The 144,179-nt window shown below is 37.8% G+C and overlaps 5 protein-coding genes and 2 pseudogenes across 5 annotated transcripts; 3 read left to right on the forward strand and 4 right to left on the reverse strand.

The window, feature by feature from the left end:
• Positions 1–10,073: 10,073 nt before the first annotated feature.
• On the forward strand, positions 10,074–49,285 carry IFNE (interferon epsilon). The gene is made up of 5 exons (XM_054501687.2): positions 10,074–16,972; positions 20,782–20,905; positions 21,039–21,176; positions 44,731–44,802; positions 47,614–49,285. The coding sequence occupies exon 1, from the start codon at positions 16,348–16,350 to the stop codon at positions 16,927–16,929; it is 582 nt and encodes a 193-aa protein (XP_054357662.1). The 5' UTR covers positions 10,074–16,347; the 3' UTR covers positions 16,930–16,972; positions 20,782–20,905; positions 21,039–21,176; positions 44,731–44,802; positions 47,614–49,285.
• Positions 47,490–54,126, reverse strand: LOC129043453 (interferon omega-1-like; annotated as a pseudogene).
• Positions 54,127–65,740: 11,614 nt separating this feature from the next.
• On the reverse strand, positions 65,741–67,209 carry LOC129044156 (interferon alpha-1/13-like). Its single transcript, XM_054501832.2, has one exon. The coding sequence runs from the start codon at positions 66,697–66,699 to the stop codon at positions 65,980–65,982; it is 720 nt and encodes a 239-aa protein (XP_054357807.2). The 5' UTR covers positions 66,700–67,209; the 3' UTR covers positions 65,741–65,979.
• A 19,000-nt stretch (positions 67,210–86,209) lies between these two features.
• LOC129043454 (interferon omega-1-like) lies at positions 86,210–90,532 on the reverse strand (annotated as a pseudogene).
• Positions 90,533–96,777: 6,245 nt separating this feature from the next.
• IFNA8 (interferon alpha 8) lies at positions 96,778–97,842 on the reverse strand. The gene has a single exon (XM_054501610.1). It carries the CDS (start codon positions 97,780–97,782, stop codon positions 97,213–97,215), a length of 570 nt encoding a protein of 189 aa, XP_054357585.1. The 5' UTR covers positions 97,783–97,842; the 3' UTR covers positions 96,778–97,212.
• A 24,478-nt stretch (positions 97,843–122,320) lies between these two features.
• On the forward strand, positions 122,321–123,467 carry IFNA2 (interferon alpha 2). Its single transcript, XM_054501578.1, has one exon. It carries the CDS (start codon positions 122,390–122,392, stop codon positions 122,954–122,956), a length of 567 nt encoding a protein of 188 aa, XP_054357553.1. The 5' UTR covers positions 122,321–122,389; the 3' UTR covers positions 122,957–123,467.
• Positions 123,468–138,171: 14,704 nt separating this feature from the next.
• LOC129044058 (interferon alpha-1/13) lies at positions 138,172–138,741 on the forward strand. Its single transcript, XM_054501604.1, has one exon. The coding sequence runs from the start codon at positions 138,172–138,174 to the stop codon at positions 138,739–138,741; it is 570 nt and encodes a 189-aa protein (XP_054357579.1).
• The last annotated feature ends 5,438 nt before the right edge of the window (positions 138,742–144,179 follow it).

Consider the following 144,179-nt stretch of genomic DNA (forward strand, 5'->3'; position numbering starts at 1 on the left):
CCTATTGCCTCTCTTTTAATGCCCTTGGCTTCCTACCACACTTATCCTGTACCATGCACATATGTACATTTTCCTTTCACATCAGTATGTAATTTTCTAGTTATAACCAGATATGTTAATGAGAAATAGACATTAATTAGAAGTGGAAAAGTTCAATTTTACTAATCTAAAGTTAAACACTATAGTGTTCAGTCTTATATTTAAGAAAATAATCACTGTTTTTTTACTGTCTGGGATGGTGATGTGAAAGCCAAAATAATGTGGAGTTATGATTCAAAATTACACCCTTTTAAAAGTCCATGTGATGCAACCTCAAAGTCTTGAAGTCACAATACTTGGTATCTAGGCACTCAATCCCAAATAATAGCTGTCTGGCAACTATTTCATAGTGTCTGTTTTCTGCCTTCCATAATAGAATTTGTTTTTTAAAATGCTTTTTTCTGTTTGATACATAAATATGTATGCTGATGGTTCAGAAAGAAAAAAACAACTCTGAGGGACTCAGAAACTGAAGTAATTAAACCATTTTGAAAATTATCAGTGCACCTCTAGCCAGGAGTTGATTCATTTCAGGGAGATCTTAATCTTGTCCTGACCTTCAGAATGGATGAGATGAGTAGGAAGAAGCTCAGTTCATATTCCCAAGGCAAATGAATGGTTTCATTATATGACCTGACTGTATCTACAGCACAAACTCAGTGACAAAGAGGACATTTGTTTCTGTGTGTTAAGATGTTTTTAAGAACCTTTATTCCTGCCCCAAACAGGAGAACTGTTGAACTGTCACCACACAGGATGCTTATCAAAGACACTGACATCTTTCCAGCCTGCTTCACCTGTGCCCCAGTTGCTACCTGTTGTTGGGTGTGTGTTACCACTTCCAAGCCATCTTCTCTTGAATTTCAAGAGAAGCCACTCTGAGCAGCAGTCTCTCAGTTTCACGACTTTAGAATGACCTCTTTCATTTTGCATTTATATGTGACCAAAGGTGGCTCAGATTGGGTTTCCCAGCTTCCTAGGTTAGTCAAAGTGAAGTTTGACACCGAGAGATGGGGTCAAGCTAGGGTGCCCTCAGGAAGTTAGTCAGGAAGATTAATTGGCCCAATATTTAAGTGTAATTAAGCCCAGAAAAAATTGAAATTGTATCTAAGTACATCTGTCTAACACTCTTCCCTCTTTGTACCCCAGGCACACCAGTTTTAGTCTTTATAATGAGCTTTACAGATCTAATATTACACTTTTAATTAAGATTTTTTTAAGTAGCAATATCTTGTCTTAGTTTTAGCTGACTTATTTAGAAAGTACCTTGTTTGAGATGGCAATTCTTATGTTAGCCCACAAGCGTATTTTTACCTGGCATGCAGATGAACTTGGGTTTCTGGCATAGCATTCTATAGGTCATTTGGATAGCCTCCCATCTGGTCTTTTGATACCACTTGCACTAATCTCAGTATTTCCTGTAACCATTTTAGACCGTAGCCTTCACACATCCTTTTGGTCCTGGCTGTTGACTGTGCCAAGAAAAATGTGTAATCAGGTAGTTAGACTTCGTTGCTCAGCAAACTCATTAATCTCTGGACCAGGTCAGGCACCAGTCTTCATATCTGATTTTTGGTAGTCACACAAAGTAAGCAGTATTGATTTTAGACAACTCCGTCATTTGGTAATTGCTTAGAGCCTTGAGAAATGTAGGCCAGATTAAGAAGGCAAAGGGCAAAGGTTCCAGTTCTTTAATATTATATAGTCTTCTCGTTTATTTTTCTCTTTGCTCTACCAAGAAGTGGAGTCAACTGTGTTCTTCTCAAAACTCAGATTAATGAATTCCAAATGTGACAAAAACTCTGTGAGGTTACAATGACTTCTCTGGTGTTTGTCTCTTTTAATCTCTCAAATATTTCTTCAGGAAAGGAAGAAGTGACAGGTCTAAACTGAAGAAGTTGACATCAGAGGACCAGTGGAATGGAATCTTAGTTCAGTTCCCACAAAAGGAGGATTTCTTGGTACCAAGAGATAAATATGAATTGAGGGGCTGGGGCAGGACTTCAAAGGGGCAGAGAATAAATAAATATTAAATTACTAATGTCTTTACTAGGCAATTTATACATGTTATCTTCTTTAGTCCTTATAATTACTCTGCAAGTTAATTATCAGCATTCCTCTTTTACAGAAATGAAGCCTTACTAAAAAGTTAACTCTCTTCCCAAGCACTGTACATTTGGTAGGCTGGATTTCAGAGCTAGTATTATCTTAGTGTAAAACACTGACACTTCCAGTATGTTGTTTCTTCCAAGAGAAAAACAGAGCATTAATTCCAAGGTAAAGTTGACTTGCTATATTTCCTAAATTATATTGGCAGATCCTTTTCTGTGATGATTTCCACCTAGAATGCCTGTTACCTTTTTTAGGTCAGAAGAGCAGTATTCATTAAGACTTTGCATGCTATTCAGAGAAAAATATGTTCATTGATATCATCTGACCCACCCAGGACCACCCCCCCCACCCCACACACACACACACACACACACACACACTCAGACACACACACACCACACCACACCATAACTTTTCCTGAGCCTGGGTCAGGCCTTCTAATCAGCAGTATTTGTTTAGTTTCTTGAATATACATGAGAATTTTAGGGTTTTTCTCTATCAGCTATGGAAAAAGATTTATGTGCCTACGTGTCAAGCAACATGGTAATATTTTCTTACCTGTAGTATCAATTATTGCTTTGTATGAAGTAGGCCTTTCTATGTTGATTTAACAGATGAAGGAATAAACTCAGAGTTTCCGAAGATTCATGTAGGTTTACCTAGTTGATAAGTTACAGAGCTAGAATTTGAGCCTCTGTCTATTTTGATTCTAAAACTGTTCTTTTCCTTGTGTCTTGGCCATTTGTCCCTCTACTCATGGTCCCTCTGTTTGGGGTGACATGCATGCTTTTGTTCTTAGCTGTGGCTTTTTACAGAGCACCATACAATGGAATGCACCATGGAAAACGATAATACCTTAGAGTCACGTGGAGCTGACTTTTAATTCTATTTACTATCGATTGTCTTTGTTTGTTGTGTTTCGCTATCTAATGAACTTTACAGATATTGTATTTTTTATCTTGAACATTTGTTTCAAGTTTTCATTTATTTTTATACTTAATTTCTTGTATATCTTTGAATACATGGAGCCTATTTATGATAGCAGTTTAATATTTTTGCTAATTCTATCATCTCATTTATTTTCTATTAATTTTTCTCCTGATTATAGGTTATATATTCTTATTTCCTATGTCTGGTAGTTTTTTTAATTGAATGCCAGTTATTGCAATTGTATGTTTTTGTGTGATGGATTTTGTTGTATTCCTTTAAACAGGTTGGATTTTGTTTTAGTAGGCAGCTATGGTAATTGTGGATTAGTTTGATTAAAGTCTTGTTTTTATGTTCTTTTAAGACAGATCTGGGGTAGTCTTTACTTTAGGGCTAATTTAGCCCCACATTTAAGTTTTAGCCCTTTTAGGGTCTTTTGCCCTGTGGCTGGTGGGAACTTGAACAATTTTCAGTCTTGAATGTGCGCTTAAGTTGTTTGGCTTAAAGCTCCCCAGCAATTATTCTTTCTTTGGAGGTTGTACTTGCTGGGCCTCATGGGGCTTTACCCAGTGCATGTACACATTAGCACTTACCAAAGACTCAAGGGGACCCTTATAAAAAAATTCTAGAACTCTTTCTCCGGGTAGCTCACTTCTTTTGGGTACTCTGTCTTGCAAATTTCATATGCTTTGGCTTCCTCAGACTTTTATCTCTGTCTCCTGAACTCAGAGAGATTGCTCAGAAAGGGTCCTCCTCCCTGCAACACAGTCTAAAAATTGCCCCCAGGCAAAAAGCCTCATTTGTTTCCCATCTCTCAGGGATCACAGTCCTGGATTGGCTATTCTTCAATGACTGAAAATAGTTGTTTTCTATATTTTGCTTAGTTTTTAAATTGTTTGTAGAGGGAGGGTAATTCTTGACCCTGTCAGTCCCTCATGACCAGAAGTAGAAATCCCAGCTGACTATGTTTGGAAATGTTAACTTTTCTAAATCATAGGTTTCTTTTATTTTCATTTTTAAAATGATCTTATTATCGTAAGACCTGCCTCTCAAGAATATTATAAAGATTAGAAATAACATTATATTTATTCTCTCAATAATGCACACAACATTTGGATGTAATATGTCAGTAGCTCAGTTTCCTCATTTGTGCAATGGGGATAATAATAGTACTTCATAAGGTAGTTTTGTGGATTAAATAAATTATTCATAATATTTGTGATTCCTTTAGACAAATGCCTAGCACATAGTAAGAGTATTAAGTGTCAATAAAATAATTTTGGACAGCCAAGGGTGTGTTGTCTACTCCCAGAAATAAAACAATCTCATGGTTAATCAACAGTGAACACACCTAGAGTTAGAGAACATTCAAACTATCTCTTAACTTCTTTTAATGAGATGTTTTTCAGTCCACAGAGATCCATCTCAGATGGTTGTCCAGGGTTTCATATCTCTCATCTCCCCTCCTCCATTTTCCCTCTGTCTTAATCTCTCCTCCCTTTTCTGCTCATGTTTTTGGTTCACTCTTGGACACATGATGAAACATTCTCAGAATCATGATGATCATACTTACCTACATCTTTTTTAGAGTGTTCATGTACCTTTTAACATTTACCTTTAAAAAGCTTAGGTTTTTAAATTTTGTCACAATGGAGCATCTATAGGATAAATTTTTCTCTTGATAACTAGGCCACTTCTTGTAACTTTGATGTGTTGCTATGCTAACAGAGTCTCTGTTTCTTTACTATATTTTACCAGAGAGTCCTGCTGAGGATTAAGAGGGAAAGAAAAGAATTAGATGACGAGGACCAAATACATAAAGCTCTTCAAGAAGTGTCTTATACATAATATATACTCAGTAAGTAATGGCTGTTAGTTTGATATCACCATTTGAGTGGACACACAAGTGACACTGTACATCTAACAGTGTGACTTGTGTATTAAATATTACATTGTGTATAAAGTGTTAAGACTAAAGACTAATATTAAGACTTAAACATGAGCAGAGGGTTTGGGGAGGACTACGTTGCCCCTGAATTTGATAATCTATGTACAATTCAAACTTATGTGTTGTAGATCGTGGGGTCTAATACTTCTACAGCTCTCTTACCAATATCCTAGAATCCCTTGTTTCATTGTCATTCAGTTGACTCTCACCTGCCAAAGTCCCAACCTTGGATGGACTGTGAACCTTCTCTGCTTATTTAAATCAAGACAAATTGGTGCCTCTATTAATTTAGTTCACCAATCTATGTAAGCAGATACTCAATATTGCCCTCCTGTCTTTGTCAACTCTCCCTCACATTCTTTCTATCACAACCCTAAAATTTGCCCTCTCCCTTCAAGTTTAGAACACCTCTTTCTCCTCTATTGAATAAGTTCATTTATTCATTCAATATTTATGGGATATTTATTGGGTGTCTACTGTATTTTGGGCTGGAATGTAGTGTGCTACACTGTGTGGCTGCACTGTAAGCAAAATACAGAAATGGATAGGACCCTCTGAAGGGAGAGAGAGAAATTAGTCAAATGGTCACAAATCTTATAGACTATAATGATAGCTATGAATGCAGCTATAAGCCCACGTGTAAGAGCATGTCAGCTGGGTGAAGAGGAGTTGAATTGGGAGACAAGACAGGTTTCAAAGCAAAGCAAATAGAATGTGCCAGGGCACATGTTAATCTCATAGATGGTCCATCACGTGCTCTAGTCTTCCACTTCACCAAGAAAAAAAATAGAAATCACCAGAATGAAACACTGAGCTTCCTCTTATAAACCTGCACCCAAACCTGTGTTGATCCTATTCTTTTCTCCTTCCTGTTACAGACCAAGCCCAACATGAGGCTCTGGTTCCATTTCTTCCCCCCTCTACTGGTTTCTTCTAATCAACAGAGAGTATTTCTCACTTTAAAAAACAAAACAAGATAAAAAACAAAACTTTCCAAGACTGAACCTCCCACTCCTATTTTCACTTAATTTTTCTCTTCTATGTAGTGATCAAATTTTTGTGGGCATAGCCTATATCATTTTGTTGTTTATTTCCATTTCCTCTTATAAGAATTGAAATCTGGCTTCCACCCTAATACTCCATTGAAAATTCCATTTGACAAAGTCACTGATAATGTCCATGTAATTAACTTCAACATATGTTTTCAAGTACTTACTTTTCTTGCCCACTTAGTGGTGTGTGACACTGTTAGACAATCCTTTGTTCTTGAAAACTGGTTTTCCTTCTGATCTAGACACTCTTTTTTTTTTTGAGACGAAGTCTTGCTCTTGTCCCCCAGGCTGCAGTGCGATAGCACAATCTCGGCTCACTTCAACCTATGCCTCCTGAGTTCATGCGATTCTCTTGCCTCAGCCTCCTGAATAGCTGGGATTACAGGCACCCACCACCATGCCTGGCTAATTTTTGTATTTTCAGTAGAGACAGGGTTTCACCATGTTGGCCAGGCTGGTCTCGAACTCCTGACCTCAGGTGTTCCACTCGCCTCAGCCTCCTAAAGTGCTGAGATTACAGGTGTGAGCCACTGCACCTGGCCTAGACATTGTTTATTTCACTTTTTGGTCTCCTCTTCTACTCATTCCTTAAATGATGGTGTTTCTTGGGGATTGATCTTGAGCAATTTGTTTGTATCATTCTGTATACAGAAGGTCAATAACTTTAGAAAAAAAGAGATGCTCCTAATTGATTTTACTCTGGTATACATCTGCATTATAGAATGCTATAACAGGGGTCACCAATCCCCAGGCCACAGTCCGGTACTGCTCCATGGCCTGTTAGGAACCAGGGCCACACAGCAGGAGGTGAGCAGCGGGTGAGTGCGCAAAGCTTCATCTCTATTTATAGCAACTCCCCACTGCTCACATTACCTCTTGAGCTCTGCCTTCTGTCAGATCAGTGGCAGCACTAGATTCTCATAGGAGTGCGAACCCTGTTGTGAACTAGGCATAGGAGGGATATAGGTTGCGTGCTCCCTGTGAGAATCTAGTGCCTGATGATCTGTCACTGTCTCCCATCACCTCCAGATGGGAAATATAGTTTCCCTCCAAATGAGAAAGATAGTTGCAGGAAAACAAGCTCAGGGCTCCCACTGGTTCTACATTATCGTGAGTTGTATAATTATTTTTAGTATACATTACAATATAATAGTAATAGAAATAAAGTGCACAATAAACGTGATGTGCTTGAATCATCCTGAAACCATTCCCCTACCCTGGTCCATGGAAAAAATTATCTTCCACAAAACAGGTACCTGGTGCCAGAAAGGTTGGGGACTGCTGTGCTTTATCATTTGCTTATACTCTACTATTTCTCCCCCTTTACCCTACCTAATCCAATCAAACTCCGTTCCAGGGATCTTTATCTCTGTTTAACTGAACAGGGCCTGGAGCAATGCTAGGACCACAATAAGCAATCAATAAACATTTTTTGAATGAATTAATAACGTGAGGACCAATACATGTCATCTAAGTGCTTCTAGAGTATGCACACACTTGGTTCTTCTTTCTTTGAATTAACTGACATTTGTTGAAAAAGCAGTTAATAGAAAATGGGCTTCATCTTATTTCCAGCTGTGACTGATTAATGGGGGCTGCCCTCAGAGCATTTTGAAAGTACTTACCTAGAGCTTGATGGAACAGAGCACCGTTATCTATTAATAATATCATTTTAACATAAATGATATTTTAATAATAACATAACATTTTAATAATAACATAAATAATAACATTTATTATGCATGGATCACATGCCATGCACTATACTAAACATATTAGGTGGATTATCTCAATTAGCTTTCACAACAACTCCAAGAGACACCATTATTATACTTGTCTTAGCATTGATGAAACTGAGACACAGAGAAGTTAATAGCTTGCTAAAAACCACACAGCAAGCAAGTAGTAGAGTTGGGGTTTAAACCTATTCTGTCTCACATTAAAGCCCATGTGCTGAGTATCATGTTATACAATTTTCATGAGAAGTGGTGGTCTTTTCCTTTCTACTGTGCTTTTGCCATTCTTGGCCTAAATTATGAAGAGGGAAAGGGAGAACAGTATAGTTGATGATAGTGTACAAAAAGAAGGCTATTCTGCTCTGTTAGACCTCAGTCATCATGTCTCAGATGTGGATTATTTAGTTAAAAAATACACACACACTTTTTATCCTTTGAAATAATCACGAAAGTTGAAAATACAGGAGAGAGAATCTTGTTTTTGAAATAATTTAAGTTGCCAAGCTGATGCACCAATACTGTCAAATACTTTAATGTGTGTTTCCTACCAACAGAGATATTTTCCCTGCATAACCACAACAAAATTCAGAAATTAACATTGTTATGTTAGCACCATATGATACTCAGTCTTCGTATTTAGATTTGTAGTCCAGTTGTCCCAATAATATATATATTTTTTTGTTTTGAAATGGAGTCTTGTTCTGTCACCCAGGCTGGAGTGCAGTGGCATAATCTCAGTTTACGGCACTCTCCACCTCCCAGGTTCAAGCTATTCTCCTGCCTCAGCCTCCCAAGTAGCTGGGATTACAGGCACCTGCCACCATGCCTGGCTAATTTTTGTATTTTTGGTACAGATGGGGTTACACCATGTTGGCCAGGCTGGTCTCAAGCTCCTGACCTCAGGTGATACACCCACCTCCACCTCCCAAAGTGCCGGGATTACAGGCACCCGCCACCACACCCAGCTAATTTTTGTATTTTTGGTAGAGATGGGGTTATACCATGTTGGCCAGTCTGGTTTCAAACTCCTGACCTCAGGTGATACACCCGCCTCAGCCTCCAAAAGTGCTGGGATTACAGGCGTGAGCCACTGTGCTTGGACCCTATAATATTCCTAGTAGCAAATGGATCCCGTTCAGAATCATGCTATGCATTCAGTTGCTATATTCTTTAGTCTCTTATAGTCTGGAGCAGTTGCTGGGCCTTTGTTGGTTTTCATGACCTTGAATTGTTTTACAGAATATTTTACAGAATATGTTTTACAGGGCAATTGTTTTACAGAATATTTCTCCTCACTCCACTCAGGTTATGACTCCCCACAGCAGCCCCACTCCACAGATGCTATAATCACTCTTAGGCTGTGACACCCATGCCAGGTTCTCTCTCCACATAAACAGTCACCTTTGCCTGTCTGAGCTCCAGCAGTGTGGCTTCCTGCCCTTTCCAGCAAAATGCTTACATTGTTTTGTCCATCTGTTGTCTTTAGGACTGAATTTTTCAAAAAGGGAAAGAGAAGCAGAGATTAGATATCAATTTAAGATCAATTCCAGCTCCAGAATTCTATGATAGATAAATTAATATGGTCAAATATTTGAAAGTTTGTGCTCAGAAAATGGAGTAGAGCTGTGTCAATATCACTGGGAAAAATAACCATATCTGAAATAATAATTGAGGCCAGAGCAAAGGGAGGCACTGAGTAGCTTGGGATAGGGCTAGATGTGGCACCCTGTGTGTGGCATGCTGGGGAGTCTGGCCAGAGCACAAGATCCCAGAGTGGTCAGAGAAGTCAGAATATGTTTACAGACGCCCCCACCCCCCGACCTCCAGAAATGGAGAGGAGGTAGTGGATGGCCAGAAAGCAAGGCATGTCCATTACAGTGGTCAAGGCAAAAAAGGGAAATATAACAATACTAACCAGCAAGTATCTTAATATGGATTAGACAGACTAGTGATCTAATGTGTTATGGGAACAATACACCTGGTCTGAGTAATGTATTGCTGATCATACATTATTAGACCACTAGATACCATTAATTTGTGATATCTTACCAACAGCGAAGTTTATCCCAGGCTCTAAGTAATTGATATTATGCTGCCATCCTTTGGTTGAATTTAAAATGCCTCATTTACTAACTGGAACTATTTTTGTATATTTTAAACAGAGGGTATCACAATTTTAATTACATTTTTTAGATTGACAGTAATGATAAATAATTTATGGAGACAAGCGAATAAATAAAACTTGATACTTATGTAATAAATTTAAAAGTCATTGAAAAGCCCATTCTAGCTAAAGATGAACTACCAGTCATTTGTTTAATTTATTTCAGAGACTTCGTCATACTCACTGATACTTAAGATTTAGCCCTTTTTTTCATCATCATGACACTTTTCCATTGTTTTTCTCTAAGCAATGTAAGCATGCAGTGAATTTCCTTAATGCCATCCTTAGATTCGGACAAGAGTGACCTATGCTCTACTCTAGGTCTTGCCCTTTTGAGAAACCTGAATATCAGACATGATTCAATTTATACAACACAAGTGTATGCACACACGGAATTGCACATACACACACAAGCATAGACACACACAACATTTTTAAAAAGCATCTAGTACCCACATCACTTAGGATCTAGTACTCAGTGCTCACATATGGCCCAATAACTCTAAATATACATACTCATTCGTAATTCCATTTGGTACCCAGGGAAATATTTCTCCACATCTCTTGCTTTCAGTCCCCTACAAAAAAGTGACTGTACCTGATGACACGAAGGAGACGTTGCCTTGGAATGTAGGGGATTTGAGCTGCAGAGGAAAGAGAAGACACATTAATTGCCTAGTAAACCCTTCCTCAGGACAGCAGGAATGCAATAGATTCTTACAAAATGAAATACCAATAGTACCCAGTGTCCATTCTCTTGCTTGTCTTTACGTAACAATTAGTGATTCAGGAGGGACTCATAAATTATGATGGACATTGGCAATAGTTGTACATGGAGGCTGGAAAATATTTCTCAATATTAATCAATTTATTTTACTCTTAAATCTTAATTTATGTTGGTCTAGACATATGCTGGAAGTGTGATACATTTTTTTTACATTGTCATCCATATGAACCTTGTAAGATAGAATTGCATGTAATTTTACTTTTATAAACATTTTTAATGTTTAATACTTTTTTAATTAAAAGGTTAAGTATATACTTTATTTAAATACTGTCAGTTTAAATTTGATATTAATTATGCTACACATGTTGTCTTTTAATTTTGATAGATAACATTGTATAAAATATTTCATGTTTTTTGAAAATACAAAATATGTAATATTTTTAACATTTACTTTAGATTACATTTTTTGTGAAAATATTTTCAAAATTTCTAGACTTTGAATACAATTATATTTTGTTTTTAATCTTTTAGATCAGGGTTCAGCAAACCTTTCTGTAAAAGACCAGAGAGTAAATATTTTAGGTTTTGTAGACCATATAGTTCCTATCACAACTATTCAGACTTGCTATTACAGCATGAAAGTGCCATATACACTTTGTAAACAAATGAGCATCATTGTGTTCTAATAAAACTTTATTTACAAAAGTAGGTGGTAGGCCGGATGCAGTGGCTCACGCCTGTAATTCCAGCACTTTGGGAGGCCGAGGCGGGCAGATCACGAGGTCAGGAGATCGAGACCATCCTAGCTAAAACAGTGAAACCCCATCTCTACTAAAAATATAAAAAATTAGCTGGGTGTGGTGGTGGGTGCCTGTAGTCCCAGCTACTCGGGAGGCTGAGGCAGGAGAATGGCGTGAACCTGGGAGGCGGAGCTTGTGGTTAGCCGAGATCGCGCCACTGCACACTCCAGCCTGGACGACAGAGCAAAACTCCATCTCAAAAAAAAAAAAAAAAAAAAAAAAAAGAAGCAGGTGGTAGGCCAGATTTGGTCCATAGGCTACAGTTTGCCAACTCCCACTTTAGATTATTTATGATGAGAAAACCTCCACTTCTAGTCATGAGGGACAACTAGATTTATCATCTCACTTTAAACAACTAGAATACTGAGTAAAATATGTGAAAAATAGTTTTTAGACATTGGATAACAGACAGCATAAGATAATGATCTTTGAGAGGAAGGAAAGAAATACAGTAAGCCCTACAATTGCTCCAGCTTAATGCTGGGTAGAAAATTGGCAGGCGGCAGCACAAAGAGGAGGAAACGCCAACAGACCAGTGTTCTCACTGAGTTGATATGTCATAGTTTAGAGTTCAGGGAGGCAGCAAAATATTGGAGAAGATATTGCTGCACAGAGGGAAATTGGGGAAGAATGAATGAGAGCTACGAAGATCTGTAAAAATGTCTTCAGGAGTCTTTAGCTAATGTGTGGTTTATGTATGTATGTAAAAGAGTTACCCAAGATTAGGAAAAGAACACCCAGAAAGGAGCAGGCAGCACAGGCTGTCCCCAGTGCTAACACAAGGCTGGGGATATTTCATGTTTCCAGCAGCAAGAGGGCAAAATTCTCCAAATTCAGAGATCATTAAGTAGAGTCCTCAAAAGACTATATTCTTGGTTGCAAAGGCATTGCCCTAAATTATAAAGTCTGCTTCACTCATGCTAACAAAGCCAATGTCAGAGGAATCCAATTCCAGGTAACTCAACTATACCCTAAAACAAAGTTCAACTATACGTAAAGGACTTAACAAATCCAGCTCCCATTAAAGTAAAATTTACAATGCTCAGAATCCACTCAAAAGTTACCAAAATGCAAAAGACATAGGAAAATAGGACCCATAAAGAGTAGAAATATAATTGACAAGACCAGACTCAGAAATGACACAAATGATAGAATTATCAGAAAAGGAGATAAAACACCTACTATAAATGTACCCCATATGCTCAAGAATGTAGAGGAAAAGATGAATGTGATGAGGAAAGAAATGTAGATATGAAAAATAAACAAATTCGACTTCTACAAATGAAAGTATAATATCTGAAGTGATAAATATACGGGATTGGATTAACTGTAGATAAGATACTACCGAAGGAAATACCAATAAGGTTGAATGCAGACATAGAAACTATTAGAAATAAGACAGAGGAAAAGACTAAAAAGTAAATGAGGAAAGCTTCAGGGAACTGTGTGATAATATTAAACAGTCAAACACATCTAGAGATGTAGTCCCAGAAGAGATTAGGAAGGAGGGAATGGTAATAGAAAAATGTTAAAAGAAATAAAGTCTGAAACTTTTTCAAATTTGATGAAAATGATAAAACCATGGATTCACAAAGCTCAAAAAAAAAAACCTTGTAAAAGAGACAAGAAGAAAATCACACCAAAGTACATTATTATCAAATTGCTAGAAAATAGTGATAGCAAATCTTAAAAGCTGCCAGAGAAAAAGAAGAAACATTCTGCACAGAGGAATAAAATTAAGAATGACCACAGTCTTCTCTTCAGAAATTATGCAAGCCAGAATGGAGTAGAGCAACATCTTTACAGTACTTAAAGAAAAAATATATCAACTTAGAATTCTATACCCAGCAAAAATATATTTCAAAAAGAAAACACAATACTTTTTCAGACAGACAAAAGTCAAGAGAGTTTATTTCCAGGGGATGTGTAATATAAGAAATATTAATGAAAGTAGTGTAAAGAATGAGAGAGAGGAAATATAAGTATACTGTTATAATATCCCTACACTGTACTTTAAGTGGATTGTAATATTATTTGAAGGTAAACTGTAATATGTTAAATAAATATGTATATTTTTAATCCTAGAGAAACTGCTATGAAAACAAAAAGTAAAACAAAGTGGCATTACTAACAAGCCAATAATGGAGATAAAATGGGCAATAGAAAACAACAACAAAAAATTCAATCCAAAAGAAAGAAGGAAAAGCTTAAAAGTGAGAAAAAGAACATATGGGCAGTTAGAAAACAAATAATAAAGTGGTAGATATAAACCGAACCATACTGACAATGACATTAAATTTAATGACCTAAACACTCTAATAAAGCAAAGATTGTCAGACAGAATAAAATACAAGGTCCAACTATACGCTCTGTACAAGAAACTCACTTTAATATAATAACATGAATAAGTTAAAAAATTAAAAGATGCAAAAAAAGACATATTATGCTAACACTAATTGAAAAAAACATAAATGATTATCAGAGAAAGTTGATTTAGGAGTAAGGAATAATGCAAAGGATACAGAGGGACATTTTAAAATAGAGGGATCAATTCATCAAGACAACATAATAATCCTAAATATGATGCACCTAATACTAAAGTTCTAAAATATATAAGGCAAAAACTGATAGAACTGAAATGGGAGATGGGCAAATCTAAAATTATACTAGGGATTTCAGCTCTTCTGTCTTGATAGTTGATAGAACAAATAGACCGTCAGAAAGGATACAGAAAATTTCAAACACTTTCAATCAGCTTAACCTATTTGACATTTATAAAACAGTGCAACCAACAAAAGTAGAACGTTATTATTTCAAGTTCACAAGGAACTGTCACCAAGATAAACCATATTCTGAGCCATAAAATAAGTCTCAATAAATTTACACTACATTCTTTAACCACAACAGATTCAAATATGAAATCAGTAACAGAAAGGCATCTGGAAAATCCCTGATCATTTGGAAATTAAACAACATTTAGATCATTTTTGTCAATTGAATGAAAATGATGAGAAAGCCTTATAGATCAGAGCTCGTTGTTGTTAGACGGAGTCACTTCTGATATTCTTAATTCATTTTTATATTGTTTTCCCGAAGCTCAGCATTAAATATTTAAAGATTTTTTGAGACTAGTCAAAATTCTACTGTCCAGATAGATTGAGCATAATGTTATGAAACAAGTGTTATTCTTTTCATATATTATATATTATCATATGTCTTTTCTCTCTTTCTCTCTCTTTCTCTCTCTCAGATAGGGAGGGAAAAGACCCTCTGTGGAGCATGCTGACTGAGTATATTTCAACTTATTAATACTAGACTAAGTGACCAAACATACAGCTGAGCTGGTATATAATGAGACCATATATGTTTACAGAATGCCTGTTTTTGACATTTAGGGATTCACCCAGCTGCCTGCAGAGAAATGATTAAAGATAAGACTCAACATCTTGTATTACTTTGTGTAGAACATATTAATTTATGCCAAGTCAACACATATTTATTAAGCAACTACTATAGTTGTATAGACAGCAAAGAAATCAGTAATCAGTGTTTATTTCACACTCTGAAGAGACTTTTAATCATGTAAGTACATAGTCAAATATAAGACAGAACAAGAATAAGGTAGGCACAAAGTGTTGTGGGGATCCAGAAGATTATGGCTCCTTGGGGGAGATCTGGGCCTTAAAGTACAAGTAGTCTTTAGTCCTTGCACAGAAAGGTTCTTGAGGTAAAGGAGGCAACAGTTGATGTTTCAGAGAAAGCATCATCAATAAACACACACACACACACGAGTGCTAGCTGTATTAAGGGAATACTAAATCACTTACTTTATCTGGAGTTCAGATTCCTTCACACTATATTAAGAGTAACAGTGGGATAAGATTGGAAAGGTAGATTGGGGGCTTATTCAAGAGGAACTTAGAATATGGAACTGGGTATTTGTAATTCAAAGGACATTGTTAATGTAGAGATGTTCACATTAGTTTACCAGAGCTATCACTATTCTAGGGAATATACACTAACCAAATGCCCCCAATCTCTCTTCACATATAATTTTATCATCTATAATGGATATATATCATTTAATTATATGGGCGTACCAACATATATGTAATCATTCACCTGTTGTTGAACCTATAGGTTGTTTCTAATATTCTGCCATTGCAATAATATTATAACACTCTTCTTTTGCTAATTTTTTTTGCATTGCTTCTATAGGCTAGAATCTTAGATATTAAACTGATAGGATAAGATATAAAATAATTTAAGATTGCTGTTATATGTTTTAAAATTAATTTGCTCAAGCATTTGTGACAATTTACAGTTCTAGTTGAGGTTTTAAATTTAGTAGTTTGTAAGTATTTTAAGTTTTGCCCCTGAATTCTTTATAGGTGCTGATAAGCCTTTGGTAAGTTTTACTCCATGAAAGACTATTACTGAAAAAAACTTAATCTCAATAAAAGAACTTTAATAAGCTTGACTAAATATTTAGAAAGCACATTGTGTTCAGTGAAACTTTGTATATAATGAATAGAATAATAAAAGATTATATTGGATGACTAGTCTGTAATTGCCTCAAGGAAAGCATACAATGAATAAGTTATTTTGGTACTTCCTCAAAATAGCCAACACAATAGGGAAATGGAGAAAATGTACTCTGAACACCATGAACAGGGAACCTGAAAATCTAATGTGTAAACTTGGAGAAATGACATTAGAAAACAAAAGCAACAAAAGAGAACACTCTCCAAAATAATCTGAGATGCATGAAAGGCAAACATTCACTAGAGCTGGAATTTCCCTAAGTCTATGCAGAGATAAGTAGCATATTTGACCTTCACCATGATTATCAAGCACTTCTTTGGAATTGTGTTGGTGCTGCTGGCCTCTACCACTATCTTCTCTGTAGATTTGAAACTGATTATCTTCCAGCAAAGACAAGTGAATCAAGAAAGTTTAAAACTCTTGAATAAGTTGCAAACCTCATCAATTCAGCAGTGTCTACCACACAGGAAAAACTTTCTGCTTCCTCAGAAGTCTTTGAGTCCTCAGCAGTACCAAAAAAGACACACTCTGGCCATTCTCCATGAGATGCTTCAGCAGATCTTCAGCCTCTTCAGAGCAAATATTTCTCTGGATGGTTGGGAGGAAAACCACATGGAGAAATTCCTCATTCAACTTCATCAACAGCTAGAATACCTAGAAGCACTCATGGGACTGGAAGCAGAGAAGCTAAGTGGTACTTTGGGTAGTGATAACCTTACATTACAAGTTAAAATGTACTTCCGAAGGATCTGTGATTACCTGGAAAACCAGGACTACAGCAGCTGTGCCTGGGCCATTGTCCAAGTAGAAATCAACCGGTGTCTGTTCTTTGTGTTCAGTCTCACAGAAAAACTGAGCAAACAAGGAACAGACCCTTGAACGACATGAAGCAAGAGCTTACTACAGAGTTTAGAAGCCCAAGGTAGGTGGAGGGACTAGAGGACTTCTCCAGACATGATTATTTCTGTTCTTCATAGAGTGGTAATACAATTTATAGTACAATCACATTGTTTTGATTTTGTGTATATATATATATTTATCTGTGTTTTAAGATTGTGCATATTGACCACAATTGTTTTTATTTTGTAATGTGGCTTTATATATTCTATCCATTTTAAATTGTTTGTAAGTCAAAATGAATTCATTAATATGGTTGATTCTTCAAATGGGTGTATTTTCATACAGGCTGGCTGGGAAGATACAACAAAATATACCACTAATGTAAAAATACTTTCCTTAACATAGAACTCCATTGCAATGATTTGCTTATTTGCCAGAAATTGCTAGAGACAATGAGAAATACTGGGAATAATTTGCATTGTAAGATTTGAAAATATTATTACACAGTGAATATTTACATTACAGGAGACACCATAGAAATATGGTGAAAGGACATGAACAGTTTGCAGAGGAAAAAAACTATACTAAAAGAGGTTCAATCTCACTCATGATAATAGAAATACAAATTAAATAGCATGCATGCCATTTATAGTACAATCACTATGGAGGCAATTAGGTGATATCTGTCAAAATTACAGATGCATGTAGCCTGTCATCTATAAATTCTAGGCCTGGAAATGTGTCCTATAAAAATACTTGCCCACAGCTGGGCATGGTGGCTCACGCCTGTAATCCCAGCACTTTGGGAGGCTGAGGAGGGTGGATCACAAAGTCAGGAGTTCGAGACCAGCCTGGCCAATATGGTGAAACCCTGTCTCTACTAAAAATACAAAAATTAGTTGGGCATGGTGGCAGGCACCTGTAGTCCCAGCTACTCGGGAGGCTGAGGCAAGAGAATCACTTGAACCTGGGAGGTGGAGGTTGCAGTGAGCCGAGATCATGCCACTGCACTCCAGCCTGGGCAACAGAGTGAGACTCTATCTCAAAACAAAACAAAACAAAACAAACAAACAAAAAAAAAACTTGCCCACGTGTGAAATAACTTACAAAAAATATTATTCTCTGCAGCACTATTAGTAATACCAAAAGACAAGAAACCATCTCGATTTTCCTAATTAGAGACAGTTGAAGCATATTCATATAAAGGAACACTATTCAGCTGGAGAAACAAATGAGAGGGTATTTCTTTTAAAAAAAAGTTGAAAATAGGCAAGATATAGAGCAGTCTACATAAAATGCTACATTTGGGGTGAAAATGTTAAATAAAATTTATGTTTGTCCTTACTGTGTATAAATAAAGAATAAGAAATAAATTACAATGATTACCTGTATTTAGGGGAAGAAGGAAGACTGAAGAAGGAGATTAGGATGGGAGAGATTTTACAGCTCCTTTAAAAATTTTTATATTAAATCATGTGAATATTACAAATTAAGATAACAATTTAAAATGTATCTAACAAGTCACAGTTATCAGAAATATGCGTGAGGGAGTCTGGCTGGTGAAGGTCAAAAGGAACAGGGGACTGAGTTAGCCTGCCCCTGGTTGGGATGTTTGCTTGGAGGAGGGCTGGAGAGAAGCACACCCGTGCCAAGGGAGAGGGTTCCTGCTCCTGGGAGATGCCAGTGATGGAGGGATTCCAGCTCTTCTAGCCAGGAACTCCCAGAAGTCACCACGGAACAATGTGGGGGCAGAGAAACTAAAGTTCACTGAGGCTTGGTGGCTATCCCACTTTCGTCCACTGTAAGCCGCAGAGCCACAGCCCAAAACTCTGATGCTAGTTCTACTACCATGTGTCATGTTCTACGTCAGATGCATTGCATAATTGGAGGTAAAAGTCAGCAGTAAATGTAAAAACTTAGGAATGAAGCATACTCCAGTTCAGTTTAATTAGTGCAAATGAGTAATGGCTGCACTTTAGACTTGGTTTGAAAGGGAAGAGTAGGAACCAAATAGGATCCTGAAAGTGAGACAGTCACCTGCAATAGTGAAGAAGGGTAAGGAAGCAGAGGCTGGCAATCAGAAGCAAGTCTTTGCTGACTTCACATTGCAGCCAGGGGTTGATCCGTTTACCTTCAAATTCACACAAAGGTAGTGAAGTGGAGGAAGGAGAAATACCACAAGGGACTGCAAATATAAGTTACTTTTCTTCTCATGGTCTATAAAATTTTTTGTTGTTCTTTAAACCAGGAAGTTTTTAGAACCAAATCCTTCATTTAACACATTATCCAATTTTCAACTTGACCTTACAAAGTGCCTTCTGTAATTATTTTTTTTCTCAAGTGAGAATAAAACTGTAAAGGTGAAATAACATGCTCAAAGTAATGTAGCAAGCCACAGAGCTTGCAGATACCAGAGCAAAGATCTTATCCCAAGTCAGCCTGACTCAAAAGCCTGCACTGTGTTGTTGACAACTCAAACCTGAATAACATTGTGAAATATCACTGCAAAATAATAATAACAGTAATAATAATTTTCTCCTAGGTTTCTTTATTCAAGTTTACAATGGTCTCTGAAATCTTGAATTAAAGAAAAGATATTTCCCTTTCTCTTGACATTGCTTCCTTAAGAACTGAGAACAGAATGGAGGAACTGTCAAATGGAAACGTTTAGAAAATAATACTCATATTTAGAAGTTTAAACTAATACTTTATATAGTAATGTTTTCCCAAACATTTAGGTTTATTAAGTTGATATCCTGTTGTATAATCACCTCAATGCCTAGCACAAAGTAAAAAATTTTTACTTTTAAATATGTGTGCCCTTTTAAAACTCCAAAACCAGAGTTCTAAACTTGGGAATATTGAGAAGGAGAGACGTATTAAAAGATTGGACTCCTGGCTTAGTAGCACATGGAAAGGCTTGGAGTATGAGTAGTTTCATTTGTACTTGCAGGCTGCGTTATATTTTTGTTACATCTATATGTATTGAGCTAAATAAATCATTAAATCCAAAAGCGGGTTACAAAATAATAATAATAACAGCATCATCATATTTTCTACAAATAAAACATTCATGAAAAGTATATGAAAAGAAATGCATGAAAATGTTCATAGTACTACTGTCTTTGGGATAGAATTTACATTCACTTAAACTTTTTGGATTAAATATTTCTCCCATGAATAAGGATTCCTTTTAGAACCAGGAAAAAAATAAAAGTATTATATTTTTGAAATTTAAAAAAAGAACAGGCTGGGTGCAGTAGCTCATGCCTGTAATCCCAGCACTTCGGAAGGCCAAGGCAGGCAGATTGCTTGAGCCCAGGAGTATGAGATCAGCCTAAGCAACATGGTGAGATCCCATCTCTACTTTAAAAATTAAAAAGAACTCTTGTAAAGGGCACCTGCTGTAAGTTAAGTCCCACCTCTAACATGAATCAGAATCACCTGGAGGATTTGTTAAACCCTGATTGCATGGTCCCATCCCACTGTTTCTGATTCAATAGGTCTGTGGTATGGCCTGAGTAATTCCATTTCTAACAGTTCTCACATGGCGCTGTTGCTGCTGGTCTTGTGACTACACGTGGTAAGACATACCGCTACTTCTTGATAGCCTTGGTAAGTTTTTAAGAGATGAAGTCATAGTTTTTTTAAGGCTACTGATCTCATATTTCTTATGACATCCGGAGGAAAGTGAGCACCCTAGATAGGAGTTAGTTGATGAAGATATATATTTTTTCTATCACTACCTTTTCACAGCAGCAAATCAGACACTTTCCTTATTAAAGAAGCTGTATGTAGCAACTGTCATATCCTAGGTGCATCCCATGACAATAACTGCCTTTTAAGGAAAATGGACTAAAGCAAGTTTTGTTTTGTTTTGTTTTCTCTAAGGTTTCTGGTCCTCATACCGTGTAGTTGAGTAAAATCAAAACTTCCACGATAGCAATGCTGATTGGACAAAGAATGTGTTGTGGACACAAAACCAAACTCTGGAGGACAGAGGATTCATTCCAAGGTGAAAAATGGCAAACTTATCCAGTGATCTCCTCTATAGAGAAGTATAAATGTTTGGTAAATAGAGTTGGGGGCTATTTGTGGAATTGCCTTTGGCTAAAGTCATTTAGCCCAAGTTTTCTACTCCTCCCTAGGGTCTGCTTGTATTCAATGACTGGTCTATGTGGGGGTGTGAAGGCCCCTTACTCCACCTGTGAAGAGTCATCCCAGCTTCAGACCACCCTCCCCAGCCTCCTGTTATTGGCTAAGGCCATTTTGTGACTACACTGCAGGTTAGCTTTTCCCCTTGCCTAATCGTCCTGCCTTTTCTTCTCACAAATGTGATTCCATAGCTCTCTCCAATAAACTTGCATGAGAATCCTCATCTCAGAATTTGTTGTCTGACCTTCAATTTAGGGCCGCAGAAAACCTAAGCTCATAAGCTGTTTCTTTTGCTAGCTACATATTCTTTCCCTTATATGTGTTAATAACATTCCTGTTATTCATGATTCACTTAAAATTTTTCCCTTCACGGAAAGCCTTTATAGTCTGATTTGTCTGAACCTATTTGCGCCTTGCCCATAGCACAAATCTTACCAGGTCACTGACCTCATTGTAGTGTAATGGATTACTTCTCTTTCTTCCAACTAGAGTATTACCTACTTTATAGTAAGGACATGGCTTCTTAACTCTTTAGCGCATTATTCAACATTTAACAGGGACACTCTAAATATTGAATGAATGCAGACTTTTTAAAATATAGCATTAAAGGAAAGAAGGGAGATACCAGTACCATATTGTCATGGCCAATTACACATATGAGGAGATTTTCTAGAAATGAAGTCTTTCTTGTTTGTGTGGTATGCTAAGAGGTTAAGTTCTTATGTTTGTTTTTGAGACTCTCCATTATTCCTGGATGGACCATTTACATATGCTACTTCTTAGAGTGAAAAATGAAGTATTCATCTTTCTCTGATGAAATGGTGGGTTTTACACTTATATAGCAAGGGCACAATAAAATAAGAACATAATGTGTAGGGCAGAAGTCCAGATGGGAGCCTCTCTTCTAACTAGTTGTTCTGATCATCTTAGACAATGCTTTCCTGAACTACTTTTTTTTTTTTTTTTTTTTTTTTTTTTTTTTTTTTTGAGACGGAGTTTCACACTTGTTGCCCAGGCTGGAGTGCAATGGCACGATCATGGCTTACTGCAACCTCCGTCTCCTGGGTTCAAATGAGTTTCCTGCCTCAGCCTCCCATGTAGCTGGGATTACAGGTGCCTGTCGCCAATCCAGCTAATTTTTGTATTTTTAGTAGAGACAGGGTTTCACCATGTTGGCCAGTACGGTCATGAACTCCTGACCTCAGGTGATCCACACACCTCAGCCTCCCAAAGTGCTGAGATTACAGGTGTGAACCACCGTGCCGGGCCGACCCCACTCTTATAATGTGTCTTTCCTCCCAGTCAGCCAGGGTTGATGGTTGGTTATATCTTCAACTGCCAGGTAATACAGAAACCATTAGCACCATCTTGAGCAGTTCTAAAAGGATCTGTTTTTTGCTCAGCTTATTAAAAAAACTTAATATTATGAAAATATTAGAACAGTACATGCCAATGGCATAAATGGCTCAATTTTACAATTTTATAAAATATAACACTCTTCCCATTATTCTAGACAAAAGGCCGCTTATTTGTTGTCCAAAATAGGTGGCCACTAGCTATTAATAAAGATTTGGTGGCAATTTTCTTCATTTCTTTGGATTTTATACATGAAGCATTATGAGTAGGCAGAAGATAGCCAGCATGTAGTAAGTGTTTAGAGGTAAGTAGCTAAGGTTATGTAGTAAGTATGCAGGAAGGGACCATAACACAATAACAGTCCAATGAATTTTGCCTTCAATGCAAAAAGAATCCAGTTTCTTAGAGGTGTGAAAAGCTGTTCAGTCAATTTAGGTAGAGATGTTTATCTCTTGGAAAGGATGAATTGGGGTTTAAATAGAACAAAGGACAGGATTCCGTTGACTAATAAATCATGTAACTTTAGTCTACATAAGAGAGGTAAGCATACATTGTTTTAGTGAAATTTATTCCAAGTTATGTTTCAATATAAGCCTTACACAAAATAAAATATAGATCCTTGGAGAAAATTTAATTACTCTAAGTAATTAACTCTAAGATGAACAATGCAGTTACCAATCTGTATGAAAACATTTGGGATCAAAGTGAATTTATTTTGAAAGCACTTAGAATTGAATTCTTAGCTGGTGTATTATGCAGTGTATCAGATCTTTTTAAAAAAGTAATAGTTCCTAATCCACTCTCATTACTTTAGATGGAGGAATGAGTACCGGAGAAAGAGGCTAGATGAAATTGGAAAGAAATAAGCATATTTCCAGACTCAATGGTGGGATTAGAGGAGACATACTTTGAAGGACCCATTTGTGCCTAGTAGAGGGGGAGAAGAAAGATAATACACTCTCTGGATGGGATAGAGATAGGAGCAGAAATAACTAAAATAATAAAAGTGTACCTGAAATGCCTCTGGCTAAGTGGGTTCTTATTATGGGTTCAAATTAGAGAGGCAAAGAGAGGATTCTGTACATTTCAGCATTTATGTTGCAGCACTCTGCAGGAATTGTAATTGAAGACACAAGATTAAGGGTCTCATCGAGAAAGGATTTTAGAGACTTCACTAGTAGGTTCATGTTGTAATTTCTAGCACAAAGTTTCCTTGGAGCACTTGGGACTGTCTGAGGGGTTGAACATAAACAAAAGAAAACAAAACCAAACAAACAAAAAACAAGTATGGTGTGGTGGGGAGGGAGGGAAGGTGGGTTACCAGGCAGTGGGAGCCATAGGGCTTAGGATTTCAGGGCATGTATGTTGGGGAGGGTGGGAGAAGGTGGCTGAAAAAACAAAACACAATATGTGATGTTGAACATACACACACACACACACACACACAGAGTAGAGTGCAAAGTTTGAGATAAAAGATTTTTTTTCCCTAAATCATCTTTTTTAGATTGCCATGTACTGTCTTCTGCCACTAATAATGCCTGACATATTAAAAATCAAACAAAAAGAATAAAAAACACTAAATGACCTTCTCATGCTCAACACTCAGGTAAATAGCTATGAAGGTTGAGCCAAGGGGTAACTTTAGTGTTACACCCATGGCTTTGTCAAAGTTGGCCTTCTACTGCTAAGCAGAGTTTTTGTGACTGGACCAGGTATGGATACAACTCTTTTCTTCCTTAGAATGGGTTCCTTTTTAGGATAAACAACAAACCCACTCTAAGACCATGATGCAAGTCCAGACAGGTCTAAGTCCAAGGGCAGCACAGTTTAGGCTCAAGCTAAGGTTGTTCAGTACATGGGAAAAAATGTAAAATATAATCCATTATATAAATATGTTTAGACAATTCATATGATGTCATCAGATCCTGGATATACAGCCAATGAGCTGTGAAACCTATATCCAATAAAATCATGTTTTTGAAGAAATAGATATACCCCTACTGGAGTATTAAATCTGCTCCAGTCCCACTTGCTCCCTTGACTGGGCTCAAGGTTACAATCTGGACAAGAATGAGATCTTCAAGTGCCTGTATGAGAATCTTGCCTCTGTCATGACTAGAAGACAGGAAAGAATCCAGATTTCCTTAGGGGCTGATGGAAGATAGCTACCTGCTGACAAAAGATCATGCCACTGTGTCCCCTACGAATAGCACCAGCAGATATTCAAGCCTTTTGTGACACAGAGATCTCATGCTAGTTGAGATGAAACCTGGATAGAGAAATTTCTTACTGGGCCTCACCAGTAGATGGACACCTAGAGGAATTAGAGACAGGAAACAAAAAGAAGCCTCCCTCCTGAGAAGTGAGCATGTTATTCTGCTTCTCTATGCCTCAGGTCATTCAGCTCCTGAGTATAATAAAAACAGCCCAAATCATTGGATGGTTACGAGGATGAATTGAATTATAAACACTTCAGAATAATGCCTGGCATGCTCAATAAGTAGAAAACATTATAGCTAGTATACCAAAATATAGGAAACAAATGCAAACCTATTAAATACTAGAAATATGTGTATGTAAAACATTTTTAAATCTTCAGACAGGAAAGCTCTTTCTGAGTAATATGAAAACCATGGCCACAATGGAAAAAAGAAATACATTTTAACACATTAAATGGAAAAAATAATCTGTCCAGCAAAGGGCCATAAAGAAAATTCAAATCACATGGAAAAAAACCCTTAAAATATGTGAGTATTAATATTTTAAATAAAAAGTTCAAATATTTTAAGAACCTGATAGAGATATGAGTAAGAAATATAGATGCAGTTTACAAGAAGCCTAAATAGCTGTGAGTGGATAATATGCCTCTCATTTCAAATAAATGAAAGATCTGATTAACAACAAAAAGATTACTTGGTGATGGTTGGGGTAAGAGTAGATACAGTAGAAGTATAAAATTTAAAAACAGTTATAGTTAATTTGGTAAAATCTACCAAAATTATCAAACCACCAGACCCAGAAAATGCAGCCCTAGGTATTTATATTACAAAAACACTGTCCATATGCCAGCTCAAACATATATACAGATTTATTTATTGAAGCCTTATTTATATAAAAGACAGTTGTAGTGAAATTAATATGCTATTATAGAGGATTGGCTAAGTCAGCAATGGTCCCTTTGTATTACAGAATACTGTACAGTCAATTAGTCTAATTAGGTAAAGAATATTCATTTACATCCAAACTTGTTCATAGTATGTTGAATGGTGTTGAGTGAAAACACAAGTTAAGGAATAAGAGTGATTACATTGATGAGGAAACAGAGGGTAGAAATGAGATTTTAAAATTCTCTTTTAATTTCTGGAAACTAAATATCTCATTTTCTCTTTTTTAAATTATTAACTATCCATTTAAGTTGACTCAGATTGTATCCAGCATTTCTATTTTCATGAAGCAAAGGAGATTTATCATAGCTTAGTTTCTACTATGGTTGGTACTGGAAGATAACACCTGCCTTTGGTATCACCAGGGGACAATGTAGAGGGACCACTTCACTGGCCACTATTAAAAAGTGAAGGTGAAACAGTTAGAATATTGGATAAAAATCATATTTTCTAATAAGTAAATATGAGAATTTTAATATGTTTCTCATTTAATGAATAAACACAGTGATAGAGCTTTAGAAATAATTAAAATTCCAAATCCTGGAAATTGATATCCTCTTTACTATATGGTTTTTTCATAGTCATTTATGGATGAGTACAGCACATTCTTACGTTTTTCTCTAGCACCATTCTAGATCTTGGAGCTATGTTTTTGCACCTCGTGATATTGACTTATTTTCTCTTTAAAGCAAAAGTTTGCACTAAGAAAGGCTCCTTTAACCCAACAGCTTGCTCTAAACTTATTTTTAGCTGATCCAGCAATTGCTGAATAAGTTACAACAGCAAGCTCTCCACGAATCTCTATTCAGTAGGAAGTCACACTCTTGGATTAAATTAAAATGAAGGAAAAAACTGCTTGAATGTACCTTATAGAAGAAAGTTATTGAGAAAAGGTCCTTTGGTACAGAGTCAGAAAAGATCTCCTACTTGTAGGGATTATGAACCCAAAACAGACCTCTAAGAAGGAGGCATTTTGGATGAATAAGAATGGTCCCATGCCAATAATCTCAAAGCCCATTGTGATGTTCTTAGACTAACGAGGTCAGGAAGCTCAGAAGGTAAGGAACTTATTTACATCTGTAGCTTATTTGCATGTTACTTGAAGTATTTGCTTATTTGGTGTCATTTTTAAGAGTAGACACAACTTATTAGCATTTGGTAAAGTCATTTTATTTCACTTATGATCTGAAGAAAACCCATAGTTTTGGCTTAAAGGCATAAATTCTACCAATGGATTTATACTTTAACTGGAAGTAATATATTTGAAATATATCTTGATATATTTTCTATTCTTTGAAATCTGATTTTTCCTTGGTAGCTCTTCACTCCCTTTCCCAACCCACTCTCCCTCCTCTCCCTAGGGAAGGAGAAGTTAAATATACATAGGAAAGGGGAAGAAGAGGAATAACCACAATTCCTATCACATAGGAATGTGAGATAAAGGCCTTTCTGGTGCTGGATAGCAATCATTAGCAGAGAAAGAGAGGAGGGAAGATATAGAATAGTATGGAATAGCAGTGTCCTCAATAACCTCTTCCCCTGGTGACACCTTGGCAGGGGCAATGGATATCCAGATTAATTCAAGGGTGGGGTATTTTTCCTGGATTTTCAGGATATTGACTGCGATATCTCTAGTAGACAAAGCATGTTATGCCAGTTTCCAAATGTAATTCCTATGTCAGATTTATGTGGGCCAATGGTGAGATGAATGGGCTCTATCAAGTACATTCAAATGCTAGGCCCTTTCCATTTTCTTCAATATGTGGTGTCCAAGGTTGCCATAGAATGGAAAGTGAGAAAAGAGAATCACCCATGAGAAATTTACATGAGCCAAGCCATCAGAGGGCCATGACATCTGTCCATATTGTATAGGTAAAAACTTAGTCATATGTCCTTGGCTAACTACAAGGAAAGCAGGGTGTAGCCCTGTGTCCAAAATGAAAATAAATTGGATTTGGTGCTCACCAGCAGTGACTTTGCTACATATCGACCTTCAGGTCACCAAATATTAATGTTTCTCTTTGCCTCCCATGTACAGCACACTCATTCTAACTTGAAGAGACCAAGTCAAAGTATTTTCTAGTAATTCCATCCAGCTCAAAGCTCAGAGTCTTTGGGTCATATGGAATCCTCTTCGTAATAGCTGGATATGACTCTGTGTAGTCTGAATGTAGAATGATCACAACAAAGACATGCATTCAGAATTGCCATGAATGGGAAACACAGCAGTTTTTATATCCTACTTGTAGGATTCTGAATTCCCTTGATTCCCTTTTAGCTCTCTGCTTGCGTACTGAAAAATACTTTCTTGAACTCTTATCTTTCTAAAGTTACTTGCCAAATTTAGTCAACAATTTTTCACACCTACTACTAACATCGCTTTTCAACCTCTACCCTTAGAGGTACAAGCTCAGTAGGCATATAATCTGCTTTCTAAATTAACGCAAGTTACAATTTTGTAAAAGTTCATCATTGCCTAACATAAATAATTTGTATAAATGAAATTATTTATTATAATGAAATTATTGACTAAAACAATATAATACACATAATTGAGTAAAACATGACTAAATCATAACTTTTGAAAAATTTTTATTCATTCCTTTCATTTATTAACTTATACACAAGTATTGTACGAATATATGTACAATGAAAAGACAAAAGGGACAAAATTTATTAATGAGCAATAGGAACAGAAATGATCAATAAAGGTGTATTCACAGTCTTTCTGATTACAGGAGCTTTTCTCTAAGGAATATATTGAGCTTTCCTGATTGATTCTTGGCCTTTGTGATCATGATGATGTATTGCATTGAAAAGAAAATAACTAGAAAGAATTTAAAGTCAATAGAGTTTTTCACAATGAAAAGGAGGCAGGAAGAATGGGTCCAGGAAAGGACATAGGGGGAGGAAGAATGGGTCCAGGAAAGCAGAGGCATCATCGTGTGCTGATCTATGCCCTAGGTGGAGCAAAAGGTACAGCCCATCTCCTAGCATAGGTCTCTTTCCTAAACTTTGCCCCATGCTGATTTTATCCAAATGCATATGTTTAGCCTGGAAGTCATTCCCATGTTAAAAAATTATATATCCAAGTGCTCTCCATTTGACACCTCCATTTTAGACCTAAACTCAAAGTGAGGTTATTCAAAACCAATCTCCTGGAAAAGATTATTCTTTTCCAATTCTGTTAGTTGCAATTCACATGTATAGGTTCTCACATAGTCATTCTTGACTCCTCATTTTCTCTCACATCATATCTCCAGTCTGAGTGCAATTAATGTTTTTGCACCATTAAGAGTTTCCAGGTAGGAACTTCATATAGCTCTTTATTTTGAGCATGTGTCTTAATCCACTGAGTTATAGTAATAGATTTTTTAAGAATTCTTGAATTTCTAGAAAAACAATACTCAATTAAGATTTAATATTAACTTGTCTCTGGATTATTTTTCTGATATTTTACTTGTAGCTATATATAGATAATTTTCTATCTGTAGTAACTTTTTTTGTTGTTTTGTTCTATTTCAACCCTCTTCTATAATCAGTTTTATACTAGTCTCAAAAATAATTTTGGTGATTTTCTAATTTTTGACTTCCCTTGTCAAAAATTGTTTTTAATTGTTAAGAATTCCTTTTAATTCTAAATTAACAGGGGCTTCAGCATCAGTGTTTTTAAAACTTTTCAGATAACTCCAAAGTGAAGCCAAAGTGGAAACCACTGCTCTAGGAGATCGTATAAAGGAATTGTGAAGCAACTTATTCCTGTTATAATTAGAAAACTTCTCTCAGGGATCTGCTGCTCACGGAGGTGTTTTGTGGTCACCTAGGAGAGATTATCAACCCTTGACCAATGATTGGATGTTTAGACCAATGGTGCCACTAGCCTACCAATGAAGTTTGAAATTTTACTACTCACATGCACTGGAACAATTTTTTTTAATTTTTTAAATATATTTTCCTTAGATCAGAATCTGGATTTTGCCAGAGACTGGGTTTTGTTGTTGCTGCTATTGTTTTTTTTTTCTTTTTCTTTTTTTTTTTTTTAAACAGGGATTAAAGGGAAAGAGTCAGGTAGTATGCATAGCTTGAAACTTTATGCTGTTAGGAGGTGGGACAGTGGTCAGGTTCCCCCAAGTAGACCAGGGTCTGTGGGGTTTGGAATTCTTACAAGTATGAGGAGACAGAAGTTGGGTGTAGTCCAGCTCTCTTGTTGGTCTCACAGATGGTAGGGTAGGGGAATAGGTGGGATGGGACCAGAAAGCCTGTCAGAAGTAAAAATCGAATATGAGATCTTTCTCCTTATTACAAAAAGACTCTCCTGAGGATTCCACCTGTTTGCTTCTGGCTTCATTCTTCGCTTGTGGACAGAATGTTGTCTATAGCGATGAGGCTATAGAAAAACAAGGATAGGCATCAGCCCGCTTCTTTATGTCCTAGCCAATGACCACTATATGACCAACATTCAAAGGGCAAAGAATAAGCTTCTCACAGATTGAAGAAGACAGGATATGCAATGTTAATGGATTGGAGGTTTCAATATTGTTAAGATGTTGATTTCTCAAAAAATCTCAATAAAATTGTAACAGATTTTTCTATGGAAATTGACAAGAAAATTCTGAAATTTACACTGGAGTACAAAAGACCTATGCTAGACAATTTTTAAAGAAAAGAACAAATCCAGAAGAGTAATACTAAGCTAGTCTGTCTGGGACAAAGATAAAAAATAAGTGGATCAGTAGAAGAGCATAGAGCCAAAATACAGGCCACATTTATGGTCACCTGATTTGTAACTAATATGTCACTGCAATTCAATAAGCCTAGAAGGGTTTAAATGTTGTGTGTCAACTGAATATCCATGTTACTCCCACCTCACTATGTACAGTAAAGATGCATCATAGACCTAAATACAAAAGCTAAACATATAAAAATACTAGAAGAAAACATAAGAGCATGTCTGTATGACATGATATTTATGTACTTGGTTACTGTAAGCAGTGTTTCCTTAAATAGGACAAAAGTGAAGTAACCATCAAATAAAATTTGATAGCTTAGTCTTCATTAAGATTAATAACTTTAAGTGAATAAAAAGATCAGCTTCAATCTGAAAGATGTTATCTACAATACATTTACCCAACAAAGTAGTTGTATCTAGGATATGTATATAAATAACTAAAATAAAAAGAGAAATCAATATCAATAAGAAAAGGAGAAAGTGCTTACCAAAAACAAAGATTGGAACAGGAATTTCACAAAAGAGACTACCAAAGTGGCTCATAAAACTTGAAAAAACAACACGCTCAACATACATGAACAGTACGGATGATTTCACAGACATAACATTGAGTGAAAAAGCTAAATATAAAGAAAAGCTAAAATGTGTTTTCATTTATAGAAAGTTCAGAAACTTCAAAAACCAATTTATGATAATAGGAGGATACAAGAGTGGTTAGATTTATGATGTGATGTTCATTAAGAGGGAACAAAAGGAGCCTTATTTTTACCCTACAGGACCAAATTGTCTTCATGTTATAACTTTAATTCCTCTTGCTTGTTTCATAATGTTTTACATTTGTTATTATTTCACCACAATATTAAATATTTCAGGGGAAAGTAGACATTGCTGCCTTTTACCTAATTTTTTAGAAGAATATTTTTGTTTATAATTTCACTTGTTTAAAAAGAAACATGCCTGATCTCATTTGCACATATCTGTTTCTCATTAATTTGAAGTCTTAGAAATTATGACTGAATATAATTTCTTTGCAAATATCTCATCAAAATATTTGACATGATAGTTTATTTTTCTTATTCAATATTGATGAATAGATTGTTTTAAATTGTTCCCAGTAGTTGGATCAAAAATCTATGTTACTGATCACCTTATCAATTGGAAAAACTAGTGTGGAAATAATTTTTTAAAATGTCTTCTATGGGTCTTTCAATTTAAGTGGTAAATATATTTATGGGAATCTAGAATAAATAAATAACACAAAATAAAATTTTAAAAGGTAAGCATAAAATCAGTGATATTAGCCTAATACTAGTTCTAGATTGTTATTTATTATCTAATCTGACCCCATTAGACCTTCCAATATAATTGTTTTTTAAGGGATATTTGGAAGCTTTTCCATCCTTGTTTTTTATAACAGCTTTTTTCTCTGGTGTCTCTTTGATGAGCAAGGCATTTAAGCAGTTGAGTGTTGGTTAAAAAAAAAGCCTTGGCTGGGTTCATTAATGATGAACATAACATGGCCTTATGTTAATTAACCAAATGTACTTACTAAGACACATGAATATCTAGAGTTATTTTGTTTCCTTACTGTTGATACACCTCATGTGCAAACACATTCCAGTGATGAATGCTAAATGTTATTCTGCCCTCTACTGGTTCAAATTGAACTCTCCCATTTAGATACATTCCAGGAAAACAGCTTCAAGGTAGAATCTTTTTTTTTTCTTTTTTTTTTTTAAGACAGGATCTTGTTGTGTTGCCCAGGCTGGAGTGGAGTGGCACAATCACAGCTCACTGCAGCCTCAGCCTCCCCAGGCTCAGATGATCTTCCCATCTTAGCCTCTCAAGTAGCTGGGACTACAGGTGTACACCACCATGCCTTTTCTATTTTTTGTAGAGAAGGAATTTGGCCATGTTGCCCAAGCTTGTCTCAAACTCCTAGGCTCAAGGCATCCTCCTGCCTTGGCCTCCTAAAGTACTGGGATTACAGGCATGAGCCACCACACCCAGCTAAAGGTAGAATCTTAATGAACATTTCCCTTTATAAGCAAAACAAGTAAAACACCAGGAGAACAGAGCATGTGACCCCACCCACCCTGGCCACTGGCACTCAGGCTGTCAACAGCTGCCAGAGCTTCTGACCCAGTGTTCCTAATTCTGTGGGAACTTAACCAGTGGGTGCAGCCTCCTGTTTTCCCAGGAAGCATCCAGACAGCATGGCAGGCATTCCCATCCACCCTTGCCACTGGTAGCCAGACAAGCCATGTCCACTAGAACTTCTAGATTGGTGGTTCTATTTCTGCCTGAATTTGCAAAGGGGCACAGGTTCCTGTTGCCCTGGAAACACCTGCATGACAGGGAGGGTAGCCCCACCAACCCCCACCTCTCATAGCCAGATGGCCCACACCTGCTAGAACTTCCAACCCAGCGGTCCCACTTCCACCTGAACTCTGTGGACACGTGTAACGCTGTATTTCCCCAGAAAGCACACAGACAGCAGATTAGGGCTGACCTGGCATGGATACAGCATGTCTGCCAATGGTGGCCCTGCCTAAGGGAGTCCTGCGGATCAAAACACCCAAAAAAAGAAGCACCGGCATGTAGGCAGTAATCAGAGGGGGTTCCTCCAAGACCCAGGAGCAGACTAAAATTGAAGCCTGTCAACTAAACCCAACTTATACCATAATCAAACCCCCAAGGGCATCAAAGAAAAAAGAAAATATCCATCAAAAGGACAGCAACTTCAAAGATTGAAGGAACATCAGCCCACACAAATGAGAAAGAACCAGCAAAAAAGCCAGAGTTCCTTTTTTTTTTTTCAAACAACTGCACTAGTTCCAAGCTGAGGAAAGAATCTCAGCTCTCCTAAATAACTCAGTCAGACAAAAATAAAGAAAAATGAATAAAAAAGAACAAACAAAATCTCCAAGAAATATGGGATTATGGCAAGAGATGAAATCTATGACTCATTGGCATCCCTGAAAGAAATAGGGAAAAAGCAATCAACTTGGAAAACATGTTTCAGAATATCATCCATGAAAACTTCCTCAACCTCACTTAGAGAGGCCAACATTCAAATTCATGAATTACAGAGAACCCCCACGAGATATTACACACTATCCTCAAGATATGTAATCATCAGATTCTCCAAGGTCAAAATGAAACAAAAATGTGAAAGGCAGCTAGAGAGAAGGGGCAGGTCATCTACAAAGGGAACCACATAAGGCTAACAGTGGACCTTTCCACAGAAATTCTACAAATGAGAAAAGATGGGGGAACTTTACGTAGCATTTCTAAAGAAAAAAAAATTTCAACCAAGAATTTCATATCCAGCCAAACTAGGCTTCATAAGTGAAAGAGAAATAAAATTCTTTTCAGACAAGCAAATGCCAAGGGAGTTTGTTACTACCAGACCTGCCTTACAAGAGGTCCTGAAAAGAATGCCAAATATGGAAAGGAAAAAAACATTGCCAGCCACTACAAAAGCACACTTAAGTACACAGATCAGTGACACTATAAAGCAATGCACAAACAAGCCTGCATTCTAATCAATTAACAGCATGATGACAGGGTGAAATCCACATATATTAATATGAACCTTGAAGGCAAATGGGCTAAATGCCCCACTTAAAAGGCACATTATGGCAAGTTGGATAAAGAAGCAAGACCCAATGGTAGGGTGTCTTCAAGAGACCCATCTCAAATGCCATCTGTATGCTCAAAATAAGAGCTGAAGAAAAATCTACCAAGCAAACAGAAAACAGAAAAAACTGAAATTAAAAAATTGCTGTTTTAATTTCAGACAAAATGGACTTTAAGCCAACAAAGATCAAAAAAGATAAATAAGGTGAAATGGTTTGGCTGTGTCTCCATCCAAATCTCATCTTGAATTGTAGCTCCCACAATTCCCATGTGTTGTGGGAGAGAACTGGTGGGAGGTAATGGAATCATGTGGGCGGATCTTTCCTGTGCTGTTCTCTTGATAGTGAATAAGTCTCATAGTTTTATAAGGGGGGTTTATAGATTCTGATATAGTCTGGCTGTGTCCCCACTCAAATCTCATCCTGAATTCCCACATATTGTGGGAGGGACCCAGTAGGAGATAACTGAATCATGGGGGCAAGTCTTTCCCATGCTGTTCTCATGATAGTGGATAAGTCTCATGAGATCTGATGGCTTTATAAGGTGGAGTTTCCCTGCACAAGCTCTCTCTCTCTCTGCCTGCTGCCAACCATGTAAGATGTGACTTGCTCCTCCTTGTCTTCTGCCATGAATGATCATGAGGCCTCCCCAGCCACTTGGAAGTGTAAGTCCATTAAACCTCTTTCTCTTGTAAATTACCCAGTCTTGGGTATCTTTATCAGCAGTGTAAAAATACACTAATACAGATTCCAGACCAAGTTGACACTATTAAACAAAAACAAAAACACATATTTGTCCTAAACTTATAACTGGATCAATACTGAATATTATCATGTAGTATGAGGACATTTTCACACTGCTATAAAGAAATACCCACAACTGGATAATTTATAAAGAAATAAGATTTAATTGGCTCATGGTTCTGCAGGCTGTATAGGAAGCATGATGGCATCTGCTCAGCTTCTGGAGAGGCCTCAGGAAACTTACAATTATGGCCAAAAGGGAAGGGGGAGCAGGCACATCACATGGCCAGAGCAGGAGAGTGAGTGGGGAGGTGCTGCACACTTTTAAATGACTAAATCTCGTGAGAAGTCACTCATTATTGTGAGGACAGCACTAAGAGGATGGTGCTAAACTATTAATGTGAAATCAGCCCCAATGATCCAATCACCTCCCACTAGGTCCCACATCCAACACTGGGGATTACAATTCAACATGAGATTTGGATGGGAACACATCTGAACTGTATCATGTGTGAAGTATTAATTTATAGCTCCAATCCTGAGCCTTGGTTTTACTTTTTTATTTTTGCATAGGAAGTTAAGTTGCCTCTGTCCTCTAGATTCTTTCTCTTTGTATGGTATTTATGGGACCACCTTTGGCAAATCAGCTCTTTAGTAACTGGACTCTGTCTTATTGACTGCATTATCCTCAGCACCAAGTCTAATGTACTCAATAAATAATTTTTACTACAGCAATTTCTCAGATTTCCTCCTCGTACTAAAAGGTGTTCATGAGTGACCACATTATTTTCCTTCATTAAGGCCATATTTGCTAGGATTATAATAGACAATGGCTAATATTTCCACTCTTCTCTTACTGAGTGTCAATAATGCTTAGAGTTTTTTGCCAAATGCACTAGATATCTAGTTCCTTTAAGAAATATATGGCTGGGAATTCAAATGCAAGAGCAACATAATTTTCAGCTTTTGCATAGTACTATGTTAAACTGTATTATGACTTCATCTCTAGTTTGCCCTCTACTTTTTTATAATAGAAATTAACCAGCCTGGTGTCATGTATAGAGCCACATGTCTAAACTAACTCTCCCTGATTCACACAGCTCACAGTAATTAGACACACTACTTTTTGAAGGTAGTAGTTCTGTGTCTCAAAATCATCATTTTTCCACCTTTCTTGCCTTTGTCAAGTGAGGCCGACTTCCCAGAGTGTGTGTGTGAGCTGTAAATTCATTTTCCATCACTCAGAAACCTAGGTTTCATGTCATTTGATGACATTTAGATGATACCATGATAAAATCAACATGTCTATATGAGGGTAGAGACCAGAAAGGAGCCGTTTTTTAAATAAACCCAGTAAATTTTAGTATTCATTATTATTAATGATTTAACTCTTTATATTGTTAAACAATTAAAATGCTCAAAGTTTTGAAATTGAGACCAGAGTTTCCATAGTAAATGAGCTTTCTTTCTAAAAAACATATTTTGCAAAATTAAGAACTTTTATCCGTTAATACAGTCAACATATTTTTATTGGATTTTAGAGTTCAACCTAATTATCATATCTTTCAAATGCAGGATAATTCTGCCAAAGCTATTTTTCTTAGTCTGTCAAACACTGGGAATGAAATGTTTTTTTCCTTGTTCACTCAGATTGTTGGACCAAGTGAACTAGGAAACAAGTTGGGGTCATATGTATATTGCCTTTTCATGTGATATTGTACTGTGCAAATTTGTTTTGCCATTCCTGGACTTTTTTCATTTTCATTTTCAGCTTATGTCAATAAAGGAATGTAAATATGATGAAAACAAATGAAATGTACATTGTTTCTAGATAGCGTTGGCAATACCCGGTGTCTTTCTTTCTCATTTCATTTTCCCAGAAAATAAAAGTGGTCTGATTTCATATCCCAATGCATGAAAACAAAAAGAAAACAATGTGTGTCTAAATGAGACTAGAATTTAAGAAGGAACACAATAGAAATTAGAAAATCTTTAATAAATGAAAATTAAAAGAAAATATACAAAACCCATGCAAGACAGTGAAAACAGTGCTAACTGGGAAATTTACAGCTGTAAAAGCTGACACTAAAAAAAGAAAGAGTTCAAGTCAACAATAGAACTTTGCACCTTAAGTAACTAAAGAAAAGTACAAACAAAACCCAAATCTAGCAGAAGAAAGGAAATAATAAAACTGGAGCAAAGATAAATAAAATAGAGAATAGAAGAGCAATTTTTAAAAATCACTGAAACTAAGAGTCGGTTTTTTTAAAAAAAAAGTTCAACAAATTGACAAACCCTTACTAGGATTATTTTAAAAAGAGAGAGAGAAGACTCATAAAACAAAAATAAGAAATACAAGAGGAGACACTACAACTGATGCCACAGAAATAAAAAAGATCATAAGAGACAACTATGAACACATATACTCCAACAAATTTTATAACCTAGAAAAAATGGATGAATTCCTAGAAACATACCACTTACCAAGACTGAATCATAAATAAATAAAAAACCACAATAGAACTATAAGGATATTGAATCAATAATTAGAAACCTCTGAAAAAAGAAAAGCCCAGGACCAAATGGCTTCACTGGAGAATTTTACCAAACATCCAAAAAAGAATTAACATGATCCTTCTCAAATTCTTCCATAAGATCATAGAGGAGAGAACACTTCCAAACTAATTTTATGAGTCTATATTGAGGCAAAAACCCTCAGCAAAATACTTGCAAACAAAATTCAACAGCGTATTAAAAGGATTATATACCATGGCTACATGGTTCAACATATAGAAATCAATGTAAGAAACTAAATAAACAGAATGAAGGGGGAAAAACCATGATCACCTCAATTGATGGTGAAAACCCATTTGACAAAATTTAGTGTCCTCTCATGATATAAAGAAAGGATCAATAAACTAGGAATAGAAGGAAATTACCTCAACACAGTAACGGCTATTATATGAAAATCCCTCCATTAACATCATACTCAATAGTGAAAACCTTAAAGGTTTTCCTCTGAGCTCAGGAAAAAGGCAAGGATGCCATTCTCATCACTTCTATTTATCCATAGTATTTGAAGTCCTAGCCAGAGTCATTAGGCAACAAAAACAGATAATAAGCATCCAAATTGTAAAGGAGGAAATAAAATGATTTCTGTTGGCAGAGGACATAGTCTTATATGTAAAAAATTCTAAAGATCACACACACACACACACACACACACAGAGTGATAACTTATAAATGAATAGAGCAAAATTTCAGGATACAAAATCAACAAACAAAAATCAGTCGTATTTCTATACACTAACAATGAATAATCCTAATAGGAAATTAAGAAAATACTCTCATTTACAATGGCATCAAAAAGCATAAAATATTCAGGAATAAACTTAACCTAGGATGTGAAAGACATATACACTGGAAACTATCAAATACTGCTGAAAAAATTAAACGTGACAAAAATAAATGGAAAGATTTATTTATATCCATCATGTATTGGAAGACTTAACATTGTTAAGATCTTCATATTCTCCAAAGTGATCTACAGATCTAATGCAATCTCTATCAAAATCGCAGAGGCATTTTAAAAATTTATTTATTTTAAAAATTTCTTCATTTTATTATAATTTAAGTTCTAGGGTACATGTGCACAACGTGCAGGTTTGTTACATATGTATACGTGTGCCATGTTGGTTTGCTGCACCCATTAACTCGTCATTTACATTAGGTATTTCTCCTAATGCTATCCCTCCCCCATTCCCCCACCCCACAACAGGCCCTGGTGTGTAATGTACCCTGCCCTGTGTCCAAGTGTTCTCATTGGTCAATTTCCACCTATGAGTGAGAACATGCGGTGTTTGGTTTTCTGTCCTTGTGACAGTTTGCTTAGAATGATGGTTTCCAGCTTCATCCATGTCGCTACAAAGAACATGAACTCATTGTTTTTTATGGCTACATAGCATTCCATGGAATATATGTGCCACATTTTCTTAATCCAGTCTATCATTGATGGACATTTGGGTTGATTCCAAGTCTTTGCTATTGTGAATAGTGCCGCAATAAACATACATGTGCATGTGTCTATAGGAGCATGATTTATAATCCTTCGGGTATATACCCAGTAATGGGATCACTGGGTCAAATGGTATTTCTAGTTCTAGATTCTTGAGGAATTGCCTCACTGTCTTCCACAATGGTGGAACTAGTTTAAATTCCCACCAACAGTGTAAAAGCATTCCTATTTCTCCACATCCTCTCCAGCACCTGTTGTTTCCTGACTTTTTAATGATTGCCATTCTAACTGGTGTGAGATGGTATCTCATTGTGGTTTTGATTTGCATTTCTCTGATGGCCAGTGATGACGAGCATTTTTTCATGTGTCTGTTGGCTGCATAAATGCCTTCTTTTGAAAAGTGTCTGTTCATATCCTTTGCCCACTTTTTGATGGGGTTGTTTGATTTTTTTCTTGTAAATTTGTTTAAGTTCTTCATAGATTCTGGATATTAGCCCTTTGTCAGATGGGTATATTGCAAAAATTTTCTCCCATTCTGTAGGTTGCCTGTTCACTCTGATGGTAGTTTCTTTTGCTGTGCAGAAGCTCTTTAGTTTAATTAGATCCCATTTGTCTATTTTGGCTTTTGTTGCCATTGCTTTTGATATTTTAGTCATGAAGTCTTTGCCCATGCCTATGTCCTGAATGGTATTGACTAGGTTTTCTTCTACGGTTTTTATGGTTTTAGGTCTAACATTTAAGTCTTTAATCCATCTTGAATTAATTTTTGTATAAGGTGTAAGGAAGGCATCCAGTTTCAGCTTTCTACATATGGCTAGCCAGTTTTCCCAGCACCATTTATTAAATAAGGAATCCTTTCCCCATTTCTTGCCTTTGTCAGGTTTGTCAAAGATCAGATGGTCGTAGATGTGTGGTGTTATTTCTGAGGCCTCTGTTCTGTTCCATTGGTCTATATCTGTGTTTTGGTACCAGAACCATGCTGTTTTGGTTACTGTATCTTTGTAGTATAAGTTGAAGTCAGGTAGCCTGATGCCTCCAGCTTTGTTCTTTTGGCTTAGGATTGTCTTGGCAAAGTGGGCTCTTTTTTGGTTCCATATGAACTTTAAAGTAGTTTTTTCCAATTCCGTGAAGAAAGTCATTGGTAGCTTGATGGGGATGGCATTGAATCTATAAATTACCTTGGGCAGTATGGCCATTTTCACGATATTGATTCTTCCTATCCATGAGCATGGAATGTTCTTCCATTTGTTTGTGTCCTCTTTTATTTCGTTGAGCAGTGGTTTGTAGTTCTCCTTGAAGAGGTCCTTCACATCCCTTGTAAGTTGGATTCCTAGGCATTTTACTCTCTGTAGCAACTGTGAATGGGAGTTCACTCATGATTTGGCTGTTTGTCTGTTATTGGTGTATAAGAATGCTTGTGATTTTTGCACATTGGTTTTGTATCCTGAGACTTTGCTGAAGTTGCTTATCAGCTTAAGGAGATTTTGGGCTGAGACAATAGGGTTTTCTAAATATACAATCACATCATCTGCAAACAGGGACAATTTGACTTCCTCTTTTCCTTATTGAATACCCTTTGTTTCTTTCTCTTGCATGATTGCCCTGGCCAGAACTTCCAATACTGTGTTGAATAGGAATGGTGAGAGAGGGCATCCCTGTCTTGTGCCAATTTTCACAGGGAATGCTTCCAGTTTTTGCCCATTCATTAAGATATCGGCTGTGGGTTTGTCATAAATAGCTCTTATTATTTTGAGATACGTTCCATCAATAGCTAGTTTATTGAGAGTTTTTAGAATGAAAGGCTGTTGAATTTTGTTGAAGGCCTTTTCTGCATTTATTGAGATAATCATGTAGTTTTTGTCTTTGGTTCCGTTTATATGATGGATTACGTTTATTGATTCGTGTATGTTGAACCAGCCTTGCATCCCAGGGGTGAAGCCAACTTGATCTTGGTGGATAAGCTTTTTGATGTGCTTGCTGCTGGATTCGGTTTGCCAGTATTTTATTGAGGAATTTTTGCATTGATGTTCATCAGGGATATTGGTCTAAAATTCTCTTTTTCTCTTGCGTCTCTGCCAGGCTTTAGTATCAGGATGATGCTGGCCTCATAAAATGAGTTAGGGGGGATTCCCTCTTTTTCTATTGATTGGAATAGTTTCAGAAGGAATGGTACCAGCCCCTTTTTGTACCTCTGGTAGAATTTGGCTGTCAATCCGTCTGGTCCTGGGCTTTTTTTGGTTGGTAGGCTATTAATTATTGCCTCAATTTCAGAGCCTGTTATTGGTCTGTTCAGAGATTGAACTTTTTCCTGGTTTAGTCTTGGGAGCGTGTATGTGTCCAGGAATTTATCCATGTCTTCTAGATTCTGTAGTTTATTTGCATAGAGGTGTTTATAGTATTCTCTGATGGTAGTTTGTATTTCTGTGGGATCAGTGGTGCTATCCCCTTTATCATTTTTGATTGCATCTATTTGATTCTTCTCTCTTTTCTTCTTTATTAGTCTGCTAGCAATCTATCAATTTTGTTGATCTTTTCAAAAAACCAGCTTCTGGATTCATTGATTTTTTGAAGGGTTTTTTGTGTCTCTATTTCCTTCAGTTCTGCTCTGATCTTAGTTATTTCCTGCCTTCTGCTAGCATTTGAATTTGTTTGCTCTTGCTTCTCTAGTTCTTTTAATTGTGATGTTAGGGTGTCGATCTTAGATCTTTCATGCTTTCTCTTGTGGGCATTTAGTGCTATAAATTTCCCCCTACACACTGCTTTAAATGCGTCGCAGAGATTCTGGTATGTTGTGTCTTTGTTCTCATTGGTTTCAAAGAACATCTTTATTTCTGCCTTCATTTCATTATGTACCCAGTAGTCACTCAGGAGCAGGTTGTTCAGTTTCCATATAGTTGGGCAGTTTTGAGTGAGTCTCTTTATACTGAGTTCTAGTTTGATTGCACTGTGGTCTGAGAGACAGTTTGTTATAATTTCTGTTCTTTTACATTTGCTGAGGAGTGCTTTACTTCCAACTATGTGGTCAATTTTGGAATAAGTATGATGTGGTGCCAAGAGGAATGTATATTCTGTTGATTTGGGGTGGAGAGTTCTGTAGATATCTATTAGGTCTGCTTGGTGGAGAGATGAGTTCAAGTCCTGGATATCCTTGTTAACTTTCTGTCTCATTGATCTGTCTAATGTTGACAGTGGGGTATTAAAGTCTCCCATGATTATTGTCTGGCAGTCTAAGTATCTTTGTAAGTCTCTAAGGACTTGCTTTATGAAGCTGTGTGCTCTTTTATTGGGTATGTATATATTTAGGATAGTTAGCTCTTCTTGTTGAATTGATCCCTTTACCATTATGTAATGGCCTCCTTTGTCTCTTTTGATCTTTGTTGGTTTGAAGTCTGTTTTATCAGAGACTAGGATTGCAAGCCCTGCCTTTTTTGTTTTCCATTTGCTTGGTAGATCTTCCTCCATCCCTTCATTTTGAACCTATGTATGTCTCTGCACATGAGATGGGTCTCCTGAATACAGCACACTGATGGGTCTTGACTCTTTATCCAATTTGCCAGTCTGTGTCTTTTAATTGAAGCATTTAGCCCATTTACATTTAAGATTAATATTGTTTTGTGTGAACTTGATCCTGTCATTATGATGTTAGCTGGTTATTTTGCTCGTTAGTTGATGCAGTTTCTTCCTAGCATCAATGGTCTTTACATTTTGGCATGTTTTTGCAGTGGCTGGTACCAGTTGTTCCTTTCCACGTTTAGTGCTTACTTCAGGAGCTCTTGTAGGGCAGGCCTGCTGGTGACAAAATCTCTCACCATTTGCTTGTCTGTAAAGGATTTTATTTCACCTTCACTTATGAAGCTTAATTTGGCTGGATATGAAATTCTGGGTTGAAAATTCTTTTCTTTAAGAATGGTGAATATTGTCCCCCACTCTCTTCTGGCTTGTAGAGTTTCTGCTGAGATATCTGCTGTTAGTCTGATGGGCTTCACTTTGTAGGTGACCCAACCTTTCTCTCTGGCTGCCCTTAACATTTTTTCCTTCATTTCAACTTTGGTGAATCTGACAATTATGTGTCTTGGAGTTGCTCTTCTTGAGGAATATCTTTGTGGTGTTCTCTGTATTTCCTGAATTTGAATGTTGGCCTGCCTTGCTAGGATGGGGAAGTTCTCCTGGATAATATCCTGCAGAATATTTTCCAACTTGGTTCCATTCTCCCCGTCACTTTCAGGTACACCAATCCAATGTAGATTTGGTCTTTTCACATAGTCCCATATTTCTTGGAGGCTTTGTTTGTTTCTTTTTACTCTTTTTTCTCTAAACTTCTCTTCTCACTTCATTTCATTCGTTTGGTCTTCAACCACTGATACCCTTTCTTCCAGTTGATCGAATCAGTTACTGAAGCTTGTGCATTTGTCACGTAGTTCTTGTGCCATGGTTTTCAGCTCCATCAGGTCATTTAAGGACTTCTCTACACTGTTTATTCTAGTTAGCCATTCCTCTAATCTTTTTTCAAGGTTTTTAGCTTCTTTGTGATGGGTTTGAACTTCCTCCTTTAGCTCGGAGAAGTTTGTTCGTCTGAAACTTTCTTCTCTCAACTTGTCAAAGTCATTCTCCATCCAGCTTTTTTTCATTGCTGGTGAGGAGCTGCATTCCTTTGGATGGGGAGAGGTGCTCTGATTTTTAGAATTTTCAGCTTTTCTGCTCTGTTTTTTCCCCATCTTTGTGGTTTTATCTACCTTTGGTCTTTGATGATGGTGATGTACAGATGGGGTTTTGGTGTAGATGTCCTTTCTCTTAGTTAGTTTTCCTTCTAACAGTCAGGACCCTCAGTTGCAGGTCTGTTGGAGTTTGCTGGAGGTCCACTCCAGACCATGTTTGCCTGGGTATCAGCAGCAGAGGCTGCAGAACAGCAAATATTGCTGAACAGCGAATGTTGCTGCCTGATCGTTCCTCTGGAAGCTTCATCTCAGAGGGGTACCCGGCTGTGTGAGGTGTCAGTCTGCCCCTACTGGGGGATGCCTCCCAGTTAGGCTACTCGGGGGTCAGGGACCCACTTGAGGAGGCAGTCTGTCCGTTCTCAGATCTCAAACTCCATGCTGGGGGAACCACTACTCTCTTCAAAGCTGTCAGACAGGGACATTTAAATCTGCAGAGGTTTCTGCTGCCTTTTGTTTGGCTATGCCCTGCCTGCAGAGGTGGAGTCTATAGAGGCAGGCAGCCCTCTTTGAGCTGTGGTGGGCTTCACCCAGTTCGAGCTTCCCAGCTGCTTTGTTTACCTACTCAAGCATCAGCAATGGCGGGTGCCCCTCCCCAAGCCTCACTGCTGCCTTGCAGTTAGATCTCAGACTGCTATGCTAGCAATGAGCAAGGCTACATGGGCGTGAGACCCTCCAAGCCAGGTGTGGGATATAATCTCCTGGTGTGCCATTTGCTAAGACCCTTGGAAAAGCGCAGTATTAGGGTGGGAGTGACCCAATTTTCCAGGTGCTGTCTGTCATGGCTTCCCTTGGCTAGGAAAGGGAATTCCCTGACCCCTTGCACTTCCTGGGTGAGGCAATGCTTCACCCTGCTTTGGCTCTTGCTCAGTAGGCTGTACCCACTGTCCTGTACTCACTGTCCAACACGCCCCAGTGAGATGAACCCAGTACCTCAGTTGGAAATGCAGAAATCACCCATCTTCTGCGTCGCTCATGCTGGGAGCTGTAGACTGGAGCTGTTCCTATTCGGCCATCTTATTTATGCTCTAGATTTTCATATCATAGAATAAATAAATCCTGATGGAATATTCCTGATGCAATATAGAAATTAAAGGTAAAATCAGATTTACAAGAAAAGGAAGTGAATATTTGTCAAATCAAAAGAGAAATGTGACGAGGGAGAAGTGTAGTTCTATATCTTAGATGATGCTTGCAGAAAAATACAAGGAACTGTCCAGGTATTGTACACAGGATAAAGTTTTTTAAAGTGCCCATAATATATATCTAAAGGAAATGAATTCAATATGTCACAGAAATATCTACACTTTTATGTTTATTGCAGCAGTATTCACAATAGCCAAGATATGGAATCAACCTATGTGTCCAGCAACAGATGAATGGATTTTAAAATGTGGTATGTATACACAATTAAATACCACTAAACCATAAAATCTTGTCATTTGTGGCAACATGGATGAACTAGGAGGACATTATGTTAAGTGGTATAAGCCAAGCACAGACAGACAAATTCCACATGATCTCACTCCTATGTAGAATCTAAAAAAGCTGATCTCATAGAAGTAGAGAGTGGAATAGTGAGTACCAGAGTCAGGGGAGTGTAGAGGAGAGAGAGAGAGAAAGAGAGAGAGAGAGCTGTTCAATGGGTGCAAAATTACAGTGAGACAGGAGGAATAAATTCTGGTGTTCTATTGCATAGTAAGATGACTATTTATATCTTAAAATAGCTAGAAGACATGATTTTCAATGTTCTTACCAGAAAGTATTGATAAATATTTGAGGTGATCAATATGCTAATTACTGAGTTGACATTATGTGATGTATACATGTACCAAAACATCACAGTGTACCCCATAAATATATATAATTATTGTCAATTAAAAACAAAATAAATCAACTGTCCATAAAAGAATTAGCTAATTAGCTATAATCTATTTAAAATGTCAATGATTAAAAATTATAAAATAATTGGCTGAGCACGTGGCTCATTCCTGTAATCCGAGCACTTCGGGAGGCCAAGGTGGATAGATCACTTTTGGCCAGGAGTTCCAGACCAGCTTGGACAACATGGTGACACCCCATCTCTACAAAAATAAAATAAAATAATTGGCCGGGTGTGGTAGCACACTGCTGTATCCTAGCTACTTGGGAGGCTGAGGCACAAGAATCACTTGAGCCCTGGATGAGGAGGTAGCAGTGAGCTGAGATCACCCCACTGCAGTCCAGCCTGGGCAACAGAGACAAGACCCTGTCTCAAAACAAAACAAAAAAAGAGAAAGAAGTTGGCTAACATAGAAACTGTAGTAAATGAAGTTAACAGATAAAACAAAATGAAAGAAGGAAAAAAGAACTGAAATTAGCAAGTAAATACGTTACTATTGAAATTTACTACAAAATAATATTAATTACAATAATGATAAGTTATAATTTTAATAAATTACTGTTTTCAAATAAGAAAAGTTTTAAATCAAATATTTAAATAAGTAATAGCTTTTATAAATCAAATGTTAAAAATTTTCAGTACAGTATGGTAAATATAATTAATAATAACATATACTTGAAATTTGCTGAGGTAGTAGATCTTAAGTGTCCTCATCACACACACACACAACATGATGAATATGTTAGGTGATGAATGTATTAATTGGCTTGATTGTGGGAATCATTACACAAGGTATACTTACACCAAAACACCATGTTGTACACTTTAAATAATAGAAATTTTTAAATCTGTAAATCATACCTCAATATAAAATGTCAAAAGGTTTGTTTCAATTGATCTATTCTTTGAAAATGCTTTCAAAACACATGAAAAAAATATACGTGGGTGTGTAAACAACATTTTCCTCCGGATACCACCTGATTTCCCAACTCCACTCCTCCGACTAACCTTCCCAGGGTGATTTTTTATACACAGTATACCTAATTCCCCTTCTTGTGTTTCTTCTCCAACCTACTCTTATCTCTCATTTCTGTTCCATTAATTCTACTAAACCATATATTCCATCATCGGTCAAGGTCACCAGTGACTTCTGTTTTCAGATTCACTAGGATAGTTTGGTCTTCCTTCCCTGAAAGTACCACCGTCCTTTCCTCATTAGTCTTTCCCTGATTCTTCCCTATTTCGCCTTCTAACTGCACTGGCTATCGGCCTCAGGGTGTTTTGCAGACTCTATTATTCAGCCCTTCCTTTAACTGCTGAGGGTCTGCAGGATAAAGTTTATGTCCTCATCACATTGTCGCCTCTATTTATGTGACTACATCCATTCCTGTACCCTGATAATCAGACATAAAATAAAGAATCCCAAATTAACACCTTCCCCCATGACATTCTAGACACATAATTCCCACCTGCCAATAAGACATGTACTTACGTATCTCCCATGCACCTTAGGAAGGATATCTAATATTTTTCCCTTCCAAGCACCATTTATACCTAAAGCTTCTGATGTGAGAACATCACTTTTCTTTACTTCTCTTTGTAGCATTTAACATAATTGAAATAATATAAATATTTGTCCTGTTTTTACGTCTCTTTCCCTCTTAGACTGAGAGAAACTGTGTTTGCTTTATTCACCTGTATTTCTTTAAGAAAATCCCACAGTTTTCCATTTACTCAATTTATACATATAATAGGAATGAAATGAATGAGTTAATACATTTTACCATATTTTCAATTTGGTTTACAAAAAGAGAAAGTAGACATTGTTTATAGAATAGAAACATTTATAGAGTATTCTTTGATATGAATTTAATAAAACAAAATGCAAACTTAATATGAAAAAGTGAATGTTTTATAACTTTTAATTCAATGTGAAGATGAACATATAAAATATATAAATATCATAAATACAAGGCATGAAAAAAAAAGAAGGAAGATAAATAAACAGCATCAGGGCAGTTATCTCTGAGTTATGGATGCCCCAGGGGCTGAATGTTTTTGACATACACTTGCTTTATGCTATTAATAAAGTATTTGCTAAAACTAATTCAATAATTTCTGATAAAACAGAAATGAGCTTTTTGAATATCCAAAGTCACATGTACAAGTGTGATATGGCAGATTAGTCAATGAGAATCATTTCATGATGAGCCCAGGTCTTCATCCTTACTTCTCAATCTTTCTTGCAAACTTGTGGATGAAAAGGATCTCATGATTTCCACTCTGACAACTTCCCAGGCACAATCTTTATTTCTTCTCTTTCAGGTAGAGATGGATTCCCGGAAATACCTCCTCAAGGCCAGTGTAGAGCCCTCAATCACCCCCTGCCCCAGCTTCTCCCTCTCTCATCTCCTGCACCAAGCAGGTCTCCAGGTGTTCCAGTTGCTGATGACGTACAGTGTGGAGTTGGTCCAGGAAGGTCATGTTCAATGCAGCAGAGGAGCGCTCTGTGTGAGAAGCTGAAGAGCTGCTGTAGCACGTCATAGAGGAAAGACATAACCTGGGCCTTCTGCAACTGGCTGACTTCCACCATCTCCTGGGGGAATCTGAAATCACTTCTGTCCTTCAGACACAAGAAGGGAGAGATTCTCCTCATTTGGCCCAGAAGCACCAAGGTGTTCCTGCCTAGCAGGCCATCGTTCTGAGGCAGGTCACATCCTAGAGATCCAGAAAAGCCACAGCTGCACACCTCTAGGGCTGCCAGTAGAGGGAAGAGGAGACATTGGGAAATCGGGATGCTTTTGGCCTGGCTGAGCTGAGGTCTTCATAGAACCTTGGATCCTAGGTTCTATGAAGACATTCTATCTATGCATGGCTTTAATGGAGCACAAACAGTTTTCATTTTTCTGAGCATTTCTCTAAATTTTTAATTCCACTTATTGTTTTCATTTACATGTCTTCTACATCAGCATCCACAACCTTTTGGCCACCAGTTTGGTGGAAGATAATTTTTCCACGAAAAATGGGGTCAGGGAGGGAATGTTTTTAGAGGCATTAGATTCTTATTAGGAGACCACAACCTAGATCCTTCGCATCTGCACTTCACAATAGGGTTCCTGCTCTTTTGAGAATCTAATGCCACTGCTGATCTGACAGGAGGCGGAGCTCAGGCGTTAATGCTGGTTGGTTGGCCTGCTTGCCTCCTGCTGTGCGGCCCTGTTCCTACCAGGCCAGGACAGTACCCCGGTCCATGGTTGGGGGTTGAAAAACCTTCTTCTATATGACCTAAAAGGAGGTCATCACTCTACACTCTTGATTTTTGCAATAGAAGTTCAATATTCCCAGTAAACTTAAGATATATCAATCCAAATGGATATTGATCGATCAGATGAGAAACATCTTTGTGCTACTGTTAGAAGTATATACTTTTAGTCCAGATCCTAGCCTCCAATTTTACCCTCCATTTTGCATAGGAAATCAGGATCCCTGGGCCCTATGGGTTTCTGTATTCAGTTAGGGAATTACCTATCTCTGGAAATTAAACTTTTTAGGACTATCTTTGTTTGATATTTGATTCACAGAAGATGTTGATGGTTATTAGTGAAAGAACTTCTCTGGTGCTTCCCTCCTTCTAGAATATATTCATTCAGGTTCATGTGGTTATGCTTCCCTGGGGGCTCAAGCTTAGATCAATGAACATTGCCTTTTTTGCATTATCTTCTTACTGGAGAAATATAGCACTCCTCAGGCTGTGCCAATACCCCTAAAAGAAATTCTGTTGGTTTGTTTTTTTTTTCCTTTTTAAGGTGCATATGGGTGTGGAAATTTTAATCTTAAAATAATGTTATTTCCTCAGCAGTGATGACTCACAAGGTATTTATCACATCAAGTCATTCCCTAAGTACAGGCTCACCACATCCTGATGACTTCAGAACTCCTTTCCCAAGGAGGTTCTTGCTTCTTTGTTGCCAAAACAATAAATCCTTTGTGACCTTTGCCCTTGCTCCTAGAATATTTGGGTGAAGGAGTATATGTTCTCAGTGGTGACCTCCTCTTCTTCTGACCCATGCCCTAGGTATCAAAGTCTCAACAGTCCTAGAACGCTGATAACAAAGGTTTGTTTTGTCTAAGTAGGTAAAGGAATTATCCAGTTGTAATCAGTTTATCTTCAGTAGTTAAATAATTTTTACTTCACCAAGTACAGCTTTTATTCTGTCTTTAACTCTTTTGCTATCTTTAATTCTTTTAAACTATTGAACAGTTTTTATGCTTAAAATTTCTGAGCTATGCACAGGAGAGTCAAAGATGCTGCTGCCTCTCTTTAGAGGCTATATTACAGAAACTGGTGACCCTCAGTTGTTCACTAGCTCGGTGTGATCTGTTGAAGTTTCTTACATCTCTGTCTACATGAAACTTTGACGGTGCAGGGCAGTGAGCCCCATGCTATCACATTAAACAGTCATAGCCATCTTTCCTTTACTGATTTGTGATTCTTCATTTTAAATTTAAAGCTCAACAACAAATGAATTTTTAGAACACCTTTTTAACGTAGTGGTTTACTGGGCAAAGTTTGTCTTGCTGCTACCACATTACATTCTAATTCATGATGAAGTAACACAAACAAAGGAAAGTAAAAGAAAGGCAAAAGAGCTACACCGATTTTCTCTATAATTTCCAAAATTCGTGTTTTTCTTGTTTCTCGTTTCAACTTTTGTAGAAACTACTACTTGACAGTTGTTTGTAGGGAGAAAGAAAACAGAAGCAATTCTGATTCTCATGAAAGTGAAATAAGGGGAGTGACTTTCCCCTTACTAACTGCAAAGTGTAAGTTAGCAGACTTCAATGCAGCAAAAACTGGGGACTAGAGAGTTTTCAAAGATCAGCTACTTGACTTTCTTTCACTTTATCCACATGTGATCAGCTCTGGAGAGAAGGCAGAAGTCAAACCAACCAACTCCCAAAAGATTGACAACCAGGCTGCAGTTGCTAGAACACCAACAAAGCTCTCTGGCAGGATATTAGACATTAAGCTTGTCTGAAGACTCTACCTAGTTAATAAATTCACCCAGGCAATGATAAGAGAGCCTTGAGAAACCTGGAATTAATAGAAATAGAACTGGATGATCCTAAAAGTTTCTATTTTAATCTGGATGATGATATTAATAATAATACTAATATTAAAAATGAAAACACCAACATTTATTGCATGCCTAATAGGAACCATCCACTGTTTTAAGATTTTCTTTTTTGAGACAGGGTCTTACTGTGTTACCTAGGCTGGAGTACGGTGGTATGATCACGGTTCACTGCAAACTGACCTCCTGGGCTCAAGCTGTCCTTTTACTTCAGTCTCTTGAGTAACTGGGACCACACGCATGCACAACCATGCTTGGCTAATTTTTCAAATTTTTTGTAGAGACAGGGTTTCAACATGTGCCCAGGCTGGTCCCGTGCTCCTGGGCTCAAGCGATCATCCTGCCTCAGTGTTCCAAAGTGCTGGGATTACAGGCATCAGCCACCATGCCAGGCTGTTTTAAGATATTTTAAAAATACTAACTCCGTCTTCTCAATAACACTATTTGGATTACACCCTTTTATACAACTGTTTGGAGAGAAATATAAATCTGGAGGGATGAACTATTCTGACCACACCAATTGTGCAAGGTGAAAACTTTAGGGAGAATCAATATAATAGCTTTTCTGGAAAGGTCCTTTAAAGGAAGTGGGGGATAGATATGAACATAGAAAGTAAAGAAGAGGACATCAAATCAATGGAGCAGGGAGAGTGAGATGACTAGGATTCTGAGATGCATTTTGAATGTCAAATGGTTGCTCTCTATTGCTTTACAGAGCAACAGGGGGTGTAGTGTAAATGAATTGAACTGACTGTCTTTAAGTTCACTGGAAAAGTAGATGAAATATATTCCTTTTTTTTTTTTTTTTGAGACAGAGTCTTGCTTTGTCACCCAGGCTGGAGTGCAGTGGCGCAATCTCAGCTAACTGCAACCTCCACCTCCTGGGTTCAAGTGATTCTCGTGCCTCAGCCTCTGGAGTAGCTGGGACTATCAGTGCACACCACTACACCTGGCTAATTTTTGTATTTTTATTAGAGACAGGGTTTTACCATGTTGGCCAGGCTGGTCTTGAACCCCTGGCCCTAAGTGATCTGCCTGCCTCAGCCTCCCAAAGTGCCAGGATTACAGGTGTGAGCCTCTGCACCTGGCCAACAAAATATCTTTTAAGTAGTAAAATGAAGTAGATTTGTCTGCCAATTAAAAAAATAAATCATAACATTTAATTAGCGATTTCTTCAAAAATATACTAAAACAACTCTATTAACCCATCAACTGCAAACTCCTGGAAGCCAATTTATTTTTTACTCCTGAGTTTTCTTGTGTATTTAAGAATAAAGAGAAAACAACTAATAATTTCTGGGACAGCCCAGCCATATGGACTCTGACTTTCTCCTCCTTCAGGACTCACAGGTCAGCCTGCTGCTCTTATTGCCAAGGAGAAGGATATGTCTATCCCCAGCCCATTCAGGACTTAATCTTGTGTCCTGATTGTGTCCAGTGAAGAATCTCTTCCCCTGTCTCTTTCGGTCCATTGGTTGAGTTGTGAGTACTGAAAAGATCATTCATATGACCAAGATTGTGATGCTTAGATGTTTATCCCCAGCAAACATGTAAACTATAGAAATCTCAGTTGTCTCCACCAACCATCTAAACTGTATAGCATCTAAGTAGCCTGAGGCTTTCACCAGATGCCCAGTCTTCCAGCCAGCAGCACTGTGAGCCAAATAAACATTTTTTTCTTTATAAATTACTCAGCCTCAGGTATTCCTTGATAGTGAAACTGAACCCAGGTTCAGCTGCTCACCTCTCGAAAACCAAACTCAAGAGAAGAGAGTTGTTGAGGGGGAAAGCAGGTGCATTAGGAAAGCCTGCAAACTGAGAAGACGGTAGACTAGTATCTTCAAATACCATCTTAAGACAGTACAAATTTCAGGCTCTTTTTATGTTTAGGGCAGGCAGAAAAGGAGGGGGTCAGGATGAATAGGTGACCATCAATAGCAGACAACTGGGCACCAGCACAGGTCCAAGGAATTTGAAAAATTCTTTGTTCTTAGTCAGGTCACAATGCTCCTATGAATCTTTAAGGTAACATAGTTAGTTGTTTACATTCTTCTCCTTTAATCTCAGAGTTAGTTTTAAAAATTACATGATTGCTGTTTTTGCACGTTATCTCTGCTCTAAAATTATCCCAACCTACATGCAGGAATGGGTGTAGGCCCCGTAAACAAAATGGAGTTAGTTATGTTAGGCATTTTGCTGTCTCACTGCTACAATTGCAACACAAAATGAATGCTTTTAAAGGGCTGCTTGCCAAGGAAGGTCTGGCTTTAACTACAGACTCAGCTACATTGCTTAGTATGGTTGTCTTTGGCTGTGTATGGTTGTCTATTGTTGGCATTACAATAGATGATATTTTCCAGTCATAATAATAGAAGGTTACATCAAAAAATAAATGTTTACAAAGTGAAAATGGTGAGGAACACCTCTTATAACCAAGCAGTTCCAAAACAAACAGAAACAAATATGGTGGGCGCACTGAGCACTTTCATACAGTGTTGTGCATCTGTATAAGTATCATATGCTTTATGAATTTTTGTTTTGCAATCATTTGTACTCCTTCATTCGTTTATTCATTTTCCAATGCACTTATTCCGTTTCAGGGTCAAGGGTGGCAGGAACTTATCCTCACAGATCAGGGTGTAAGGTGGAAACCCCCACTGGACAGGAAGCTATTTAATCACAGGGCACATTCAAACACACACACACACACTCACTGAGACTGGAGAAATTTAGACAAACCAATTAACTGAATGCGCACATATTTGGGATGCAGGAGGAAACTGAAGTACCTGGAGAAAACTCATGCAGGTGTGGGGAGAACTCCACACAGACAAGGCCCTGCTGGGCAGTCAGTTTCTTCTCTCATCAATGTTACAAGGAAATAACATAGAATGAAATGACGTTACTGGGGGTCTTCCTGTGACCCTTCTGTTCAAGAATTGTCTTCGTATTGTTGGTCTTTAAAGGAGGCTGCATCATGAGCAGAATTTAAGAGATCCCTTGGACTGCATTGTCCCCACGAATAATTTTCCCTGCACTGTGATGACTTGCTGGGTTCTAGGAAGAAATCAAAAGTTTGCATCTGGGAATGGACTAACCCCCTTCCTTCCCAACACTCTGCAGGCTGCTGTGGTGTCCCTGTTACCCATGCCATGGACACTAATGTTGGCCACAGCTCAACAGAACTCTGTGTTCTCAGAATCCACTTCAATCTTCTCGCCTTCTGGTAAGAATGATCTGAACAGTTGACTTAATGCTGCTTGTTGGTATTATTCCATCTCCTGAGTACCTGACACTGATGTCTATGCTTTAAACATCTCTGTCCTCCTTCCACGTTCTCAGGCTACTGCTGGCTCTTCCAGCTTACTCTAGTGCATGATGTGTGCTTTCATTGTTTGAACAAATGAGAGTCCTGTGCCTGGTGCAGTCTCTTCCTGAAGGACTCAGAACATGGAAGCTTCTAAACAGAGTCACAGATGAGCTCCTGCATTCTTTATCAGCTCATTGGACATAGAGGTATAGGCGGGACTCCCTTCATTTACTGCATTTTGATGCCAGACTGGACATCAGTGGGTCTACACCCCTACAGCTCATGACTCACCTGGCAGGAAGGGTGGAAGTGAGGCAACATGCACACTCTTCCTTCTGGGGCTTGAAAAACAGGACTATCTCCAGAGGGTGCTGCATGGTGATACCTCGCCATGTCTCTGTGGGCACCGGGCACTGATCCCTGCCTCTCCACACCTTTTCTCAGGTGGACTAGATGTTCCTGGGTGGAGGTGGGCCTGGGAGCAGTAAAACCTGTCTCCTCAGTGGGAAGAAGGGCAGGGCCAGCGGCCCAGCACTCAGTGCCCCCACCACTCCCCCTGCCTAAGTGCGTCCAAACCTGCTACTGGGTTCCCCAATACTGTAGATTATATATAACAAGTTGAAAACTGTGAGATAAGAAATGAGATATGGCTATTGTGATTTTTCAGGGGAGGGTGACAATATGAAGCCAAATCAGAACTTTTACATATAATATAAATATAGTATAAAGTATAATATAAACATAAGGAAAAAATTACATTAAAATGTAAGCAGTTACCCAAGAATGGAAGGGGTTCTAATATTTGAAAGGCTAATTAGGTAATCACAAAAGACAGAACCAAGTGAATTAAAAAATTTTCATGTTGTCCTGACACTAAACTGGTTCCCTACAATTGGTGGAGGAGGAAAGGAAAAATGGTTTAACATGTAAATTAGGGCCCTCTAACCCATGAATAGAAGAGAAAAAATCTAATGGCTGGGTTTCTAACCTGAGTCAGAGAGTTGAGAGATCCCTGCTAAATTGAACACCTGCCCGGCTGCCTGAGCAACTGACCATGACTACTTCTTTAATTGCAATGTTGCCAAGATGCCTCTCAATTCTACCCTGTTGACACCTGTGGCAATCACTATGTTCTCTGAAGTTACTTTATTTATGTCAGTGCTCTCTCTAACTATTGAATCAAGATGGAACTGATGCAAGCTCATTCCTTATTCAAAGGGAAAGTAAGAATTTTCTTAATTATAAAGTCGAGGGGCATGATCTGATAGGAGGAATAAATTAGTAAAACTGACAACTTACGCTAAAGAGTTAATGTACCTTCAATCAGGACAGTTTTCCTGATTTCCCTTGAAGTGCCACAGTCATATGGGGTGACTCTCACCTCCATGTGACCTGCAGTAAGTAGAGTGAGGGACCAGTCAGGAGGTCCTGGGAGGCTGCACAGGCTGGAGGCAAGGGACACCTCCTGCCCCTTTCTCTCCCCAGAGCTGACCATTGTCCAAAGAGGACATGTCCTGCCTGAAGCTGGGAGTATCTCCCCTCTCTAAGACATGAAATTTAAAGAAATGGGCTCATTCCAGTGTTTGGGTCAGTTCTTTCCAGGAAATTTCCTCCTTTTAGAACTGAAGAAAAAGCTGGTGGAAGGAGACAGACTTATACAGAGAACAAACTTGCCCACTGTCTCTGGGCTTGGCAGGTACGTGGCTCTCTCACAGTGTGAAGTTACCCTCAATACCCCAAAAGCCAAAGAGATCAGGGAACTCAAGGCAAAAGAGAGCAGAGCTCCAGATGCAAGAAGGACCCACCCACGACTCTTGGGGCTCCTGAGGAAGACAGAAGACTCCATGTAGTGGGGGGTCTGTGGCACCTTTTTTTTTTTTCATTCTTCAAGGAATCCCAGGCTTTCTAGAAGTCTTCTCTACATCCCTCTGTAGAGGGAACTCTGACATTTCTGCTTAGTAATTTTCCATCCACTGACCACTAAATGCAGAGGCAGGGGCTTGTCGATGATAAGAGAGACCTAGATGGAAGATTGAAGGTGGCAGAAGGAAAGAGGGGCAGAAGTAAATGGAAGAACAAGCCTTAGAGGAGCCAGACTGGGGAGGTCTTAAGCTTCCCAAAAAGGCCAGTAAAGTTTTACTTTTTTTTTTTTTTTACCGGTAAAAGTCATGCCTACAAGAAAGGAAGCAAACAGAGGAATCAAGTTTATAATTAAAAAAAGTTTAAGTTTACTGAAAAAAATTCCCATGGGATAATCAAGAGCCCAAGGAGAAAATCAGAAAGACTCAAAAAAATGGTACCCTGGATATCAGCTTTAAATTAAGCTATTATTTGACCACAGAGCTCTTTTAAAAAAATACTTTTAAATCCCTTATCAGATTTCAGCAAGAAAAAACAACCAATATTTCTTTTTATTATTATTATTATTATTATTATTATACTTTAGGCTCTATGGTACATGTGCGCAACGTGCAGGTAAGTTACATATGTATACATGTGCCATGCTGGTGCGCTGCACCCACCAACTCGTCATCTAGCATTAGGTATATCTCCCAATGCTATCCCTCCACCCTCCCCCCACCCCACAACAGTCCCCGAAGTGTGATGTTCCCCTTCCTGTGTCCATGTGTTCTCATTGTTCAATTCCCACCTATGAGTGAGAATATGCGGTGTTTGGTTTTTTGTTCTTGCGATAGTTTACTGAGAATGATGATTTCCAATTTCATCCATGTCCCTACAAAGGACATGAACTCATCATTGTTTATGGCTGCATAGTATTCCATGGTGTATATGTGCCACATTTTCTTAATCCAGTCTATCATTGTTGGACATTTGGGTTGGTTCCAAGTCTTTGCTATTGTGAATAATGCTGCAATAAACATACGTGTGCATGTGTCTTTATAGCAGCATGATTGATAGTCCTTTGGGTATATGCCCAGTAATGGGATGGCTGGGTCAAATGGAATTTCTAGTTCTAGATCCCTGAGGAATCGCCACACTGGCTTCCACAAGGGCTGAACTAGTTTACAGTCCCACCAACAGTGTAAAAGTGTTCCTATTTCTCCACATCCTCTCTAGCACCTGTTGTTTCCTGACTTTTTAATGATTGCCATTCTAATTGGTGTGAGATGGTATCTCATTGTGGTTTTGATTTGCATTTCTCTGATGGCCAGTGATGGTGAGCATTTTTTCATGTGTTTTTTGGCTGCATAAATGTCTTCTTTTGAGAAGTGTCTGTTCATGTCCTGCGCCCACTTTTTGATGGGGTTGTTCGTTTTTCTCTTGTAAATTTGTTGGAGTTCATTGTAGATTCTGGATATTAGCCCTTTGTCAGATGAGTAGATTGCGAAAATTTTCTCCCATTTTGTAGGTTGCCTGTTCACTCTGATGGTAGTTTCCTTTGCTGTGCAGAAGCTCTTTAGTTTAATTAGATCCCATTTGTCAATTTTGGCTTTTGTTGCCATTGCTTTTGGTGTTTTAGACATGAAGTCCTTGCCCATGCCTATGTCCTGAATGGTAATGCCTAGGTTTTCTTCTAGGGTTTTTATGGTTTTAGGTCTAACATTTAAGTCTTTAATCCATCTTGAATTGATTTTTGTATAAGGTGTAAGGAAGGGATCCAGTTTCAGCTTTCTACATATGGCTAGCCAGTTTTCCCAGCACCATTTATTAAATAGGGAATCCTTGCAAGATTAATAAAGAAAAAAAGAGAGACGAATCAAATAGATGCAATAAAAAATGATAAAGGGGATATCACCACCGATCCCACAGAAATACAAACTACCATCAGAGAATATTACAAACACCTCTACACAAATAAACTAGAAAATCTAGAAGAAATGGATAAATTCCTCAACACATACACCCTCCCAAGACTAAACCAGGAAGAAGTTGAATCTCTGAATAGACCAATAACAGGAGCTGAAATTGTGGCAATAATCAATAGCTTACCAACCAAAAAAAGTCCAGGACCAGATGGGTTCACAGCCGAATTCTACCAGAGGTACAAGGAGGAGCTGGTACCATTCCTTCTGAAACTATTCCAATCAATAGAAAAAGAGGGAATCCTCCCTAACTCATTTTATGAGGCCAGCATCATCCTGATACCAAAGCCTGGCAGAGACACAACAAAAAAAGAGAATTTTAGACCAATATCCTTGATGAACATTGATGCAAAAATCCTCAATAAAATACTGGCAAACAGAATCCAGCAGCACATCAAAAAGCTTATCCACCATGATCAAGTGGGCTTCATCCCTGGGATGCAAGGCTGGTTTAATATACGCAAATCAATAAATGTAATCCAGCATATAAACAGAACCAAAGACAAAAACCACATGATTATCTCAATAGATGCAGAAAAGGCCTTTGACAAAATTCAACAACCCTTCATGCTAAAAACTCTCAATAAATTAGGTATTGATGGGACGTATCTCAAAATAATAAGAGCTATTTATGACAAACCCACAGCCAATATCATACTGAATGGGCAAAAACTGGAAGCATTCCCTTTGAAAACTGGCACAAGACAGGGATGCCCTCTCTCAACACTTCTATTCAACATAGTGTTGGAAGTTCTGGCCAGGGCAATTAGGCAAGAGAAGGAAATAAAAGGTATTCAATTAGGAAAAGAGGAAGTCAAATTGTCCCTGTTTGCAGATGACATGATAGTATATCTAGAAAACCCCATTGTCTCAGCCCAAAATCTCCTTAAGCTGATAAGCAACTTCAGCAAAGTCTCAGGATACAAAATCAATGTACAAAAATCACAAGCATTCTTATACATCAATAACAGACAAACAGAGAGCCAAATGATGAGTGAACTCCCATTCACAATTGCTTCAAAGAGAATAAAATACCTAGGAATCCAACTTACAAGGGATGTGAAGGACCTCTTCAAGGAGAACTACAAACCACTGCTCAAGGAAATAAAAGAGGATACAAACAAATGGAAGAACATTCCATGCTCATGGGTAGGAAGAATCAATATCATGAAAATGGCCATCCTTCCCAAGGTAATTTACAGATTCAATGCCATCCCCATCAAGTTACCAATGACTTTCTTCACAGAATTGGAAAAAACTACTTTAAAGTTCATATGGAACCAAAAAAGAGCCCACATCGCCAAGTCATTCCTAAGCCAAAAGAACAAAGCTGGAGGCATCACACTACCTGACTTCAAACTATACTACAAGGCTACAGTAACCAAAACAGCATCGTACTGGTACCAAAACAGAGCTATAGATCAATGGAACAGAATAGAGCCGTCAGAAATAATGCCACATATCTACAACAACCTATATTTCTAATGTTGGAAACTTTCTTCTTTTTTTTTCTGTTCTTTTAAAACAAAGATACCTACCAAGCGACTCAGAACCAAAATCAAGTCTTTTATGACTTAACCAAGGATACATGAGACATCTTCAAAGAAATGCAAAGATGCAGCCCTCTCAAAATTCAGAGCTACCCCCACAAATAGCCAAAAGAAAGAAAGATTTAGATGCCTTGAGAGCTGGCAATAGGCAATATGTAAGCTTTTAATGGGCGCCTCCAACATTTGTTTGGCCCCCTTCACACACCAAAGTGTGTCCTGACAGGCAGCAAGCCAAGTTGGGTTCTCAAGACACAAAACAGGAAAATGACAGCTGTTCGTTGAAGGGAAAGGATCAATAACAAATGGGTCCCTGAAATCCAAATTTACATAAGACAACAGTTCAAACAAATGGTCTCCTGCTGACCTGCATTTGGAAAGTTTATAATTAAAAAAAGTTTAAGTTTACTGAAAATAATAAAGTTTAAGTTACTGAAAAAATAAAGGTAAATTTTTACCTTTAGTTCTTGACCAGAAACTACAGGCAGAGATTCAGAACTCACCTTGGTAAAAATTCTTACCTTTATTTGCCGGCTCTTTATCAGTTGTCCCAGGACCTCATCAATAGGTGAGTCAGGTGCTTCAGACATCCCATCTTCATCATCAGAACTATAGGGGCAGAAATAGTGTGATCTCTTTCCTTCCTATCAAAAGGGTCACAGCTGACACGCCTATAACAAGGCAGGTTAACAAGAGAGAAGCATAACACATTTATTTAATCATCATTTTATATAACTATGGAAGCCTTCAAAATGAAGACCCAAAGTACAGGAAAAAACTATCCATTTTTATGCTTATGTTCCATGAGGAATGGGCAGCTGTGCAGAAATGTGATCAGACAAAATGGGCATCATCTAATGCTAATATTCTGAGTAGGGGAAACCCAGCAAGGCCTTCCTGGTCAGATACTTCTTGGCCTCTCCATGCACCATTCCTTCCTCTTGGGTATGTGGCAGAGCCGTTTTTGGAATGGGGGTCTTAGTGTCTACAATCAAACAAGGCAGGTCAGAGAATTTCTTTATGGCCAGTTCGCTTCTTACACACAAAGGTAAGGGAAAGTTCAAGTAATATTTTTAGATTTTTGTGGCTGGCTTTGGGGAGAAAGGGCTCTGGTTTCTATTACCAGCCTTGGGAAAGGGAGTTTCTAGTTTTTATGGCTAGCCTCGGGAGATGAGGGGTGACAAACAGGAGGGCAGGAGAAGGCCAGAGAGAAACTTTGCTTCTGAGGCTGCTTCTTTTATTTTATTTTATTTTTATCATTTATTTATTTATTTATTTATTTAATTATTATTATACTTTAGGTTTTAGGGTACATGTGCACAATGTGCAGGTTAGTTACATATGTATACATGTGCCATGCTGGTGTGCTGCACCCACTGACTCGTCATCTAGCATTAGGTATATCTCCCAATGCTATCCCTCCCCCCTCCCCCAACCCCACAACAGTCCCCAGAGTGTGATGTTCCCCTTCCTGTGTCCATGTGTTCTCATTGTTCAATTCCCACCTATGAGTGAGAATATGCGGTGTTTGGTTTTTTGTTCTTGTGATAGTTTACTGAGAATGATGATTTCCAATTTCATCCATGTCCCTACAAAGGACATGAACTCATCATTGTTTATGGCTGCATAGTATTCCATGGTGTATATGTGCCACATTTTCTTAATCCAGTCTATCATTGTTGGACATTTGGGTTGGTTCCAAGTCTTTGCTATTGTGAATAATGCTGCAATAAACATACGTGTGCATGTGTCTTTATAGCAGCATGATTTATAGTCCTTTGGGTATATACCCAGTAATGGGATGGCTGGGTCAAATGGTATTTCTAGTTCTAGATCCCTGAGGAATCGCCACACTGACTTCCACAAGGGTTGAACTAGTTTACAGTCCCACCAACAGTGTCAGATCTTCACTTTGGCGTATTATTTTCCGAGCTTCAATAGGAGTGAAGAATAAGATCCAGAAAAGCTGGGGAAGAAGGAGAGAACTGTGCTGGGTATTGGAATCAGCAAATGAATAGTATGTCTATTTCACTTAGGTTTAAGAAAATAAACTCTTCCAGAATTTTCTGTAAGATACTGTTTCCTGACTGATGTACAAATGAGACTTATCTTCAGTATGAAGGGTGACTTATTTTTCAGTTTTCTCCAGAATACTCCAAGAATTCTGCTTTTTATATTATATATGTTACGGAGATTTAGGAGAGTATTCCCTTTTCTGTTCTTTCTTTCTTTTTTTTTTTTTTTTTGACGGAGTCTCACTCTGTTACCCAGGCTGGAGTGCAGTGGCGCCATCTCAGTTCACTGCAACCTCTGTCTCCAGGGTTCAAGAGATTCTCCTGTGTCAGCCTCCCAAATAGCTGGGATTACAGGCACCCATCACCACGCCTGGCTAATTTTTGTATTTTTAGTAGGGATGGGGTTTACAATGTTGGCCAGGCTGGTGTTGAATTCTTGAACTCAAGTGATCCACCCACCTTGGCTTCCAAAGTGCTGGGATTACAGGCGTGAGCCACTGCACCCAGTCCCTTTTTTAATGTACATATATTAATTAAGGAAATAATAACCATATATTTATAAAATAAGAAAATGACTGTATATATACATATGTGTGTATATATGTGTGTATATATATCACAATGTGTGGCCTGAGGGATACATGAAGAGACTCCTCTGCAATTTCAGGCTCTTCCTTGCTGCTCACTCAAGAATTCACACAGACTTCCTGTTGGAACATCTCAATGAAAATATGTTGCTGATTACAAAAATACACCTCAAATCATACCAGAATTGATATACTTTGAATGAATAAACCTCACTAGCTCTCTGGTAACAATACTATTCTTTCACACTCGTTAGCTCTTATGAGACTTCTCTCTTTTGATACCAAGACAGAGTTTTTACTATTAAGTGGAAGAACTGTCAAGATCATAATTCAAAGTGACAATGAGAATATTATTTTATTTGTTAATGTTTGAAGTCTAATAATAGGAATGATCTGTGAAACTAAGATTGTACCATTAATAGTTGTTTAATGCACTATTAAACACGAACTTGTTCTGAATACTATTAAGTTCCAGTCAAGATTGGTCGGTCTGCCTGTCCCCTGGAGTCCCATACGTTGTATGTGGAGAGGGTGTTCCTAGAGGCTGGTCTGCACAGTGGTCTATAGGCAAGGAATACCTCTCTCTCTATATCCCTATAACTGTCAATCCCAAAAAATGCATGCCCTGATGGAAGCTAGAAACTGATTCTCTTTGTAATAGACCAAGGGTAAGGAACAGGCTTATGACAGCATTAGCATCTTTTCTTGCCAAGAAGTATAATTTTTGCAGCATAAAGAGAAATGCCCAGAAGTGATGGGTTTCTGCATAGATCAGAAATCGGCCCTCCAGTCTTGGTGGCTGCCCTTGTCACCTTTGGCTACCAGGGCCTGTGATCCCCTGAGAGGTTTTCAGGAGACTGCACATAAACTACATTCTGCTTTCTCTTTCCTTTTCATTAAGTTACTATTACATCATACTTAACGGAAATTCAGGAAATCCTCTCTTGCAGATGGTTCTGCGAAACCTAGAAATTTTATTTCACTTCTGCTTAGCACTTGTGGCATTCTGATCTTTAGGGAAGCCATCAAGCTGAAACCACAACAGAACAGAAAACAGCTCTGTGTGAATGGGCAGGAAGGTGAAGGGAGTAAAGCCAGAGAGAGAATGTGCCAGGTGCCATAATCAGTCAAGAAACATCACGTGTCTTCTGCATATCAATCTGCATGATTATTCTCCTGTCTCAGGTATTTATACAAGCCACCATTTCCTGACTGAATATAAATAGGACACTTTGAAGTGAGGAATGACAATTTTTCAGCCTCTCGACAGTTTATGACAGAATCTGTGGATTTTTTTTTTAGGCCGCTTCCTTTGAAGGTCAATTCCTGAAAGGTATGACACCACAGATCCTAAAAATTTTATAGAAAGACAAATACTATTCCCATCTACAGTTGTATGAAGAAAAGGAGGAAAATACTTATCATCGTTTAACTCCTTGAGTAAGGTGTGATCTCAGCTTACTGCAATCTCCACCTCCTGGGTTCAAGCAATTTTCCAGCCTAAGCCTCCTGAGTAGCTGGGATTACAGGCACCCACCACCATGGCCAACTAATTTTTGTATTTTTAGTAGAAATGGGGTTTCACCATGTTGACCAGGCAACATGGTGGAAGATACTGTGGTAGGTGCTTTAAAGTGCATGTGTTCCTTTATGATCACAACTATATAAATTTTCTGAATCCATTTTATTTATGAGAAAACTCAGGCTCAAAGAGATTGAGTTTCTTAACACCACACGTACATGTAAGCAGAATGAAATTTCAATGTCAAATTCTTTGTAATATAATGTAAATTATGGGTGTTTTTGTCAGTTTTGTATTCTGAGTTTCAGTTATAATTGTTTTTTTTTTTTGAGACAGCGTTCTTGCTCTGTCGCCCAGGATGGAGTGCAGTGGCATGATCTTGGCTCACTGCAAGCTCTGCCTCCCGGATTCATGCCATTCTCTTGCCTCAGCCTCCCCAGTAGCTGGGGCTACAGGTGCCTGCCACCACGCCCGGCTAATTTTTTGTATTTTTTAGTAGAGATGGGGTTTCACTGCGTTAGCCAGGATGGTCTCAATCTCCTGACTTCGTGATCCTCCTGCCTCGGCCTCCCAAAGTGCTGGGATTACAGGCATGACCCACTGCACTCGGCCCAGTTATAATTGTTAAATCTTTTTTTTCCTTGTAAATTCTACACAACTCTTTCTTGCTCTCTGAATTTCCATGGTTCATACTGTATTTTCAGCTGGTTATGACCAATTTTTTCTTTATCTTAAGTATTGAGACAGAGATTCGTTGATCCCCTTTTCATTATTAATTTGTGAAGGAAGTTTTCAGTCTTTATGTTGATGGTAATTTAGTTATTTTTGGATTGGCATAAGATTGTAATATTCATAACATCAGGAAAAGTTACCAAGAAGTAATATATGAGCTCTACCAGAAAATAAAATGTGTTAAAAGCTGAAGTAAAATTATAGTAAACCAGTGTTAGAATTACGCAAGTTAAGTAACTTAATAAAGCCAGTAGGTCCAGGAAGCATTATATTATCAGTATTAATTAAATATTGTGATGACGGATTGAATTAGTTATCTATTCCCACCTACAGAATTAAGGCAGCTTACTGATATTCAAAGTAGTATTTATTTAAAAAATGAAAAATTATTATTGTAATTAAATATTTTAATTTAACATAAATATACTAAACATATCAATATGGTTGCCAGTACATCAGTTACATGAAATCTATCCAGAAAAAATATACTGCAAAAAAGAAAAAAAACTGTGTACAAAAACAATAATCCACATTCTTTTCAAATTCCATTCTATTTCCATCTTCACTTCAGAGTCACTAACTTCTCTTACTTGGATCCTACGCCAGTATGACTTCTACTTATTAATTCCACCAAACCAGCTCTCTCACTGAGATTGCCAATGCCACCTATTTCCCAAATATTGGGCAGTTTTAATCCCTATCTTGGGCAAATCTACTGATTCATCTTCCCAGCACATTTATCTTCTTAAATACACTTTTATCACAGTATCAGTCCATTGTTGCACTGCTACAAAGAAATAGCTGAGACTGGGTAAATTATAAGAAAAGAGGTTTAATTGCCTCACAATTCTGCAGGCTATACAGGAAGCATGGCAGCATCTGCTTCTGGGGAGGCTTCAGGGAGGAAGGTAAAGCGAGAGCAAGAGGAAGGGTAGGGGTAGGTGCCATACACTTTTAAACAACTAGATCTCAGGAGAGCTCACTATCACCATGACAGCACCAAGGGGGATGGTGTTAAACCATGAGAAATAGCCATGACCCAGTCATCCCACACCAGGCCCTACCTCCAACATTGGGGATTGCAATTCCACATGAGATTTGGGCAGGGACACAGATCCAAACCATATTAATCACCAATCTCTCTTGTTGTTAGTCTAATATAAGGGACACCACCTCTGGTTCCTTTGTGTTTCTTCTCTTCCCTCATTTTAAAGGTGGAAGGTCCTCAAAATCCTGCTTAAGTCCTTTTCTCTGTCTACACTCTCTCAACACATGAGCACTTCCATTTCTGGAATTTTGCTTGCCATGTATGAACCCCCAGCAATTGCATTCCTTGTAAGTTGCAAACTCATATATCCAACTGGTAATAGACATTTTCTACTAGATGTTTACCAGTCAACTTATTTCCTCACCTGTCTCAGTTTACCTGCTGCTGAGAGAAATCATTAGTTGTTCCTTCTTCTTCTTATAGTATTTAGGATAACTGATATTAAGAATGATTACCATTTTTAGTTTTATTCCATACAAAAATCAAATATGCAAGAGAGTAGGAAGTACATTTATTGTATTCAGCTTTATATCTTGAGTACAACATACAACCTGGTTTAGAGAAGGGTCATTTTTACTTACATCTTGCATATAATAATGATAAGTAAATAAAATATACCCTTTATTCTCTAATCAGGTTGCACAGTCAGGCTAGGAATTTCATATTAAAGAATGAACACCTACAGGAAGTTCCTATAGTAAAAGTTTAATGAACAACACAAAATAATGGATTGAGTAAATATAAGGAACATGTTTTATTACACTAACCACAGTGTAAAGGTGCACATGACGTTATATGAACAAAAATAATTTAAATCTTATAAATAGTTAAATAAATATTTAAATAGATAAATCAGTTTATCAGCATGGTCATAGTTATAGCAGGGGTGAGAGTCTCTGAAATGACAGAATTCATGAAAGTGTGACCTGGTGTATGAGTCAATAAGAATTGTTTTCATGTTGGACCAGATGTTATTCCTTCCTCCTTAATCTTTCTTGCAAGTTTGTTGATAAAGAGAGGGATCTCATGATTTCTGCTCTGACAACCTCCCAGGCACAAGGGCTGTATTTCTTCTCTGTCAGATAGAGAGTGATTCTTCGGAAGTATTTCTTCACAGCCAAGATGGAGTCCGCATTTATCAGGGGAGTTTCTCCCACCCTCTCCTCCTGCATCACACAGGCTTCCAAGTCATTCAGCTGCTGGTAGAGTTCAGTGCAGAATTCGTCTAGGAGGTCCTCATCCCAAGCAGCAGATGAATCTTTTGTGGTAAAGAGGTTGAAGATCTGCTGGATCAGCTCATGGAGGACAGAGATGGCTGGAGCCTTCTGGAACTGGTTGCCATCAAACTCCTCCTGGGGAAATCCAAAGTCATGTCTGTCCATCAGACAGGAGGAAGGAGAGATTCTGCTCATTTGTGCCAGGAGCATCAAGGTCCTCCTGTTATCCAGGCTGTGGGTCTCAGGCAGATCACAGCCCAGAGAGCAGCTTGACTTGCAGCTGAGCACCACCAGGGCCATCAGTAAAGCAAAGGGTGAGGCCATCGTAGATATTGCAGATGCTTCTGGGCTTGCTGAGATGGGTGACTCTGAACCTTGGGCTCTAGGTTCTCTGAAGGCCTTGCTTCCTGCAAATGCCTTAAATAGGGAACCTACTGATTTCCACTTTCTTAATGCTTCTGGGCCACTTTCCATTTCTGTTTTTGCTTTCCTTCTTGAACACTTTATATGAATTTAGAACCGTGTTTCTCAAATGTTTTGTTTTTCATTATTGTCTTCCCCATCTTGTTCCCAGAGACTTTTTAGATATCTTTTTCCTAATTGAACCCACCGTGAAAATTTAATAACACAGATATAATATGTATCTATTTATATGCTATATGTATATCTCTATACTCAAAAAGTACAAAATTTAATCTTTGTATTCAATGCAGGTTTAAAAATAACCAAATGAAAAATTTAAGCTAAAAGTTAAATTCAAAATCGATTCAAATTTTTCTTAACTTTATAACTAAATTTGCTTATGGACTTCAATGTAATTTATTTACTGATATAAATTGTACTGTAGGCCTGGCAAGTGGCTCACGCCTGTAATCCCAGCACTTTGGGAGGCCGAGGCGGGTGGATCACAAGGTCAGGAGTTCTAGACCAGCCTGGCCAAGATGGTGAAACCCCATCTCAACTAAAAAAAAAAAAAAAAATACAAAAAAACAAATTAGCTAGGCACGGTTGTGTGCACCTGTAATCCCAGCTACTCGAGAGGCCGAGGCAGAGAATTCCTTGAACTCATGAGGTGGAGGTTGCAGTGAGCCGAGATTACGCCACTGCACTCCAGCCTGGGTGTCAGAGTGAGACTCTGTTTCAGAAAGCAAACAAATAAATTGTAGTGTATTAAATTACATAAGCAAATTAACAAATTATAAACATTTTCTAATGTTTATAGATAAACATTATATAAGTAATGAATACTTAAAAATTATTTGAAAGTGATAAACACTTAAAAATTTAAAATATTTTTACCATTTATTTTTAGTGTACTGAACTTTTTTTTAGATCTGATTACTCCTGAATTTCACCAAACATTTAAATAGAACCAAATCTTTGAAAAAATTCAGGAGGAATACTTCCAAAATCATTTTATGAAGCCAGCATTACCTTGATACCAAAGCCAGAGATGGACATTACAAGAGAAAAAAAATTACAAGCCAATATTCCTGATGAACACAGATGCAAAATCATCCACAAAGTAGTTGCAAATGAAATTCAAAAGCACTATAAAAGGATCACTTATTATGATCTAGCTTGATTTATTCCTAGGATGTAAGAATATTTTAATATGTTGGAATCAATAAATGCCATACTCCTTATTTACACAATAAAAGATGAAAAAACATAACTATTTTTATGCATGCCTAAAATTATTTTGACAAAATTTAAAATCCATTTCTAATACAATTTATAACAAATTAGGTATAGAAAGAATATACCTCACAATAAAGAAATACATTCCTTCTTAGCTATAAGATAAACCATTAGCTAACACTATAGTCACTGGTGAAATGTTGGAATCTTTTTCTGAGATTTATCATAAGATAAAGATGCCCACTCTCACTACTTCTTTCAACACAGTACTGGAAATCCTACTCAGAATATTAGACAAGAAAAAAAGGGGCATTTAAATGAGAAAGAACAAGGTTTAATTTTCATGGAGATTAATGCTCAGATTTTTACAGATTAGATTTAACATCATGAAAACCGGTACAATCCAGGAATCAGAGGAACTGTCCCTGAGGACACAGGACTTCAGGGACATCAATTATTAAGAGGCTACATGAAAGCAGAAATGCTCCTAGATGTTTCCATTGTCTACACATAAAGTTTCAACAGATCAGCCCCAGCAAGTATAGGCACATTCCTGACTACTGTGGGTGATGAGCTTTTCACCCAAAGCAGAGATGTGAAACCTGACAGGTTTCAAAGACCCCCCAAGTGCTCCATACCTTGACAGTCACTCCCACAAAGCTGAAACACCATCTGTTCCTGAGGGATCAGGTCATCTGTGACTTTGAGACACTGGCCAGTCAGGATTGAGTTGACATGAGGCCAGTGATTTTAAGTGTAAAATGCCCAAACCATCATACTCAGTAGGTAGATATTTGGAGACCTGTGCACTTAAATGGGTTGGTGAAATGTCACACCAGACACATGACGGGGAATGGGGGTTTTCTCCTCTGCTCTTAGCAGCACCTTGGTAATCCAATAATTACCCTCCCTCATGCCTCCACATCCACATCTGTGAAAAAGGCACTGGTGAGTGGGACATTTTCATGAAGCCATAGCCCATGGTTACTCCCTGCAAAGCTCTGAACTTGTGCATCCCCAGGCCAGGGGGTGGGTGTCTTTCAAAGGTGGCTGAACTTGCGCTCTGCTTGGAGAGAGTGGAAGGAAGCAGCACAGTGGCAGCATCTGGGACCTCAGGCCAATTCCCACAGCCACTTAGGAAAGCAGGTAGCTCCAGGGGCTGGAGGAGGTATGATGCTCTGGAAAGACCTCACGTGCTTGTAATTGTGACATGCGGACTCCCTTAACTGCAGGCTTCCTGCTTGTCATGTTGGAAGTTTGATTTCTCACAGACCAACAAAGGGCCAGTCACCTCTCCCGGCCTCTGTAGCAGGGTTGTACTTAAGTTTTAATTTTGTTGCATGTGAGAAATTTTTTAACTTCACTAGCTGCTAGTCACCTAAACCTTGTCAAGACTTTTTTCTTCAATGCTTGACCTAATTATTGATATGCTGAACAACTTTTGTAGAATTAATAAAATATAAATTATTCTCAAAGCCCACAACACAGTTAGAAATGCTAAGGATCAAAAATAAGCAACATCTATAAGAGGGCCAGTGACAAACCATATGTATGCAGAGGACACATCTCTTGATATGACTTTGAGATCTAGTAAGCCTTGGAAAGTACTGCAATCACAGTCACCCATTTTCCATAGGTTTGTAACACTGAACTTATATACATTTTGTGTATCTTCCATGAACTTAATGTCAATGCTTCTCATGTGATACACAAGAAAACCCAATGGGGAGAAAACAAAAAAACTAAGGAGTAAGATTTTGTTAGATAGGGTTGAACTTTCAAGGGCCACAAACCATTTAAATCTGTAAGATTTGTTCCCACTCTCAAGAACTACACTTTTACACCCTTGGGAGTAGCATCATACGCAATGAGAATACACAATTGAAAAAATATCCTCAATTTGATTAAAAACATCTTTTTTTGCATGAAAATTCAAATTTCCAAAGAAACTTCAGAGGTTCCTTGTTGATTCTGATCAAACTGAAGGAAACCATCTTTGTCCTAAATGTTCATAATGAGATGTAAATGTTATAACATAAATGACTTGTACAGTTGTTTTCCATAGCATGCCAGACGTGATATCTTTCTTTCTCTTTTCATAAAAAGCAAAAGTTGTCACTTTTTGCATCCTAATGAATGGGGCCAAAGGAAAACAAAAGTATATCTAAATGTGATTAAAATGTAAATGGAAGTAATATCCCACTAAGAAAAAACAATGACAAAATGTACCTTAGCTGCATTCAGCCCAGCCATGATGGAGGTTAAGGGGTGGGAAAGAACAGAAGCAAAATCACAGAAGGGATATAGGTCAAAGGTAGCAAATAAGTATGGGCTGGAAGAAAAGTAATTACTCCTGGTCCACAGGGTGTTTTCAGATTTACTGAGGCCCATCTTGCAAACACACCAACTGCAAGCGTTTATACACAAGAAAGGCAGATTTTAGAAAGTACAATATTCTCTCTGGAAAATAGTTAAGTGTTCATTGCACCAAGCTCTCCACTAGTGGATAAGTACACTCCAAAGGTCAATTTTTTTCTTGTTATATTTCTAATAAGAAACAAGAGAGTTGATAATTTCAAAGGACACTTCCCCAACTTAATAGAGCTATATAATAAAGATAATATTAATAAGAGGAATGAGATATCTAAACTCTAGAAAGTCTTTATTTTCAGTCAGACACTGTTTTCAGCACTTGCATAATTAATGCTCACTTAGCCAATAAAGAATACTTTTGTTTTTCATATTTACTGAACATCTACCATGTCCCTAACCCCATTTATTCACTGGAGATATTACTGAGGAAGGCACACAGTGATAGATTTTACTATTGTCTCCATTTACAAAAGAAACAATGAAAGCACAGGAAGCTATTAAGTTGTGGAGCTACAGTTTGGATGCAGAAAATTCAACTCTGAAGTCTTAGCTCTTACATGCTCTCTGGAAATATTTCTGGCCATAAGAACCAGAGCTGATTTCTAGACCAGTCAATCCTTTCCTAGTAGAGTCCTGCCTACGTAATGAAAGGGTCTTTCTCTTCAGTTTCCATTTGTCTCCTTCACTGTAATGCCCCATTTGCTCATGCCAACATTACAATGAAATTGGGCCCCGCTTTACTTACACTCCTGGTAAAGGAGTGTATATGTTATATTCTAGTTTTGTCTTCTTGAGGATACCCTACCATAAACATGAGTGTATTTGTAAAACATGTTGTTCACCTCAGTAAATGTATTCATAAACCCTATATATTTCTATCCATTTGAAATTATACATAGTACTATTCTTTTAATCAAATATGCACCATACTTTAGATTTCCACCTGTGTAGCACAAATTTAAGAAAGAACAAGTCATTGTCAGGCTACAGACATGAGCTAAATCAGAACTAAACCAATGAACTAAGGCTCAGAGCTCAGGGAGAGCACACCTGGAAAGGTTAACTAAATTAAAGGGATTATTAAAGGTGTGGAAATGGAAACACTTCTGGAGAAATGACGAGAGTCCATGGCATTAGAGGATGAGGACTGAGATGACAAAAGACCCTGAGTCACCTGACTTGCCAGCTGGTTGATGCCTTTTATGTTGTAGGTCACCAGAGTATGCTGCAGGGTTGATTGTACTGCCTTAATTTAAGGATCTGGTAAAGAAAAATTTATGCTGACACTTGGTATAACAGTAAGGAAGGCTTTATTTAAAAGTATTGCAACAGGTGTCAAAACTATCATGATAGGTGTATTAGTTCTTGCATTACTATACAGAAAAACCTGAGGCTGGGTAATTTAGAAAGAAAAGAGGTTTAATTGGTTCACGATTCTGCAGACTCTACAGGAAGCATGGCTTGGGAGGCCTCAGGACACTTACAATCATGGCAGAAGGCTAAAGGGAAGCAGGCATGTCCTGCATGACCGGAGCAGGAGGAGAGAAGCAGGGGAGGTGCTGCACAATTTTAAACAACCGGATCTTGCAATAACTCACTCTTACCATGACACCACCAGGGGGATGGTGTTAAACCATGAGAAACCACCCCATGATCCAATCACCTCCCACCAGGCCCCACCTTCAACACGGGATTACAATTGCATGTGAGATTTGGATGGAGATGCTGACCCAAACCATATCAATATGGGAGAGAGGTCAGTTGGTGCTCAGCTCAAAAATCAGCAAAGGCAGCCTGGGGTTTATACCCAACAAGCAGAATGAGGGGGTCAGTGGATAGAAAATCACTAAAAGGAGACATCAGGTAGGGGGATCCTTGCTAACCTGAACATAATTCTTTCTAAAGGCAAACCAGGGTAATTATATATTGAGTGCGTGGGATGAGGATTTGATATCAGATTTTTTTATTAATTAAATTAGAAATATCTTTTTTCCTAGAAAACTGAAGTGTATGTAGAAATGTGAATACTCATACACGAAAATGCTCACGTACATTTTTTTCATATATAAATATTATTCTCTTCTATGTCAGGAGCAAAACTTTTGCCCTGATCCTAAGCTACATTTTACTCTCCATGCTTTACATAGGAAATCAGGCGCCCTCTACCTGATAGGTTTCTGTATTTGGTTGGCAATTTACCAGACCATCTGTGACAATAAGCTCTTTAAAGCCAATAATTGGGTTTTGTTAACTCTTTTATTCACAGTAGAAGCTGTGATCATGTTTCTCTTTCTTCTAAAATACATTCATGCGGGTCCATATGATTACACCTCACTGGGGCCACCAGGTCAAGATTACTATAGACATAGCCCTTTCTTCCCATAATGTTCTTACTGGAGGTCTACAGTGCTCCTCAGGCTGTGATAATACCCTGCCAAGACCAGCCCGGTCAGGGAGACCCTAACCCAGGGGCACTAGAGGAATTAAAGACACACACACAGAAATACAGAGGTGTGAAGTGGGAAATCAGGGGTCTCACAGCATTCAGAGCTGAGAGCCTTGAACAGAGATTTACCCACGTATTTTTACAGCAAGCCAGTCATTAGCATTGTTTCTATAGATATTAAATTAACTAAAAGTATCCCTTATGGGAAATGAAGGGATGTGCCGAATGAAAGGAATATGTTGGGCTAGTTAACTGCAGGAGGAGCATGTCCTTATGGCACAGATCACTCATGCTATTGTTTGTGGCTTAAGAATCCCTTTAAGCAGTTTTCTGCCCTGGGTGGGCCAGGTGTTCCTTGCCCTCATTCTGGTAAACCCACAACCTTCCAGCATGGGCGTTATGGCCATCATGAACATGTCACAGTGCTGCAGAGATTTTGTTTATGGCCAGTTTTAGGGCCAGTTTATGGCCAGATTTTGGGGGGCTTGTTCCCAACAATATCCCTAGCAAGAATCCTGGTCTTTTCCAGGTGCATGGGGATATGGAGATTCAAATTTTAAGATAATTGTATTTTCCCACCATCACTTCACTCACAAAGTTTTTATCACGTCCAGTAACACCCTTTCCTCTAGAGTGACAATGTCCTCAACTCAAGCTCTTCCCAACTCATTCCTGAGGCAGGCAGACAACTTTTGAACTCTTTTACTAAGGAGGGGCCTATTTCCTCGAGCCAAAATAATTAGTCCTCTAAGACCCTCGCCCTTTCCCCTAGAGTGTTTGTGTGAAGGACTCTGCTTCTCAGTGGTTACCTTCTCCTGTCCTGAACCCATATCCCTAGGTATCAAATGTGTCCACAGTGCTCAGATGCTGATAGCAAAATTTGTTTTGTCTAAGTAGGTGGAAGAATTATTCAATTGCAATAATTTTTACTCAAGTAAGCAAACAATTTGTATTTTGCCAAGTATAGCTTTTATTGCTCCAGTCTTATTTTTATTATCCAATACTTAAAACTACTGAATGCTTGTTATATTTGACCTTTCAGAGCTAGGCACAGGGGATTCAATGATGATTTTGTCTCTCATAGAAACTAATATGACAGAAACTAGTGACTTTCAGTTGTTCATCCATTCAGCATGATTCTCTTAGGGTTCTTTGTTACTCTGTCTCACCCTGGTAATGCAAGGCAGTTAGGCCTAGGCTATTATGTCAGGGAGAAATAGCCTTCTTTCCTTTACTCATTTGTGGTTTTTCATTTTAAATTTTTGCATAATTTCTGTTCACATGATTTACTTACTGGGCAAAGTTTGTCTTACTCTTTCTGTATTACATTCTAATTCAAGATGAAGTAACACAAATAAAAAGAATTAAAAGGCAAATAAGCCACATAGTTTTTCTCTGTACTTTTCAAGATTTCAGATTTTTAGTTTCTCATTTGAACTTTCCTAAAAAGCAAAACATGACATTATTTGTGAGCAAAAAGAAAACAAATGTAAGTACAAATGTCATGAAAGTGAAAGAGGGAAGTAACTTTCTAGTGACAAAATTGCAAAGTGTAAGCTAGCAAAATTCAATGCAACAAAATTGAGTAGGTGCTCTGGCAAAGAAGAAGAATGAAGGCCAATGTTGAGGTATACAAAGGCAGGGAAATGGCAGCTTCTGCCAGAGGCTCCAAGAAGAGCAACTCCTGGGTCAATGAACTGCCCTCAGTTTTGCAAAACCAGCTACATGACATTTCTTTCATTGAGTCCACATTACTTATTCCTTTGCTTTTTATTATAATATGTATTTTTTATTTTTCCAATACATAATATTTGTACATATTTATGGGGTATATGTGCTATTTTAATACATGCATAGGATATATAATGATCAAGTCAGAGTATTTAGGATACCTATCACTTTTAGTATTTATATTCTTTCTTCATGTTGGGAACATTTCAACTCCTCTCTTCTAGCTATTTTTTAAATATATGATACATTGTTTTTAACTATAGTCACCCTACCATGGTATCTAACATTAAAACTTATTTTTTTCTATCTAACTGTATGCATACATGTGGTCAGCTCTGAGGAGAAAAGGGAGGAGTCACACCAACTACCTCCCAAGAGACAGGCAATCAGACCCCAGTTGTTATAACTCCAATCTTCTCTGGCAGGGTAATGGATATTAGCCTTGCCTGAACACTCTACCAAGTTAATAAATCTACTCAGGCAAGGAAAGACAATAAAAAAATTTCTTCCATAAATCTACAGTTAAAAGAGAGGGAATTAGATTATCCCAGAAGATTCTGCTCTTAACCTGGCTAGTAATAATTGTGATATTTTTTTTAAAAAGTAGATTAAAAAAAATTTTAAAAAAAACAAGATTGCATGCTTGCAATGAATGATACACTATTCTAAGATCTTCACAAATATTAATTCAGGCCTGGGATATGGTCACACAGCTGCTCAGCCATCCTTGGGATGTGTCTGCCAGGGGTGGCCCATGGGGTTGTTTCTCAGGCCAGGGACTCAAGCACAGGGCATCCAAACTGGAAAGGAGGAAGTCAAATTGTCTCTGTTTGCAGACAATATGTTCTTATATGTAGAAAAACCTAAAGGCTCTATCAAAAAACTCTTAGAACTGATAAACTAATGCAGAAAAATTTCAAGATACAAAATTAATATACAAAAAGCCATCACATTTCTATATACAAGCAACGAACTAGCTAAAAAAGAAATCCAGAAGGCAATCCCATTGACAACAGCTGCAAATAGAATAAAATACCTAGGAGTACATTTAACCAACAAGATTAAAGAGCTCTACAAGGAAAACTATAAAACACTAATGAAAGAAATTGAGAAAAATACAAACAAATGGAAAGAAATCCCATGCTCATGGATTGAAAGAATTAGTGTCATTAAATGTCTATATTACCCAAAGCAATCTACAGATTCAATGCAATCCCTGTGAAAATACCAATGATTCTTCATAGAAATGGTAAACAATATACTAAAATTTGTATGGAACCACAAAAGACTTCGAATAGAAAAAATGATCCTGAGCAAAAAGAACAGCTGGAGGCATCATGCCACCAGATGTTTTGTATGACCAAGATGGAAAAATATTTTCCATTTCCTGCACAGAGGCAGTGAATGCTTTTATAGGGCAGCTTACCAATGAGTCTGGCTTTAGTGCCAAACTCAGCCCACCTACCTAATATGGTGGTTTTTATTTAATTTATAACCTCATCTTATTAAAAATCATAAAATAAAATTGTAGTATTGAAATAAACATATCATTAAAATCAGCACTAATTGATAAAATGATAAAAGCATTATTATTTTACCAAACATGTTCTTTGGAACCTAATCCTCAGGAAGTGGAAAGTAGGCACTTTAAATGTGCCAGCCAAGTGTAGAAGGCATCCACTGGGAAAAAAAAAAAGAATTGAGCCACCAATGATCTATTTTCAATTGAGTTAAATAAATTTTAATAATGGTCTTTGCTGCCATTAGCAGTTGTGATCACCAAATACCCACATTACTAGTATCTGTCTTGCTGGGAAAGCTCTGCTCCAATTGTTGCTAAATGTATTCAAATACCTACCTGTATCTCTTCTGCTCAAATATTATTTCATTTATTTTGTTTTCAAGGGAAGCTGTATCAAGACCTGAATTTAAGAGTTTCCTTTGATTGCATTGGCCGCATGAAAAATTTTCCCTGCAGTGGAATGACTTGTTGGCTCCAAGGAAGAAACCACAAGAGGCAGCAGGTAGTCAAATACCTCATCCTTTCCAGTACACTACAGGCTCCTGTGGCATCAGTGTCATCCATCCTGGGACGCTGATGTTGGCCACATCTCCATAGGAGAACTCTGCTCTCAGCATCCACTTCAATCTTCTCTCCCTCTAATTAGAATAATCAGAACAGTTGACTTAGTGCTCTCATTGGAAGTGTTCCATCTCCTGAGGACCTGTTGCTGTTTCAGTCTCTGTTCTCCTTCCATGTTCTCAAGCTGTGGCTGGTTCTTTCAACTTCTTCATATTACATGTGGGCTCTGCTTTTTTGAACAAATGAGAGTCCTGAGCCTTGTGCAGTCTCCTCCTAGGAGAATTAAAACATGAGAGTGCCTAAACAGGAACAGATTTGCTCCTGGATTCTTTACCAGCTCATTGGGTATAGTCTGTGGGCAGGACCCCCTCTATTCAGTGTTTCTGTGCCCAGTGGGACATCCTTGACTTCTGCAGTCCTGAGGTTGGCAGGCAGGGAGAGTTCAGGCATGGCCACATTCACACTCTCACTCACTCCCTGACCTGACAAAGCCCCAGTGTCTCCAGTGCTGCACCACGATCTTTGTTACTCCTCCAAGGGATCCAGGGAAAGAATCAAGGCTCCATGTGTCCCTCTTGAGGGGTGCTTCCCAGGCACCTGTGCAGGGCAGCCTGTGATAGAGCCCTCACTGCCAACTCTGCCACCCCCTCGCTTTAGTTCTCCATTACTTTAGGATACACAAAAAATTAACTCAGGATATGATTAAAGAGATTTTTCAGGGTAAGATGAAAATGCAGAGCCATATAATATAATTTATGCTGACTGAACATAACATTAGAAACAACAAAAAGTAAAACCACACTAGAGAAATTAGCAGCATAAAAATCAGTAAAAGAATAGAAGAGATAGTAACATCTGAAAAGTGTTAAGCAATCACTAAGACAGGGAGAGAGAGAGAGGGGACCAGGTAAATTCAAAATTTTTAATGTTTTTCTATGCTCTTAAACTGGGGAGAAAAAAAGAAAGGAAAGTGAAAAATATGTGGCAAAATATAACTGAGTTCTCCAATCCCTCTCCTCTCCCACTTACGAAGAGCAATCTAAAGGTTGAGTGTATAACTGAGCAAAGATTTGTGAAATTCCTTCTAAATTGAGGCCCTTTCCTACTACTTCAGCAATTCTAACACACACACACACACACACACACACACACACACTTCCTGATTAACTTCTTGAATTACATTATTTTGCAGATTACTTTAAACTTCCCAAATTCTACCGAAATAGATACCTCTGCTGGCTGACATTTGCAAGAATTGTATCCTCTGATCCCTTTGCAAATGTCTCTGCTCTCTCTTACTACTAAAAGTAGAAAGAATGCAAGTTGAGTCGTTATTCAAAATGACAGAGAATATTCTCCTAATTATAAAGTTAAGGAATAAATTTGTAAAAATCTAAGGATTAAATTTGTAAAATTAGCGACTCATTATTAAGAAAGAACTAATGTACCTTCAAACAGGAGATTTTTTCTTCATTTCCCTTGCAATTCTACACCCAGATTGGCAGGCTGTGCTGATTCCTAGTTTAGGACAATACAGAGAGGGAGGGATGATTCAGGAGGTCCGGGGAGGCTCTACAGGATGGAGGCAAGGGACATATTCTCACCCTTTCGCCACATAGCTGTTCTTTGCCCAACAGACATGTCCTGCCTGAAGCTGGAAGTGTTTTCCCCTTCTACAATACAAAAGCCATGGAAACAGTCTTTTTCCCACAATAGAGTCAATTCTTTCTGAGAAAGAGCCCCTTTTACCTCTGGAGAAAAATCACCTGCAAGGAGACAGCATACTGCATAGAACAGAAAAGCTTGCTCTCCATAGACTTGGAGTATGTCTTTGTCATCTTGGCCAGTAGGTATCTCTCATCCTCTGTAAATATTTTAACAGCCTCCAGAGTAAAATGGATCTTGCATTCTTTGTCCTTTCTGCTACAGCAAAGGTTACACTGTAATGGGAGCATTCTCTCATTTCCAAAAAATATTCACCAGGAGAAGAAAAAGAAAGGTCTCTCGTATGGAAGTTTCTGCAAAACCAAAAACTTTCACTCAACATTTGCTTTCAGTTGAAAATTAATAGCCAGGAACCACACTGGAACAGGAAGCAGCTGTACTGATGCAAATACAAGTATCGATAGCCAAATTCAAGAAGTGGAAGAAGTAATATTAGAGCTTGAAGCCTGTCTTGCTGAAATAAGGCAGGCAGATAAGATTAGGGAAAAGAGAATGAAAAGAAATGGACAAGATCTCTGAGAACAATGGGACTATGTAAAAAGTCCAAACCTACAACTGATTGGAGTACCTGAAAGAGATGAGGAGAATAAAACCAAGTTGGAAAACACACTTTAGGATATCATCCAGGAGAACTTCCCCAACCTAGCAAGACAGGCCAACATTCAAATTCAGGACATCCAGAGAATCCCAATAAAATACTCCACAAGAAGAACAACTCGAAGAAACATAATTATCAATTTATCAAGGTCAAAATGATGGAAAAAGTGTTAAGGGCAGACAGAGAGAAAGGCCAGGTCATCTACAAAGGGAAGCCCATCAGACTAACAGCACACTTCTCAGTGGAAACCCTACAAGCCAGAAGAGATTAGGGGGCAATATTCCACATTCATAAAGAAAATAATTTTCAACCCAGAATTTCGAATCAAGCAAAACAAGCTTTATAAACAAAGGATAAATAAATTCCTTTTAGACATGCAAATGCTGAGGAATTTCATCACCACCAGGCCTGACTTGCACTGACTTCCTGAAGGAAGCAATAACATGAAAAGGAAAAACCAGCCACTACAAAAACACACTGAAGTACACAGACCAATGACACTATGAAGCAACTACATTAACAAGTCTGCAAAATTAACCAGCCAGCATTATGATGACAGGATCAAATTCAGATATAACAATGTTAACCTTAAATGTAAATGGGATAAATACCCCAATTAAAAGACACAGAATGGCAAGCTGGATAAAAAGACAAGACCCATCATTGTGCTGTATTCAGAAGACACATCTCACATGCAAAGACACGAATAGTTCAAAATAAAGGCATGGAGGAAAATTTACCAAGCAAATGGAAAACAGAAAAAAGTAGGGGTTGCAATCCTAGTTTCTGACAAAATAGATCTTAAACCAACAAAGGTCAGAAAAGACAAAGAAGGGCATTATATAATTGTAAAAGGTACAATTCAACTTGAAGAGCTAACTATCCTAAAAATATATGCACCCAATGCAGAAGCACCCAGATTCATAAAACAAGTTCTTAAAGACCTACAAAGAGACTTAGATCCCCACACAATGATAGCGAGAGACTTTAATACCTCACTGTCAGTATTAGACAGATCACTGAGACAGAAAATTAACAAAGATATTCAGGACTTGAACTCAGCTTTGGATCAAGTGGACCTGATAGGTATCTACAGAACTCTCCACCGAACAACAACAGAATATACATTTTTATTGACACCACATTGTACTTACTCTAAATTTGATCACATAATTGGAAGTAAAACACTCCTCAGAAAATGCAAAAGAACGGAAATCCTAACAGAGACTATCTCAGACCACAGCACAATCAAATTAGAACTCAAGATTGAGAAGCCCACTCAAAACAACACAACTTCATGGAAAGTAAACAACCTGCTTCTGAATGACTTCTGGGTAAATAATGAAATATAGGCAGAAACCAAGAAGTTCTTTGAAACCAATGAGAACAAAGAGAAAATGTACCAGAATATCTGGGACACAGCTAAAGCAGTGTTAAGAGAGAAATTTTTAGCACTAAGTGCCCACATCAAAAAACTAGAAATATCTCAAATCAACAGCCTAATATCACGATGAAAAGAACTAGAGAACCAAGAACAAACAAACTCCAGAGCTAGCAGGAGACAAGAAATAACCAAGCTCTGAGCAGAACTGAAGGGGCTAGAGACATGAAAAACCCTTCAAAAAATCAATGAATCTAGGAGCTGGATTTAAAAACAAAAAACAAAAAACAAAATACAATAAAATATACCACTATCTACACTAACAAAGAAGAAAAGAGAGAAGATTCAAATAAACACAATCAGAAATGATAAGGGGGATACAACCACTGATCCCACAAAAATAGAAACAACCATCAGAGAATACTACATACACCTCTGTGCAAATAAACTTGAAAATCTGTAAGAAATGGATAAATTCCTGGGCACATACACCCTCCTAAGACTGAACCAGGAAGAAGTTGAATCCCTGAAAAGACCAATAAAAAGTTAAAAAATTGAGGCAGTAATACATAGCTTATCAACCAAAAAAAGCCCAGGTCCAGATGGATTTACAGATCAATTCTACCAGAGGTACAAAGAGGAGCTGGTACCATTTCTTCTGAAACTCTTCCAAACAGTTGAAAAGGACAGACTCCTCCCTAACTCATTTTATGAGGCCAGCACCATCCTGATACCAAAACCTGGCAGAGATACAACAAAAAAGAAAACTTCAGGCCAATATCCCTGATGAACATCAATGCAAAAATACTGAGGAATAAAATACTGGCAAACTGAATCCAGAAGCACATCAAAAAGCTTATCCTCCACGATCAAGTCGGCTATATCCCTGGGATGCAAGGCTGGTTCAACATACTCAAATCAATAAATGTAATTCATCACATAAACAGAACTAAAGACAAAAACCACATGATTATCTCAATAGATGCAGAAAAGGACTTTGATAAAATTCAATATCACTTCATGTTAAAAACTCTCAATAAACTAGGAATTGAAGGAACATATCTCAAAATAATAAGAGCCAAATATGATAAACCCACAGCCACTATCATACTGAATTGGCAAAAGCTTATAGCATTCCCCTTGAAAACCAACACAAGACAAGGATGCCCTCTCTCACCGCTCTTATTCAACATAGTATTGGATGTTCTAGCCAGGGCAAGCAGGCAATAAAAAAAAAATGAAGTGTATTAAAATAGGAAGAGAGGAACTCAAATTGTCTTTGTTTGCAGATGACATGATCCTATATCTAGAAAATTACATCATCTCAGCCCAAAAGCTTCTTAAGCTGATAAGCAACTTCAGCAAAGTCTCAGGATACAAAATCAATGTGCAGAAATCACAAGCATTTCTTTACACCAATAACATACAAGAAGAGAGTGCAATCATGAATGAACTGCCATTCACAATTGTTACAAAGAGAATAAAATACCTAGGAATACAGCTAACAAGGGAAGTGAATAACCTCTTCAAGGAGAACTACAAACCACTGCTCAAGGATATCAGAGAGGACACAAGCAGATGGAAAAACATTTCCATGCTCATGGATAGGAAGAATCAATATCGTGAAAATGGCCATACTGACCAAAGCAATTTATAGATCCAATGCTATTCCCATTAAATTACCATTGAGATTCTTCCAGAATTAGAAAAAACTATTTTAAAATTCATATGGAATCAAAAAAGAGCTCATATAGCCAGGTCAATCCTAAGCAAAAAGAACAAAGCCAGAGGCATCATGCTACCTGACTTCTAACTATACTATAAGGCTACAGTAACCAAAAGAGCATAGTATTGATACACAAACAGGTACATAGACCAATGGAACAAAATAGAGAACTCAGAAATAAAACCACACATCTAAGAGCATCTGATCTTTGACAAACCTGACAAAAATAAGCCATGTGGAAAGGAATCCCTATTTAACAAATGGTGCCGGGAGAACTAGCTAGCCATATGCAGAAAATTGAAACTGAACCTCTTCCTTACACCTTACACAAAATTTAACTCAAGATGGATTAAAGACTTAAATGTAAAACCCAAAACTATAAAAACCCTAGAAGAAAATCAGGACACAGGCATGGCCAAAGGTTTTATGATGAAATTGGCCAAAAGCAATTGCAAGGAAAGCAAAAATTAACAGATGGGATCTAATTAAATTAAAGAGCTTCTGCACAAAAGAAACTGTCATCAGAGTGAACAGACAAACTACAGAATGGGAGAAAAAGTTTGCAATCAATCCATCTGACAAAGGTCTAATATCTAGAATCTTCAAGGAACTTGAGCAAATTTACAAGAAAAATAAAAAAAAGAAACACATTGAAAGGTGGGCAAAAGACATGAATAGACACTTCTCAAAATAAGACATATATACAGCCAACAAACATGAAAAAAGCTCAGCATCACTGATCTTTAGAGAAACGCAAATCAAAACCAAAATGAGATACCATCTCACACCAGTCAGAATGACAATTATTAAAAAGTCAAGAAACAAGAGATGCTGGTGAGGTTGCAGAGAAATAGGAACACTTTTACACTGTTGGTGGGAATGTAAATTAGTTCAACCATTGTGGAAGATGGTGTGGCGACTCCTCAAAGATTTAGAACCAGAAAGATCATTTGACCCAGCAATCCCATTACCAGATATATACCCCCCAAAATATAAATCACTGTGTTATAAAGCTACATGTGGCTGGGCATTGTGGCTCACACCTGTAATCCCAGCACTTTGGGAGGCTAAGGCGGGTGGATCTCCTGAGGTCAGGAGTTTGAGACCAGCCTGGCCAACATAGTGAAACCCCATCTCTACTAAAAATACAAAAATTAGCTGGGCATGGTGGCGCATGACTGTAATACCAGCTACTCAAGAGGCTGAGGCAGGAGAATCACTTGAACCTGGGAGGTGGAGGTTGCAGTAAGCCAAGATTGTGCCACTGCACTCCAGCCTGGGCAACAGGAAAAAAAAAAAAAAGTAACTTACCAACCACAAAAAGCCCCAGACCAGATGGCTTCACAGCCAAATTCAAAGAAGAGGTGGTACCAATTCTAGTGAAACTATTTCCCAAAAATAAATAAATAAATAAATAAATAAGAGGAGGGACTCCTCCCTAATTCGTTCTGTGAAGCCAACATCACCCTAATACCAAAACCTGGCAAAGACAGTGAAAAACACAAACAACAGGCCAATATCCCTGAAGAACATAGGTGCAAAAATCCTCTAGAAAATACTAGCAAACCGAATTCAACAGTATATCAACAAGTTAATTCAGCATGATCAAGTAGGCTTTGCTCCTGGGAAGTAAATTTGGTTCAACATACAGAAATTAATAAATGTTATTCATCACATAAATAGAATTAAAAGCAAAACCATATAATAGCCTCAATAGACATGGAAAAAATTTTCAATAGAATCCACCATCCCTTCATGCTAAAAACTCTCAAGAAACTAGGCATCGAAGGAACATTCCTCAAAACAATAAGAGCCATCTATGACAAACCCACAGCTAACATCAAACTGAATGGGCAAAACCTGGAAGCATTCCCCTTGAGAACTAGAGCAAGACAAGGATGTCCACTCTCACCACTCCTATTCAAAATAGTGCTAGAACTTCTAGCTAGAGCAATCAGGTAAGAGAAAGAAAGAAATGGCATAGGAAAGGAAGAAGTCAAACTACCTCTCTGAGTGGAAGATATAATCCTATACCTAGAAAACCCTAAAGACTTTGCGAAAAGGCTCCTCAAGCTGATAAACGACTTCACTAATGTTACAGGATACAAATCAATGTACAAAAATCAGTAGAATTTCTAGACATCAATAACGTTCAAGCTGAGAGTCAAATCAAGAATGCAATCCATGTAGCCACACAAAAATAAAACACCTAGGAATATATTTAATAAATGAGGTGAAATATATTTGCAAGGAGAACTACAAAACACTGCTGAAAGAAATCATAGATGAGACAAACAAATGGAAAAACATTCCATGTTCATGGATTAGAAGAATCAATATTGTTAAAATGGCCATACTGCCCAAGGCAATCTACAGATTTGGTGCTATTCAAATGACCAATGTCATTTTCACAAAACTAGAAAAATACTATTCTAAAATTCATATGTAACCAAAAAAGAGTCCAAATAACTAAAGCAATTCTAAACAAAAAGAACAAAGCAAGAGGCATCACGTTACTGGACTTCAAACTATACTATAAGATGACAGCAACCAAAAACAGACACATAGACCAATGAAACAAAATAGAGAACTCATAAATAGAGCCACATGCCTACAGCCATCTGATCTTTTACAAAGTCGACAAAAATAAGCAATAGGGAAAAGACTCCCTATTCAATAAATGGTGCTGGGATAGCTGAGTAGCCATATGCAGAAGAATAAAACTGGACCCCTACCTTTCACCACATACAAAAATTAACTCAAGGTGGATTAAAGATTTAAATGTGAGTAAATCTTTAGTGTTCTCAGCATGCATACAAAAACGAAACTGTTAACTATGTCAGCTGATGAATGTGTTAATTAGCTGTGGATTATGTAATGTGTAGAAATCATTACACAAGGTATATTTATACCTAATCACTATGTTTTACATTTTAAATAATATATTTTAATCATATCTCAGTAAAGAAATATTAAAGGTTTTACTCAAATTCAGCTATTCTTTGAAAATGATGCTCAGAAAACATTTGAAAAATATGCATGGCAATGTTAACCTACACTCTCCTCCAGGTATCACCCTATTTCCTAACACCACGAACAAGCTTCCCAAGATGATCTTCTATACATAGTGCACCTAATACCACTTCTTGTGTTTCTTCTTCAAACTACTCTCATCTGGTCTCTGTCCCATGCATTCTGCAAAACCAGATCATCCTAAGATCAATGGTGGAGCGTGTTTCAGGTCCACTAGGACAGGTCAGTCGCCATCTTCCCTGAAAGCATTACTGTTCCCTTCATTAGTCTCTCCCTTATTCTTCCTTATTTCTTCATCCAAGTGCACTGGCCACTCTATCTCAATGTCTTTTGCAGACTCTCCTTCTCTGCTGTACCTTTAAATATTAACAGTCTGTAGAACATAGGTTAGTCGTCATCTAATTTTCTCCCCTTATTTATATGTGATCACATCCATTCCCATGCCCTGATTACCAGAAATGCAATAAAGAATCTTAAATTAACACCTATGCCCATGGTGTTTGTTCATTCTAGGCCAGCATTCCCAACTGCCAATAAGACCTCTGCACTTTCATGTCTCCGGGGCGCTTTGGGAAGAACATCCATTTTTTTTCCCTTCCCAGCATCATTTACACCTAAAGATTCTGGTGTGAGAACATAATACTCCTTTACTTCTCTCTGAAGCACTTAATTGAAATAATATAAACATTAGTATGGTTTTTATGTCTCTTCCCTCTTAGACTGAGAATTCCAACACAGCAGAAACTGTGTTTGCTCTAGTCACCTGTATTACTTGAAGGAATTTCTACAGTCTGCCACTTACTTAGTTCATAAATATGATGTGAATGGAATGTATGAATAATTAAATTTTGCAATCCCTTCTTCAATTTGGCTTAGGTTTTAGAAAAAACAAAATGAAAATTTTCTTTGATAAACATTTAATAAATCAAAACTGCAAATTTAATAACATTAAATGGTGAATATATTTTGTAAATGTTAATACAATGTGAAGATTAACATGTTATATGTAAAATATCTAAATATTATAAATACAATAGATGCAAAACAATGGAAATAAATAAATAACATCAGGGGAGTCATCTCTTAAGAGTCCCATGCTGCTGGAGCTGAATGTTTTGAACACATACTTGCTTAATATACTGATGAAGTATTTGCTGAATTTAACTCAACCAATTCAGTAACTAAAGCAAAACACCCAAGATCATATGTGCAAGTGTGACATGGCAGATTAGTCAATGAGAATTATTTTAAGATGACTCCATGTCTCCATCCTTACTTCTCAATCTTTCTTGTGAGTTTGTTGATATAGAGAAGGATCTCATGATTTCCACTCTGACAACTTCCCAGGCACGGTCACTGTTTCTTCTCTTTCAGGTAGAGACAGATTCCCTGGAAGTACCTTCTCAAGGCCAGTGTAGGGCTCCCAATCACCCAGCAGATTCTCCCTCTCCCACTGCCTGCACCAAGCAGTTCTCCAGGTGTTCCAGCTGCTGATGAAGTCCACTGTGGAGTTGGTCCAGGAGGGTCATGTTCCAGGCAGCAGAGGAGCGCTCTGTGTGGAAAAGGCTGAAGATCTGCTGCAGCATCTCATGGAGGACAGACACGGCCTTGGCCTTCTGCAACTGGATGACTTTCACCATCTCCTGGGGGAATCTGAAGTCTCTTCTGTCCTTGAGACACAAGAAAGGGGAGATCCATTTCATTTGGCCCAGAAGCACCAAAGTCTTCCTTCCTATCAGACCATGGTTCTGAGGCAGGTCACATCCCAGAGATCCAAAAGAGCCACAGCTGCACACAACTAGGGCCACCACTAGAGAGTGAAGGCAGGCCACTGGGAAATGAAGGAGCTGCTGGCCTGGTGGAGCTGGGGTCTGAGTGTAACTTGGAACCTAGATTCTCTCAAGATATTCACTATGCATGGATTTTAATAGGAAACAAATAGTTTTCATTTTCTGCATTCCTCTACACTTATTTCCCTTTTTTATTTTTTTTTATTCTTCATATGACCTAAGAAGAAACATCACTCTATACTATTAATTTTGCAATAGAAGTTTAATTTTCCTAGTAAACTTTAGAGGTGTCAATCAAAATGGATATTTATCAATTGCATGAGAAACATCTTTGTCCTAAAGACCTAAGTGTATATATGTATGTAAATACACACACACATGCACGCACGTGTGCACACAATATTTTTTAATATATAAACATTGCTTTTTCTGTTCTAGGAAAAGATTTTGAGCCCTGATCCTAGGCTCTATTTTTACCCTCCATACTTTACATAGGAAATCAGACTCCCTCACCTCTATGGGTGTATGTAGTTAGGGATATACCAGACAATCTATGGCATTTAAACTCTTTAGGACTGGGTTTGTTTGCTGTTTTATTCACAGCAGAGATTGATGGGTACTGGTGAATGAACTTCTGTGAAATTTCTCTTCCTTCTAAAATGCATTTATTGAGGTCCATGAGGCCATGGTTCATGGGGGTCACAAAGTCAGGATTAATGCAGACATTGCTGTTTTTTTCACCATTTCTTACTGGTGGACTAAGTGCTCCTCAGGCTGTGTCAATTCCCCCAGGAAGAATCCTGGCTGTTTTTCAAGTGCATATAGGTGTAGAGATTCTAATTCCAAGATAATGTTTTCCAACATCACCTCACTCACAAGGTAGTTATCACATCCACTAACACTCTCTCCTATAGAGTCACAAAGTATCCTGAATCCAAAATCTTCCAGACAGCCTTATTCCCTGAGAACAGGCTCACCACATCTTGATGACTTCAGAATTCAACCCCTGAGGAATGTCTTGTTTCTTTGTTACCAAAATAATCTACCTTCTAAGACCCTTGCCTTTGCTCCTAGAGTGTGTGTGAAGATGGCCTCTTCCTCTCCTGAGCCATGTTCCTAGGTATCGAAAGTCTCAACAGTCCTCCAATGCTGATAGCAAAGGCTTGTTTTGTCTAAGGAGGTAGAGGACTTATGCAACTGCAATCATTTAACCTTCATTAGTCAAGTAATTCTTATTTTGCGAAGTACAGTTTTTACTGATGAAGACCTTTACTTAAACCACTGAAAACTTGTTATGCTTGAAGTTTCTGAGGTGGACACAGGGGATTCAGTAACAATATTTTCTTTTATTACAACCTAATTTACAGAAACTAGTGACCTAAAGTTATTTTATACAGTCAACATGATTCTAATGGAGTCTTTTTCTGTATCTATCTCACTCTGACAATGCAGGGCAGTGAGGCTCGGGTTATTCAGTAAGAAAGAAATAGCCTTATTTCCTTATTCCTTATTTGTTTGTGATTTTTCATGTTGAATTTTTGTAACTTCTTCTTCGGTTTTTTGTTTGTTTGTTTGTTTTTTTGTTTTTTTTAGATGGAGTCTCAGTCACCAGGCTGGAGTGCAGTGGCACAATCTCAGCTCACTGCAACCTCCACCTCCTGGGTTCAAGCAATTCCCCTGCCTCAGCCTGTCGAGTAGCTGGGACTACAGGTGCGTACCACCATGCCCGGCTAATTTTTTTTATTTTAGTAGAGTCTGGGTTTCACCATGTTGGCCAGGCTGGTCTCGATCTCCTGACCTCATGATCCACCTGCCTCAGCCTCCCAAAGTGCTGAGATTATAGGTTTGAGCCACCATGCCCGGCCGAATTTTTGTAAATTCTTTTCACGTACTGGTTTACTGGGTAAGGTATATCTTGCTTCTCCTACATGATATTCTTATTCATGATGAATTAAAACAAATAAAGAAAAGTAAAAGAAAGGCAAAGGAACCGCATTGTTCTTCTCCATAATTTTCAAGATTTCAGATTTTTTGTCTCTCATTTCAACTTTCCTAGAAAGCAAACCTCAACAATTGCTTGTATATTAAAAACAAAACAAATATAAGCCTGTATGTCAGGAAGTAAAAGAAGAGAAGTGACTTTCTGCTGACGAAATAGCAAAACATACGTTAGTAAAATTCAATGCAGCAAAATTGGAGACTAGGGATTCTGTCCCAGGGGAAGAATGAATGTCATTGTTGAGGCACACAAAAGCAAGGGAAATGGCTGCTTCTGCCAGAGCCTCACGGAAGAGCAACTCCCGGGTCAATGGACTGTCCTCAGCTTTGCAAGACCAGCCACCTGCTCTTCTTTCATTGAATGCAGATGTTATCACCTCTGAGGTAAGAAAGGAGGAGTCACACCAACCAACTCACAATAGACTGGCAACAAGACCCCAGTTGCTAGAACACTAGTCCTCTCTGGCATGATAATGAATGTTAGCCTTGCCTTAGCACCCTACCTAGTTAATAAATCTACGCAGGAAACGAGAAGATGGCATTTAGAAACCTGCAAAGAAACAGAATTTGATTTCCCAAAAGATTCTGTTCCTAGTTGTGTTATAATAGTGATGATTTTTTAAAAAAGATAACACCAAAATTATTGCATTGTAACTATAGGCCTGTGACTGTTTTAAGATGATTAAAACTGTTAACCCAATAACCCTGTTTGCATTACACTCATTTTTATAACTGTCTGGAGAGAAATATAAATCTGAAGGAATAGAACAAAGACCTAAGGTCAAAACCACAGGGCAAGCTGAGATAATAGTGAGTCTGGAGGAGTCCATTAAAAAAACAGAACTGGATATGAGATTCATGAACCAAGGAGAGGCCATAGCATGAAATAAGAAGAGCAGGGAGGGTAAGTTGTCAAGGGATTCTGGGTTCTACTTCAAATGCCCATGGGTTGCTGTCTATTGTTTTATAGGGCAAGAGTAGGTGTGCTATGAGTGAATTGAACTGACTGACTTTTAAGTTTTTCGTAAAAGTAAACAAAAGACCATTTAAATGGATATAAGGCAGATTTTTCTGCCAATAAAAAAGTCTAAAAATTAATGAGCGATTTCTTAAATGAAATACATTTAGACCACTTTAAGAACCCATTAAATGCATACTCCTAGAGGCCTATTTATTTCTGACTCTTGAGTTGTCTTGAATAAGCAAAAAGCACCTAATATTTTCCATTTTAATGCTGTTCTCATTCCCAAGGATGACAAATCAGTTTCTCACCACCTGGTCAGACTGGACTTTGTGTTGTCTACTGATGAACCCACTGAAGATCCTTTTCTTCTCTTTATCTTTTTATCCAACAGTTGAGCTGTAAGTGCCAAAAAAAATATTTTGTATGAGCAAAATGGAAAAACATTATGCACTTCCCACACCAAAGCAGTGAATGCTTTCAAAAGGCTACTTACCAAAGTGAGTCTTCCTTTGACTCCAAAAGCAGTCACATTGCTTAGTAAGGCTGTCTTTGGCTATCTAGGATTGTCAATTGTTGGCATCAAAATGGATGATATTTTCAACCTCTTACTTCCATAGTGTTTCTGTTTCTTAAGATTTAAAAGATGTAATTTTTATTTTACAAACATTTACCAAAATCAGAAAATAAAATCCTGTCATTGCCAAGATGTTGGCCTGCCTACCTGTGTGCACAAACAGGTATGACCCACACAGAGTCACATAGAGCTTTTTCCACTGTCCCCAGACTGCACATTCAGTCAATGTGTGCAAAGACCCCATTCCGTGAAAAGGCTATATATGCAAAGCGGTACCCAAATGCCAAAGGAGCCCAGAAACCAAAGAACAAGACAGATAAATTTAGTTTGTTGGGAAAGGGTGATTTTCTGGGGAGCTTACAGACAGAAACATGTCATTGTGTAGGAACAAGACAAGTAGGTCTCAATGCTGCAGGCCCCTAGACCCAGGGGTTATATCTTGGGGAAAAGTATATCTGCTCTGGAAGGAAGGTGTAGGTGGCTGAGAGAATGCTGAGAGTGTCACAGTCTGTGATTTCTGCAACGTCAAGGTTTGTTATGGAGGAAAAGTAAGACTTACAGTAAATAGGTGTTTCTACGTAAAGAGTAATGCATTAACTAGATATCTTGGAAGCATTCCCAGACTTGGGGTTAATCAGGAGTCACATGGCAGATTAGCATCTCAAACAGTCACTTTTTTCTCTATAACCCAGACGCTCTGGCAATAATCCTGTCAAGGTGTCTTGGCCATTTGGGGAGTTGGTATGGTGCCCTAGTGCCATCAGTACAGGATGTAGCTTGCTTCACATGAAATCACCGCAAGCGGAGCTCATTATAACTCCTTTAACAGGCACAATTGGAGTTTCCTTTTATACAACAAGAGATGAATTGTTTGTAGTTGTCTTGTCTGATTCTCTAAAGATTTCATCATCACTAGCTTCATGATTGGCTGTCACAGGGTGCTATATAATACATTAATGGCTAATAGTTCTAATTTGTTACTTATTTAAATTAGATTTTTGTTTGTTTGTTTTATGGACTCTAATCTTCAGGAAGAGTTCCAAATTCTAAATATGCTGACTCATCACAGAATGTACTAACTGGAAAGAAAAGAAAGGGAATCAAACTGCCAATGTTTTATTTTTCAATTATTTTCATTAAATGAATATTGACAAAGGTCTTTGCTATCATTAGTTATTATGATCTTCAAATATGCACATTACTAATATCTGTCCTGCTTGGAAGGCTCTGCCCTACTTGCCGCTAATTATACTCAAATACCTGATGTGTCTCTTCTGTTCAGGTATTGCTTCATTTTGTTTTAGTTTTAAAGGAGGCTGCATTATAACCAAAATTTAAGAGATGTCTTAGATTGCACTGGCCTCATGGAATAATTTTCCCAGTGGAGTGATGACTTGCTAGGTCCTTAAGAGGAAACAGCAGTTGGCAGCTGGCACTAGAATAAGGCTTGTCCCTTCCAAAACTCTGCAGGCTACTGTGGTCTATCAGTGTCTCCCATGCTGGAGTCACTGAGGTTGGCCATTTCTCTGTGAGAGGACTCTGTGCTTCAATCTTCATCCACTTTCAATCTTCTCTCCCTCTCTATGATCAGAGGATCTGAACAGTTGACTCCATCTGCTCATTCACATAGTTCCATCTCTTGAGGATCTGCCACTGTTGCAGTCAATGTTTTAAACGTCTCTATTCTCCTTCCAAGATATCACACTGCTCCTCTTTTTTTCACCTTCTTTGTATCCATGATGTATGTTTTTTTTTTTTTTTTTTTTTTTTTAAACAAATGAGAGTCCTACGTCTGGTGCAGTCTCCTCTTAGGGGAATCAGAACATGGAAACTTCTAAACATAAGCACAGATGAGCTCCTGCATTCTTTACTAGTTCTTTGCATCATAAGTATGGGGACAGGCTTCCTTCCATTTACTGCATTTTGTGGCCTGACTGGACATCAGTGGGTCTGGACCCCCCACAGCTCATGAATCACCTGGCAGGAGGGGTCAAAGCAAGGTCATATTCACACTCTTGCTTCCAAGGCTCTAAAAACTTAGCTGTCTCCAGCTAGTGCTGCATGGTTAGCCCTTGCCAAGTCTCCATGGGAACTGGAGTGCTTCTCCATGCTCCCTGAGGCCCTTCTCAGGTAGACTAGATGCACCTCAGCTGGGTCGGGAGTGTAGGGGGAAATAATGTTTGGTACTACAGAGGGACCTGAATGGGTGGGGCATCTCAGCACTCACTACCCTCCAACTTCACTCTCTGTCCTGGTCCTCCAGACCCACTGCTTGATTCCCGATTACTGTAGAACACATAACTGGTTAATAACTCCAGGATATGATGCAAGATATGGCTATAGAGATTTCCAGGGCAAGGTGACAGTTTGGAGCCAAGTCATAAAACTTTTACAACAACCTGAATATAATTTTTTTAAAGCACTGAAAAAAATGAAAGAGGTTATAACATTTGAAAGACATTATGGAGGGTAGAGCAAGGTGGCTGAATGGAGGGCACCATCGATGGTCCCACCTTCTCGGTAGGAACACCAAGTCTGACAACTGTCTATGCAAAGGGAGCATCTTCAAAGGAACCAAAAATCTTGTGAGCACTCACAGTGTCTGATTTTAACTCTATATCACTAAACGAGGCACTGGAGAGGGTAGGAAAGACAGTCTTGAATTGCCATCCCCACCCTGACTCCATCCCTAGCAGCAGCCACATAGCATGGAGAATCTGTGCACTTGGGAGAGGGAGAGTACAGTACATGTGAGACTTTGCATTGAATTCATGGCTGCCCTCTGACAGCAGAAAGCAGCACAGGGCTGTACTCAGCTGTGCCTGCCCACAGAGGGAGCATTTGAACCAGCCCTAGCCAGAGGGAAATGTCTTATCCCAGTGATGGGAGACTGAGTTCCAGCAAACCTCCCCACCATGGAGTAAAGGGCTCTGGGACCCTAAATAAACTTGAAAGGCAGCCTGGGCCACAAGGACTTTAATTCCTAAGCAAGTCCTAGTGCTGAGCTGGGCTCAGAGGCAGTGAACAGGAAGCGGGCATGTGACCTACTGAGACATCAGCAAGAAAGGTTAAAGGAGTACTTGCAACACTTTTCCCATAACCCCAGGCAGCACAGTTCAGAACTCCAAATGAGACCCTTCCTTCTGCTTAAAGAAAGCAGAGGGAAGATGTTATTACTTTGTTTTCATGCTGCTAATAAAGACATACCTGAAACTAGGAAAAAAAGAGGTTTAATTGGACTTACAGTTAGTTCCACATGGCTGGGGAGGCCTCAGAATCACGGCAGGAGGTGAAAGGCACTTCTTACATGGTGCTGGCAAGAGAAAAATGAGGAAGAAGCAAAAGCAGAAACCCCTGATAAACCCATCAGATCTCATGAGACTTATTCACTATCACGAGAACACCATGGGAAAGATCGACCCCCATGATTCAATTACCTCCCCGTTAGTCACTCCTAAATTTCTCCATCCTCCCCTCTAGAGGACAGAAGACTGCAAACGATACAATTTTTTGTAATTTGTCTAAGGCCCTGGTCAACTCCCAGTTTGAAAGCAGCAAATCCAGATGTTGAGCGTGTAGCCGGAGGAAAAGACTCAAGAGGCCCCTGTGCAGTTGTAGGCTCTCCCTCCATGCTACCTCAGCAATTCACACACACTTCCTAGTGAAATAACTCCATGAATATATGGTGTCAGTTATAGGAATGCCTCTCAATCTCTACCAAAATTGATACATTTGAATAAATAGACCTCACCAGCTCTCAGGGAACAGTAATGCTATTCTTTCACATTCCTTAGCTTCTATGGGAATTCTTCCTTTTTCTAGCTAGGCAGGGGTTTTACTGTTGAGTGGAAGAACTGTAAAGATCATTATTCCAAGTGACAGTGAGAAAATGTTTTAATTTGTTAATGTTTGAACTCTGATATTAGGAATAAATCTGTGAAATTAAGATTGTACTGCTGGTTTAATGCACCATTAAACATGAGGTTTCTGTGAATAGTATTAAGTTCCAATACGAAATGGCAGCTCTACCTATGCCCTGGAGTCCCAATGTATGAGGATGGGGTGATCCTGGGGAGTAGACTGTTCTGCACAGTAGGGTGGGCAGATATTACATCTCTGTGTCCCTATCACTGCGAATCCCAAGGAGTCCATACCTTGACTGCACCTGGAAACTCATTCTCTTTGTAATAGACCAGGGATAAGGAACAAACTTGGACAACATTAGCATCTCTTCTCACCAAGAAGTAGCTTTTTTGCAGCACAAAGAGAAATCTCCAGAACTGGTAGGATTTCTCCATAGATCAGAAACCTGCCCTCCAGTCTTGGTTGCTGCCCCTGTCACACTTGGTCCCAGGGGACTGTCTTTTTTATTTAACTGCCGCTTTCTACTTTTACTTTTCTGCTATTTAGGGAAACCATGAAGCCAGAACCACAACAGAACAGAAAGCAGCTCTGTGTGAATGGGCAGGAGGATAAAGGGAGTGAATGACCAAGGAAACCCTGGTGATATGAGAGTGCATCCTGGAACGCTGAGAGCCAGGGAAGGAATGTACCAGGTGCCAGAATCAGTCAATAAACATCATGTGTCTTCTGCAGTTCAAACTAGATGATGTTTCTCCTATCTCAGGAAAAGGAGCAGCCACCATGCCCTGACTGCATATAAATAGGACACATCTTTGAAACGAGGAGTGACAATTTTGCAGCCTCCCTAGAATTCTCATTTTCTTAGTCTCCTTCAATTGGAGGTCAGTTACTAAAATATAGGACATAGTTCCTAAGAATTTTATAGAAAGACAAATAATATTACCATCTACAGCTGTATGAAGAAAAACAGGAAAATACCTACCATATTTTAACTCCTTATTCGATAAAAGATATTATCGTAGGTGCTTTAAAATGCATGTGTTCCTTTAATACTCACAACTATATAAATATTTTGAAACCATTTTATTTATGAGAAAACTAAGGCTCAAAGAGATTAAGCAGATTGATCAACAATACACCTACATCCCAGCAGAATGAAATTTCAGTGTCAAATTCTTTAATGTAAGTGATGGGTGATTTTTGTCAGTTTTGTATTCCAGATTTCTGTTATAATTGCTAAATCTCCTTTCATTCATGAATGATACACAAACCTTCCATGCACTCTGAATATCCATGGTTCATGTATTTTCACTCGGTGTTGACTAGTTTTTTTCTTTACCTTAGGTATTGAGAAAGAAAGTCTCTGATTGTTTCCCACTTTTATTTTGTGAAGGACGTTTGTCAGTCTTTATGTCCATAGTAATTCGGTTCTTTCTGGATTGATATAAGACCACAATATTCATGAAATCGGGAAGAATTACCGAAGTGTAACATAAAAGAATACTTATATCTAGCACTACAAGAAATTAAGATGGATTGTAAAGCTGCAGAAGAACTGTAGTAAACCAGTGTGACAACGATGCATGTTAACTAACAACAAATAAGGCCAGTATTTCCAGGTGTCATTATATTATCATCATTAATTATTTTGGTGAAGGATTGAATTAATTATCTCTTACTCCCTAACAAATTAACAGAAACTAGGCAGCTTACTGATAGCCAAAGTAATATTAATTAAAACAACAATAAATTATAATTCTAAATAATATATCATGATTTAAAATAACATATTAAATATATTAATATGATTTGCTAGTACATCAGTTACATGAAATCTATCCAGAAAAAAAAAATTAACAAAGGAAATACTATGCACAGAAAAAGTAACTCACATTCTTTCCCCCATCACATCCTATTTGTTTGCCCTCTTCAGAGTCACTAACTTCTCTTATTTATACTTCCAGCCGCTACAGTATGGTTTGTTCTGATTTATTTTACCATAATAACTCTCATAAGGGTTGCCAGTGCCATCTATTTTTCCGAGGTAGTGGGCAGTTTCAATGTATAACTTCTGTGAATCTACTGATAACTCTTTTCGGATGGCCTTTCCATCTGTTTCTTTGTGGCTCTTCTCTTTCCTTTCTTAAGTGTGGAAGGTCCTCAAAACCATGTTGAAGCCATTTTTTCCCTTGACACTCACTCCCCACATGAGCTCCTTCATTTCTGGGCTTTCAGTTACCGCATATGAACATCTATCAGTTGCATTCCTTATTAATTGCAAACTCGTATATACAACTGGCAGTTCACATTTGCACTTAGATGTCTACCAGTTAGCATATAGAGGATATCTCTGCGTTTATTTTTATTTCCTCACATGCCTTGGTCTACCTTCTGGGGAGATAAATTCATTGGTTCTTTCTTCTCATTATAGCATTAGACGTAACTGATATTAAGTATGATTACGGTTTTTAGGTTTCTTTCCCTACAAAAAACAAAGATACGAGAGAGCAGGAATTGTACTTTTTATGTTCACCTAGATATATTGAGGGCAACATACAACCTAATTTAGACAAAGTTCATTTTTACTTACAATTTGAATGTAATAAGCATGGATAAAGGAATTGTACCATTTATTCTTTAATCAGTTTGCACAATCAGGGTTGGAGTTCAATTTTAAAAAATAAATAAATATAAGAAGTTTTCTATAGTAAAAATTTAATAAACAAGGCAAAATAAATATAAAGAACATACTTTTGTTACACAATTCACAATGTAAAAGTTCACATAATATGAACAAAACTAATTTAAGTCCCATAAATAGTTAACTAAATAAAGATGTAAATAAATAGATGAATAGATCCATCAGCATGGTCATCTGTAAGGGACTAGTGCCCATACAGCTGAACAGGATGTTGCCTAACACTCCTGAAAACACTTGACACATTTGATTCAACTCATGGCATGGTTATGGCAGAAACAAGGTCTTTGAAAGAGCACAACTTGTTGAAGTGTGAGCTGCTGTATTAGTCTATAAGAATCATTTCCGTGTTGTACCAGGTCTCATTCCTTACTCTTCAATCTTTTTTGCAAGTTGATTGATAAAGAGAAGGATCTCATGATTTCTGCTCTGACAATCTCCCAGGCACAAGAGCTGTATTTCTTCTCTGCCAGATATAGAGTGATTCTTTGGAAGTATTTCCTCACAGCCAAGATGGAGTCCTCGTACATGAGGGGAGACTCTATCACCCCCACTTCCTGCATCACACAGGACTCCAGGTTATTCAGCTGCTGGTCAAGTTCGATGTAGAATTCATCTAGAAGGGTCTCATCCAAAGCAGCAGATGAATTCTTTGTGCTGAAGAGGTTGAAGGTCTGCTGGATCATCTCATGGAGGACAGAGATGGCTTGAGCCTTCTGGAACTGTTTATCATCAAACTCCTCCTGGGGGAATCCAAAGTCACGTCTGTCCTTCAGGCAGGAGAAAGGAGAGATTCTTTTCATTTGTGCCAGGAGCACCAAGGCCCTCCTGTTACCCAGGCTGTGAGTCTGAGGCAGATCACAGCCCAGAGAGCTGAATGACTTGTAGCTGAGCACCACTAGGGCCACCAGTAAATAAAAAGTCAAGGCCATTGTAGATGTTGTGGACGCTGCTGAGCTGGTTCAGATGGATAACCCTTAACCTGGATCTCTGAAGACTTTGGTTTGTACACGGCCTTATATAGGGAACATATTCGTTTCCATTTTCTGAATGCTACTGCATTATTTTTTTCTACTTCTGTTTTTGCTTTCCTTTATGTACTCTCTACATGGGCTTAGGAAAGTGTTTCTCAACCAGTTTTCTTTTCATTACTGCATTCCCTTTCTCAACCTCCAGAGTCCTGTTTGATAATTTTTTTCTAAGTAAACCCCTCCTGATAATTTAATAACACAGATATATTATGTGCATATTTGGATGTACTATATTCCTATCCATGCTTTAAAAACAAAGTGGACAGTTTACTTTTTTATGCAATGCAGCATTAAGAATAAGTAAAAATTTTATGCCAAAAGTTAAATTTAAAAGCTATTGCCATTTAACTTTATAAAAGTTATTTGCTGACTGACTTCTAGTATATATACTTATATAAATATTAATGAATCAAGTGACACACGCAAAGTTATAATATATGAAAATATATAATACCAATATAATAAAAATACTTATATAAAATATGTAATATCAATAAAATAAAAATACTTAAAAATCTCCCAAAACTGCTAAGGGGGTATTTAAAATTAAATTATTCCTGTAACATTTAATTTATTATACTTAACTTTTAGTTTTGCTTCATATAGAAAATAATTTTTACCTTCACTAACTGCTAGATTTTCATCCAGATATAGTCAACATATTTTTCTTTTCAGCACTTGCTATAAGTATTGATGTTTGAAAAAGTTTTATACAATTTAATCATAAAATAAAAATATTTGTATGAAAGAGTATGATACACTTGAAAGCACTGAGGATCAAACATAAGCTACTTACCCAAGACAGGCAATGGCAGCCCATTCACATGCCAATGGAGACCACATCACTTGGTATGACTCTGAGATTGAGCACATAGTGGAAAGTCCACCAGTGACAACCATCTATTTCACATTGGTTTGCAGCACTAATCTCACATACATTTTGTGTATCTTCCATGAACTCAATATCAATCTTTTCATGTAATACATAAGAAAACCAAGTGAAAGAAAATAAATACTAAAGGATAAGGTTTTGTTAGAGTTCGGTATTGAGGGGCCATAAACAAATATAATATCTACAATTTGTTCACACCACAAGAACTAATGTTTGTATCCTTAGGAACAATATCGTCCCCAATGAGAATACACAATTGAGAAAACACCAATTATATTTTTCAAAACAATTTTTGCATTAATGTTTAGATTTCCCAAAGAACCTGGGGACATCCCAATTCTAGTTCATTCTTATAAAATAAAAAAAACCCATCTGTTTCCTAAGGTAAATAATAATATCTAAGTATGATAAAGTAAATGAAGTGTACAATTGTTGTACATAGCATGCAAGATACCAGATATCTTTCTCATTTCCTTTTTCACAGAAAGCAAAAGTTGTTGCTTTTTGTATCCCAATAAATGAGAACAAAAAGAAAACAAATGTATACCTAAATGTGATAAAAATGTAAGAATGGAAGTAATATCCCACTGGAGAAAAAAACTAACAAAATATAACTTGGATATTCAGCCCAGGTTAGATAGACATTAAGGGGTGAGGAAGAGCAGAAGCAAAATGGTGGAAGAGATGTAGAACAAAGGCAGAAAATGGGCAGGAGCTCAAAGAAAAGTAATCATTACTGGTCCAAGGGGATGTTTTCAGCTTTACTGAATTCAGCCTTACTAGACAGTTGAGGGTGATCAGCCAAACATAAGACATTGTGCACCAGAAAGGCAAATTTGTAAGAGCACCATATTCTCTCTATAGAATGGACAAATATAATTATCTCAAGTTCTCTACTAGTAGATAGATGAACTCAGAAGATTAACATATTGTGTGTTATCTGTTGTGATGGTTAACACTGAGTGTTATCTTGATTGAATTGAAGGACGCAAAGTGTTGTTCCTAGGTGTGTCTGTGAGGCTATTGCCAAAGGAGATTAAAATTTGAGTCAGTGAACTGGGAGAGGCAGACCCACACTCAGTCACTGTGGGCACCATCTAATCAGCTGCCAGCATGGCTAGAATTAAGTAGGGAGGAGAAGATGGAAGAGGAGACTTGCTGAGTCTTCTGGCCTTCATCTTTCTGATGGATGCTTCCTGCCTTTGAAATCAGACTCCAAGTTCTTCAGCTTTTGAACTCTTGGAGTTACACCAGTGATTTGGAAGGGGCTCTCAGGCCTTTGGCCACAGACTAAAGGCTGCACTGTTGACTTCTCTACTTGGGAGGTTTTGGGACACGGACTGATCCACCACTGGCTTCCTTGCTCCTCAACCTGCAGACAGCCTATGGTGGGACTTTACCTTGTGATTGTGTGAGTCAATTCTCCTTAATAAACTCCCTCTTATACATAAACATATCTTATTAATTCTGTCCCTCTGGAGAACTCTGACTAATATATCTATCTAACAAGAAGCCAGGGAATAGATGATTTCAAAGGAACCTTATCTTGACTTAAAAGGACAATAATGATAACACTAATAAGAAGAATAAAAAGTTGCTAAATTTTATCATGTTTGTTATCAATCGGATATTGTTCTTAGCACTTACAAAAACTATTTTCACTTCATTCAATGAGAAATACCCTCATTTTCATATTTATTGAACATCTACTATATGCCCATCCCTACTTAGTTGCTAGAGATCTCAGTGACCAAAGCAGACACTGACAGGTTGTACTATTGTCCCCGTTTACAAAAGGAAAACCCAGAAGCACAGGGAGCTATTGAGTTGTGGAGCTACCGTTGGAACCCAAAACATCTGACTCTAAATCCTCATTTCTTACATGTTCTCTGGGAATTATTTCTGGCCATAAGACCCAGAGCTGGTTTCTAGACCCCGGTCAATGTTTTCTTAGTACAGTCCTGCATAAAGAAGGTCATGGTCTTTCTTTTCAGCTCCTTCACCCTCTCCTTCACTAAAAAGCCCTATTTGTTTATGCCTGATATGTTACATTATAACAAAGATGGGCCCCAATTTATTTACATGTTATATACTAGTTTTGTTTTCTTGAGAACGTATATTCATAAACTTGAATGTAGTTGCAAAACTCTTTGTTCACCCTAGTAATATATTCATAAACAACTCTGTAAAAACCTGCATATTTATATCCTTTTATTCAAATATCCATAAGGCCTCAGATTTCTATCTTAGCACAAGTTTAAGACTAAGTAATGACAAGCTAGAGACATGAGCTAAATCAGAACTAAACCAATGAACTAGGGCTCAGAGCTCAGGGAGATCACATCTAGAAGGGCTCACTAAAAGGATTAAAAGTGGGAATGGAAGGTCTTCTGGAGAAATGAGGAGAGTCCAGTGTATTATAGGAGGAGGACTGTGATACCAAAGTCTCTGAGTCTCCTGACTTGCCAGCTGGTTGATGCCTTTTATGTTGCAGGCCAGCAGAGTTTTCTGCTGAGTTAATTTTACCACTTGTTTTGAGAAACTGGGCAAACATGATGGGCAATATATGGAGAGAACTAAAGAAATGGGGTTGGAAAAAAAATAATGTGTTTGCATAGGTGGAAAGATATTTGCTAAAAACAGGCATAGAATTGGAGCGAACTATGCCTTTACTCCTTCCATTTGGCCTTCCATTTTTTTAGGTGTGTCTTAAATAATGTGATAATTATGTCACCTTATCCAGTGATTTTTTAAGATTCTCCTCATACAAAAAATAGATGAATGACCATTTGCTTCTTGTTATCTCCATCCATTTTCCATGCGATAGTGAGGTCCATTTCTGTTTGATTTCCAAAATTTGGCATGTAATATTCAAAGTGCTACTTCAGGTGAAAAAACCATGATTTTGGATTTTGAGTCCTTAGTTGATGTTTTTGCCTGGTAGTGTTCTTATTCTTCTTTATGCATGGTTATAATTTTCTCTTTTTTTGCTGCCAGAGATGTCACCTTTAGTGATCTGACCAATTTTCTCTTTAGAATATTTTATCAGGACTCCATAAGATACTTACGGGCAGACACATCATCTTATCCAGTCTTGTTCCCTGGCATATTGGCCCAGTCCCTATCATTTCAGGAGCTCAGCCAATATTCATGAAAAAGAGTAATCACTATAAAACTAGTGGAAAGAATATTACCAATACATATTAGATATATAATTTGAAAGGAAAATAAATCAAAAGCTAATTTGTAAATTCTTCAAGGTTCTTCATTGGAAGTTATCATTGAAAATTATGTGGAATATTCAAAGAGAGAACAGCCACTTGCTTGTAGAATCATTTTCAAGTTTGTATTTTTAACAATTAGAATATCTGAATGAGAAATAATGACTTGGACAAATGGAAGACTCACTCTCCACTTTTCTTTCAGTGGTCTTCAAGTACCTGCAGAGATACCTGTCATAGTTTCCTTGTCTCCTCAGACAATAAGGAAACAATTTCAATTTTACAACGTGTTCCAAGGCCTTATCCCATACTCTTGGCCTTTTTTCAACTTTAGCCAATGCCTTTGGGAACCAATTTAACCATTTCTTTCAAAGAGTCAATGATGCCATAAACTCTAATAAATGACATCTGTGTCCACTTCCCTGAGTTTGAATTGTGAAATCAGACTTTGGAACAGAGTTTTTAATAGAATATGCAAGCAAAAACATGGGTTTTTTTTCCTCTAAAAATAGCATTTGTACAAATATTATAAAAATGAAGATTAATCTTATTCAAAGAACTTGCCTTCTTTTCCTACCAGTCACCCACTGGACTCCCTTTCACAACTTCTTTGCATCTTGGTATCCTATGAGAATAAATCCAGGTCAAGTTAATTTGGTTGGAAGAGATACTTGCCCTGTAACATCTTGGCCTGTGAAAACTTCTCCACATGATGTACCACACAGTTTAACCTTTGCAATTGACTAAAATAGATTCAAGCACCACAGCCACATTTGGAGTTATATGTTGAAGATAGCAAAGCCACAAAATAAAAGGTACTCAGATCCCGGAATAGCCAACCAGACTCATCTAAGCAGGAAGTCCTGCATTGAGCTTTTATAGGAAGGAAAGGTAAATTTGCATATTGATCTAATTACTAATTGTTTTCTATTTATCTGTTACAGCAGCTCTCATCAACTTAACTGACAAAGTCTTTTAAAATACTATCCTGAAAAAACTTTTCCATAAAAAATTAAATTTCCAATTTTGGAAACAGCAAATACCCCTCAAAGATTTAAGCAGATAAATAAAATTATAAATGATCATCTTAAGAAACTAATACATGTTCTTTTCTGCAAACATTTTTTATAAATTTGTAATACACAATATAATTTTGATATAATCTACTGATTTTGGTTTCAGATTTTCCTAGCTGGTTAAAAAATCTGAGATGACATTGCTTTTTTGGCTCAGGAAACAATAATGTAATTGATAAGAGAGAGTCATGAATATATAATAACTTTCTTGTTTATTTGCTGTCTTTTCTTTGAGGATTGTTAACGAGGGTAAAGCACCCTTCAATTTCCCCTCTGACAACTTCCGAGGCACAGAGGTCTTATTCCCTTTACTTCACATAGGGAATGATTCTTCGGAAATATTTCCAGACAGCAATTCCTAAATAAAGACAAGATAGATTTTCTACTTTTGTAGAAATTTACTTTTGTCAGCTGCAGTCGTTCCAGACTGCGATCAAGTCTGGAGCGTCGTTAATTGAGGAGGATATTATGCCAAACAGCCAGTGTGTCGTCCCTGGAGAAGAGGCTGAAGATCTGTGGGAGCAGCTGACGGTGGAAACGGATGTCTCCTGTCTTCTGGATTTGGGTGATATTTCCTCGTTTCCTAGAAAACTTGAAGTGGGTTCTGTCATTAGGCATGATTGAGAGGGGATACTTTTCAGCTGTGTGAACAGCACTGAGGTTTCCTCCTGCCTTGTTTTCTAGCCATGGCTCCAAGACTTGTCCCTGCCAAGTGAGCAGGCAGCGCTGGAGATAAGCATATTGACTCCCGCCATTACTAGGGAGGTGTAGGCCACTGTGATTTCAGAGATTCACTAGCCAGCCGCGAGGGGGCGCGGGCCCGTTACTCAAAGAGCGCGAAGCTCCCAGCGCTGAGCACCACGGCCGCAGCAAGGCGCCAGAATGGCTTTTCCTGATGCCCAGGATTTGGGAACCGCAGGTTTGAGTTTCCGGGCGTCTGGCAGCCCCAGGGAAACGTCGTCGCGGCTTATCGCGCCAACTTTGTGCAGCTTCAGCCTGAGTAAAAAAATCTCTTTTGCTGCTCAGGAGGCAGCTCCGCCGTGGTCTCCCTTGAGACATCTTCCTCAGGTAGCCAGCAGGGCACCTTTTATTTTCGGCATTTTCCCCTGGGTTTGGAGCCTTTATTTCCCATAGAGACTTCAGCGAGACTTGTTTTTACAGAAGGACCCGTTGATTCCGGGACTTGAGGGCTCGAGATTGCACGGGTTTAAACTTCGGGATTCCGTTTGTGCGGGGGCGCGGGGCGGAGACGTCTTGGGGAAGGGGACACGCTGGACCCTGGGGCGAGCGGACGGGTCCTGGGAGCGCCCGGGGCTAGGGACGCCGCGCACCGGTCCAGAAGGAGAGAGGCGCCCGTGCCTGCCCCGGGGTGTACCAGGAGCTAAGCTTTCAGCTTCAGACGCCAACGTCGCTGAAACCATAATTCAGGTATATTAAAACTCAACAGCATTATTTTAAATACTTAATACCAAAACAAGAATGTTGTGATCTTACTTCCCTAGCTTTAAAGGAAGCAAACTCAGCAATGCTTTCAAGATCCCTACTTTGTTTTATCTGGGAGAAGTGCCATGTCTGACATTTCGGGTGACTCAGTGACACTGAGATAATTTTATTTAACTTTGGTTTACTGAAAGGCCTTCTTCAGGACCCCACCTTGACTTGTGTTGCTGAAAAGAGAAATGAGCAGTGTTGCCTACAAGGAGTAGAGGAGCAGGTCAGAACTTTTTATTTTCTAGGGTAAGAATTTTATAGTCTGAGTAGAGTTTGCCACAATTTGTTACAGTGGCCGCTCTCCTTTGTAAGACCCGCAGGGTCTTCTTACATTTCCTGCCTTTACTTAAAATTTTGATATTTGTCTCATCATGGATGTTTAGGCATTAATTTCCAATGTTAATATTGTATTAAAATAGTATTTGAGTTGATAATTTAAGTATATATATTTAAACATATAGAGGATATATATTTTATATTGATCTATTTTATATGTGTGTTTCTATACATTTAAATACTTATATATAACATATTTATATATTTCAGCATATACTTTATATAAAATTATCTGTATATATTTAAATACCCATAATATATAAAATGTAAGTATATATACTACATATACTTACTATATATAGATATATAGTTATAAACTAAAACTAAAAATAAAATACTAAGCCACCCATTGGCTGAACACGCCTCCTTTTGGCCAATGGGACCCCTAAAAACCTTAACTGAATTCTCAACCATGATGGGAAGCAGGTTGGACACGCCTCGTTATATCCTCCTCCGTTTTGGAGTTTGGACACAAACTGTCCACCATTAATTTTATAAGAGAGATAATAAGACAAAACAGACTCTTTGTGGCAATAAGATACCAAATTATAAACAAGACCTAAGGCCATGCAAGGCAAGAGTTGAGTCATACACTGCAAACCATAAAATCTCCTTAAATGGATTTTTAAAAATGAACCCAGTAAAATGTGGCTTACTTTCTAACGTCTCATATAGTATCACATGGCAGATTGCAGACCCGTTTATCTTAATTTAAGCATTCTTTTCTAATGACTTCAAATCTTTAGACAAAGCTTAACACTTTCAACCAATTGCCAGCTAAATAATCCCTGAAACCCACCTGTGACTTTTAAATCCCCGCTTTGAGATGTCTTGCCTTTTCTGGCCAAACCAATGTACACCTTCCATGTATTGATTTATGATTTTACCTGCAATTCGTATCTCCCTGAAATGTCTAAAACCAAATTATAACCCAACCCCCTTGGGTGCACTTTTTCAGGACCTCTTAAAACTGTTTCTCCAGGATATGGTTGCTCATACTGGCTCACAATAAACTTCTTTAAAATATTTTCCAGTCTTACAGACAATTTCCTCTCCTAGAGTTTCCATTTAGGAGGCGCCAGTGTGCAAGACCCTGAGAGTGTCAGGGGAGCCGCAATCAAAGCTTTTCTTGGATGGACTTGGTTGAATATGGACTATACAGATTATAAATACATGCTTGTATGTATATATGTATTTTCTATATAGTTCACAAATGCAAACTATATAGATTATATTTATACTAAAGGTTACTATCTGTATTAGTCTGTTCTCATGCTGCTACTAAAGACATACCCAAGACTGAGTAATTTTTAAAGGAAAGAGGTTTAATTGACTCACAGTTCCACATGGCTGGGGAGGCCTCACAATCATGGCAGAAAGTGAATGAGGAGCAAAGTCATGCCTTACATGGTGGCAGGCGAGAGAGAGCTTGTGCAGGGAGGAGAACCCCCATTTATAAAACCGTCAGATCTTGTGAGACTTATTCACTACCACGAGAACAATATGGGAGAAACCACCCCCATGATTAAATTATCTCCACCTGGCCCCACTATTGACATGTGGGAATTATTACAATTCAAGGTGAGATTTGGGCGGAGACACAGCCAAACCACATCACTATAATTTATCATGTTCAGATTCTCAGCCAGTAATTTCCAAACTTTATTTCATTTAATCTTTACAGTTTCTAATATGACAACTACTAAAATATTCTCAATTTTTCAGAAGAGGAAATGAAAATCTGATGTTTAACTTGCTAAGAGTCACAGATTTTGTCAGAAAGTGGAGCTTTCTACTGCCTCCCAACTCCCCTCTTGATTTGCTCTCAGTACTTCCTCTTGGCTGCACTGAGAATGCTAGTGCTTAATTAATCATAATTGTGTCTTTAATGTCTGGCTTTAGCTCCCTAGAGGGCAATCATCATCCTGTCTTATTATCCTTGAATCCACATTGCCAAGCACATTGTTTGTCCTGTATACGCAGTGAACACATTTTAGTGACAGAATGAAGACAACTGGATGAGTTAACCATTGGTATGCCAGTTTTATGCCCTGTGATCTGTAGATGGTGATCTGTGGCTCCTGTAAAGAAAGGTGGAAGAAATCAAATCTAGTGCATTAGCCCCTTAAAAGGGAAATGGAGAGAGGTGAGGAAATGTGTATTTCAGTGCAATTTAATAAGTAAAAATGGGCCAGGCACAGTGGCTCACACCTGTAATCCTAGCACTTGGGAGGCCGAGACAGGCGGATCACTTGAGGCGAGGAGTTCGAGACCAGCCTGGCCAAAGTGGTGAAAACCTGTCTCTACTAAAAATACAGAAAAATTAGCCAGGCATGGTGGCAGGTTCCTGTAATCCCAGCTACTTGGGAGGCTGAGGCGGGAGAATTGCTTGAACCCAGGAGGCAGAGGTTGCAGTGAGCAGAGATCGCACCATTGCACTCCAGCCTGGGTGACAGAGACTGTATCTCAAAAAAAAAAAAAAAAAAAGAAAAAAGAAAAGAAAGAAAGTAAAAATGACATCTAAGATAAAACCTCTAAGTATCATTATTAGAATTTTAAGAGAAATAGATTGAGACTCAGACAGGTTTTTATTTAAACATTGGTTCTCATTTGAATGAATATATCCTGTTAGATCGAGATTTCTTTCATTTTCGGAGTGTTTAATTTCCATTATAATACAAAAGAAGTGCTGAGGTCATGACATTATGTGAGATCCATAAATAGAATAGAAAGTGAATAAAATGGAAAAAAAAATTGAGATAAGTACAAAAACTGAAAATCCTAGCCTGGTTATGTAATAGTCTCACAACAAGAAACTGCTGAGACAGCTGAGTGAAGGCTCACAAGGCCCGGCCAGCTGCATCCCACCAGTGGCCCTGCCAACCTTTTCGCTAGTGACACTGAGGATGATGTTCTCCAGCTTTCTCTGTACCCTTAGCTATGACCTGGCCCAGCCTGCCAGAAGCAGGAGACCTTCACAGTTCTTCACCAAATGGAAGAATCTTCCTTTTCTTCCTGTCTGAAGGACAAGAATGTTTTCAGGTTCTCCTGGAGTAGATGGATGGCACCAAATTCCAAAAAGCTCAGGCCACCAATATTCTCCATGAGATGATCCAGCAGATCTCCAATGTTTTCAGCACAAAGGGCTGAAATTCCTCACTGGGCTTGGTCAGTATCTAGAATTTCTGGAGAACTGTTTGGAACAGGAAATGGAAGAGACCTTGGGTAGAACTCCAGCCTGGCTGTGACGGGTTATTCCCAAAGGACCAGTCTATATCTGAAAAAGAAAGTACATAGCTGCTGTGCCCAGGACATTGTCCTACCAGAAATTAAGAAGTAAAAATCAGTAAGTTATTTCTCTGTGCAAATAGGCTTATCAGAAAACTCAGAAGTTTGGAGAAGAGACCTAGACGTAAACCTCATTTTGGTCAGTTGGGTCTCATCTATTAATTTGTTGCTTTAAGGTCAATTCAAAGACTTTCCTTCTGCTTCTGTAATAAAATGTATTGAGTCATTTTTGTTAGCCTTTTTCAATAAGAAGGAATTGTACAGTACTTTTGAATTAAGGAAAGTACATTTTTAGTTTGTAACAATTACAATTTATCTCATGATACTTGTCTTCAAATTTTATTCTTTATAAACATGGTCAGCTTTGCCTTTTTTTTTTTTTTTTTTTTGCTGTGGAGTGTAGGAGGGAGTTAAATCTTAACTGTAAATATTGGGTCTTACTCATACTCTTGAAAAGATACAAAATGTCCATAAACCTTTAATCTGCCATCAATTTCAAAAAGAACATAAATGGTTTTATTTATTTCATTGCTTCATAAAATATTTGAGTATATCTGTTTCAAGTAATGTACTTATTTAGTGAATATATTGGTAAATAAGACAAATGTATTATTTCTGTAGTGGAGCACTCTGGCAAAGCTGACAACAGGTCTTATAGAGTAAGTAATCGGTAGAAACCCTTTCTAGGGTTATGAAGAAGATGCACCAAACGCTTTGGCAGTTTTACTAGCTGGAACTAATTCAGTTTTACTTATGTTTTTTGAAAAAGGCAGGAGGATAGCTTGAGCCCAGGAGTTCAAGGCTGCCATGCACTGTGATCATGCCACTGCACTCCAGCCTGGGCAACTTAGCTAGACCTGTCTCTAAAGCAAACAAACATAAAAATTAAATGTTCTTTAACCATTCACTCCATGAGTCACTCTAATCATGGTAGCTCCTTCTGAGCAAATGTGTTTTTTTTCCCCAAACACCTGCATATTCTTTCTTGTAGCCTCCTTCTACTTCTTGTGGGTTTCTTTCTCTCATTCATACCTGTGTGCCTTTCTTAAATGGGGCCAAATTCAGGCCATCATTTCTCTCCTCTCCTTGATTCAATATCTGTGATTTTACTTGTGAGTATAGATATGAGATCTTCTTTTAGAGAAAGGGTTAATAATTATACTTGATAATTTTGTCTGTCATATATGATTTAAACTTGAAATATTGGGTCGCAATCTAACTAATGTATTACAGGTGCTACATGAATGATTTCATGACGAAGAGACCTCAGGTTATCATGGTTATATGGCAAGGTTTCATTAAAATAGTTTTTATTCTCTACATTTGTTTGAGAATAAAGAACACATTGCTTGATGCTGCCTATATTTCTTATGGCACATTAATCCTGAATTGATTACTAATTAAATGTTTCAATGTTGCTCTGATCATGACCACCAAGGACCTGACAGACAAATCACACAGGCTTCTTTCAGTCTTTATCAAAAATGATGATGATGATGATGATAGCAAGTACAAATTATTTTCCCCTTTCTGAGGGACTCATTTAATCCCCTCACTATAATCTCATTTACCAAAAAACTGCATGCTAACGGAGTGTATATAACTAAAACAATCTAGTAAATAAAAGGCAAATCTAGGTTTCAAAACCTAGACTTTGTCAGACTCCAAACTCCACCTCCTCACCCACAGCATTACATGTCTGTACAAATTGCATGTACTGAATCATCACTTATTTTCTAGAAAGCCTTACACTTTACTTATAATACACTGATGTTCCTTTATGGTCTACAATTCTCAAATTGATTACAAATTATCAGATACTTTCACAAATTTGTGCCTCACCTACAAATATGTAGATGTGTTGACAAAATGACAAGGAAATATCTTGACCATTTTATATAGTTGGCAAAATGAAATTAACAGTTGGTAATTATCTCTGAGAGTCTAAAGTGTAATCAACAAAGTTAATAATCGTCATAATTATTGGTATAAAATAACCATATTTACTATGGCCTAGGTGGCTCTATACGTTGCTCAGTTAATTATCACGGTAAGTTCACGAGGTGCCTGGGAGACAAGACCTGTGAGACTTATGATCTCTGGACCAGAGAGTGAGTTTCTTACAAGTATTTCATTGACTCCTGTAGAAAACAGAGCTAGTGGCTCTTGTGGGTGGAAAGGAGAGGATACTTATGCTTCCAATTTACATGACTATGGGAAATGATTGGGAAAATAGAAGATGACATATGCTGATGAGTGAAATGTGAAGGATGGAGGAGAGCAGAGCAGGTGAGGAGAGCCATCAGCAGAGATCAGGACACGGAGAATTTCAATCACCAGCACAGCAGTGACACTGAGCACGCGACCACTAACAGCGTACAAAGCTCCCTTCGCTGTTACAAACAGCCGACAGAGGGCGCCGGTCCAGCGGTAACGGACCCACCAGCGACCCTAACCCGCAGTCGCCGCTTCCTCAAGAAGACCCGCGCTCGGGGTCCGCAGAGTCGAGGCCCGGGCGCTTGGGGATTAGGGTCCGCGGACCTCGTGAGCAGCGAGTAAACGCCGCCTTTCACGGCTCTGACTACAGAGGGAGAGCTCTACCGCCGCCTCCCCCGAGACATTTTTCTCATGGAACATTTTAGCGAGACCGTTTTACCAATGTGCCAGTGTATTGAGGGGACTGACGGCTCAAAATCAGATCGTGCCGTAGGTAGCCTGTGTTAGAGATTCAGGGCCATTTCTGCGGAGAAAGACCCGAATTCAGAGAAAGGGGAAAATCAAGAACAATCAGGAAGCGAGCTTACAAAGTGCTGTCCACCTTTCAGTGGACAGAGCACCCCGGGGGAAAAGGAAAATGTGTGCCCCTATGTAGGTGATTTTATTAAGTTTTAATGGTTATTTTTTCCTACAACAAAGTAGTTGAAAAAACTGAAAACTATTAAAACACATTATTTTAAGTTTAAATATGCCAAGACCGGACTTTTTTTTTTTTTTTTGGTAAGTTTCTGATTTTAATGTAGGCAAACATCAGAATACTTTCAAAATTACTTTTCTGCTTACTCATTTTCAATTAAGAGCATTACCATGTTTGGCAATATCTCATGAACCAATAACTATCTTCATTAATTTCAACTTATAAGAACTTTTAAATCCTATTTGTTTTAAGCAAGGGCTTTCTATGAAGCATTCAGCTTTTTATGCTGTATAGTCATGGTTTTCATTGGAGAATTTTATTAACATTTTCCACTTGGTTCAAAATGTCATCCCACATAGATAAGTTGCATAAAAATGTGTAATCTCTTTGCATTAAGATGCTTTCCTTTTCAGCATAATGCAGGTTTGCATTTGGTATCATTTACTGCTTAATACATATCTTAAGTGCCAATACATCGATTTTGATTTTTATGCCCTAGATATCCTTAAGTGTTTTTAATGTAGTGGTTAATACAGACATGATAATTTCCCATCTGCTAGTTGAATTAAAAAATGTAGATATACCCTTTGTACAATACTTTTAAAAAGTTATCTTAATTCACAAATGCAGAATTTTACATAAGATTATGAACCAAGTAGGGCACAAATGTGACATAATCATTTTGGGTGGGAAATAATGGCTTTTATGCCTTTGTGTACACCTGCCACCATTGCCTCCTTATCATATACTTGGCTAATGTCATTTTTATGTCCATATCATTTTCTAGTTTAATAACAATTTCATGAACTAGGTATATTGAAGTTTTTCTTTCATTTTAAAAATGTCAAAACAATTGTTAACATCATTCTTAATGTGAACATAATGGACTATATATATTGTATAATCAAAAAATAAATATTTTGTTTTTTATATTCTTTCTCAATAGTGGTTTATATCTAACATGATTACCTATAACATTATGACTCATTTTGAACTTTATTTACAAATAAGACTCAGAATCTTTTGTATTACTAATGATATGAGTAGCTATACCAATACTATAATAACTGAAAAGCTCAACTAAAATTGAGAATATTCCAGAGTTTGGGCTTCTAATACTCTGGGTACTCTGGGACCTTCTAAAAGGTTAATTATTTTTTGCACAAAATAAAACAATATTGAAAATCACCTGCAAAAATTTTCTAACATTTTTGTTTCTCTGATTTTATTGCTTCTGTAAGCATCATCTAGTAACTTAGGAGACTGAAAGATTTTGTAAGCTTTCTATTTTAGGAAACATGATGAAACGTCAAAACTTCATGGTCACAAGTTTTGTTTGAGTTTTACAAATCTTTGAATGTATTTTTGAGGTGCTAATATTTGATTACGTTGTATTACTGATAAAACGTATGCATGGAAACAATTTTAAAAGGATTCTTTGGAATAAAAGAGGATGTCACAATGAATCAACTCTTCATTACAACATTTTTACAAAACGAGTTTTTTGAAAACATTTAGCCATAATGGAACAGATTCTCAAAAAGCTGAATCTTGTCCTTGGTCAAGCATGAACAACTTTTTAGAGGGCCAAATGGGACACAGCCATAGCAGACAAATCTATATACCATAGCAGACAAATATATATAATTACACATATTGTGGTATTTTTTACCAGAAAATAACAGAGCCAGATGTGCTATCACGTGCCTGTAACCCCAGCTAATCAGAGGCTGAGGTAAGAGGCAGGAGGATTGCTTGAGCCCAGGAGTTTGAGACTGCAGTGAATTATGATCATGCTACTGCACTCCCACCAGGACAACAGAGTGAGATTCCATCTTAAAAACAAAAAAGAAAAGAAAAAGTATAATACACAGAAATTGCGAGTATCTTAGGCATATAGCACAATGAATATTCATACACTGAATGCACTATGAAACTAACACCTGTGTGAAAAATAAAATATTTTGCTCAGGACCTAGAAGCCTCCTGAGTGTTGCCTTCTTGTCACTACTTAAAACCAGCTTTCCTGTTTCTTCCCTGAGGGTAGCTACTCTGACTTCTAACAGTCCTAATTAATTTTAGTAGGCATACTTTGATGCCTTTTGTCTGTATTTACTCATTTAATCCTTACAATAATCCTATGGAAAAAAATACTGTAACTGTCCCCATATTAAAGATGAGGAAACTAGGGAACACACGTTTAGGCTATTTTACAAGGTCAGAGCTGGGATCCAGGCTACGAACTGTGGCTGCAGAATCATACTTTTTTTTGAGACGGAGTCTGGCTCTGTGCCCAGGCTGGAGTGCAGTGGCGCGATCTCGGCTCAAGGCAACCTCCGCCTCCCTGGTTCAAGCGAGAATCACACTTTTTTTTTTTTTATTGCTTTTTTGTACTTTATTCATATATGAGTGCACTGAAAATGGTCTCATTATTTAAAATATCTTGCAGAAAATAATTTCTAAACATGTATTTTGCAAGATAAACAGTAGAATTCTACCAGAGGTACAAGGAGGAGCTGGTACCATTCCTTCTGAAACTATTCCAATCAATAGAAAAAGAGGGAATCCTCCCTAACTCATTTTATGAGGCCAGCATCATCCTGATACCAAAGCCTGGCAGAGACACAACAAAAAAAGAGAATTTTAGACCAATATCCTTGATGAACATTGATGCAAAAATCCTCAATAAAATACTGGCAAACCGAATCCAGCAGCACATCAAAAAGCTTATCCACCATGATCAAGTGGGCTTCATCCCTGGGATGCAAGGCTGGTTCAATATACGCAAATCAATAAATGTAATCCAGCATATAAACAGAACCAAAGACAAAAACCACATGATTATCTCAACAGATGCAGAAAAGGCCTTTGACAAAATTCAACAACCCTTCATGCTAAAAACTCTCAATAAATTAGGTATTGATGGGACATATCTCAAAATAATAAGAGCTATTTATGACAAACCCACAGCCAATATCATACTGAATGGGCAAAAACTGGAAGCACTCCCTTTGAAAACTGGCACAAGACAGGGATGCCCTCTCTCACCACTTCTATTCAACATAGTGTTGGAAGTTCTGGCCAGGGCAATTAGGCAAGAGAAGGAAATCAAGGGTATTCAGTTAGGAAAAGAGGAAGTCAAATTGTCCCTGTTTGCAGAGAATCACACTTTTAAACCAACAAACAATCCTATGACAAATAACTGCAAAGCTGGAAAAGTAGTCCAGTTCAACACAATTGGATGTGTTGAAGAATAACCACTAACATCCACATAACACTTTGCGGTGGTCTTACACTCACTATTAGCATTCATATTTTCTAAATTGTGTCTCAGAAGGTTGTGGGGAGCATGAGGCTCAGGGAAGAGAAGAGATTTGCCTGAAGGCCACAGCTGGCAAGGAACAGAGTCAAATTTGAGCGCGGGGCAGAACCATTCATTTTTTTTCTCCTTTCCACAGAACAGGCAGAACCTGAGGCCAGGAGGATTAAGAGTTGTAGTCTCCTCTCTCCAGTCGGCCCATCTCAGCACTCTGCACGTGGGGGGTGCTAAACTAGTGTGAAAATCACCCTTTGTTTCTGGACGTAATGTTGAGATGCACTCCAAACTCCCAGACTTCTTGGGGGAGCCTGGACTGCACTAGTGCTGGTGGCAGAAGATTGGTTTATAACCTAGTTTCTAGGAGGATTAGAGGAGAATTATGGGGAGGAGTGAGGCACTGGGTGAGCAGAGCAGAGGTTCTCTGTAAATATGGGGCTCCACTAGGGTGACTTGCGAGTACTTGATCTGTTCTGACAGCCCACACAACTTTGGAGGAGGGGATCATGGCCTCTATAGTGGGCACACACTTTTACACAATATCGATATTTGGGTGAACTTAACTGTCAAAATAATTCTATGTAAACAACACGGTTGTAATTTTTAACAAATTTGACAAATTCTATCTCTGCAGTCAAGAGCTTAGAATACCATATTTTGGGGAGTTTCTTACATTCCAAGTTCTCAAGCTGCTGCTGGCTCTAGGAGCATCTTCACAGATCTTGATGTTCACTTTTGTTTATTAAGCAAATGAGCATCATATGACTGGTGCAATCTCCTCCTAGAGGAATAAGAACTTCAATGCACCTAAACGAATCCACAGCGAGCTACTGGATCTCTTTACTGGCTTGTGAAGTATAGATGTGTGGGCAATGTTGGTACTGCAGATCCCTCTATTACTGCACTTCTGTTCTTCGCTGATCATCTATGGAGACTTGTCCACTGTGAGGCAGGGCATTGGCAGGCAGGAAGAGTCAAGGTGTATCTGCCTTCAAATTCAGCTGCTTCCTGCTGACACTGCGCTGATTCCGCAAAGACATTTGTGACCAACATAGTTGCAACCCAAGTTTCTCCTCATCCTCTTCCCAAGTGAGATGTGCCTTCAGTGGCTAAAGGCCAGAGTCTGAGAGAGACTTAGCCCAGAGTGGATGAGTGGCTCAGTGCTGCAGTGGATCAGTTCTTACCCCCAGCTCTGCTGCTGCCAGCACCGCCTCGGTTCTCCAATTCTTTTGAATATGGAGTTGACCCTTGAAAAACACAGGTTTGAACTACTAGGGCCCACTTATAAGTGGATTTACTTCCACTTCTGCCACCTCTCAAGACAGCAAGACCAACCCCTCCCCTTCCTCCTCCTGCTTCGCAGCTTAGTGTGTTGATGACTTTGATGATGATCCATTTCCACTTAAAGAATAATAAATATATTTTCTCTTTCTTGTGATCTCCTTTTCTTTTTTCTAGCTTGCTTTATTGTGAGAATATATATTATGTATAACATACAAAATATGTGTTAAGTGATGGTTTATGTTATTGATAAGGCTTTCAGTTGACAGTAGGCTATTAGTAGTTAAGTTTTCGGAAAGTCAAAAGTTATATGCAGATTTTTCACTTTGAGGGGGGTCAGCCTCTAACTCCTGTATTGTTCTAGAGTCAACTATGCATAAAGTCAATAACTCTTGATATGGCTGCAGAGATTTTCGGGGCAAAGTGACAGCACAGAGTTAGCTAGGACAATCTTTTCACACTAAAAATAACAATGTAACAAAATGAACAAAAGTAAGTAAAATTATGCATATATGTATAAGTTATATGCATGCATGTGTCTATATGTATGTCTGTGTATGTATATATACACATATATATTATACCTAATCTTCTATAGCATTCCATGAATAGAAAGGATCATAATAATTGAAATATGTAAGACAATCAAATAAAGAAACAGAGATTCAATAGTTGCCAAGCCTTTCCCTTGTTCCTAACCTGGTCCACCCAGAAGCGGTCATGGAGAAAAGAAAAAGGACAAAAATCTACTAAAATATTACTAAGACCCTCCCCTCCAATTTACAGGGAAGTACACTAAAGCATTGGCTAGGAAATCTGAAACAATGATTTGAGAAAAGCTCCCAAATTGATGTCCCTTCCAGCTGCCTGAGCAATCAATGTATACACACACACACACACACACACACACACACACGCACACAAACCTCCTCATTAATGACCTCAAATACAAAATTATGCAGGTTACAGTAACATCTCCCAAATTCTACCAACATCCATATGCTTCCATGAAGAAGCCTCTGACTGTCAGTTGACAACGTAGAATTCTCTAACAAGTTCTTAAAATACACCTGAGCTCTCTATTCGACTAATGTGATGATGAATATATTTTCAAATTATACAGGCAGATATTATTATCTGATATTTGTAATGAACCTGTGAAACTGGAAATTTACTGTTGACAAAGACATTTCACACACTATCAACTATAAGATTTCCCGCTGATTTAAACTACCACTGCACTTCCACGCTGAGTTTTTCCAGCTCCACTTCATAGTGTGGGTAAGGAAGGTTAGTCAGGAGATTGTGACCTGCACAACAGGCTGGAAGCAGGAAGTACATTTTAATTAACTTTACTCATTTCATTTATAAGTTCTAACAGTGTGTGTATCCCTGTGTGTGTTTGTAATCTTTAGGATTTTCTACATATAAGATCATTCTGTCTGCCAATAGAGATCATTTTACTTCTTCCTTTCCAATTTGTATGCCTTTTATTTCATTTTCTTACCAATTCCTCTGGCTAGGACTTCAAGTACTACATTAAATAGAAGTGGTGAGAGTAGAATTATTGCTTTGTTTCTGATCTTAGAGTAAAAGTTTTTAGTTTTTCACCACTGAATATGATGTTAGCTGTGGGATTTTCATATAATAGTCTTTATCACGTTGAAATAATTTCCTTCTATTTCTAGTTGAGTGTTTTTATCATGAAAGGGTTTTGAATGTTGTAAAATGCTTTTTCAGCATCAATTGAGACTATTACAGTTTCTCCCCCTTCATTCTGTTAATGAAGTATATGACATTCACTGGGTTTTTTAAAAAAAAAAAGTTGAACCATCTTTGTATACCAGGAGTAAATCCCAATTAGTCATAATGCATAATACTTTTAATGTGCTATTAAATCTGAGTTCCAAGTTTTTTGTTAAGGACTTTTGCATCAATATTCAGTAGGGATGTTGGTCTTTAGTAGTTTTTGTGTCATGTCCTTGTCTGGCTTTGATATGAGGATAATGCTAGACTCATAAAATTAGTTTGAAAGAGTACCTTCCTCATCAATATTATGGAAGGGCTGAGAAAGACTAGTGTAAATTTTTCTTTAAATGTTCAGCAGAATTCTCCAGTGAAGCCATGTGTCCCTAGGTTTTTCTTTGTTCAGAAGTTTTTACTTATTGATTTTGTCTCTTTACCAGTTATAGGTCTGCTCAGATTTTTTTTGTTTCTTCATGATTCAGCCTTAGCAGATTTTATGTGTATGTTTCTAGAAATTTATCCATTTCCTGTACAATATTAAATTTGTTGACATTTAATTGTTCTAATAGTCTCTTTTTCATTTCTATAGCATCAGCTCTAATGTCTCCTCTTTTGTTTCTGATTTTTGTTCTTTGAGTCTTCTCTCTTTTTTCTTAATCAATCTAGTTAGGGGTTTGTCAATTTTTAAAAACTTGTCAAAAAACCAACTATTACTTTGCTAATTTTTAAATTACTTTTTCTCTATTTTCTTTATCTTTGCTCCAATTTTTATAATTTCCTGACTTGTGCTAGCTTTGGGTTTAGTTTGCTCTCCTTTTTCTAGCTACATAAGATATAAAATTGGGTAGTTTATTTGAGCTCTTTCTTCCTCTTTTTTAGTGTAAACTTTTATAGTTGAAAATTTTCCACTTAGTACTGCTTTTACCTCATCATGTAAGTTTTGTAATGTTGTCTTTTTTTCATTTATCTCAAGACATTTTCTAATTTCTCTTGACTTCCTTCTTAAGTTCTTACCTCATTTAGACATTTATTTTCTTTTTGGCCCTATGCATTGGGATGCAAAACCAGACTAGTTTACTTTGTACAAAAAGTAAAATGAGAAAGAAATATATTTGGTCTTGTGAGCACTATATGGAAATACTTTATATTCCATTTGTTTTATCATATTCATATCCCTTTATTAACATAAAGCTGAAGGTGAATAAAAAAATCAGGGTTAGCCAAACAAATTTTCATGGCCAAATACCACATAAAAAGTAAATATACTTAAGTTCCCAGCAAAATCTGAATTGAACTTAGACAAAATGCTCATTCCTCAGTGTCTGACAGACTAACAGTTTGAGCCAATAAAAATGTACTGACTGGATAAACTACTAAAAGTTGTTAATTTTTGCAATGTATATTTCCGAAAAGAAAGTTTATCTATTATAGAAATTCCTGTGCCCATTTAAGAACTTTGAGCATTCTAATTGTTTAATAATATAGTTTAATTGCATCATGAAAATAATCAATAATACAATTTATTTGGTTTATTTTAAAAAACTGATTCTTTCTGCTCTTTCTCTATATAGACTGATTTTACACTAATGTTGCCTAAAGACCATCAAATTGTTTGAAGCCTAGGTTTCTGAGGGATGGAAAATGATGTCACAACTATTTACAGTTCACACACACATTCTGGGGATTTAATACATCTTTTACAAGTGCAGGAAAGGTGGAATATTGATGATTTGGGGGAATTAGGGCTACCACACCCCAGAGGGTGGTATAGTGTGTTGTCTGTTGTGAGCTGTGTGAATCAGAGAGTTTGAATTTAGACATATATTTAGAAAGAGGAAAAGATGAACCAATCAAACATAATAACTATAATGACTTTTCAAGACATAGACAATACAGTTAAGATATAAATGGAAACAACAAAAAGTTAAAAGTGGGGAAATGAAGTTTGATTTTTTGTTTTCTTTTTGCTTGTTTGTTTGTTTATGTAATCAGTGTTATCAGTTTAAAATAATGGGTTATAAGACACTATATGCAAGCCTCACGGTAACCTCAAATCTAAAACATACAACAAATACACACAAAATAAAAAGGAGAAATTAAAACACACCACCAGAGAAAATCACCTACATTAAAAGAAAGACAAAAAGGAAGAAAATAAGGAAGAGAAGGCCATCAAATAATCAGAAAATGAATAACAAAATGACAGGAATAAGTCCTCATAAATAATAACATTGAATGTAAATGTACTAAGCTCTCCAATCAAAAGACAGGGAGTGGCTGAATCTATTTAAAAAAAAATATTACACCCAGCTGTGCATGGTGGCTCGCACCTGTAATCCCAGCATTTTGGGAGACTGAGCCGGGTGGATCACTTGAGCCCAGGAGTTCGAGACCAGCCTGGCCAACATGGCAAAACCCCGTGGTGGCACACGCCTGTGGTCCCATCTACTAGAGAGGCTGAGGCACAAGAATTGCTTAAACCTGGGAGGTGGAGGTTGCAGTGACCTAAGATCGATCGAGCCACTGCACTCCAGCCTAGGTGACAGAATAAGACTTTGCCTCAAAAAAAAACAAAGCAAAACAAAACAAAACAAAAAATCCTTAGACACAATGATCCATTGCCTACAAGAAGTATGCTTCACCTATAAATATACATATAGACTGAAAGTAAAGGGATGGAAAAATATTCCATGCCTATGGAAACAAACAAAAAGAAGCAGAAGCCACATTTATATCAGACAAAATAGACTGCAAAACAAAAACTAGGAAAAGGGAGAAAGCAGGTCATTATATAGTGATAAAGGGGTCCATTTAGCAAGAGCATATAACAATTCTAAATATATATTCACCCAATACTGGAGCACTCAGGTATATAAAGCAAATATTATTAGAACCAAAGAGAGAGATAGACTCCTATACAATAATAACTGGAGACTTCAACACCCCACTTTCAGCATTGGACAGATCATCCAGACAGAAAATTAGCAAACATCAAACTTCATCTGCACCATACGCCAAATGGACCTAATAGATATTTACAGAACATTTGATCCAACAGCTGTAGAATACACATTCTTCTCCTCAGCACATGGATAATTCTCAAGGATATACCAAATGCTAGGTCACAAAACAAATCTTAAAATTTAGAACAAAAGTGAAATAATATCAAACATTTTCTCTCATCACAGACTAAGAAAAAAAGAAGTCCCAAATAAATAAAATCTGAGATAAAAAAGGAGACATCACAACCAATACCACAAAAAATTAAAGGATCATTAGAGGATACTATGAAACTATATGCCAATAAATTGCAAAACCTGAACAAAATAGATAATTCCTAGAAACATACAACATATTGGTCTGTTCAGGTTTTGTATTTTTTCATAGTTCCATGAAGAAATACAAGAATGGTTCTAGAAGAAATACAAGAATTGTTTCTTGTATTTCTTCATGGTTTTTGTATTTCTTCATGGAACCATATAACAATGGAACCATGAAGAAATACAAAATGTGAACAGACCAATAACAAGTAATGACACAGAAGCCATAATAAAAAGTCTCCCAGAAAAGAACTCAGGATCTGATGGCTTCACTGATGAATTTTGCCAAATATTTAAAAAACTAATACCAATCCAACTCAAATTATTTAAAAAATAGAGGTGGACAGAATCTTTCCAAATGTATTCTATGAGGCCAGTATTACTCTGATAATAAAACCAGAGAAAGACACACTAAAAAGAAAGAAAACTATAGGCCAATATCTCTGATGAATATTGATGCAGAAATCCTCAACAACAAATTAGCAAACTGAATTCAAGAACACATTAAAACAATCATTCATCATGACCAAGTGGAATTTGTCCTAGAGATTCAAGTGTGGTTAGGTATGTGCAGATCAATGGGTTTAATGTTGTTCGATGAACATAATGTCCTCCAGCTCCATCCATGTTGTTGCAAATGACAGGATCTCATTCTTTTTTATGGCTAAGTAGTACTCCATTGTGTTTAAGTGCCATGTTTTCTTTATCCATTCATCTGTTAGACACCTAAGTTGCTTCCAAATCTTAGCTATTGTGAATAGTGCTGCAATAAACATGGGAGTGTAAATATTTTGTTGACATACTGATTTCATTTCCTTTGGATAAATACCCAGTAGTGGGATTGCTGGATCATGTGGGGGAAAATGGAGATGGTTAATGGGCACAAAAATATAGTTAGAAAAAATGAATATGATTTAGTATTTGATAGCACAATAGGATGACTACAGTTAATGATAATGTATTATATATTATAAAATAACTAAAATAGTATAAATAGGATGTATGTAGCAGAGAGAAATGATAAATGTTTGAAGCATTGGATACTCCATTCAACCTGTGTAATTATTATGAATTGTCTGCCTATATAAAAATATTTCACTTATCCCATAAACACAGATGCCTCTTATGTACCCACAAAAATCTATTTTCAAAAAAGTTGCTCTAAAAATATAGTTATCAAGTTAAGCAAAATGTCAATAGCCTTTTAATTTAATTTTTAATTGTTTTGTCATTCTTTACAATAATAAAAAACATTAACTTTATACTTTTAATTTAATGTATAGAATAGAGATATACATAGGATATGTAAATAGATACACAGTATATATGTGATTAAAATATAATGGGAGATTCAATCAGAAAAATGTTCCTAAAAAGGCTCTGGGGTAAAAGAGGAAGGAAACAATAATGAAAAAAATGTGGTGAGAAAAACAGCCTAAAACCCACGTAAAGAGTGCATAAAGAAAGCAAAAAGAGAAGTAGAAAGTAACATAGGGGCATTCGGAAAATGTAAACGAGTATGTTCCCTATTTAAGGCTAGGCACAAAGCAAGGTCTTCAGAGAACCTGGAGCCTAAGGTTTAGGTTCACCCATTTCAACCAGTCTAGCAGCATCTGCAACATCTACAATGGCCTTGACCTTTGCTTTACTGGTGACCCTCCTGGTGCTCAGCTGCAAGTCAAGCTGCTCTCTGGGCTGTGATCTGCCTCAAACCCACAGCCTGGGTAACAGGAGGACCTTGATGCTCCTGGCACAAATGAGGAGACTCTCTCTTTTCTCCTGCTTGAAGGACAGACATGACTTTGGATTTCCCCAGGAGGAGTTTGGCAACCAGTTCCAAAAGGCTCAAACCATCCCTGTCCTCCACGAGCTGATCCAGCAGATCTTCAATCTCTTCAGCACAAAGGACTCATCTGCTGCTTGGGATGAGACCCTCCTAGACAAATTCTACACTGAACTCTACCAGCAGCTGAATGACCTGGAAGACTGTGTGATGCAGGAGGTGGGGGTGACAGAGACTCCCCTGATGAAGGAGGACTCCATTCTGGCTGTGAAGAAATACTTCCAAAGAATCACTCTCTATCTGAAAGAGAAGAAATACAGCCCTTGTGCCTGGGAGGTTGTCAGAGAAGAAATCATGAGATCTTTTTCTTTGTCAACAAACTTGCAAGAAAGTTTAAGAAGTAAGGAATGAAAACTGGTTCAACGTGGAAATGATTTTCATTGATTCATATGTCAGCTCACCTTTTTATGATCTGCCATTTCAAAGACTCATGTTTCTGCTATGACCATGACATGATTTAAATCTTTTCAAATGTTTTTAGGAGTATTAATCAACATTGTATTCAGCTCTTAAGGCACTAGTCCCTTACAGATGACCATGCTGACTGATCTATTATCTATTTAAATATTTTAAAAATATTATTTATTTAACTATTTATAAAACTTAACTTATTTTTGTTCATATTATGTCATGTGCACCTTTGCACAGTGGTTAATGTAATAAAATATGTTCTTTGTATTTGGTAAATTTATTTTGTGTCGTTCATTGAAATTTTGCTATGGAAACTTTTTGCAATTGTTTATTCTTTAAAATGAAATTCCAAGCCTAATTGTGCAACCTGATTAGAGAATAACTGCTACACTTCATTTATCCATCAATATTATATTCAAGATATAAGTAAAAATAAACTTTCTGTAAACCAGGTTGTATGTTGTACTCAAGATAACAAGGTGAACCTAACAAATACAATTCTGCTCTCTTGTGTATTTGATTTTTGTATGAAAAAAACTAAAAATGGTAATCATACTTAATTATCAGTTATGGTAAATGGTATGAAGAGAAGAAGGAACAACCTATGATTTCTCTCTGCAGAAGGTAGATTGAGGCATGTGAGGAAATACAAATAAGACAGAGATACTCTCTTTAAATTGACTAGTATACATCTATTAGAAAATGTCGATTGCCAGTTAGATATATAAGTTTGCAATTTGCAAGGAATGCGATTGTTGGGGGTTTATATGTGATAAGAGAAAGCCAAGAAATGAAGGTCATGGTGTGGGGAGAGAGTGTAGAGGGAGAAAAAGGTTTAAACCTGATTCTGGGGACCTTTCACTTTTAAAGGGAGGGGAGAGAAAAGCCACAAAGGAAACATCCACAGCCACAAAGGAATGGCTGTACATTAGAAGGCAACAGCAGAGAAAGATAACGAAAGTGTATTTAGGAAGACAAATGCTTGAGCCCAGGAGTTCAAGGCTGCAGTGAGCCATGATCACAACACTGCACTCCAGCCCGGGAGACAGAGGGAGAGTGACCCCATCTCAAAATAACAAACAAACAAAAGGAAATAAATGTGCCGAGAAGAGGATTCAGTGGATTTGCCCAAGGTGTGGCTTGAAACTGCCTACTAATTGGGAAATAGATGGCATTGGCACCCTTAGTGAGAACTGATTGGGTAAAATTAATACACAGAAGCCATATTGGAGGAAGCTTAAATAAGATAAGTTAGTGAACTGAAGTGGAGAAAGAAATAAAATGGGATTAGAAAAGGATGTGGGTTATTTTTTCTGTGCACAGTTTTTCCTTTTTTGCAATGTATATTTTTCTCAATAGATTTCATGTAATTGAGGTACTGGCAAATGACATTAATATATTTCATATATTTATTTTAAGTCACGGCATATTTAATTACAATAGTAATTTATCAGTTTTAATTAATACTACTGTGACTATCAGTAAGATGCCTAGTTTTGTTAATTATTTAGGCAGGAATAGATAACTAATTCAATCTTTCATCAAAATATTCAATTAATATTGATAATATAATGGTTACTGCAATTACTGGCTTTAATTAAGTTACTTAACTTGCGCCACTGTCATGCTAGTTTACTACAATTTGACTGCAATTCTCTGGTAGAGCCAGATATGATAAGAAATCTTTTATAATACTCCTTGGTAATTTTTCCTGATTTTATGAATATTACAATCTTACATGAATACAAAAATAACTAAATTACCACCACTTCCTTCACAAATTAAAACTTCCTTCGCAAACTTCCTTCACAAATTAAATTGGGAAACTTCCTTCACAAATTAAGTTGGGAAACTGGATCAGAGAATCTCTTCTTCAATACTTAAGGGAAAGAAAAAAATTAGTCAAACCAGCTAAAAATACAACCCGAACCATGGAAATTCAGAAAGTACCAAAGAGTTGTGTATAATTCACGAGTACAAGGAGATTTAGCAATTGTAATAGAAATCCAGAAAACCAAACTGACAAAATCACTCATAATTTGCATTAAAGACTTTAACGTTGAAATTTCATTCTGCTTGGATGTATGTGTGATGTTGATCAACCCACTTAATCTCACTGAGCCTCACTTTTCTCATAAAAATTGGGTTTAAAATATTTACGTAGTTGTGAATATTAGAAAAAACATGCATTTTAAAGCACCTACCACTGTGTCTTCTATCTAGTAAGAAGTTAAAATATGATAGGTATTTCCCTATTTTCTTCATACAGCTGTGGATGAGGATAATATTTATCTTTCTATAAAATTCTTAGGACCTGTGTCCTACATTTCAGTAAGTGACTGCCAATGGCAGCGGCCTGAAAAAACTAGATTCTGTCAGCAACTGTAGAGTGGTTGAAAAATGGTCACTCCTCATTTCAAAGAAGTGTCCTATTTATATGCAGTCGGGGAATGGTGGCTTGTATAAATACCTGAGACAGGAGGATAAGCACATAGATTGACGTGCAGAAGACACGTGACGTTTATTTACTGATCCAGGCACCTGACACATTGCCTCCCTGGCTCTCAGCATTCCAGGAGGCATTTCCATATCACCAGGGTTTCCTTGCTCTCCGAGGTGGATTTCCCATGGGACCCTGGTCATTCATTCCCTTGACTTTCCTGCCCATTCACACAGAGCAGCTTTCTGTTCTGTTGCAGTTCTGGCTTCACATGGCTTCCCTAAGGAGCAGAATGCCACAAGGAGAAAGCAGAAGTGAAATAAAATTTCTAGGTTTTACAGAAACACATGCAAAAGGGGTTTTCTAGAATCTCCATTAAATGTGACATAATAGTAGCTTATCAAAAAGGAAAGAGAAAGCAGAATTCAGTTTATATGTAGGCTCCTGCAAACCTCTCAGGGGAAGACAGTCCCCTGGGGCCAAGTGTGATAAGGGCAGCAACCAAATCTGGAGGGACAGGTTGCTGATCTATGAAGAAATTCTACCAGTTCTGGGGATTTATCCACGTGCTGCAAAAAGGCTACTTCTTGGCCAGAAGAGATACTCATGCTGTCATAAGCATGTTTCCTTACCCTTGGTCTATTACAAAGAGAATGAGTTTCTGGCTGCAGTCAGGGCATGGACTCCTTGGGATTTCCAGTTATACGGACAGAGAAATATGTATTCCCTGCCCACAGCCTACTGTGTAGACCAGTCTACGCTCCCTAGGATCACCCCTTCCACATATATTGGGACTTTTGGGGATACACAGAACTGCCAATTTGGGTTGGAACTTAATACTATTCACAAAAATATCATGTTTCTTAGTGCATTAAACTCTAGACAGTGCAATCTTAGTTTCACAGATTCATTCCTAATGTCAGAGTTCAAATTTTAACAAATCAACATTTTCTCACTGTAACTTTAGATAGTAATCTTGACAGCTCCTCAACTCAGCAGTAAAAACTGTACCTAGTTAGCAAAAGGGAAAAATCCCACAGAAGATAAGAAATATAAAAGAATATTATTATTATTATTCTCTGAGACCTAGTGAAGTATGTTTATTCAAATGTGTCAATTTTGGTAGAATTTGAGAGGCATTCCTGTAATTGGTACCATATTTTCATGGAGGTATTTCCCAGGGAGTGTGTGTGAATTGTTGAGGTAGCAGGGAGGGAGGGCCTGCAACTGCAGAGGGGTCTCTTGAATCTTTTCCTCAAGCTACACAGTCAACATCATATATCTATACATGAATATCTAGAAATTGATATATACATACACATATATGGCTATCATTTTCTTATTTTATGGATATATGGTTATTTTCTTATTTTATACATATATATCAGAATATTGAACACTCTCCTCAAACTCAGTAACTACTACCTTCAAGAACGTGACAGTCCAAAAAACAGAATTCTTGGAAGCATTCTGGAGAAAATTGAAAAATAGTCACCCTTCACATCGAAGGTAAGTTTGATTTGTTTATTTAGTCAGGAAATGGTAGCTTACGAAATATATATGTAATATATTTCGTAATATATTCTGTTTGTTTCCCTAAACTGAAGTAAAATATACATAATATATACTGGCTGATTCTGATACCTAGCAGAATTCCCTCCTTCTTCTCCTGTTTTCTTGAATCCCATTCTTCACTTTTGTTGGGGCTCAGAAAAAAACAATACTCAAAAGTGATGGTCTCAGAAGCAGCCTCATAAGCAAATTTTCTCTCTGATCTTTTTTTCCTCTCCTGTTTCTCACTCCTCGTTCTCTAGAGGTTAGCCATAAAAACTAGAAACCCCCTTTCCCAAGGCTCCTTTTCACCAAAGTAAGCCATAAAACCTAAAAATACTACTCTTATTTTTCTGTGTAAGAACTGGCTCTAAAGGAATTCTCTGAACTACCTTGTTCAATTGTAGGTTATAAGACCTCCATTCCAAAAGGAGCTCTACCCCATGCCAGGGAGGAAGGAATGCTGCATGGAGAGGTCAAGAAGAATCTGACCAGAAAGGCCTTGCTGGCTTTCCCCACTCAGTCTATTAGCATTAGATGATGCCCTTTTTGTCTAATCACATTTTTTACACAGCTGTCTGTCCGTTCTTCATTGAACTTAAACATTACAATGAATTTTTTTATGTAACTCTGGGTCTTCATTCTGAAGCCTCCCACATCACATAAAACTATAATTAAATAAATATGCTTTGCTTTTCTCTTGTTAATCTGTATTTCTTTTGTTAAAGGGGTGTCAGCTATGACCCTTTTGATGGGAAGGAAAGAGATCACACCATTTCTGCCCCTATGGTCCTGGTGATGAGGATGGGATGGCTGAAGCAACTGACTCACCTACCGATGAGGTCCTGGGACAGCTGGCAAAAAGTTGGCAAAGAAAGGTAAGAATTTGTATCAAGGTCTGTTCTCCTGTATCTCTGCCTATATAGTGCCTGGTCAAGAATGGAAGGTATAAATTTCTCTTTCTTTTTTTCCAAATTCAGGATAGCAGGAGAAAATTATTTGCTTGGATTGTGATTCTTGGGTAATTTTGATTTAAAGTACCCATTTGTTATTAACCTTTTCCCTTCCATAGACAGCTATTTTGTCTCTGTCTGTCTCATATTGTGTCAAGAGAACCTGGCTTGGCTTGCTGCCTGTACAACACACTTCGGCATGTGCAGGTGGCCAAAAAAAATGTTGGGGGCTCCCATGACAAGCTTACATGTCATCGACTGTTGCTAGCTCACAAAGTGTCTAAATCTTTCTTTTGGCTATTTTTAGGGGTGACTTTGAATTCTGAGAGGGTTGCATCTTTGCATTTCTTTGAAGATGTCTTATGCATCCTTGGTTAATCATAAAACACTTAATTGGTTTCTGTTTGGAGTCACTTGGTAGATATCTTTGTTTTAAAAGAGAAAAGGAAAAAAAGAAAACAATTTCAAAAGCTAGAAATATTAGCTGTTTATTCTTGTTGAAATCTGATAAGAGATTTAAAATGGGATCCTGTTTCTCCTGTGGGAAGTTTCTTCAGTAGACCTAAACTTCTTTTTAATTATATGTTTGATCCCTCTGTTTGCCTCCCTTCTTGCTGGCATAATTTTTGCAGAAAAGAAAAGTAAAACTTCAATGGCCTTTTTGGGAAGCTCAAGATCTTCCCAATCTGGCTCCTTTAATACTTGTTCTTCCATTTATTTCTGCATTTCCTTCCTTCCGCCACCTTCAATTTTCTATCTAGGTCTCTTTTATCATCGATACGTTACCCTTCAAGCCCCTGCCTCCTCAATTTGGTGGTCAGTGGACAGAAAATTACTAGGCAGAAACATCAAAGTTCCGGATACCACAAAAGGGAATGTAGGAGACACTTGAAAAAAACCTAGGACCCCTTGAAGCATGCAAAAAGAGTGCCACAGACCCTCTGCTACATGGGGTGTTTTGTCTTCCTCGTGGAGTTCCAAGAGTCATGGGTAGTTTCTCTCAGATGTGGAGCTCTGCTCTTCTTTGCCTTGAGTTCCCTGATCTCTTTGGGTTTTGGGGGTATCAAGGGTAACTTCACACTGTAAGAGAGCCACCTACCTGCCAAGACCACAGACAGTGGCCAAGTCTGTTCTATGTATAAGTCTCCTTCCACTGGCTTTTTCTTCAGAGCTAAAAAGAGGAAATTTCCTGGAAACAACTGACCCAAATACTGGAATGAGCCCATTTCAAAATTTAATTTTTGTATATTCTGTAAAATACGGGTCAAGATTTATCATTTTTATAGAGATGTGTATCCCAGCACTACTTGTTTATTCAATTTTTCTTTTTAAAAATTGAAGGCTGTTTGTGCTTGTGTTGAGAATCAATAAACAGTATGTGTAGGTTCTATTTGTGCAAACTATTGTCTTTCACTGATACATTTGTTTCTCTTTAATACTTCACTGTCTTGATTACTTTATTAATATAATTCTTGAAATTAGAGATTATAAATCTCCAACATTTTTCTTCATTTTGGAGTTATTTTGGTCATTTTTGTTCCTTTGCATTTCCACATAAATATTAGAATCTGTTTGTCAATTTCTACAGAAAAAAAGTCTGGTGAAATTTTGACTGATACTGCATTGAATCTGTAGATCAATGTGATTATAACTGGTATCTTGACATTACTGAGTCTTTTAATCCATTAGCTCAATATATCTCTCCATTTGTTTAGGTCTTATCTATTTTCTATCAGCAATATTTTATAGTTTTCAATGTACGTGTCTGCCTATAAATTTATTCCTAAGTATTTTAAATGCTTCATAATATTGTAAATGACATTCTAAAGATTAAATTTCTGATTGTTCGTTGCGCATATAAAGACATATTATTGATTTTTGTATATTGACTCAGATAAACTGACCAGTAAATTCTCGCATATTTTTTAAAGAATCTGAAGAATTTTCTAGAGGATGAAGTCATTTTTCATAAACAAGTTTTACTTTCTTCTTTTCTATTTGGATGACTATCATGTATTTTCTTGTCTTATTAGGAAGCAGTGCTTATTTCAGTAATTTTTATTACTGAACATAATTAACAACGTTTCTAACATTGATTTAGCATTTTTTGGGTAACGTATTGGTAGCCCAATCGGCAGCTACAAGAAAATAACATCAAGGACAGATCCTAAAGCTTATGTTCATGATTTTTCATAGACTGAGAGGACTGCAGGACCATGCCATTTGGAGGACATCAAGCTATTTGATACCTGGCAATCTGGATGAAAGTGAGAGGAAATGGCCAATGAAAACTTAGTCATTAACACAGATATTCAAAAGCCATGATATGATTAAACAATGAGAAGAAAACTACAATTATTTGGGGACACAGGTCATGATGATTCTCCCCATTAAAGTCCACTGGATGGTGTACATGGTTCCTTTAGATTTGATTCACTTTTATTTAATCATTTTTCTTTTGTTTCTAAGACTTGATAATTTCATTGTCCTATCTTCAAGTTCACTAATTCTTTCTTCTGTCTACTCCAATGTGCCTTTAAATCCCTCTAATAAAATGTTCAGTGCTCATTTCAGTTATTTCACTTTTTAGCTCCAGATTATTTTTGTTTTCTTTACAGGTTTTCTATCTCTTTATTGGTAATTTCATTTTGTTTGTGCATCGTTTTTGAGACTTTCTCCACATCTTCCTTTAATTCTTTGAGCATCTTTAACAGAGTTACTTCAGTCTTTATCTTGTAGATTTGCTATCAGATCTTTTTTGGGTATGATTTCTGAGACCTTTTTTTGAATGGGCCATATTTTTATGTGTTAATGTATTATTAACACAGAAAATTGTGATTATTTTTACTGTTGAAAACTGGACATTCAAATCTAATAATGTAGTAATTCTGGAAATAAGATTAACCCCTTACCCAGTCTTTGGTGGTTGTTGATATTATTTTGTTTTTGATTTGATTGTTGCAGGCTGTCTCTGTGTAAAGATTGTCCTGAGGTACAATCTTAAGGTCTTCTCAGGGTGTTTCTGAGTCTTCACCTTTCCCTAGGCATGTGCAGTCACTCTCTAACTTTCACCTTGAATGTCCTAGTTTTTAATGCCTGGTTGCCAAAAAGGGGAAAAAAATAAAGGAGGAGATGGGGAGGGTGCTGGCTGTTTCATACCTTGGAAGTCACTTCAGCTGGAGAGTGTGGGCCTTGACACAAAGGGGATCAAAAATAGCAACCAGAAAACAGGACACAGGTCCCTGATATTTGGAGAAAGTATGCTTTTTGCCAACACTGGCTCCCATCAGCCCAGTGCAAGCTGCTCTTGGAACATGGGAACAGCTGCCTGCCATGGAGACTAGGGGTGGAAAACTGTAGAGGATCTGTTGATACTAATGTGATTAAAGCTAAAATTGACTGAAATTAGTCACAATTTACCATCCAAGAATTCCCCTGGAAGTTCCAAGCCTGAAATATATTCCAGAGTTCCAAAATAGTTATATCAGGTAGATTTTGCCATTGCAACTGTTATCTAGATAGGGAGACTGAGTTCTGGTGTTTTCTAATCCACCTTCTTCACAGAATCCTCTACAAGACCTTCAGAGGGCTCCATCATCTGGGAGAACAACAAGAATTCCAAATTGGGCAATATGTGAGATTTGATGTATATTTGTTTGTAATTAAAACAGTAGACTGACCTCAAGAGGGTCATCAATGCAACTAACAACGACCTAAAGGAGAAACATCAGATCCTGCATGCTTCGGCAATGTCATGGTATAAATTGGTGGAAAGTTTTGTTCAGCTTTAAACTTACAAGAAAACTTCAAGTAAAGATAGATAAGCTGTGCCTCTATTCATTGGTTAAAACCTGGGGAACTATTCAACAAAAGATGTCAATTGTACTGTATGTATATTTAAAAAAAATCAACGCATTGGCAACAGAAACCAAGGTTGAATGGAGACTATGAAAAAATAATGTGATGAATACATGACATAAGCCTTTTGAAAATGACAAATACTCTGTCCGACCATTTAGTGACTACAGAGTGTAAGGCTGAAGATGAAAGAGCTGTACATAGGTACTACACTTTAGGTGATAGATTGGTTTCTCACAGGGATTCTGGTTAGTTGTTCTGGAACTACTTTACATGAATTACTAGGGTTAAATAAATAAGTAAAATCTTGTGGATAATATGAGCCAGATATCTCAGAACTGGGAAAAGAAGTTTAAAATAATCAAAATGGCAAGGCTAGAATAAACCTTATTATGCTGGATTAGAATTTTGAAAAATTAATATATTCTTATTTTTTAGTATTTATTATTTGCTCAGCTAAATTGGCATTTAACCAATGTCCAATAAAATGCATGAGGACTTCTGGGAGAAATAACTGATTCCAGGTATAGGGCATGGAAGTACCCTATACTTGTATCTTGTGGTATCTTGTGGTATCAGAAGATAGGGAAGGGCCCAGAAACAAAAACTGTAGGTGCACATCAAAAACACACAGGAGTGAACCTGAAAGAGTTTCCAATAGCCAAAGTTGGGACAAGTAGAGCAACAAAATAGTGACAGTATTTGATTATAACCCAAATAATAGAATAAATATTCATGAGTTCATACTGATATAAGTAAATGAGTGGGTGGATAATCATAAATTGGATAGGAGGGCCAACTCTTTCAGAAACATTTCAAATAATAAGTATAGAAAGAATGAGAAAAATGGAATATCACAGAAACATAATTGCAATAGGCAAGATTCACAGGTAAATCATAAAACAAGTGAGCAAAACTTTGAAGGAATTGAGGATGACTGCATATCCTCAATGTATCTCCCTCCAAAAGATTTTTAAATTACTGTGATGTTTTAATATATATCAACAAATTCTTGGATACATTGTTCTCTATGTGGTAGAACTTAATTATCCTCCTTTTAATGTGGGCTCATTTTCGTGACATGTTTCTGACACATGCAGTATGGAAAGGGAAAAATAGTAATTTTACATAGGAGAAACCTGGCAGACAACAATTTAACCAAGTGATTAATTTAATATCAGCAGCAATAAGCTATTGATATTGTATGCTTCCTATATTATTCGATGTAATGAGTATGTACTCCATTGTATTCATCCATTAAATCTATAATGTAACCATGAGAAAATTCCACACATCCAAATTGAGGAACATCCTACAAAGTAACTGACCAATATTCTTTAATAGTCTTCAGGTCATGAAAGTCAGGAAAGACTCAGCTCATGTTATAGATGAGAGGAGAATAAAGAGATGTGACAATGAAATGTAATATGGGACCCTGGATTGAATCTCAAATCAGAAAAAGGACATCAGTCAAAAAGTTAAGGAAATCACAATGAAGCCTAAAGTTTAGCAAATTTTTTCTTTGTTTGTTTTTCTTTTTTCTTTTCTTTTCTTTCTTTCTTTTTTTTTTTTTAAGATGGACTCTCGCACTGCTGCCCAGGCTGGAGGTCAGTGGCGTGATCTCTGCTCACTGCAACCTTCGCCTCCTGGGTTCAAGCGATCCTCCTGCCTCAGCCTCCAAGTAGCTGGAACAACAGGCATGAGCCAACATGCCCAGCTAATTTTTGTATTTTTAGTAGAGACAAGGTTTCACAATGTTGGCCAGGATGGTGTCGATCTCGACCTCCTGATCCACCCACCTTGGCCGCCCAAAGTGCTGGGATTACAGGCGTGAGCCACCAGCAACTGGCCAAGTTTAGCAAATATTAGTGCACCACTTTTAATTTCTTAGTTTTGATCATTGTTTCATGGCTGTGTAAGTTGTTAACATTAGGAGAAGCTGAGTGAAGGGAAGAGAACTCCCTGTACTATCTTTGCAAATCTCTATAGGTCTAGAATTGTTTCGAAATACAAGATAAAAATGAATAGGCTTCCAAAATTCTTAACATTACTGATTAAAATTTTAAAAATATATATTTCATTGATTAAAATCTTTCATTAAATGGTATTGTTTTCAAAAGACATAAAATTTAATCTCCCTTGTAACTGTCTAGCAGATAGTTCTGTCTCTTACCCTTTAAGTTTCTGACAACGACTCTGTCCTTTGCCAAACTTCAGTCAGTCTCCTCCAAACTCTCCTGTTTACTAGCTTGTGCCTTTGGGTCTATTCTTAGGTCTGCCAAGTCCAGTTGTAGCAGGAATCTTACTAAGTCAGTTTTATGAGAATCCTTCCACGCTTGATAGCTGATTTACCCTTGATATATGATCAAATTGTTCATCCCACACACTCAATATATAATTACCCTGGCTTGCCTTTAGAAAGAATTATGTTCAGCTTAGGAAGGATACCCCTGCCTTTGATGTCTCCTTTTAGTGATTTTCTATCTGACCCCTCATTCTGCTTGTTGGGTATAAACCCCAGGCTGCCTTTGCTGATTTTTGAGCTGAGCACCAACTGACCTCTCTCCCATATTGATATGGTTTGGGTCAGCATCTCCATCCAAATCTCACATGGAATTGTAATCCCCAGTGTAGGAGGCGGGGCCTGGTGGGAGGTGATTGGATCATGGGGTGGTTTCTCATGGTTTAACACCATCTCCCTAGTGGTGTCATGGTAAGAGTGAGTTATTGCAAGATCTGGTTGTTTAAAATTGCGCAGCACCTTCCCTGCTTCTTTCCTCCTGCTCCGGTCATGCAGGACATGCCTGCTTCCCCTTAGCCTTCTGCCATGATTGCAAGTGTCCTGAGGCCTCCCCAGCCATGCTTCCTGTGTGGTCTGCAGAACTGTGAGCCAATTAATCCTCTTTTCTTTCTAAATCACCCAGCCTCAGGTTTTTCTGTACAGTAGTGCAAGAACTAATACACCTGTTGTGATAGTTTTGACACCTGTTTCAATACTTCTAAATAAGTCTTCCTTACTGTTATACCGAGTGTCAGCATAAATTTTTCTTTCCCAGATCCTTAAATTAAGGCAGTACAATCAACACTGCAGCACACTCTGGTGACCTACAACATAAAAGGCATCAACCAGCTGGCAAGTCAGGTGACTCAGTGTCTTTTGTCATCTCAGTCCTCATCCTCTAATGCCATGGACTCTCCTCATTTCTCCAGAAGTGTTTCCATTTCCACACTTTTAATAATCCCTTTAGTTAACCTTTCCAGGTGTGCTCTCCCTGAGCTCTGAGCCTTAGTTCATTGGTTTAGTTCTGATTTAGTTCATGTCTGTAGCCTGACAATGACTTGATCTTTCTTAAATTTGTGCTACACACGTGGAAATCTAAAGCATTGTGAATATTTGATTAAAAGAATAGTACTATGTAGAATTTTAAATTGACAGAAATATACAGGGTTGGTGAATATATTTACTGGGGTGAACAACAGGTTTTACAAATATATTCATGCTTCTGATGGTGTATCCTCAAGAAGACGAAACTAGAATATAAAGTGAACGTAAAGTGGGGCCCAATTTAATTGTAATGTAACAAGTTGGCATGGACAAATGGGGCATTTCAATGAAGGAGACAAATGGAAACTGAAGAGAAAGACCCTGTCATTACATAGGAAGGACTCTACTAGGAAAACATTGATTGTCCTAGAAATCAGCTCTGGTTGTTATGTCCAGAAATATTCCCAGAGAGCATGTAAGAGGTAAGACTTCAGAGCTGTATTTTCTCCATCCAAACTGTAGCTCCACAGCTTAATAGCTCCCTAGGATTTCATTTTTTCTCTTTTGGAAATGGGGATAATACTAAAATCTATCACTGTGTGCTTTGGTCAGTGATATCTCTAGGGAATAAATGGGGCTAGGTACATGGTAGGTGTTCAGTAAATATGAAAAACAAGGGTATTCTTTATTGGGTAACTGAGCATTGATTATGCAAGTGCTAAAAACAGTGTCTGACTGAAAATAAATAAAGACTTTCCATAATTTAGATATTTCATTCCTTTTTTTTTTTGAGATGGAATTTCACTCTTGTTGCCTGGGCTGGGGTACAATTGAAGTGCAATGGCGTGATCTCGACTCACTGCAGCCTCCGCCTCCCAGGTTTAAGCAATTCTTATGCTTCAGCTGCGATTATAGGCATGCACCACCACACCAGGCTAATTTTGTATTTTTAGTAGAGACAGTGTTTCAAAATGTTAGTCAGGCTAGTCTCGAACTCCTGACCTCAGGTGATCTGCCCACCTCGGCCTCTCAAAGTGCTGGGATTACAGGCATAAGCCACCGCACCCGGCCTGATATTTCATTTCTCTTATTAGCATTATCTTTATTATATAATTCTATTAAAAGTTAGGGAAGTGTCCTTTGAAATTATCAATTTTCTTGTTTCTTACTAGAAATATAAGAAGAAAAAAGCTGACCTTCTAAGTTTACTTATCCAATAGTGGAGAGCTTGGTGCAGTGAACATTGACCCATTTTCCAGAAGGAATATTGTACTCTCAAAAATTTCTCTTTCGTGTGTATAAATTCTTGCAGTTGGTATATTTGCAAGATGCAGTTCAGTAAATCTGAAAACACATTGTGGACCAGGAGTAATTACTTTTCTTCCAGCCCATACTTATTTGTTACCTTGACCTACATCCCTTCTACCATTTTGCTTCTGTTCTTTCCCACCCCTTAACCTCCACCATGTTGGTCAGGCTGGTCTCAAATTCCCAACCTCAGGTGATCTGTCCGCCTCGGCCTCTCAAAGTGCTGGCATTACACGTGTGACCCACGGTGCCCGGCCACTTGTGTTATCTTTTTGTCCCCATTAGTTATGATGCAAAAAGTGACAACTTTTGCCTTCTATGAAAATGAAATGAGAAAGAAAGATATCTGGTGTCTGGCATGCTATGTAAACAATTGTCAACTTATTTATGTTATTACATTTACATCCTATTATGTGCATCTAGGACAAAGATGGTTTCCTTTAGTCTGCTAGGAATCAACAAAGAACCTCTGAAGGCACTTTGGAAATTTGAACTTTCATGCAAAAAATTTTTTAATCAAATTGAGGATGTTTTTTCAATTGTGTATTCTCATTGCATATGATACTACTCCCAAGGACGTAGAAGTTAGTTCTTGGGAGTGGGAACAAATCTTACATATTTAAATGGTTTGTGGCCCTTCAAAGCTTAACCTATTTAACAAAATCTTATTCCTTAGTTTTTTTTATTTTTTCTCTCCATTGGGTTTTCTTGTGTATCACATGAGAAGCACTGACATTGAGTTCATGGAAGATACACAAAAGGTATAAAAGTTCAGCATTACAAATCTATGGCAAATGGGTAGCTGTGATTGGAGTACTTTCCGAGGTTTATTATATCTCAAAGTCATATCATGAGAGGTGTCCTCTGCATACATATGGTTTGTCACTTGCCATCTTATAGATATTGCTTATGTTTGATCCTTAGCATTTCTGTCTGTGTTGTGGGCTTTGAAATGAAATATAAATAATTTATATTTTAATAATTCTACTGAAGTTGTTCAACACATCAATATTTAGGTCAAGAATTGAAGAAAAAATTCTTGACAATCTCTAGGTGAGTATCTAGCAGCTAGTGAAGTTAAAAATGTTCTCACATGCAACAAAATTAAAAAGTGTAATAAAAATAAATGATAAAATATTTTAAATTTTTAAGTCTTTATCAGTTTCAAATAATTTGTAAGCATTCATTACTTAGATGTATGTTTATCTAGAAACATTAAATAATGTTTATAAATTGTTAAATTTCTTATGTAATTTAATACATTACAATTTATATCAGTAAATAAATTATATTGAAGCCCATAAGCAAATTTAGTTATACAGTTAAGTTAAATTTGAATAGAGTTTAAATTTAACTTTTAGCTTAAAATTTTCATTTGGTTATTTTTAAACTTGCATTGAATAAAATGATTAAACTTTGTACTTTTTGAGTATAGAGATATACATATAGTACACAAATAGATACATATTATATCTGTGTTATTAAATTTTCATGGTGGGTTCAATTAGGAAAAAAATACCTAAAAAGTCTCTGGGAACAAGATGGGGAAGACAATAATGAAAAACAAAACGGTTGAGAAACATGGCTCTAAATTCATGTAAAGAGTTCAAGAAGGAAAGCAAAAACAGAAATGGAAAGTGACCCAGAAGCATTAAGAAAGTGGAAATCAGTATGTTCCCTATTTAAGGCATTTGCAGGAAGCAAAGCCTTCAGAGAACCTAGAGCCCAAGGTTCAGAGTCACCCATCTCAGCAAGCCCAGAAGCATCTGCAATATCTACGATGGCCTCGCCCTTTGCTTTACTGATGGCCCTGGTGGTGCTCAGCTGCAAGTCAAGCTGCTCTCTGGGCTGTGATCTGCCTGAGACCCACAGCCTGGATAACAGGAGGACCTTGATGCTCCTGGCACAAATGAGCAGAATCTCTCCTTCCTCCTGTCTGATGGACAGACATGACTTTGGATTCCCCCAGGAGGAGTTTGATGGCAACCAGTTCCAGAAGGCTCCAGCCATCTCTGTCCTCCATGAGCTGATCCAGCAGATCTTCAACCTCTTTACCACAAAAGATTCATCTGCTGCTTGGGATGAGGACCTCCTAGACGAATTCTGCACTGAACTCTACCAGCAGCTGAATGACTTGGAAGCCTGTGTGATGCAGGAGGAGAGAGTGGGAGAAACTCCCCTGATGAATGCGGACTCCATCTTGGCTGTGAAGAAATACTTCCGAAGAATCACTCTCTATCTGACAGAGAAGAAATACAGCCCTTGTGCCTGGGAGGTTGTCAGAGCAGAAATCATGAGATCCCTCTCTTTATCAACAAACTTGCAAGAAAGATTAAGGAGGAAGGAATAACACCTGATCCAACATGAAAACAATTCTTATTGACTCATACACCAGCTCACACTTTCATGAATTCTGTCATTTCAAAGACTCTCACTTCTGCTATAACTATGACCATGCTGCTAAATTGATTTATCTATTTAAATATTTATTTAACTATTTATAAGATTTAAATTATTTTTGTTCATATAACATCATGTGCATCTTTACACTGTGGTTAGTGTAATAAAACATGTTCTTTATACCTACTCAATTCATTATTTTATGTTGTTCATTAAATTTTTACTATAGGAACTTCTTGTATGTGTTCATTCTTTAATACAAAATTCCTAGTCTGACTGTACAACCTGATTAGAGAATAAAGGGTATAATTTATTTACTCATCATTATTATATGAGAGATGTAAGTAAAAATGACCTTTCTCTAAACCAGGTTGTATGTTGTACTCAGGTTATAAAGGTGAATACAATAAATCTACCTCCTACTCTCTTGTATATTTGATTTTTGTATGGAATAAAACTAAAAATAGTAATCATACTTAATATCAGTTATCCTAAATACTATAAGGAGAAAAATGAATGAACAATGATTTCTTTCGGCAGCAGGTAAACTGAAACATGGTGAGGAAATAAAAATAAACAGAGCTATCCTCTATAAGTTGACTGATATAACATGTAGTAGAAACTGTCTATTGCCAGTTGGATACATGAGTTTGCAAATTATAAGGAATGCAATTGCTGTGGGTTCATATGTGGCAAGCAAAATCCCAGAAATGGAAGTGCTCATGTGTGGAGAGAGTGTAGAGAGAGAAAAGGAATTAAACGTGATTCTGAGAACCTTCCACCTTTAAAGGGAAGGAAGAGAAGAGCCACAAAGGAAACAGAGGGATGGACAAAAAGAGACAATGGTGATTAATATGGTCTGGATCTGTGTCTCTGCCTAAATCTCAGGCAGACCAGCCTCTAGAATATATGTATATATATATATATATACACGCACACACTATATATATATATTTGCATATATAGTGTATATATATATAAAACATATATGTATATATATGCTTATTTTCTTATTTTATAAATATATGGTTATTATTTTCTTAATTAGTGCATATATATCAGAAAAGGGACTGGGTGCAGTGGCTCATGTTTGTAATCTCAGCACTTTGGAAGCCGAGGTGGGTGGATCACTTGAGTTCAGGAGTTCAAGACCAACCTGGACAATATGGTGAAACCCTGTCTCTACTAAAAACACAAAATTTGGCCAGGCATGGTGTTGGGTACCTGTAATCCCATCTATTCGGGAGGCTGAGGCAGGAGAATCGCTTGAACCCTGGAGGCAGAGATGGCGCCTCTGCACTACAGCCCCTGGGCAACAGAACAATACTCCATCCCAAAAAAAAAAAAAAGAAAAAAAAGAAAATGAGAAAACAGAAAAGGGAATATTCTCTTCTCTCCTCAATCTCCATAACACATAATAATCGAAAAAGCAGAATTCTTGGAGTATTCTGGAGAAAACTGAAAAATAGTCACCCTTCATACTGAAGATAAGTCTGATTTGTATATTCAGTCAGGATACGGTATCTTACAAGAAAATCTGGAAGAGTTTATTTTCTTAAACCTAAGTGAAATATACATACCATTCATTTGCTGATTCCGATACCCAGCACAGTTCTCTCCTTCTTCCCCAGCTTTTCTGGATCTCATTTTCACTCCTATTGAGGCTGAGAAATAATACCCCAAAGTGAAGGTCTCAGAAGCAGCCTCAGAAGCAAAGTTTCTCTCTGGCCTTCTCCTGCCCTCCTGTTTGTCACCCCTCATCTCCTGAGGGAGACCCTTTTCCCCAAAGCCAGCCATAAAATCTGAAAATATGACTCTAACTTTCCCTCACCTTTGTGTGTAAGAACTGAACTGGCCATAAAGAAATTCTCTGACCTGCCTTGTTTGATTGTAGATACTAAGACCCCCATTCCAAAAAGAGCTCTGCCACATACCGAAGAGGAAGGAATGGTGCATGGAGAGGCCAAGAAGTATCTGACCAGAAAGGCCTTGCTGGGTTTCCCCTACTCAGAATATTAGCATTAGATGATGCCCTTTTTGTCTAATCACATTTCTACACAGCTGCTCATTGTTCATGGAACATAAGCATAAAAATGGAGTTTTTTCCTGTACTTTGGGTCTTCATTTTGAAGGCTTCCGTAGTTATATAAAACTATGATTAAATAAATGTGTTATGCTTCTCTCTTGTTAAGCTGTCTTTTGTTTTAGGCGCGTCAGCTGTGACCCTTTTGATAGGAAGGAAAGAGATCACACTATTTCTACCCCTATAGTTGTGGTGATGAAGATGGGATGTCTGAAGCACCTGACTCACCTACTGATGAGGTCCTGGTAAAAGACTGATAAAGATCTTGCCAGTAAAGGTAAGAATTTTTACCAAGGTCAGTTCCCAATTTCTGCTTGTAGTGTCTGGTCAAGAACTAAAGGTAAAAATTTATCTTTATTTCTTCCTTTCCAAGTGCAGGTCATCAGGAGAAGATCATTTATTGGAATTGTTCTCTTGTGTAAATTTGGATTTATGGGACCCATGTGTTATTGATCCTTTCCCTTCAATAGACAGCTGTCGTTTTGCTGTTTTGTGTCCTGAGAACCTGACTTGGCTTGCTGCCTGTCAGGATGCCCTTCGGTGTGTGCAGGGGGCCAAACCAAAAGTGGGAGGCTCCCATTAAAAGTTTACATATTGACTATTGCCAGCTCTCAAGGTGTCTAAATTTTTCTTTCTTGTAGCGATCTTTAGAAGTGGCTCTGAATTTTGAGAGAACTGCATCTTGGCATTTCTTTCAAGGTGTCTTATGCATCCTTGGTGAAGTCAAAAAAGGCTTGGTTTTGGTACTGAGTCACTTGGTAGGTGTCTTTGTTTTAAAAGAAAAGAAAAAAAAGAAAGTTTCAAACATTAGAAATACTGGTTGTTTGTTCTTGCCGAAATCCAGTAAGGGGTTTTAAAGTAATTTTAAGAGCTCTGTATTCAATTATTAGCTTAATTTAAAGCTGATATCAAGTCTACCATTTTTTAAGGGTCTTTCTGATTTTCTCCTTGGGATCTTGTTTATCCCATGGAAACATGTTTTCTGTAAACTTAAGCCTTTTTGAATTATATATTTGAATCCTCTGTTTGCTTCCTTTCTTGTAGGCAGGATTTTTGCTGAAAAAAATGTAAAACTTCATTGGCCTTTTGGAGAAGCTTAAGACCTCCCCAGTCTGGCTCCTCTAAGACTTGTTCTTCTATTTACTTCTGCCCCTCCTTCCTTCTGCCACTTTCAGTCCTTCATCTAGCTCTCTTTTATCATCGACAAGCCCCTGCCTCTGCATTTGGTGGTCAGTGGATGGAAAATTACTAAGCAGAAACGTCAGAGTTCTGGCTACCACATAAAGGGATGTAGAGAAGACTTCTAGAAAGCCTGGGACTCCTCAAAGAATGCAAAAAAAAAAAAAAAAAAGAGAGAGAAAGTAGCCACAGATACCCCACTACATAGTTTCCTGTCTTCCTCATGAAGCCCCAAGAGTCATGGGTAGGTCCTTCTCATGTCTGGAGCTCTGCTTTCCCTTGCCTTGAGTTCCCTGATCTCTCTGGCTTTTGTGGGTATCAAGGGTAACTTCACGCTGTGAGAGAGCCACCTACCTGCCAAGACCAAAGACAGTGGGTAAGTTTGTTCTCTGTATAAATCTGTCTCCTTCCAGCACCTTTTTCTTCAGAGCTAAAAAGAGGAACTTTCCTGGAAACAACTGACCCAAATACTAGAATGAGCCCATTTCTTTAATTTTCATATCTTAGAGAGGGAAAATACTCCCAGCTTCAGGCAGGATATGTCCTCTTTGGACAATGGGCAGCCCTGGGGAGAGAAAAGGTCAGGATGTGTCCCCTGCTTCCAGCCTGTGCAGCCTCCCAGGGTCTCCTGACTCGTCCCTCCCTCTACTTACTGCAGGTCACATGGAGGTGAGAGCCATCCCATCTGATTGTGGCACTTCAAGGGAAATCAGGAAAACTCTCCTGTTTGAAGGCACATTAACTCTTTTGAGTAATTTGTCAGTTTTACAAATTTATTCCTCCTATCAGATCATTTCTGTCAACTTTATAATTGAGAAAATTGTCACTCTCCCTTTGAATAAGGAATGAGCTTGCATCAATTCCACCTCGATTCAATAGTTAGAGAGAGCACTAACATAAATAAAGGAACTTCAGAGAATGCAGTGATTGCCACAGGTGTCAACAGGATAGAATAGAGAGGCATCTTGGCAATATTGCAATTAAGGAAGTAATAAGAAAATGTGTGTGAATTGTGCAGGTGTCAATTGCTTAGCTAGCAGGGCAAGGGTTCAATTTAGCAGGGAACTATCAGCTGTCTGACTCAGGTTAGAGACCGAACTATTAGATTGTTTCTCTTCTATTCCTGAGTTAGAGGGCCATAATTTACATATTAAACCATTTTTCCTATCCTCCTCCATCACTTATAGGGAACCAGTTTAGGGGCAGGACAAAGGGAACATTTTTTGATTCACTTGGTCCTGTCTTTTGTGATGGCCAAATTAGCCATTCAAATATTAGAACCCCTTCTATTCTTGGGTAACTGCTTACATTTTTAAGGTAATTTTTCATTATATTTATATTATAGTTTATACTATGTTTACTTTAAAAGTAAAAGTTGTGATTTGGCTTCATATTGTCACCCTGTCCTGAAAAATCTTTATAGCCATATCTCGTTTCATATCTCAGAGTTTTTAAGTTGTTATATATAATCTACAGTATTGGGGAACCCAGCAGCAGGTCTCGAGACACCTAGGCAGAGGGCGTGGTGGGGACACTGAGTACTGGGCCACTGGCCCTGCCCACATACCACTGAGGAGACAGGTTTTACTGCTTCCAGGCCCACCTCCACCCAGGAACATCTAGTCCACCTGAGAAAAGGTGTCGGGAGGCAGGGATCAGTGCCCGGTGCCCAGAGAGACATGGCGAGGTATCACCATGCAGCACCCTCTGGAGATAGTCCTGTTTTTCAAGCCCCAGAAGGAAGAGTGTGCATGTTGCCTCACTTCCACCCTTCCTGCCAGGTGAGTCATGAGCCGTAGGGGTGTAGACCCACTGATGTCCAGTCTGGCATCAAAATGCAGTAAATGAAGGGAGTCCTGCCTATACCTCTACATCCAATGAGCTGATAAAGAATGCAGGAGCTCATCTGTGACTCTGTTTAGAAGCTTCCATGTTCTGAGTCCTTCAGGAAGAGACTGCACCAGGCACAGGACTCTCATTTGTTCAAACAATGAAAGCACACATCATGCACTAGAGTAAGCTGGAAGAGCCAGCAGTAGCCTGAGAACGTGGAAGGAGGACAGAGATGTTTAAAGCATAGACATCAGTGTCAGGTACTCAGGAGATGGAATAATACCAACGAGCAG

The sequence above is a fragment of the Pongo pygmaeus genome, chromosome 13, assembly GCF_028885625.2.
Source record: "Pongo pygmaeus isolate AG05252 chromosome 13, NHGRI_mPonPyg2-v2.0_pri, whole genome shotgun sequence".
NCBI classification, from domain to species: Eukaryota; Metazoa; Chordata; class Mammalia; order Primates; family Hominidae; genus Pongo; species Pongo pygmaeus.

Bases quoted from the DNA above. Each gene is read 5' to 3' on its own strand.
- IFNE (XM_054501687.2), top strand. From the start codon at position 16,348: ATGATTATCAAGCACTTCTTTGGAATTGTGTTGGTGCTGCTGGCCTCT.
- LOC129044156 (XM_054501832.2), bottom strand. From the start codon at position 66,699: ATGGAAAGTGGCCCAGAAGCATTAAGAAAGTGGAAATCAGTAGGTTCC.
- IFNA8 (XM_054501610.1), bottom strand. From the start codon at position 97,782: ATGGCCTTGACTTTTTATTTACTGGTGGCCCTAGTGGTGCTCAGCTAC.
- IFNA2 (XM_054501578.1), top strand. From the start codon at position 122,390: ATGGCCTTGACCTTTGCTTTACTGGTGACCCTCCTGGTGCTCAGCTGC.
- LOC129044058 (XM_054501604.1), top strand. From the start codon at position 138,172: ATGGCCTCGCCCTTTGCTTTACTGATGGCCCTGGTGGTGCTCAGCTGC.